Source organism: Scleropages formosus, chromosome 19 (assembly GCF_900964775.1).
Source record: "Scleropages formosus chromosome 19, fSclFor1.1, whole genome shotgun sequence".
In the NCBI taxonomy this organism is placed as follows: domain Eukaryota; kingdom Metazoa; phylum Chordata; class Actinopteri; order Osteoglossiformes; family Osteoglossidae; genus Scleropages; species Scleropages formosus.
Genome location: NC_041824.1, coordinates 2804440 through 2948618, shown reverse-complemented (window position 1 = coordinate 2948618; position 144179 = coordinate 2804440). Strand labels below are relative to the sequence as shown.

At 41.5% G+C, this 144179-nt stretch overlaps 1 protein-coding gene across 1 annotated transcript; it reads left to right on the top strand.

Moving 5' to 3' along the window:
* The first annotated feature begins 56775 nt into the window (after positions 1-56775).
* LOC108927604 (cadherin-12-like) lies at positions 56776-129338 on the top strand. The gene is made up of 11 exons (XM_029246462.1): positions 56776-57015; positions 73388-73682; positions 86177-86296; positions 89730-89897; positions 90667-90854; positions 104659-104912; positions 112606-112742; positions 119594-119715; positions 123538-123655; positions 125408-125659; positions 128833-129338. The coding sequence occupies exons 1-11, from the start codon at positions 56782-56784 to the stop codon at positions 129336-129338; spliced, it is 2394 nt and encodes a 797-aa protein (XP_029102295.1). The 5' UTR covers positions 56776-56781.
* Positions 129339-144179: the final 14841 nt, after the last annotated feature.

Genomic DNA, 144179 nt, shown 5'->3' with positions numbered 1-144179 from the left:
ACTCCGCACTGCCATCCCCATATGTTCCATTCTGCTAATAAAGAATAATTAAATTATTTTGGCTTTGCTCGTTCCATTTCCGAGTGCTCAGACCCCTTGGAAGCTGTCGGCTTCCTTATCACACTTCCGGTGCCATGTCGCGAAGAGCCTCTCACACACAAAGCTATCTCTCATCCCAAGTTTCATATGACAAATCACTCTGACGGCAACTTGATAGGAGCACATGTCAGATACAATGCGTGATTAGGCTGTAGATGAAACGCCTCTCTGGCCGATTGTCTCTGAAGGATGTTATGGAGATGTAGGCTTTAACTGGCGCACGTGACCAGGACTCTGATGGGTGCTGGAAGGAGAGAGCATTGCCTCCTGCGTTCTCTGTAGAAAGACCCAGATCGGTTGCATTGTGATGTGAGGTTGTCTGTTGTGCCTCTTAACAAGTCTAGAAAATCCACTGAGGTCTATAGTAGTTAAGTCATGGCCACAAGACAAAAAATAAATAAATAAATAAATAAACAAATAAAGAACAAGAAATGCATGGGTTTTTCTTTTTTCAACCCCAGTAATCACATTTCAAGATACATGAAAAAATTCATTAAAAATGTAGATAAAATAAATGACATTTAAATTGCAGATGTTCTTAAGGTATTCAATGGATGGCATTTATCAGGAGACCTTAGCATTTGTCTGATGCTGGACATCATCTTTTCAGCAAATGTTAACAATGATGTAAATGTTACGTAGCAGCTTTGAGATCCTGTCGGTCTATTTATGTGATTTGCATTTCACTGTTTTGCAGAAAACACAATCTCAGCATTTTGTTAGAGATACTGAACTTAGATGTAGTGAAATGATTTCCTTAAAAGCACCTGGGGCAACAGGTAGAGCAGCGAGACGAGTTGCTTTTCTTCGAATCCTGTTGTACCACTGAGGAAGGTGTCCCACCTGAATAATTGGTACTCTAAAAATTGGCCAGCTGCACAATTATTTTACCTTGGTTTCAAAAAATAGCCTTAGATAGCTGAATGAACCTGTATGTCACTTTTTAATGGGAACAAATTGTTTGTTTGGTTGTTTGATTGATTGATTGATTGATTGACTGACTGACTGATTGATTGATTGATTGATTGATTGATTGATTGATTGATGACTGCAGTTTTTTTAAAGCCAGATCAGAAAGCTCATTCACACCACCTAAGGTCATGCATAAACTTCTGTTACCTTTCCAGGTGATTTCACAGTGTTATTCAAACAGTTCACACAGCCTGCAGGGACTTGTGTGTGCTGTCATGTTGGCTTTTCTGCCACGCACGCCTTTCCAGGTGTAAAGGTTACATCTTGGTCACCACCGGGTTCTCCGAGAGCGTCCGTCACGTGAAACACCCGGGACCAGAGAAAAGGCCCCAAGTGGAACACGCAAGGACGGCAGTCATAATTTGAAATTTGCGGCTTCCAAAAATGGGTCACAAAATAACAAGGACTTCAAACATCAAACGAACATGGCAGGTTTAAATATTAACAATACCAAGCGTTTTTTGGTAAAGAGCCGAGACTGTATTCCTGTAAAAGAAAAATTGCTTTTTTGGTTTTACATGAGAGATTTCCTATATTAGTGAAAGCCAGCTGAGGTCCTTGCTTCTCATTAGGGTTAAGTCGTATTCAGACTTCTCCATCCATGTCTTTCACAGACACACACACACACACACACACACAAATGCACAACGCCACCCACAGACCAGTCACTGTCCCCTGTGCCATCATCTGCACATGCACTAGCCTGGAAGAGACAACATTCCCAAGTGGCTTCGTTTTCGTTGATTAACGCCCCCCCCATCCTCAGTGACCAGAAAGCATATCGCTGGCTCACTTGGGGTAGTTCGATGGAGGGGGGGCAGTGTATGTGTGAATGTGGAAAAGGAGGGAGGGCGCTGTCCGCTAATCCAGCTGATGAAGATCCCGGTGCTCTGGGGGACAATGACAAGGGTTTGCTTAGCGCCGATCACAACCCCCAATCCTCCCCTGGTGCCCCCCCCTCCTCTGGCAGGGACGGAACGAGCGAGCCAGCAACCGAGGGAGCAAGAGGATTGGCCAGCCTGCCAGCACAGCGCCGCTCATCGCAGCCCAGTGCAGTCCCACACAGTTCAGCACCTCTCTCTGTGCTGCTTGTCCTGACTCCATAGGGGAGACCCTCTCTCAGCGGAACGCTCGCCTGAGCCGACCGTGCTTCGCCACAGCATCGAAGCACAATAAAGAGGCGAGAGAGAGAGAGCGAGAGAGAGAGAACGAGAGAGAGAGAAGAGGCGGAGAAGGCGAAGGAAAGAGAGAGAGAGGCTGTTCGAGATTCCCACCCCTCAGCACCGCTCACAGGACACTTTTCTGCTTCCAAACACTAGACATTTGGATTAAACTGGTTTTAACTCTGCCTGTCGGAAAGGGAGACGAACTCAAGGTAAGAGTCTTCGAAGTTGGCTGGCCGCCATCTAACGGGGGTGGGATCCTGCTCATACCAGAGGTCTTTTTTCATTATTTCCAGGGGCAAGAATGAGCAAACTGTGTAGGAGAGAGTCGGGACTTTGCTGTCCCCCCGACTGCGCAGTCAGTCGCCAGATGCGGCATCAAAGTCGTCGCTCGCTGTAATGGTGCTGACACCGGGGGCAAAGAAATCAATCAACTGCTTATTACACTCCAGACACAATGAGACGTGCGGCTCTGGTCACGGACTTAGATGAACGTAGCTGCGGGGAGCTGTTTTCTCGTACATGAGCATGACTTTTCTGAAGGCAAGGAGGCAGAACTTAGTCACAGACCTGTCTGCAGATGTACTATATTTACACTAATGTTGAACCTGACTTACCAGATCACTGCTGGCACTTCAGCGTCGAAAGCATCTGTAGTTGAAACCAAACCGCTAATAAAATCTATGTGTACCGAGCCTTTATGAAATATCATTTTGCTGCTCCTGGGTGCCGAGCGATACTTCAAACCTGCACCGTGACTGACAGTAGGGGTCAGTGAATTGCTGCAAGTTTAAATTATTATTTTCCTATCTTATTACTGATTAGCCAGCATTCAAGTACACGTATTGGTGGGAGGATGAATAAGCTCATGAAGCTTCTGCCCCCTAACCTTTTCGCAAATTAACAGCCACACAATCAAATATATGCAGCCACTCGGTTGCATTAGATCTACAGCATGGGTGCCGATGGGCACGTATGTGCTGTTTAAGAGACACTGCTGCCTTTCTTTCGCTGATTTCCGTGAATCAAATTTTTACAGTTTTGTCACTTTCCTACCAAGCTGAGTCCAGTTATGGTATAATAAGTTAACCCGTGCCGTTCAAATGCTGCAGGGATGTGCTGCCCATCCTCAGAAAGAGAGATCAAGCCACAGTGCGTGCGTGCAGTTGTGATATGTGATATTTGTGCTATGAGAGATTTCATATCAGTTGCATTAATTTATTACTGCGAGTCAATACTGAATAAATAAACAGAGGCATCCATACACCGTGGCTAATGGAATAGGGGTGTTTGTTGTTCGCTGGCTGCTCAATATTGGCACAGTGCAAGCAGTGATCCATCCTGTTTGCAGGTAGATTATGCCAAGCAAATGATTTTCTAATGAGACGATATGAGCTCACTTTGGCAGGGGACAATGTTAATAAAGTGTCACCGAGCCAATGACTGGCCCAACCCACCCCTGTGACTTCTCACTCATGTTTCATTGTGGATCAGAGAGACTGGGATGCTGGAAGCGGAGCAATATGTTCATGAATAAGGAAGGGTTCTTACTTTGGTGGAAACTTTGATGTATTTGTGCACTAGTCGGGATGTTCACAAGGTGTTCGGTCAGCCTCAGAAGTTATTTGTTTCATGTCAAGGGAAGAAAAATCTGTATTGAATTTTGTCTTTCTGTCTGCTTTGTCCTGTCACAGAAATAAAGTATTAATATCCCTGGAGAGATCTGAACGCGTGAGGACGCAATATTTTAAATCTCATCTGTTCCACACAAGCTGGGTTATTTTTTGAGGTTTGTGTCAGACTGCAGTTCTGAGATTTTGCGCGAAGATGAACAGCGGTGCAAATTTGATGGCCCCTTGCATAAAATTGCTTCCATTCCAGGACAAATGCATGTATTGACATAGTTGAGTAGAGGTTAAAACCTTCATTGCTCTATTCCAGCAATGTGCTGTTGGAGCACAGAACAGTAGAGACTCCAGGACCAGGGTGTTGATTTGATGTGCCCCCCGCTCATCAAAATTCAATTGGAACATCTGATTTTGGAATAATGAAATTACGCTGAGAAGGGCCGCTGCTCCGTTTGCGAGAGTGCAAGTTGTTTGGCGGAGATTGAACATTCGGAGCTGGCGTCCATAACAGCATTATGCACAGTGACTGGCAAACGTGCAGCACACTTGGCTAAACTGCTCAGACTGATGCATCAGCGTTTATTACTGTATGCTGACAGGGAATTTCTGAAAGCCACTGATGATGGAGTTTATGGAGATGGATCTTTATAATATAATCTAATGTAATGTTGTATAATATAATATTTTAAAAAAATAGCTATTCATTTGCACTTTCAAAGGGTGTTAAAACCAACCTTGTTTTGCTTGGTGCAGCAAGATTTAACCTACATAGTATTTAATTCCACTTTATCCCAAATTTAATTCCATCTATTCGAAGGGCAATAAATATGCCATGGTTTATGGACAGAAAAAGACAGTTGAATTACCTTATTTTAGCAAATTAATGGGTCTTGGGTGAAGAGACTGTCACTCAGAGTAAGAGAAGGACCTCCTTCTAAATGTCTTTATAAGTCGAGATTTATTCGTGCAGGATATTTTTCTATATTTTTACAGGTATATGAATGTTGGAGCGAAACAGGTTGTCTTCAATGCCTCATTCTGCTACTCAAAGATAGTTGGTTAAATAGGTAGACTTTAATATGCAAAGATACCTCATTGAATGCTGGGCACAGCGCTGGAGCAGTGCCTGTATTAAATGTCATTTAGATCAATTAACTTGTCCTTTTATATTCAATAAGCAAATGGTTACCGGGGCACAGAGAGAAGAGAAAAGGCAATATCTTGGCTGCTTATCCAACACAAAAGTTCAGGTGCAGTGAAAATTGTTTTAATCTAACTAGGCTGTGAGACCTGCGCACATTTGGATTAATACAATACTGCAATAGGAAAGTCTGCTAAGGCTACATCTTAATTTCTTGCCCACTCTTCCAAGCAGCTATAGGTGTGGATTACCCTCAGAACTGATTTCGCGGCCGTGGTGTGGACATCGTACACGACACTGCAAGGAGAAAATCGCTCTGAAAGACTGCTGAACTCGCAGTGATCCGCACCATCTCAAAGCAATCCCATTGCAACCCTCTCCTCGGTGTTACCCTCTGGCCTGTATCGAGAAACAGGGGAAGGCACTCGGGGTGCCACCTCATCCTCACTGAGCCCATCACAAATGAACTGCCATTCTCGCTGCATGCATCCTTTTGGGTGGTGTATGGTACAACATCAGGTGGCTGTTTCCGTATTTCACTAGGAGGACTGAAAGGTGCTGTTTACAATGAGACACACGTTCCAATTTGTGGGGAGGTCCTCCGATGACCACGTGTCCGTCCCCGGTTAATGATGGCGCGTCGCAGGTGGCTGTTGGAGACTGCCAATCAGCAGCCCTCCCGCTGAATGAAATCAATACAGAGACTATTTTGGAGCACCTCCATTCTCTTCACCTTGAGCACTTGATTTTCTGTCCTTGCAAGAGAAGCTCCTGTTGCCTTTCCACCTGTCTAAATGAGCTTTACCAGACCTTTTAGATCAAAGAGTGCGCATACAGCGAATGCCACTGCTTTTTTTTTTTTTTTCCCCCCCATCATAACTAGATACTAACAAGCAGTAGGTGCACATTGTGGACATGTGGGTTTAAAATGGACTTTTCCCAAGGTTATAAATTGTACCATTCTTTTTAACAATCTTCTTCAATTCTCAACCTACAGTCTTGATTTAGTTTAATCTGCACTGATGAGTAGAAAACAACCTTCAAATTCCACTTCAAACTTCCTGGAAGAGTTTTTGGAGACATGGTTATTGTGTTTTTCCGGTTCACTCTTTGGCCATTATTTTTTTGTTGTGTTATACATGCCTAAATTTTTTTCAAATTTTGAGCATTTCCTTTCCTTTCCTTTCCTTTCCTTTCCTTTCCTTTTATAAGAAGATGTTCAAGAACTTACTGTAATTCATGTAAGTGAACATAAAGATAAATCTTGCTCTGATTCTGCTAGTCGGCAAGTAAATCTTGTTTCAACTCCTTAGAATGAGAGTGCACAGCAGATTGAAGTTCCAAAAGATGAGGCTATAAAACTGTTTGTGTACTTTTCTCTTTCCTGGAAAATGACAACAGATGTTGCCAAGGTAACACAAGAGGTGAGACAATACTGGTGTCCTGGTCTTTGAAGCCCTCAGCCTTACAGGGTGCAAAGCACTTTTAGACACTCAAAAGCAGGAGGACCAAATGTGAAATTAAAATCAACATTCATGGATGTGCTTCTGTAACATAGGATATTGAACCTGCTTCTATAAGTTATGACACTTTTTAGCCTACTTTATATGTATTACTATGTATGTTCTGTACTGTATGCACTATTTGTGGTTCATTGGAATGTTATGAATGTCTTGGGCGTACGGAGGCCGTATTTGTGGATCAGAAGGAATCCAGCAGGTTGTGTCTGTTTCATTTCACTTTTCCCTGGGGAGCCTCGGCAGTGGCACTGCAGGGAATGCGTCACTTTCAAACACTTCCAAAGCAATCTGTGCCACGCTGACGTACAGCTCAGCGACAGAAGCACTGCGTTCCGAACCGTCTCTTCCGCAGTTTCGACATCTTTGGATGAGCCGGCGGCGTGCGTAATTAAACATTAAAATGCGCTAAAAGTGCTCGTTAGCTGCGTTTGCTGACGCAGAATTTTTTGGGGAGGACCTTTCTAGCTGAAGAGGACCCCGAGGCACCCGGGCGTTTGAATACATTTGTGTCGTTGACATGAAGAGTTTGCTGAAAATATTCTCCATTGCTGAGCAAGAAATGTAGACAATTTTTCATCATTGCCCGAAATAAGCTTAAAAAAAAAAAAAAATAGTAGTAGATGTAGTCACATCTTCAGACTCACGGAGTCTCTCGACGGACAGATTCCCCGCAAATCGAACCCAGGCACAAGTTTGCAGAGCACCATACGAAATGGACACAACCTCGAGTTCCCGTGTTTGCCTGTGAGGAGGGCAGCCTGGCCGGTGTATGGTGCTTAAAGATCAGAAGAGGAAGATCAAACCACAACAGGTGATGATCCTCAGTGAAATCCCATAAACTGCAGCCTAACCTCCCTGAATCCCACTGGCAACACTGGAAAGATTTCCTGTCACACTGGTGAATAACTATTAGCCAGCTGACCCTAGAGGTACTCTGGAAACCTAATAGGTTCCAGAGACAAAGCTTGAGGTTTTCCTGATTATTATTTCACACAACTCTTGTGCTTGAAGACATCTCAGGCACACCGCCAAACTCAAGCAGCACCTTCCCCCCTTCCCCTTGGCCTAACCTGGTCTAGTCACCTCAGAAATGCTTAATGACACGAAAGACATCATCATTCCTCCTTAAATGAAGAATAGCTGCCTTTTGAGTCCAAACAGTACCATCCTTCTCAGGGGAAAAGAACAACTTTACGTTACGAGAGAGGGAGTTCCTGTCCTTCTGACAAAGGTGGCTAAAATATCCTGAGCATATGGGTATATGTTCATGTGTCTGAAGGAAAACTAAAGGCTACAGCATTCTGGGTAGTTTTCTTTGAGACCTTGTATCCTGTCTCAACATAACATGAGGCAGGCTGGTAAATTCATGAAAGTCGCAGGGGAATTATGACTGGAATATCTATTAAAGCACACTTAGTCACGAGACCTTGAAGAGTGGTGTCAAGACTTTGACCCTCAAACCATCCCATGAATTTACATTTTATTATTATTTTTTTCCTCCTTGTGTTCTCATACTTGTAATGGTTGGGGATGTGATCTTGTGACCAAAAGGTTGCTGGATCAAATCCCTATTGAAGGATATCCTTGAGAAAGGCTTGCAAGCCTAATAGCTCCTCTGAATATTCAAATGTTTGAACGAGCAAGGGCAAACGCTTACACATGGCACGGGTTCATTTGGAATCAGGTGCCTGCAAAACAAAATAGCCTGTTGAAATCCCAAAGTGCTTTCAAAGACTCTTCATGTTGCAGAATGACTGTTATTTTTGTATCTGTCTTACACAAACACTCTCACTCTAATCCATCTGCAGAAGTTGCTGTTGTATTTTATAAAAAGGCAATGATTCATTAAAAAAAGTAATTCCAAGTCAACAACCCACTCTGTTCTTAAAAATTGCAGGTTGCACTGGATAAAAGTGTCATTTATGCAATAATGTAATCATAGAAACAACTTCAGGATGATGTTAAGTTTAAGCATGCAAAGAAAAAAAAACCTTTTGAAGACTCTAATCTAAGAGCATTATTTAACTTAGGATCCTCTGTGCTTTTTGAAAGTAAAACCATTCCTCTTTTATTTTTAACATATTATATTTGGTTAAAAAAAATGTTGTTATGCTATAATGACTTGAACCTCAGGTTTACCTATAAACATAAAGGTATCAGATTTAGAATTCTGGTACAAAAGCTCTCAGTCTTGCTGGTCCATAGTGTGAAGTAGTTGCCTGAAGGCTCTGTATGACTAAACCTGTGCTTATCTAAGTGACGAATTCCAAGTGTACAAGTCGATAAAAGAAACAGCAGATTTACTTTGGCGCTTAGACACCGGTGAGAGAACTCTCATAAAAATCTGACATTTCCAAAAGTTTGTGTTGCTTGTTGGTCTATACATTGTTTTTTTTTTTTTCTTTTTTTCTGTTATATAACAAACAAGAAAAGGACAGGCAAAAATGGATGGAAAGATTTGTCTGAAACTTGCCTGGAGGTCTAACCAGGCCATAGGCAGAGGAAAAAAAAAAATTCTATATATATATATACACACACACACACACACATGTATATAGCTTTTGTCTATTTTTCCCAAAGATATACAACCCAGCGCTGCCTTCCCTTCAAAAATAAACTAAATGGACAAAAGGAAGACAAGTCTACCTTAGGTTTCTTATTCTGGCATCTTTGTACAATCGAATGGTCTCGGGTTCTTCTACACAGTGTGTTTGGGGGTGTCTTTATTGCTGCTGTTTTAGTCCGCATGAAAAAGATACATTTCCTACTAGTCCAGTTCCTAGACTTGCTATACATCATCTTTCTACTCCTGCATAATACCATGGTGTGGCAAAGTCGTAGTCTCTCTATTATTCTGATGTTGCTTACCCAATATCAGTCCATGTGGGTGCTTCACAGGAAAAAAAAAAAAGAAAAGAAGGTTCAGCACCATCCTCAAGGGCAATACTTTGAATTCCTTCAGGGAACTGAACCAGCAAACTTCACTACCTTTTCTCCAATGATGCACATGAGTTGTGATTGCTAGGAACCGCAAAGAAAAAAAAAAGGAAAAATGTAAAATGCATCATCAGTGTCTTTTTCTGTAAAGGATGTCAATATTCCAAAGATGAGTGCAATGTTCTCTTGTTTGCACCATTTGCTCTTCATCTGGCCTTTGAACCAAAGCATTAGAACCTCTTTTCTGATGCTAAAGGCAACGTCTCAGTCAAAATCAGTCAAAATCTTTTCATATTTCCTTGTACCGTTGCCTCAATAACAAATTCTTAGTACCAGCAGAATAACAATAATTTGATTATAAAATCCCTGTCAAAATTCACTCCTCTTTCCACTTTTTCAAAGATAAAATGAAATATGTGACATCTTTTAAACTGCAACATCAAACAAAATGCATCCCATGTGCCAATCAAACAACTGCTGTGAAAGAGGAACTGAAAAACAGAGCAAAAGGTTTGTAGAGGAAATTAAACGTACCGCACGCTGAAATGTTCACTTAACACAAGAAACTGTCAAAGGGGATGAGCAATTGCCAAGTGTTGCATGTGCAAGAAGGTCAGATGTGATTTGCTCCATCGAGGCTTTGCGAAACATGAGGGATTTGAGTGTTTTTTTTTTTTTTTTTTTTTTAAATAAAAGATGCATTGTGGGAAGCAAATAAATGAACAATGCATGATTTTTTTTTTCTTAATTCATTAATCTCTTGACCCATCTCCTGGATGCTGCTTTTACCAAATAACCGGAGCACCACACTCAAGTAAAAACACAACGGTACAGATTTGGAACAAATTCAATTATTATGAATTAAGTTCAGTTATAGCATTCATAGGGGGTGTGGTGGCGCAGTGGGTTGGACCAGGTCCTCCTTTCTGGTGGGTCTAGGGTTCGAGTCCTGCTTGGGATGCCTTGCGGCGGACTGGTGTCCCGTCCTGGGTGCGTTTCCCCTCCCCTTACACCCTGAGTTGCCGGGTAGGCTCCGGTTCCCTGCAACCCCATATGGGGCAAGCGATTCAGAAAGTAAGTGTGTGTGTATGTATGTGTATGTATAATATATATATATATATATATATATATTGTTCATTTCATCCTCTCCAAAGGCAACAAAAGGTTTGGCAGTCAATCAGTGTTGTGTAGTTTTGAGAAATTTGTCTTCTAACTTTTTTTCCTCCTTTTTTCTGTACATTTTCAGTGATGGAGAATATTGTGAACATAGGAATGAAAGTGTGATACATGTTTACCAGGTGGGTTGGGGTGGGTCCTGCTCTCTGGTACATCTAGGGTTCAAGTCCTGCTTGGGGAGACTTGTGATGGATGGGCATCCCATCTGGGGTATGTCCCCTCCCCTTCAGCCTTGTGCCCTGTGTTGCTCGGTTGAGCTCCATGACCCCACTTGGCAAAAGTAGTTGTAGACATTGTGTGCGTGTGCATACTTCCCATAGGTAGACCTGGCATGTAATGTAGTGGCTTCATTGAATCACCTCCTTTCCCTTGGTGCTCATGGTCAGTTTTTAATGTATTCAGTGATCCATTATGTTAGGCTCTTGTAAATATTTTTATGCATTTGTGATGCTGCAGAACTGTCAGAGAGTATGACGAGGTCCCTGTACACCTACTTTTGTTTATGTGCATGATGAAATCTGGTTTCACATATCAGCGATGTGCTGTTTTAGTTTAATGTAGATTCTTGTTTGTTTGGACCTGTTGTGTTTCTGAGTATCAAAGCTACTGTTATTCCAGGGACACCCAACATGATATTTCTTCTTGGCCAGTAATGAATACCAATGATCCACACTTCTAGGTATGTGCATACGTATGTGTGTGAGAGCGTGTGCATGTCGCTGGGGGAGTACCCGGAGACTCCCTCCTGTCAGCACATGCAAATGGATGAGGGAGGAACTATTGTTCCGAGTACAGCTTGCTCCTAGAGGACACTTCCTGAAGGGAACAGGTTGGAGAAGAATGTCTGCTTGGCCTTTCATGGATGGTCTTTATCTCCTATGAAATATCTGATTAGCAAGTCAAATTATTGTTTTTTCTCCTTTCCCTCTCTAAAACAGGCTCTTGGATTATGAGAACGAATGGTCATTTGTTACATAAACTGTAGAAGTGATCGTAACAGAGAACTTGCGATAGTCTTCGGATCTGGAACTATCGTTTTTTCTCTTTTACGCTCAACTAACGCTTCTCTCCAAAGCAGCTTACAGTGTTAAGGTTACAGTTATTTACCCATTTATACAGCTGGGTAATTTTACTGCAGCAATTGATTGTAAGTACCTTGCTCAAGGGTACTACAGCCGGGGATCTAACCTGCAATCTTTGGATCCAAAGGCGGTAGTGCTAACCGCTTCCGATACCGGCTGTCCGGTTTTCTCACTGTAAAAACATCTGATCAGCTTAATGTCTCATACATCTTCTTTATGCTTTTGAAACAGAATTCGGCACACTGTCATGGCCTCTTTAATGCTTCACCGTGTCCGTAAGGAAGTGATGAAAAATGTTTAGTGGGAAGGAACATGAAGCAATAGAAATGGCCACAAGGATCATGTGACTTAAGAATCATTTTGCCTTCAGATGACACAGAGGAATATAATGGGAAAGATAAACTGATTTATCTTCACACTAACATCTCAGTGAATAATTCTCATTCTGTTAACTGAACAGAACACTCTTCAGAATACGCGATTATTAATTCTGATAACAATCATATCTTCTGTCTGTGATCTCATTGTTGTTATCGATCCATTCAGGTCTGCGGAGAGGAAATCGGGGATATGAACACGGTCGTGATATCAACAGGATTCATTCCATATGGAGGAAAAACCCCAGAGCAACTGGGTCTTGTTTTGCTGAGATGAAGTAGGTTGAGATTACGAGCAAAGACCTTCTAGCTACACCGGTGTACATGATATTCTATTGAGTCCAACAGATGTGACCTGCCTGTGACATAGAATTAACATTCGAGCACTGAGATGGAACTTGCAATGGAGAAAGCAGCGGAATTCAGTGTTTGTTATCCCTGTGATGCAGCTTAATGCAACTACATCTGTCGTGCGTAATTACAGCTGATGCGTGGTAGAGGCGTGCGACTGGGTTCAGGGCGCAGCCTTTCATGTGGAGACACTGTCAATCTCTCCAAGCTCCCCAGAGAGGACTATAAGCAGCAAACACCCCCACTATTTACTCATCAATCTTCTCTCCTTTTTCTCTCAAGATCTGCGTAAGTTAGCTTTGAGGTGAGATTCATTTTGGGAGGGAATAAAGAAGTTATGCACTCACTCGCGTTGACACAGGTAGAACCACTCATGGGCTCGTTCCTAATGGCAGCAGATCTGAGAGCTCTCTTTCGGTCCTAGTAACGTTCCGGCAAGAATATGATAGCAGCACGGAATGCTGTATTTTGTGAACGATCGATATTCGGTGAATACTCACACAGTCCTCTCTATTGTGTTGCCCCCCCTCTCTAAATGCACTTGAGTTGTGCTGGAAATGGGAACAGTGATGTTCAAAAGCACGCATTGCACAATTTAATAAGATTCCCGCATCTTGCACTTGTCACATGGGCTCGTTTTCTTCTAAATATACTGCTCTGGCGTTGTTCTGGACGAGTTGGATGACAAGCTGAAGGCACGCCAATGCTCATGGGGGAAGTGCTAAACAAGGACACGAGGACACAGGCACTGTTCTGCAATTTACCTTGGCCTTATCTCTCTAAATGGCACATAAGGAAATGTCAGCAAACTAAATGGCAATTGTCATCTTATTTTATCATTCTAAACACCACAGATTTTAAATTTAAGGAATGATCTAGTATCGTCTTCTGGTCTTAAATCACAACAACAGGGAAGGACGTTTGTACACGGGACTTAAACTAAACAGTTTACCATTTCCAATGGGCTGCCTCTGCGTGATTTCTATAAACCATGAGCTCCCTAGCAGTGATAAAGCGGTGCACTTCGCCAGCAAAATAGAATAAGAAATCATCCTGACAGAGCCGTCGTCTAGGCCCCGACCACATGAGGAAGGTAGGGGCATCTGTATCCAAGCACCCCCTTTCCCCACTCCACCCCACACATCACCTCAACCCTACATCCCTCCGAACTCACACACCTGCTCACATTGTCTGTAGCAAATCAGCAAATAGGAGGAGGTTAATGCATTCTGTTTAGCCAAAAGTTGAAGGAGCTTAGAGCTGCAGAGAAGGGATGTGAAGATTACAGGAGCCGTGTGACTGGAAACATCTTTATTCCATATCAGGAGCCGCTCTGGGAAGAAATTACTTCTGATCCCATGTAAAAGCAAGACTTTGTAAGTACCTGGGAGAGAAATATGTTGTTATATGGGGTCCCTTTAAAAAAAAAAAAGAAAAAAAAAATCTATCACCATGGAGGGAATTACTGAGAGAAAGAAATATATGAAGGAAAGGTCAACATCTATATATACATATACACACACACGCACACACAGTCTGAAACCGCTTGTCTCAAGCGGGGTTGCAGGGAGCCGGAGCCTAACCCACCAACACAGGGTGTAAGGCTGGAGGAGGGGACACACCCAGGGCGGGATGCCAGTCCGTCATAAGGCACCCCAAGCGGGACTCGAACCCCAGACCCACCAGACAGCAGGACCCAGCCAAACCCGCTGCACCACTGCACCCCCCTTTATATATATATATATATATATATATATATATATATATGTACTGTAGATATACAGTCCATCACAAGTACTGTATATATACAGTATATATATAGGACATGTACACCACACGCTGCCTCAGAAAGATGATGCACATCATAAAAGATCATAGTCACCCCGCAGAGGCACTTTTCTCTTTTCTGCCGTCTGGAAAGCGGCTTAGGTCTATTCCAACCCGCACTGCTAGGTAAAGAAACAGCTTTCACCCCAGTGCTGTAAGAGCATAAAACACCCACCAATGTGCCACCTCTTGTAACTAGAGTTAGACTGTTCCCTCCAACACATGGGCACATAATTTACACTGTCATTTTAAGCATTCTTAGTTTTAAGCTCTCTGGCTGTCTATTGTTTATTGATTGTTATTTATTGTTACCAGTATTTATTGTTATTAGCGTTATTTATTGTTATTGTTTTGTGGAGCATTATCTATTGTTTTTTTGTTCATAGTCTGTGGAGAAGCACTCAAAGAAGAATTTCATGGTGCTTGTACATGGTACTTGTACCTATGACAATAAACCTTGAAACTAGAAACTATATATATGGACAGGGTGGGGGGGCTTGGCCAGATCTTGCTCTCTGGCAAGTCTGGAGTTCGAGTCCTGCTTGGGGTGCCTTGCGACAGACTGGCGTCCTGTCCTTGGTGTGTCCCCTCCGCCCCAGCCCTGCGCCCTGTGTTGCCGAGTTAGGCTCCGGTTTGCCGTGAAAACATACTGTATATATGTTAATCTATCCTTCATACACTCTTTGTCTGGAAATCTTTATGTAACCATAACATTTATAGTCTCTGTTGCATGTTTGATTCCAAGGGCAAATGTGTACCACGTGGCCTGCACTAAAAGTGGCACCAGTGTACATGCGATGACATTATGACCTGCTGTTGCACCTTTCAAAGATGTAACATAACACAATATGCAAGGGTCAGATAGATGGATCTGCAAGGTCAAACGTCAAATATTCTTTGAAGGAATATTACGTACGGAACATTACATGAAGCTGAAATACTTTTTTGGACCATATCACTACAATTTATCCCAAAAAAATGGTTTTGGTTTGTAGCTTGTTATTGTACATTTTTGTAGTAGTAATAGTATATGTTGTCCTGTATGTTCACATCGTGGTCGAGAAGAAACGTTATCTCACTCCTATGTACGTCCTAAACATATGGAATGACAACTTTGTTGTCATTGACTTTGACTTTTTCCTATTTTCAGCTAATTGAACCAGAAAAAGTCAAAGCCAAAGCAAAGTGGTCTTGACCAACTTTTTTGGACATGTGGCAGTGGATGATGGATGGATGGGGTTGTATGGGCACTGTGTTTGCTTGTGTTTTCAGCGTTTTGTATCTTTCAAATTCACACCGAAGAGCCAGCATTTTGAATGATGTCAGCTCACTCAGGGGTTGTGCTCAGACACCCACAGCCTGGGATTCACTGTGTCTAGACCCACTCAACAAGCGCTGGCTGCGTCCTGCCCACAGTCATTTGAAACAGCACGGGAAATTTCTCCTGATGGGCCAGAAGCTTATTGTGGCTCCCCATCCCCCTGCAACACAACAATCACAACATGCATTGAGACAGGTCATGATGGTCAAGTTATTATGGGCAAATGATTTTTTCATAAACAGTGGCACCAATACATGTTCGCATATATCGGCACAAGTATATTCATTTTTCCAAAGCATTTTACATAACTTACACTTTCACCCCTTCTATGCAGCGTTTTTTTTTTTTTTTTTTTTCTGAAATCAAGGGGTTGCATGATTAACAGGGCATATTTTGTAGAGATCCTAAGACTGGTGAATACACAGTTACTTACCCAGATCTGTGTGTGTGTGTGTGTATTTGAGGACCAAATAAAATATGTCACTACTGAAGCTGAGTTGAAAGTGTAGAGCCAAGGAAAATATTTCTTTTTTATACAAACACTAAATTTTGGCATGTTCATCCTTTCACAGAAAGAATAAACCCATTTAGCTAGGATTTGTAGCAGATGTTGCCTCAATCCTCAATTTACTGTTTGTGCCCATCAGGGTCAATAGATAAGAGTGAATTGTGTCGGAATTTGCCAAAAAACAAATAATTAAATGTAAATATTGAATAGCTGGTTCTAACATATTTGTATGGACTTGTTTTTCTTCAATATGATAACTGGAGGGGCCTTTTTTTTTATTGAAATATAATTTTAACTGTGGCAAAACAAATGAGAACAATGCAAATTATTGTATGCATCACTTGCAGCAACAGGTACCAACAAAGCATAATTTGAACAGAATACTCCCTGAAATGGGGGTGCGGTGGCGCAGTGGGTTGGACCACGGTCCTGCTTTCTGGTGGGTCTGGGGTTCGAGTCCTGCTCGGGGTGCCTTGCGACGGACTGGTGTCCTGTCCTGGGTGTGTCCCCTCCCCCTCTGGCCTTATGTCCTGTGTTACCAGGTAGGCTCTGGTTCCCTGTGACCCTGTATGGGACAAGTGGTTCAGAAAGTGTGTGTGTGTGTGTGTGTGTGTGTGTACACGTACACACACACACACACACACACACGCTTTCTGAAACTGCTTGTCCAGAGTGGGGCAAACTGGAGCCAAACCTGGCAACAAAGGGTGCAAGGCCAGAGGGGGAGGGGACACATCCAGGACAGGACACCAGATCTGCCACACAGCAGGACCTGAGCAAGCCTGCAATGCACAATACCTACTTGCTGAACTAGAGAAAGACAGTGGACACCCTGGACAGAATGCCAGTCCATAATACACATTTAGACTACAGCCACTTTGGAGTCACCAGCTCACCTGAAGTACAGGAACTATGGGAGGAAACCAGAGCACCTGGAGAAAACCCACACAGACAAAAGGAATGCATAAAGCTCCATAAAGACTGAACTGGGCTTGAACCTATGTCTGCTCACATGGTGTTGGTGCTGTGAGACACTGGGGCTCCACCATACCCACTGTGCCACCCTTGTCTCTGAGTAAAGGCAATGACACCTCTGGCTGGAAGGAGAGGACCTTCATCCACCTCCTTAGTATTGTGAGCTTCCAGTGTTTTCCGAAACTTTAAATCTATCCTAACTTAAAAAGACACCTGAACTTCCAATTTTAGTTTTCTACTTTTGTTTACTTTTTCAGATTGGATTTTCATGCTGTTGCGAATCGAGAGGTCAGTGCTGGCTGTCCTTTAATCTTAGGCATATGTATTTTCTGTAGCAGATTAAATTTCCATCTTGGGCTTATTTTAATGCTGTACTAAGAAAAAAAGGCAATACATGTTAGGAAAAAAAAACCGACTAATGCACTAATCAACATCTTTACTGTGATTCATTTCCGCATGACAGTTACTTCTCACCTTTCAGGCTGTTTACTTCATGCATTTCCATTGTATCTTAAAGTTATTTATAAGCTAGCTCAGGAGCAGCTGTAAAGGATGAACACACTAGACACACACTGTACATACTGTACATATTTGTACAAGTTGGAAGGTATATGATGGAAATGTTTTGTTGACTCTTCTGTCTATTGTTTCTTGCAGTCGTTCCAATTTATGCCACACAAATAAAAACCTTTCTCAGTGACTAGAATCAAGAGCCTGCTGGTGAAAGGTGTTCATCTCTCATTACAATAATGACTACAGTCACTATGCTTATATAGTACGTATATTTGGTGTTGGAAATATGGGCAATTTACGGTCATAAGCAACACACACACACACACACACACACACACACTTTCAGAACCGCTAGTCCCATATGCGGTCACGGGGAACCGGAGCTTACCCGGCAACACAGGGCGTAAGGCCGGAGGGGGAGGGGACACACCCAGGACGGGATGCCAGTCCACCGCAAGTGGGACTCGAACCCCAGACCCACCAGAGAGCAGGACCCAGTCCAACCCACTGCGCCACCATGCCCTTCCTTCGTAAGCAACATTGATGGACAATCTAAACAGAGGAGGAACGCTGTGGATAATGCATTACACTGATTTATCCTGTAGATGCTGTTCTCCAAAGCGACTTCCACTGAACTTTATTTAGTGTTATCAGCCCACACACCAAATTCACCGCGGTGACTTACACTGCTAGATACATTACTTACAATAGGTCACTCATCCATACATCAGTGGAACACACACACTCTCTCTGTCACTCACACACTATGGGTGAACCTGAACAGCATCTCTTTGGACTGTGGGAGGAAACCAGAGCACCCAGAGGAAACCCACACAGACACGGGGAGGACACGCAAACTCCATACAGACTGGCCCAGGTGCTGTGAGACAACAGCGCTACTCGTCGTGCCGCCCCGTTATGCCACGAAATTTTTTGTGTTGACCAGCATCCCACCTGGGTGGACCTTTACCTCATACAGTATTTTACTGTTCTGAGAAAGGCTGTGGGCCACCATGACGCTGACTTAGAATACCCTCCCATCGGCAGTGACTGAGTGAGTGACATAATGTTTGTAAACACCAATCTGTGAGTGACAGCATGGTTTTAACTCTGGTAAACTTACAACAAATCTACATTAGGAGTGGACTGGGCCGGTAGACGACCAAGTGAAAGCATCTTACTGTGCAATAGATGAAGGCGAATGGTATGGAATAAACAGGGCTGATAATAATTACAGGTAGCTTATGTGTTTCCCTGCCTCACTGAATGAAACCTTTTAATGCTTATTTCCATCAATATCTTTTGACTTTCTTCCCAGCTTCAGTTCATCTCCATGTTCAATACAGCACAGGCTGTTATCAATAATCAACCCAAGCAGGTAATTCCAAAGTCTGTCCATGCGATAAATTGTAATTATTCTTCAATTTTGGGATTTATATTCTCAGGAGAACCCACCGAGGCTAAATGTTGTATAACTGGAGGATATAATTGATCAGTATTATATAGGGTACAATTTGTAATTAGACAATTTATCATAACATGTTTTGCTAGGCTTAGTCTTTTGGTTACTGCACACTGAGATACACAGTGAATATCTCACAACAGTCCTTAGATCTGCAAAAAGATAGAAATGTCTCAATATCTTGACCCTAAAGTTTCTCGTGTAACATTCTACTTGGGCTTTGTTCTCCAATCCAGTAATTTCAAAATATTGAAATGCTGAAGTTTAGTGCTGAATATATTTTTAATAGAAAAAAAAAAAAAAGAATGGCTTGCAATAAGAAGTTCCAGTTTAGCTGATATATTATTCAGTTCCAGGTATGGCTCAAAATATTGCAGTCCAATTTAAATAATTGGAAGACTGGAGAGTTCTAGTATTTGCTATGCAAATAGAAGGGAGATCCAAGACAAAAATAAATAAAAAAATACATAAATAAATAGAAAGAAATGAAACACAAATAACCAACATTCTCCTTTCACGCGATACAATATTCTAGCTAAACTGCCAATACTTTATACAGGTGTGTGTGTGTTGATACAGTGAATGGATGCCTTCGTTTGAATGAGGATATCATATTAAGATGATGTTCACAACAAAGAAAGAGGGAAAGGGAGAAAACACAAATACGAGGAGCTTGTCTTCGAAGAAAAGCACAGTCTGACTAATAACTCCAAATGTACATATTCATGGCTGCCTGTGAAAGTCAGAAGAGGCTTAAGGCACTTCGGATGCCTGGGGTTGTGTTTCAGTTACACAGATCTTTTAGAAAACTATCGCCAAGCAAAGAGGTTGCGGAGTTTGAAGTTTTCCTCGCTGACTACAGGCAGTCCCCGGATTACGAACGAGTTCCGTTCCTAAGTCTGTCTTTAAGTTGGATTTGTACGTAAGTCGGAACGGTTCGGGGCGGTTCGTGTCTAACGTCAGTTAGTCATATGTTTGTCTTAGTATATTGGATATCGTGTACTTCGGATACACTAAAACATCTTGAAGATAATAATAATAATAATAATACACACACACATTTTCTGAACCGCTTGTCCCATAGGGGGTTGCGGGGAACCGGAGCCTACCCGGCAACTCAGGGTGTAAGGCCAGAGGGGGAGGGGACACACCCAGGACGGGACGACAGTCCTTCGCAAGGCACCCCAAGCGGGACTTGAACCCCAGACCCACTGGAGAGCAGGACTGTGGTTCAACCCACTGCGCCACCACAATAATAATAATAATAATAATAATAATAATCTGTAACTCCAGTATTTATAATAGAGAGACATAGAAAGAGATAACAATAATAAATGTTACTACTGCATTTATAATAGAGAGACAGAGAAAGAGGTGGAGGAAGAGAGAGAGAGAGAGTGTGTGTGTGTGTGTGTGTGTGTGTGTAGGAATAAAATAACATTAAAGAAACTTCAAAGTTCGCTTTTCCAGTTTTCGGGGGCATTTTACCTTGTTCCGATCACTCTCTTTTATCCACTTTAGTTTCAGTTGTGATTGTTTTCCTTTCCTTCGATGCATCACCGTCACTTGCATCACATTAATGCTTCGGTACCATGGTCAGGAGGATAAAAACAAAAGCATTAAAGCCAAATACAGTAACACACGAGACACACACACACACACACACACACACACTGAAACTACACCCTTGACGGTCATTTCTCCAGCCAGTGATGTCAATCCAGGGCTTTAAGGTCTAAAAATGTCTGCAGTTTAATATGTAGCTAAGGAATACGAATTGTGTCACTGGAGACCCCCTGCTATATTCCTTGATTACGCTACATTTGGCAGCAGAGTAGATTGGAGTGATTTGACAGTCATTATTTAATAAGCCACTCTCTAATTTATAAGTTTTATCTTTGGAATGCAAACAATAAAACACTGTGCTTATGCAAATGTTTACGACTTGAGAACTCAATTCCACATGCAGCAAACAAGGTTTCCAAAGCCCTTGATAAACTGAAGGATCTGTCTGTCATTGTGTATTTATCCAGTCTTATTAATTTTTCCCCTGCCACCCTACAACTGTCCAATCCTTACTGATTACCCTTATTTCTATGTGCACAAGACGAGAAGCTTTTTGCAGACGTCTGGAGATTGGCATGAAAAACCACTTTTCCTTGATTCATGCTTCTGTGCAATAGTGATAAGCGGTACAAGGATGTGTCATTTCTGTGTAATTCATAATTACTTTAGAATAGTTTAACCTTTCGTGTATGACAATGTTTGTGCTATAATTGTGTACAACATTTAAATAGGTCGCCTTAATAAAAGTAGCATCTATTTGCTTAGCAGTTTGTTATTTTGTTGGCTTGGAAGCTGCAGCATTTATAGAATTATTTTTATTGTTAAATAACCTTCTCTCCACGTTTAATTCTCAAAAGCTCTTTTCATCATCTTGAAAGAGTTTTTAGCAATATATCGAGAATTCTTATGCCTGAATTTGGGATTTTTTTTTTTTTTAAGGAGCATTGTTTGCCAGGCTGCAGAACGTAGTACTGGTTCCTCACAGTGTCTAGATGCTGCTAGAGAATGTGGGCACGATTCTCGCTAAGTCTCTGTGGAATTTGCCTGTTCTCAAAGTGTTTGCCTGGTGCTCCTCCAAGTGCTCTGGTTTCCCCCCACAGTACATAGACAAGCAGTTCAAGCGAACTGGTAACACCACGGTGTGTGAATGGGTGTGTGACTGTGTGTGAGTGGCTACCTTGCGATGGACTGGCATTCTGTCCTGGGTGTGTCAGCTTTGTGCCCAATGCTTTGGGGATAGGCTCTGGATCACTTTGACCCTGGTCAGGATAAACAATTAATTGAAATTGTACGGATAGATGTTTTCCTGGCAGTTGGTTTTATCCAAAAGGCACAGTCATAATTTGCAGATTGACATATATGTACATTATATGTACTGCAGTAGATTAACTCAACATCTCTCTTCAACACTTAGAACAGCAGCTCCCGCAACATTGGAAGCAGCAACATTACCAGTCCACTTACTTAATGACGATGTCGCTTGCTGGCCTGGCATAACTGCAACATTAAGGAGACATAAAAAGAAGAGAGAAGATATGTAGCGCATTTCTTAAATACATAATTTTCCATGTGCTGAGGCAAAATGTATTTATGGAGCATATATTGAATTTCATTACAGTACTAGGGTTTTAGAATATTATGTATGTTTAATTTAAATTAAAAAAAAAAAAAAACCTTAACATTGCACGTCACCTGACAACTCTGTAACTCTTCTTTCATAAGGCCTGAGGAACTCACAGACCGCCGTGCATTTACTGAACCACCAGCTCCATTAGGTTCTTTATGTGTTTCAAGGAGTCTTTTATGCAGGCTGGAAAGGATAAGCAAGGTAAAATTGAATGGAGCAATTAGATCATGCATTGTAATAATATTTTCAGTAAGGTGGTAAATTCCACCTTATTTTCCAATTATTTGAATGAGATTATGGAAATAATATTCCCAAAAGGTGTACAGTCCTAACAGACACATAGCCAACAGCAAGGAGGTGAACCATTGGTAAGCTTAGATGAATTCTATTAGTGATATCACACACACACACACAAAAAAACACACTTTCTGAAACTGCCGGTCCCAGGCGTGGCCATGGAGAACAGGACCCTAACTGACAACACAGGGCGGAAGGCTGGAGGGGGAGGGGACATACCCAGGATGGGACACCAGTCCGTCACAAGGCACCCGAAGCAGGACTCGAACCCCAGACCCGCCACAGAGCAGGACCCAGCCAAACCCACTGCACCACTGTGCCCCCCTCTCTGTTTTATATATATATATATATATATATATATATATATATAATATACACACACACATTATATATAAGCTGGGAGAGTGGCTCCAGCAGATCCCGGGAACAACATCCGAGATCTCTGTCCAGAAAAGCGCGGTCCTAGGAACAGCCTCAAGCTCCCAGGCCTCTGGTAGAGGACCCGAGCTTGAAGGAGTAAGACTGTCCGCAAAAAGGGGGGGCGAGTGGGGAGATTTTTTTTTTATTGTAAACTGCACTGGTGATTTCACAATAAGGAATTACCATCTGCAAAAGTGAAGACATTTTCTAGCTCCCCAAGAAGAACAGAGTGGAAGCAAGACACCCAGACCCAACACACACTAAATTACAAGCCATAACCACAGACAGAGAGACCGAGCTACACAGCAATCCATTAGCACAAACACATGGGTGGTTATAACCTTGTTTTATTATTAGTAATATTGTTCTTTCTAATATTATACCTCTAATGAGGCTCACAACAACTAATAAGCCATGAAGCACAGAAGGAATATTTATTTTTCATAGCCAGTGGTGTGGAAAACAGAAGAAGATTGGGATTGCAGAAGTGTGAAGGCAGTCCCTGGGTTGGGGAAAGGAACACACTACATGCCACCGGTGGTTCCCCGGCTTCCCCAGTCATAAGGTTTCGGCGCGGTCGGGCCACTCCTTCTCTCCAGGATTGAACTTTTTTCTTCCATTTTGGATCTTTTTATTGCTCCTCATAACTGTGACAAAAATCCCTTCAAAGAATTAAAGGAACATAATATTTTTTGCACACTCAATTTTAAATGAGCTTTTCAGTGCTAAATGAAGCTTTCATTTGTCCTAAAAGCAGACCAATTTAAGCCATTAATATGTATTACCAAGTCAATATGGTTAATTTCACAATTCCTGTGAACGATGAACAATGTAATATAAATAATTTCTGATATAATAGTATATAAATAAGTCATTTGTACGAAATAAATAAATAAATGTCAATACTGAACAAGGTCCACAGATCAATGTAATCTGACATTTTCCATAACGCAATAAAGTGAAAATGGAGGCATTGGTTACAATGATATGCTGTTATTACGAGTTATGTTAATTTGGTTAGAGCACAATAGTGCACTGCTAACAAGTACTTTATTAAATCAGAAAAAAATGTCTCTTTCCTATCTCTTGCTAATTTAATTTCGCCAGCTTGATTTAACGCAGTGCAGGAAATACATGCAACCGACAAAGTAAAGAAAAACACCTTACTATAACCATGTGATAAGGAAACTATAAAATAATTGAAGAAATAACCAAGGCAGATACTTTTTTTTTTTTTTTTTTTTCTGGAAATTTGCTTCATGTTACTCTTGAATGCATTTAACAAAGATATACGGCTCACTCTGATAATTGTCAATGACTGACAAAACCATGATGTGTGGCAAATTTGTCTAATAAGGTGATACATCAAAATGCTTTGAAAACAAGCTATTTTTAACACCATGTTAATGATAAAGGTATAAAAATGCCACCTAAGCAGAATAAAGAGATGTGAAACAGTGCTTTATCATGTTTCTCAAATTGATCACAAAGCATTTCAAACTAATGCCTATGTCTCATCCCTGATGCAGATAAAACAGATTTTGCTACCCATTTACATTCATTAAGGTAATTCCTCATTGTAGTAGTAGCAGTAATAATAATAATAATAATAATAATAATAATAATAGACATTGTCCCTTCCTACATTTTACACTGGTACAGGATCTATTGGTTCCACTGTTCCCAGGGGTGGGACACTTTGGTTGTACATCCTATTGAATAATTGAATGCATACAGAAATGCCACCAGTGGGTGTCCGTTGCATGGACACAGCCTTGCATTACATTTTTTTTTTTTTTTGTAATTTTATTTCTGATTATTGTCACTGCCATTTTTCATCTCTCTTTCAGATATATAACTGTGCTTTTATTTGTATTCACTATGCCAGTCATTCTTTTAATACGTTTTCTTTTTTACTTTTTGTCGACCTCATCTGTCAAAAAATGTTGTATGTGTGTTGCCAATAAACTGCCAATACAGTTTTCCTGAAAGCGTTCCATTTACCTCCACACACTCAGCTGTCACTCCCATACAAAACAAAGTCAAGAATCTGCTGACAAGACTCTTTTAACCCAACGTGAGTGACATACCATAACTTATACTTGCAGTTTCTCCCTGAAGACATTTGTTAAAGACATTTGGATTTCATAATCCACCAAATCTTCCTGTGTCTCTCTCACACACACACACACACACACACACACACACACACACACACACACACACACACACACACACAGTTTGCATTCTTCTAACCTTTTTGGCACAAGTGCTGTTCTGGCATTTTTTTTTTTTTTTGACTTACTGTACTGTGTATGTAACTGCACATTGGCATACATAAAAATGTAGCGGAGAATTATAAAAGGCACCTGACTTAATTAAAGCTGAGACATTAAAATAGATTAATAAAAGTTTTCTGCCAAAGTGCGCCTTCAATCTCCGGTGCCTTCAGAAATCTAATTATGTAACAGCTGAAAAAGGTTGTCTGAATGACCCACGTCGCTTTTACAGCTCATTTCTGTATCCTCTTGTAACACCGTGCTGAGTGTTTATGACTCCATTTAAGCAAAAATTAGTTATTGGTTAAAGAAAAGCCATTGATTGTGTGAGGAGCCGAAATGTGATATAAATGATCACGATAATTTCCGTTTTTTACGCACACCTTTCAAAGCTACCAATGCTGAATTTCTTTTTACTAAAACTTTCACTTAAAAATGGAGGTGTTTAACTGATTCTCAAGGTGTTTGTCCATAAATGTTTATAGAAGGTCATATTACTGAAGCCTTCAAAAGAAGGTTGTGTAGGAAGATTTTTATTAGTTGGAATAAGAAGTACTAAATATTAATCTAGCGGCTGAAGAAATTGTTTTCAGAATGACACCAGTCTTGCTCTTATACCTGAGTAAAAATAAACTCTACATACTGGAGATTGCTGTAGAAATCTGAATGCAACACATGCTGTTTTGATATATTTTCCACTACAAAGTCTTGAGATTTCCGTGAAGCAAAACTTCAATCGGGAAACGACGCAAACTGTAAAGAGTTGTTGGAGTTTCCTGTGTAGAACGTTTTGTGATGATACGACACATTCTTTGAGAAGTCTTGAATGTAAATATAATAAGTGTTGCTTGCATTCATTAAGAAGACGAATCCATTTGTGACATGGATGTTGAATGGAAATGATTAACATAAATAACTTTTTTTTTTTTAAAGTTTTCACATGCTACTGGCTGTGACTGATGTTGTGTAGGTGTTCTGTAGTTATCATACCGTTCTGATGTCAGTGTTTGTTCAGATTCAGAAACCTTCGGTATCAAAAGTGCAACATTGAGTGGGTTTTTCAGCTCTTAGTTTCTCGTTGCATCATCACACTGAGCAAATTCCCAAAAAAACACAACATAGCTCACCTTGGATGTTTTAAAGACATTTTATAGCTACACGTGAGTTACTATTCCAGGTGCATACATTGGTCACTTATAAAGGAAGGTCTAACCTTTGCTTTTGTTTGCACATATACATTTTGAAGAAGACAAACGGTGCTCTTGTATTAAAGAGTTTATTCAAAATAATTCCGTAGGGTCTGGCCTGGAGTCCGACACGGGCGCCGACGAAAAGTATAATGACCCCATGTGCTGAGTGTATTTAACAGTACAAGCTGTAAAGTACGGTGTAGAGGTGAAACGATGAACATGGGACAAAGAGACAAACTGTGTATTTTCATAAAGGTGAAACGTGAAACATGTATCTGTGAGCAGAACTTGAACACGGAGGAGTGACGAAATACTGGAACACTGGACCTGAACTGGAGCACGAAAGTGAGGAAAAGATGAGACAGACACTCGGGACTACAGCATAAACACGTATGGAACAAAACTTGAGAAAACAGGGAAATAAACTTTGCCAGGAAATCGCAAATGGAACGTTGATTAAGAATCAGCGATCTGGCCTAGGATGTTTGTTCCTTTTATGTGTCACTAATCACCACACGGGGAGCGAGTTTGACTGGGTCCTGCTCTCTGGTGGGTCTGGGTTCGAGTTCTGCTCGGGGTGCCTTGTGATGGACTGGTGTCCCATCCTGGGTGTAACTTCCCCTCCTGGGTTAGGCTCCAGTTCGCCGCGACCCTGCTTGGGACAAGCAGTTTCGGACTCTTGTGTGTGTGTGCATGCATCTGTTGTCACCACACTGTGAACAGGTGCATGGGTCTGGGCTAGTGGCACTGAGTGGCACCTCCTCTCACAAGGTTATTGTCCCTGTGGGTCATGACAAACGCTGTCAAATTCATTTCTGACCCGGATCCAAAGCTAAGGAAGATCATGAGTTTGACACCAAAGACGACAAGCAACGAATTACCAATAATGTATTTTGGTAGCATGGGGAAAATTTTCAATGAAAATTGTTTCATAGCATGCAAATATAACAATTTACAGAACTGCAAGTCTTAGTAAAAATGCATTAAATGATTTGTGTTTGTGTAATTTGGCCCAGAGAGATACTTGTGGTCTACAACCTTTCCTGAGCCTCTATGCAAACTGCTATTCATACTTTCTCAGCAATCATGTGTTCAGTTCTCTAACATGACTTCCAATTTTATATGAAATTATGGAGGGGGTTTTATTTAAGCAACTGTAGTTAACCACCTTATTCAAGGACACAAGAAACAGCAATTCCCCCACTGGGATTTGAAGGAGCAGCCCTTCAGTGTCAAATTCTGTTCATCCGTCCTATGACTCTAATTCATCATGGCATCACAGTTGTTGCATCAGTATTGTGCTAAACTGCCGACTTGTTAGAATACAGATTACATGATCTCCCACCTCTGCTTTGTCCGTTTAAACTAGAGAGTAAATGGTGACAGGAACAGATAATCTCCCGCAATGTCAGCCAAGGTACTCACAGCAGTATGTAAAATTATCAATTAGAATGCTGTAAACCATGCACTCCACAATTTAATCACATAATGATAATTGTTTTTTTTTTCTTGATTCTATGAAAAGAAACTTTGCATGTTTATGCTTTTTTTCACTTACGTCTCTGACTTCTATTAATGCAGTTCAACAACATAATCATTCTTTGCATTAAACTTAAACATTAACTATGACGGGCAGCATAGTGGCACAGCAAGGAGTGCTGCTATCCCCCAGTGTCTGGGTGGTGTGTGAGAATGTGGGTTCAATCCCTACTCGGTCTGGGTGGAGTTTGTATATTCTCCCTGTGTCTACATGGGTTTCCTCCCACACTCCAAAGACATGCTGTTCAGGTTCACCCATAGTGTGTGAGTGACAGAGAGAGAGAGAGAGAGAGTGTGTGTGTGTGTGTGTGTGTTCCACTGATGTATGGATGAGTGACCCATTGTAAGTAGTGTATCTAGCAGTGTAAATCACAGCAGTGAATAAGGTGTGTGGGCTCATAATGCTACATAGTATCTGTTGTAAGTTGCTTTGGAGAAAAGTGTCTGCTAAAGAAATAAATGCAAACTGTCAACAATTTAGAAAAAAATGTTCATACTGGTTTGATTCAGTTCCACTACCAGGCAACAAAAAGTGAAAGCAACCCATATGCAACAATTTAAACATACCCTGTCTTCCAAGGCACATGTTTCTGCAGTGAAATAATGCATGAATGTGAAATAATAGCTCTTTGCAGTATACAGCAGCTTTTTCCAGTGTGAGAATTTGACTGTAACCAGACCTTTGTGTTTGAAGGTTATTGCGTCTTTGCAGTTCTTCTATATTGCCATCCAAAGCAGTTCTTCTATATTGCCATCCAAAGCAATCATCAATCAGACTTTTCTCTTCTCCTAATAATTTTTCTTAGCCATTCAAAATTGCATTATCATAAACTTTTTCACAATGGCAGACTCACTGTACTCATACTATTCAATGTGAAAGAGAGTATGTTTCTTTAGGAGTGGACACAATAAGTGTGATGCTACATTTTGCTTTTGCTTTGTCAAACCATCTCCTGAGGGTCTAAATGTTGGACATGTGTTTTTTTTTGGACTTTTCAGCTTCAGCACCTCACTCTGCTTTCTTTTTCATGGATTCCTGTTTCAAAGGCAACTTCAGTTTCTAAGCTTGGCCTAAAAAGAGCAATAAACTGTAGCAGCACTGCAAAGGCAGGGCTTTGAGGAAGAGGGCCTTGCTCAGATTGGACAAAGCATGAACTACATCTGCAATCATTTCACACTTGGTTTTGAAGATGCAGTCTGGACCAGCCCTCTGTGTGTCCAAGCTAATCTCCATGTTCTGCTGCGTGTGCCCCAGAACCCTGGCTGCTGATGTTATACATTACTTTTGATCATTTATTTGCTTGGCTCACACTTTCTCGCGCATAGTGATCCTTCACAGCTTTCATTTTTACAGATTTATTTATTTATTTTAAACCAAATATTTGGAAAAACAATTTGGCTTAAGTGCCTCACTTAACCCCTCAGGGATTAACTTTAGCAATCTTTTTTGTTCAACTCTTTAAGTCCGAGATGCCTAAATGAATGACATACTGGAATTGCAGTCAATATGCCATCGTTAATCTATCATGTAATTCCTTCACTATTTTTGTCTTACTTCTACCATGAACCATCTTCCAGGGTACAGAAGCTGATATCATGAACCTTCTGCAAAGGCCAGGCCGCAGCTTTATTTTCCTGAGGCTAATACCCCAAATCATTAATCCATGCTGTCTAGTTTGCAGGCCAAATATGCAATTAATTTAAGACATACCAGGCCATGAATGTCAATAGAGTCAATGCTCCCCTTGAAATGAAGATCATTTGAACTATTTGACTCATATTGTAAAAAAAAAAAAGCACTTTAATTTTCTTTGATGCAAAACCATTACAGAGGTTGCTAGTTATTTACATACAGATGTAATGACATTTTGCTGTGTTTTAGTAACAATAACAATATGATAAAGACAATCTATAAAGTGTAAGCCTGGTGCACAGCTCAGCTGTATGACTAAAATAACAGAACAAAAAAAATTCTTAATTAGGGGAAGAGAGAAATTTTCATTAAAGAAAACTATTAAAAATTAAATACTCTAAAGAGTAACATCAGAACCTAGTAAATTCTGAAAATTTGCATCTCAATACAAATACAGATGGGACCAGAAGACAGTTTGAAACTCAATTTCCATAAGTCCAACACATCTTAGTCAATATAATCTTAATAGTACATCTTAACTCTTTAATTTATTCACATAGTAAGTTTTTTTTTTAAAAAAAAAATCATAGAAACCTAAAATTCAAGCAATAATTGTTTCCCTGAACAGCTCATACAATGCAGAATGCCAGTATCCCTCCATATCCCTTTATCATTTATCCTTCTCCCTTTGGAAACAAAGGGCTTGATGCAAAATATAGCATGGACACCACTTTGTTACATTTTTTTTATCAACACAACGCAATATTGAATTCTATTTTAAAATCATACAAAATAAAATAATGATAAAATGGAGTTGAGCAAGATTGTACCTGGTTTTCCCACCAGGTACCACAGGAGAATCAAACAGTGTAGTAAAACGAGTGTAAGCGGCAGTTGAAAAGAGGATTATGTCGAGAGAACATATTAAAAAAGTGCTTCATCTCAATTACCAAATGCGTCTCAAAACTAACCACAAATAACCCACAAAGGCATCATGTAAACACATTTGTCATCATCCTGTTAAATTAGCTTTCAAAATAGCATAATAACAGAAATGTACATCTGTTTGCTGGGTATCTTGCCTAATGAGATAATAAATTAAATGTACACTGACTGTGCATGAAGCTGAATATCCAAGCACAATATCTGAAATGTGAGGTACAAGTATACTATAAATCCACACGAAAAACATTCAAGCAGCAATATTCCATGGGGGGAAAAAAAATCTGAAAGTCATTTTATACCAACATGTAACATGACTTTCTTTGCTCGATAAATACAAACACATGCACACAACCTCTCTTCTTGATTAAATAACTTGATCAGGGTGAGAACTGAATTGAGCCCTGCTCTCAATCAGCTGTTATCCATTAAAAGTGCAATTAAGCCATTCAGAGGACAAAGGGAGGAAAATGATTGATACATCCAAGTTTGCTGGAGGATAAACTCTCTCAAATTCACAATGGTAATTGCAACACAATGCTAATTGCTTTCTTGCTTTTTCCCTTCTTTTTCAATCCACTGACAGAAACTTATTAAAACCCCTTTTAAACTTTAATATGGATCTTGGAAATTTCAGACTTAATTTGCTTCATGCAAGCTTTAATCCCCCGGTCCTGTGAATGAAGGGTACTAACATGTCCTTAGGGAACTTCAAATATTTTTTTATGAAACTCTAGTAGTAAATGATTGTGGCTGGAAAAGGACAGGAAAGAATAATGCATTGAGGAATATTTTACCTACATACTACACACCTTTCTTATCAATCCTGATGCATGGTTTAATCATGAGTTATGATGCAATGTAAGGTGTTGATCAATTTTCATGCTATGTTGCATATAAAGACATGAGCTCAGTAGAACTGCGACATCTGTTAGTATCATTTATCCCTGACATTAAAAGTTTCACTATATCTCAGAGCCTACAATGAAATGTTTTACCTCTACATGTTTATTTCTACACTTCCTCACAGAAGCACTGACTGATACACTGTGGCATTAATGCAAATACTGCCCAGTTTTTGTCATAATGACAATGTGCCAAGCTATGAATAGTTTTATCACCATAATGAATAATATAAAAATAAACATGTAATTGGGTCTGGGTCCTCACAGCTCCTGGACTGTGGTTTGGAAATCTGACATGTGTAGGGTATACCTTGTCTCAAGGCCTTTACACTTGTTCGATGTACTTCTTGTCAGCAGATGGATGGATGGATGGATGGATGGATGGATGGATGGGTGGACAGACCTATGTGTAATTCCCATAAAATTAGAAAGGACTTTGCTCATAATTGCTAATGGGTGGCACGGTGGCACAGCGAGTAGCGCTGCTGTCTCACAGCACCTGGGTGGTGCAAAAGGAGGTGACCTTGATCTTTGTTCAGGCTGTGTGGAGTCTGCATGTTCTCCCTGTGTCTGTGTGGTTTCCTCTGGGTGCTCTGGTTTCCTCCCACACTCCAAAGACATGCTGTTCAGGTTCACCCCTAGTCTGTGAGTGACAAAGAGAGTCTCTGAGTAAAAGAGAGTCTCAAAGAGAGTGTGTGTGTTCCACTGATGTATGGATGAGTGACCCAGTGTAAGTAATGTATCTAGCAGTGTAAGTCACCTTGGTGAATAAGGTGTGTGGGCTGGTAACACTACATAGAGGTCATTAGAAGTCGTTTTGGAGAAACGTGTCTGCTAAATAAATAAATGTAAATAGAGAACAGTCTCCACCAAAACATGAGCGCAGTGTTTATACCCACCTTTAAAAGGTACACAGGGTTGACTTTTGATGTCACTCAGAAGAGAGCGGCTTGAAGAACACAATGCTGCGTCTCAGTCTCTTGCGTCTGCCTTTGTACTTGGCAACACGGATCGGCGCAGCCCAAGGCATGAAAAACAGATAAGGAACGGACAATGTCCGTAAAGCAGGATGTAGCACATCAGTGTAACTGGAAAAAAATAGCAGTCGTGGCGCCAACGTGACAACCTTGTAGTGTCACATTTGTCAGTTGTTCGGCTGACAGCTGCATTCTGGGTGGCACAGTCAATGAAAACCCTTCGAAGTGCCAAATGTACCCTAGAGGTTTTACTGAGGGGAAGAAAAAAAAAAACTGAATAAATTATAAATGCATGAATCAAACACAGATGTTACATTTAAGCATAACTTAGAAATTTAATTATGAATATATTAATATATGTAGTATATAAAACTGCAAATGAAATTAGCAGTACTCTGAGTTTGAGTCAACTTTTTTTTTTTAAATGACAGTTTTCCAGTCCCTGGTTGTATTGACTGACTCAGCAGTAAACCATTGGATTCCCATTACAGAGGTCTGACAGATGATTTTCTGACAGCCATAATGTTCCAGTGTCTGTCACTTCAGATGCAGGGATGTCTGCTCTTTGGTTTCATCCTGTTGCATACAGTATGCCAGCTTGAGACTGGGATTCCTAGTGCACCCTTTTACATCACATCTGCTCAACACACTGGATTGAGTCCTTATTGAATTCTAGTCCTGTGTAAGGAAAAAAAAAAAAAAAAACATCTAATTCTTCCAAACATGATCTTAGACCCAAAGCATCATTCTGCTATAAAGAAGGGCTGTGCAAATTTGCATTTAGATTACTATTTTAATGGAAAAAAATGTGACTATGAATCTAGTTCAACAAAGAGACTAATATGGGTGTATTTTCTGAACGAAAATATACAACTTATACGCTTGAAGAGAATACATATTAAAACATTTTAAGGGTGATTGTCGACACTGTTCATATTGTATTACAGAAGGTGAATACTAAAATGCTTAACACGAACAGAGTCTTCACCCCTAATTAAATATGGGATATGGGATATGGGACAGTACACGTAAGAGGAGAGGCTGCAATTAGGCTGCCAGAGTGACAAAGACATGTGTAGCACAATATTAAACCAGTTATTCTAACTATACCAGCAATGCAGCCTGTGTTATTCAAATCGTCATCATAAAATTATTTTATATATTATATATTTTATACACACACACATATATACACACACCTGTGTGTGTGTGTGTGTGTGTGTGTGTTTGTGTGAATATATATAAAGGATGGATATTGACATAAATGTTTCTCTTTCGAGAGGGGGCGCAGTGGCGCAGTGGGTTGTACTGGGTCCTGCTCTCTCATGGGTCTGGGGTTCGAGTCCCACGTGGGGTGCCTTACGGTGGACTGGCGTCCCGTCCTGGGTGTGTCCCCTCTTCTTCCAGCCTTCTGCCCTCAGTTGCCGGGTTAGGCTCCGGTTCCCCCCGACTCTGTATGGGACGAGCGGTTCAGAAAGTGTGTGTGTGTGTGTGTGTGTGTGTGTGTGTGTTTCTCTATTGTAAACTCCTCCCAAGTGAGACTAATTGGTTCTGTGTTCTGCTTGCACCTCTGAACATCTGTGTCTTAAGAACGACGGGGGTAAAGGAATCACAACACATGTACAGGTTGACAATACTGTACAAAAACATTATAGGGAAAAGCTAATTAAGAATATGCATGAATAGCTACTCTGAAAGCTATCCTCATAGTGACACAAACCACTTTTTGTGGGGTTGGAAAACACAGATTTGTGTTTTAGATTTTAATTTTTGAATTGCAAGCCTTGCTTTACAGCTTCAGTCTTAATTTCCATGCCAAAAACCACAGGCTTGTTTTTCGAAAATACATGAATTAGTTTCATAAGGATATTATTTTTCTCTGGGAAGCTCTTTAGAAATCAGAGTCATTGCAACAATAACAAGATATAACCATACTTTTATTTTTGTATAACACAACTCTCAGGTTGCGAATGTTCTACACCATGTTGGTCAAATTTGTGAAAAAATACATTCATACCTCATATTTATAGATAAGCATCTGTGCTGCGTTATGGTTCTCTATCCATCCATTGTCATTAACCGCTTGCACTGGTCAGGGTCGCAGAGATCCAGAGTCTATTCCAGAATCACTGGGCACAAAGCTGAGGGGGGTGCACCTTGCACCAGTCACATGAGGTTATTTGGTCTGAAAGCCTACCTGGCCTTTCAGTGTTGTTTCTTGAAATGTGTCATATTAATGGAAAATCTGCGGTCACCATTTCTACATAAAGAAGAAGAAGAAGAAGAAGAAGAAGAAGAAGAAGAAAAAAACAATTCCAATGATTCTTTACAAATTTATCTGCAACAGGGACTTTTCTGGATGTGGATATACTTACGCCGCATACGTGATAACCTTCTTGTCCCCATCGATGGTACTCAAAAAGATCGACGATGTTTTTGTGCTGTAACGTGTCAGCAGGGCTTCTTAGTTTCGGTTGACAAATAAGCAGAAAATATGTTAAATGGTGTGATTAAAATCCCTGCAGGAAGCTTCGGAGGACCTGTTGAGTCTCGCAGAGCCGGTAACGGGCAATCAGTGAACTGTCACCAGCTATCAGCATGCTGCGATGGAGACACAGCTTCCTGGCGCAGCGGTGGATGACAATATTGCAATGCCCGCATTCATATTTTTAAACTGCTAACAACTGGAGCTGAGAGTGTAAGCATTTAGACAAGTGTGCTTTACATTTATCACCAGGACAGCACAGGCCATCTTGCCTGTTTCATCTCCACATGGGAGAAGGATAATCACTGCTATTGTTTCGGCAGATGTTATTGTGTTCTGTGACATATTTTGGGTGGCTGTAGATACAGAATGAAAGTTGCAAGGCTCAAATTTCAAATCTAAAAGCTCTGAAGTAGCTTGCACCATTAAGCCTGGAGTTTGTTTTTTTTATTTAGGGTCGTCTCTTAGTTGTGGTTTTTCAACTTTGAAACTAACTCTGTAACTCTAGACAATCTTCGAGGTTATTACTGTTTTCCATTTTTTTTTTTTTTGTAAAGATCGCTCAGTCTTAAAGGTTTTCCATTTTCAAAGGTTTACATTTACATTTACATTTATTCATTTAGCAGACACTTTTCTCCAAAGAGACGTACATCTTATAGAAAATACAAGTTGTTCATTACATTAGCAGGAAGAGACACTTGGATGCAGACGTGTGATTCTTAAGTGCAGTCAATTTGTTTCTTTCCACCATATGAACCAATGTTCATCACATGAGTAGCTGCATGAAACTTTAACGGAATATCAACGATTCCTGATCACCTTCCTAGTATTTTTTTTTTTTTTTTTTGAGGTACATCTAAACATTTACGATACCATACAGGAGTACCTACGTAAAGGTTTCTCCAGCCATGATCTTAAAGTTATAGTGCATGAACATTTACACAACTTAAGAGATGATGGGTGAAGTGAAGAGGTGAGTTTTCTGACCCTTTTTAAATGTGGACAGAGATTAAGCAGTTCTGAGTGAGAAGGGGAGGTCGTTCCACCACAACGGAGCCAGAACCAAGAACCTCCGTGCTTTACCTTTCCTGTGTGGGACCACCAAGTGGACAGATGTGGAAGAGTGTACCCGTCTGGCTGGCTGTAGCAGATGATCAAGTCTTGTAAAGACCTGGGAGCAGTTCTATTGATGCATTTGTAGACAATAACCAGGATCTTAAATTTCATCCAGGCAGCTATAGGAATCCAGTGCAGAGAAACGAGTAGAGGAGATACATGCGAGCACTTTGGCAAGTCAAACACAACTCAAGCAGCACCAGTGTTCTGTATCAGCTGTAGAGGTTTGATGAAGTAGCTGGGAGACCAGACAGTAGAGAGTTGCAGTGTCCAGAGGGGATGGCACCATGGCCTAGACAACTAGTCGGGCAGAGTCAGTTGTGAGGTAAGGACAGACCCTGCGGATGTTATGCAGGATGTATCTTCAGGTCCGGGTTGTGGATTAGATGTGCTGAGAGAAAGATAGACTTGAGTCAATCATCACTCCCAGGCTTTTAGCTGAAGAGGTAGGCAAAGCAAGTGAGTTGTCCAGTTTGATCAAGAGATTGTGACAGGACATGCCAGCTGGGAGGTGTAGGATCTCTGGTTTATATACTCGCTAACTGCCTTACAAAGCTACCTATTTGGAGACAAAAGCATTTTCAAACAACCAACAAGGTGTAGTTGTGAGGTCCTTGACAAGGCCCTGCTAGAGGTATAAGAATTTCCGGATCAGACACTGTTGTGCCTCTTCAAAGGCCATCTGGTACAGTGATCGTAAATCTGCAAACAATACGATTCGCTTGCCAATGCTTCAAGTGCTAACATTTTGTGATGTCTAATTAAGCAAAGATTAGATACATTTAGTGAACATTCAGAGCTGATACGGTTTGTCATCCCAGTTGGAAATGCGCATCTGTCATATGACGGAGATTAACTTATTAGGTCACGGTAATTACCGGAAGACAATCGAGATAATGCCAAAAGCCTGTGCACCCATTTGGGAAAGGGAGTTATGGGTTTCAAAAGAAAAAAAAAAACGTCATTTGAGATCATTTTCAGACAGGCAAAGGAAAAAACCCACTCTTTAAAGGTGACTAGCAGGAGCTGGGACAATAGATGGATTCCCATCACCCAGGTAAACAACAAGTAAAGCTTTAACAGTCTAATGCACTGCTGTGGTAGGGTTCCTCCATTTGAATATCCATCTGTTGGAATGTTAAATCTGTCCTGAAGAGAGGATTAACCTTGTGTAATGGTTTATTAGACAAACACAAGGAAGTGGGTCATCATGAAACCTGTTTTGATTTTAGAACCATAAAGCCTAATGGCACCATTTTTAGCTACCATTCCCCCAACAGCTTGAAATACATAGGTCAAATAAATAATGTAAACTGTGTCAATATGACAGTGCAGATGTTATTAATCCATATACAACCATGATGAAAAAAAAAAAGTTTTTTATCCTAACCATTTTTGATGTCTGTTTTTCCCACAGTCTGGTTGGTTGCTGATTTATTTCTTTATTTTTGCATTTGTTAAGTAACATACGAGAGTAAGTCAAAAAGTATCTGCAACAATGTTCTTATAAAAGGTAAACATGCTTGTAGATACTTTTTGACTTATACTCTTAGTTATAAAATATCATGTCTTATGTCTCACATACATGGGTCATACATGACTGTCAAACAGTATCGTGAATAAGAGTATTGTACTGAAATAACAGCAACATTACTGTGTGGAACAAGAGTGTGAATGGGGGGTGTGATGGCCCAGCGGGTTTGGTCAGTGCCTGCTCTGTGGCGGGTCTGGGGTTTGAGTCTTGCTTGGGTGACTTGCGACGGATTGGTGTCGGGAGCAATGAAACACTGGACCTGGACTGGAGCACAAAAGGTAGGGGTAGATGGGACAAGCACTTGGAACTGCAACATAAACACTTATGGAATGAAACTTGAGGAAACAGCAAATTAAACTTTGCCAGGAAATTGCAAATGGAATGTTGATTAAGAAAAAAGCAATCTGGTTAAGGATGTTTGTTTGTTTTATGCTTCACTAATCCCACATGGGGGCACGGTGGCACAGGGGTTTGCCGGGTCCTGCTCTTTGGCCGGTCAGGGGTTCAAGTTGTGCTTGAGGTGCCTTGCAACGGACTGGTGTCCCATCCCAGGTGTGTCCCCTCCCCCTCCACCCTTGCGCCCTGTGTTGCCAAGTTTGACTCTGGTTCACCATGACCCTGCTCAGGACCAGCAGTTGTAGTCATTATGTGTGTGTGTGTGTGTGTGTGTGTGTGTGTGTGTGTATTGTGAATTACACATATTCATTACTGACAATGTCTGAAGTCACACAAGAAGGAAAATTCTACAAATAACTGTTACTACATTGGCCCATGCATTGGCCCAAATTGTTTAAACCTGTTAGTGTTTATTGACTGACAACTGATGATTTATTCAGAACAATGTTTTATTTATTTATTTATTTATTTACATTATCACCTAATTCCACCTTTCTGCCTTAGCCTTAATGATTGTCTTAATTTTTTATGTTTTTATTTACTTCTCTTTGGAAAACAAGTGCTTAGTGACAGCTCACTGATTGATGCAGAGAGACATTTTGTAAATTGCATATTGAAAAGACAGTCAAGACTTCAGTGAGTTGGGGAGGGCAGATCTAAGAAAAATCAGAAAGGGTCCCAGCCATTACAAAGAAAACACTGAGTTCCAGAATTCTCCCTTGTCATAGTTATCACTTTAGACTAGACACATTGATACAAGGAGGTGCGGTGGCGCTGTGGGATGGACTGGGTCCTGCTCTCTGGTGGGTCTGGGGTTCAAGTCCCCCTTGGGGTGCCTTGTGACGGACTGGCGTCCTGTCCTGGGTGTGTCCCCTCCCCCTCTGGCCTTATGCCCTGTGTTGCCGGGTAGGCTCTGGTTCCCTGCGACCCCGTATGGGACGAGCGGTTCAGAAAATGACGATGACATTGATACAAACCATATGTGTACAGTTGTTCTGAATTACATAGTTGGGACGTATGAGATTGCAGCAGATGTCCATCTCAGAAAATACCCACACACTTTCTGAAGTGCTTGTCCCATATGGGGTTGTGGGGACCCAGAGCCTAATCTGGCACCTCAGGGTGTAGGGGACACACCCAGGATGGGATGCCAGTCCATCACAAGGCACCCCAAGAGGGACTTGAACCCCAGACCCACTGGAGAGCAGGACCATGGTCCAACCCACTGTGCCACTTTGCCCCCCCCTCAGAAAATACACACACATTTTCAGAACCGCTTGTCCCTTACGGGGTCACGGGGAACCGGAGCCTACCCGGCAACACAGGGCGTAAGGCCGGAGGGGGAAGGGACACACCCAGGACGGGACGCCAGTCCGCCGCAAGGCACCCCAAGCGGGACTTGAACCCCAGACCCACTGGAGAGCAGGACTGCGGTCCAACCCACTGCGCCACCACACCCCCCCCCCTCAGAAAATAAGTTAATGAAAATAAGTGAAAAACAAACAAGAACATCTCTTAACCTCTTTATTCACTGAACCGTTGTCTGTTTGAATGCCTTTGTCACCTGATGGTCAGTTTCGAACGCCAGCTCAAGGCTTCATTCTCAGATGCTTAACAGCTATGCGCAGAACCTGAAGAAAGAAAAAAAGATTCTGAGGAGCTTTTCGATTAAGTAAAGCAATTCAAATTAAAACGATTATCGTCCTGTATCGCAGAGCTTCTTCCAAGGGGGCACCTGGGAGTCCATGCTTTTGCCATTCTTAATGAAGCGTTGCGTTGTTCGGAGGAAGGGAACATCGACAGTGAGGGAACGGGCTGCCTCCCTGTTTTATTAAACAGGAGGTTTCATTTCATTTGTGCTAATAAATGGCTTTAACCGGGGACATTTTTAGCAAGAGTTTGAATTTTAAATTGAGTTCCATCTGAATAATGCAAGCTCGCAGCAAAGGCGAAGTTCTGGCGAAAACTGACATGATAGCCGCAAGATATACATAATCTGGCACTGTGCCATTTCTTAACGTTGGCTAAAACATTTTTTCGTCATGTTTTGAAACTGCGCGGATTTATTCATTTGTGGATGAACCACAAATAAATAAATAACTACAATAATAACGACTGGAGAAAGCATGTAACAAGTCTGGTTTGAAGGTGCTTTGCAGTACAACATGGCTGTTACAACATGAGGCAGGTCTAGCTATGTGATACATAAATACAATCAAAAGGTTGTAGCCCTTTAGAATAAGTTTTTTTTTTTTTCTTTAGAAACTGTTGTATGTGTTTCTTCTATATATAGGAAGCTGCTTTCTGCTAGCATATTTTTTAAAGATATTTCTGAAAAACAAAATGTGGATTAATGTCACTGAACAAGGTGACAGTAGTGATTACAGCTCATTCACACACACACACACACACATTTTCAGAACTGCTTGTCCCATACGGGGTCGCGGGGAACCGGAGCCTACCCGGCAACACAGGGCGTAAGGCCGGAGGGGGAGGGGACACACCCAGGACGGGACGCCAGTCCGTCGCAAGGCACCCCAAGCGGGACTTGAACCCCAGACCCACAGGAGAGCAAGACTGTGATCCAACCCACTGCACCACTGCACCCCTATCACAGCTCATTCAAATCAAATTAATCAATTGTTTAGGTGCAACAAAAACCCAAATACAGTCCCTGCGGCAAGAGAAAGGAACACTTTCATATGAATAGTCATTGTCTTTCAAACTTCGTAAAGCCTCCTGGGGCCTCAGAAAGGTTTTGTGGACAGTGTCTATTGGAAACATTGCAAGCAGGATACATAGTAGCACAGTGGTTAGGGCTGCAGCCCTTGAATAGAATAATCGCATGTTTGAATCCCCATGCGGAGGAACAAAAAAAAAATGCTTACTGTAAAATTGCCCAGTGTAGATAACTAGCTGTACATTACTTATTATTATAAGTCAATTTAGAGAAAAGCATCAGCTGAACAGGAAAATGTAGAATGATTGTTTAAAAACCCTAAATATTGGGTTCACATCCAAGCTACTCTCATGCAAGGTACTTAATTTAAGTTAGTGTACGTATGTACACACACATTGCTTGTCCCACGTGGGGGTTGCGGCAAGCCGGAGCCTAAACCGGCAGCACAAGGCGTAAGGTTGGAGGTGGTACACCCAGGATGGGACACCACTCCATCACAAGACACCTCAAGCAGGACTTGAACCCCAGACTTGCCAGAGAGCAGCACCTGGTCAAACCCACTGCACCACCATGCCCCCCTTAAGTTAGTCCTGTAAAGAGCAAAATATGAAGTTGAATAAAAAGTAAAGTTTATTATCTAGAGTTGCAATTTGCCTTAAGAGAAGCTCCAGGTAAATAATGGTTAATAATACAAACTATTTTCAGGTTTGTAACCTGCATTCATCATGTTAAATGATATTGAATTTAATGATATCAGACAGAACTAAAAATGTGACAGGAGAAATGTGATGCAATTCCTCCAGTGAGCATCTATACGTGTATTTTTATTTTGCCATCTTTCATCCTTGCAGTAAAAGAGGAATGTTACACATTGTGTGGAATGTTGGTGTAATCGTAGCTGTGTGATGGGTATTGTAGCTATGGTTGGTGCTCAGAAAGGGATGGTGCATCGCAAACGCTGGACAGCGGGATTATGAAGAGCAACAAAGTCCCAACACTTTCCATCTGTCACGACTGCAATGGGACACCTCTTTTGTTTTTGCATCATCTTTGCCATGATCTGATTTTTACCTAAAGCAAATTCATCACTGAGACCTCTGGTGTGTCGTGGTACGTCCAGTAAGTTTTTAATTAATTAGACTCTGCATCCTAAACTCTAAAGCAGATATCACAGGAGATTCTCACTGCACAGCCAGACAAAGTACATTCATGGGTAGCACCGTTGCTTTTGGCTTTGGGCCGTTTTCACCTGTAAGGTAAACCCTTCAGGTTCTCCGAGAGCACACAATGTTCATTGTGTAATTGGGACGCACCAGACCCCAGAAGGAGAAGCTCGGCCTTCGACTGCCTCCCGACTCCAGCGCAAGGTCGAATATCTGAGCAAAGAATTATTATTTTTGACTCGTATTTTCAGTGATGGTTTAATAGAGAGGAGGAGAAAAGGACGAAACCTGCCCACAAACAGTCATGAGATATTCTGTGGATTTAGCGCAACACCCACTTTCTCTTTCCAGAAATCACATTTTAAACCTTCGCATGCACAGTTTCTCTTCATATTCACATGCCCTGAGAGATCCTTGTGGTTTTGACCCCTTACAAAGACAATTTCTCTTTTGAGAAAATGGCTGGCCTAGTGCCGAGTGTCAAATGCAGTCCTAAACAATTCTCTGTATGTAGATATATTCTGCAATCCGGCACTTTACTTAGGCTCTACAGTGAGCATACAACCCTGAATTTGTCCTTGAGATACCAGTATTCACCAGTGCAGATTTCTTTGAGGTTGGGATAAAATCCGAAGCCTCATAGGATACTTTTGTTATTTCTTTGGGATGTAAGGAGGAAAATCGCTTGCAATGTATACGGTATACACACATAAATGACATTTTTATTTCACTGATAGCGTCACAGAGCTGTCGTCAGGTGGATATCTAAATACCACCCAGCGAGGCACATGGGAAAGTGTTGCATGCACCATTGGTTTTATTTCAAAGAGGTTGCATTTCATAATTAATAAACAGCACTTTTAATAATAAAACCTTGAAATGCTTGGCCCATATTGGTAACTGTACTTAAGCTGGTGCTAAAAGGTTACATTGTGAAGTCCCAGAGAGTCCGTGGCAGAATAGTTTTTGCCAGTGACTATCTTTAGAAGTAAATTTGGAAAACAATTGCCGTCACTCTGGATAACAGAATCTTCTAAGAAACATCATAATAATAATAATAATAATAATAATAATAATAATAATAATAATAATAATAATAATAATGCATACATACATACATGGGGAAGGGTGTGGTGGCACGGTGGCATGGTGGGTTGAACTGGGTCCTGCTCTCTGATGGGTCTGGGGTTCGAGTCCTGCTTGGGGTGCCTTGCGGTGGACGGGCATCCCATCCTGGGCGTGTCCCCTCCCCCTCCCCCTCCAGCCCTGCGCCTTATGTTGCCAGGTTGGGCTCCGGCTCCCCCGCAGCCCCGTGTGGGACAGACATACATACATAAGTTATACCAGGTGGAAATTCTGCACTTGCTATCTGACTGCCCCAGTAAATTTCAATGAGGTGTTAAAAACAGTTCTATCCTGAAATGCTTGTATGTTTAAAATACACAACAAAAAAGTCCTAATAATCCAACCAGCAACTCTTGGCTCAAGATCAAAATTTAATTTGCTCTGGAACAGTGTGGCCATTTTAATATGTATAACTTACATGAGCTGCTCTAGTTGAAATTCACCGTTAACAACCCACTTGCTGCCAGTTTAAATAATCTTTAAAGACTAGTCTTTTTGTGAAGTTACTTTGTAAGATACACAGTCACCTGAGACATGAGATGAGTTTAGGTTTTGAAAGTTTAACTTTTACATATTTCGGTGAAACTTTTTCTACAATTTAGACAATGAAGAATCTGTACACAAGTAAATGACCCCTAATTATTTGTGCAGCCCATCCGAATCTGCGAGTGGTGTTTGTATATTTCGTTGCCCTCATCTTCCTGCTCACATACTTGCCAGCTGTATCACAACACTGATTTGTCCATCAGGCTTCTTATCAGATGCAGTTTGCATATCTTGAAATTATTTTCAAATTTGTTGCTGTTTGTACTGCAGTTATGTAGGTTAAGTACATCGATTGTGATCGCAACACTAGGGCGTCTTTTGGGATGTGAAGCTATGACCTATAGTTTCTGAAACTGCTACCAGCTGCATCTCCTGAAGGATTCCCTTGGTTCTGCATGCCTTTAGGGTCTACTCCACAGCCCCGTTGTTCTCCAAACAGGCTTATCCACCAGGAGATCTGGAATGAAGTGTGTGTGGGGGTTGGGTCTTCTGTAGGTGTTTTGTACAGTAGGTGTTCACCTTTGGGCTAGAGTCTACTGTGCAGGTGGTCTTCCTATCCCCATAAAAAATGACATGTTTATTCAGGACGGAAAGCAGGCTGTCGTTGCCCAGTGGCAAGGCTGAGCCCCAAGCTTTATACTGAATACAGCTAACCTTGAGACGTCCGTTTCAATTAGTGTTCGATTTCAGCTCTGTTTGCCGATCGAAAATAACATGTGTGCTCTCGTATTTTAATGAGCCACTGACTCGCTTGGAAAGTAGAAAGTGCAGTAGCCCGAGTAACACATTACAGCCTTCAAAAAGAAAATCGGCAGCAAAACAAAAACAAGTCAAGCTGTTTGTTTTATTCTTCTTTTCCAGGCCCCAAACAAAACAAGCGAAGAACATGAGTGTTGGAACCAGCACAGAAAGAACATTTGCAGTGTAAGGTAAGGTCATCTAGAAAATATCCAAAGCAATATAGCTTTCTGAACACTTCATTTAGCATGAATAGCCTAAGAGGTAAGGTGAATACGAACTGCTGAACCATTAAATAGAGGAGCAAAAGTGCATGCTCTTAGTTCCTTTTAATTCTATTATTTTTGATAAGGATTTATTAGTGGGACCAACATTTCAGCACACAAAACACCTACACTGGGCTGAGACTCAAAGCAGGGTAAAAGTTTATCAAACTGGTAAATTCCAGTTTCATTTGTAATTTTTTTTGCCCATGTTCCTCTTCTGAGCTCCCATTATTTGTGACAAGAAAAGCATGTGAAGTTAGTGTTTTACGACTTCTACATATGTTCCTGTATTTAAGACTCAGGCAGAATTTGAGGAAAGAAGGAAAGGAGAGAGAGATAGCATTTAGTTGCCTCTCGACTCTTCAATACTCCATCTGTCCCTTGCACGTACAGGACATAAAATCCACTTAGATCTCCAAGACCTTAAAGGCCATAGCAGATTTAGTTTAGATAAATGAGAATCTGCAGCTGAAACAAAAAGAATCACAGATGGTTTAATGCATAGGGTTTTTTTTTTTTTTGTGGGGGGGGGGGGGGGAGTGGGTTTGCGGGTGTTGCTTAGCATATCTCCCATGGCACGCACAGCAACATTCACATCAATTATTCAGCTTAAATCCATACAAACAGAAGTCAGCCCACAGAGCATCATGGGTTCACGTCACGTTTTCCAGAGGCTTGGCTTCACCCGCCAGGCAGATGTGCAGGTTCTACTACATGTAGAACTCCTAGGAGGTAGATGTCATCGCTGTTTGACCTTGTGCATCTCCATTTAATCTCCTGAAAGCTGTGTTGTTGAACTGGGAGCCTGACAAAAACGTAACAGGGAGAACTGGGCTTTCAATCAATGCCACCAATAATCGCAGTGCAATGAAAAGTAGTGAAGACTGAAAAGTATTAAAGGATTTTATTTGGCTTTTGTCACTCTGACCTGTGTGCAGCAGTCCAATGGCCTCCTCATATTGATGAAAATGTAGGGCATTTGAGAAGAGGTGAAACATTTCCTCATCAATATGTGTGATACTTACATTAATCATAATTCAGAAGCGAAATTGTCCCGTGTTCGATTTTGTTCTTCTTAGATTTCTCTGGAAAATTTTGGAAAGGGGTGCCTATATTTTTTCACCATTATATGTCCATAACTTTTACACATCAGTGTTTCAATGTGACTTTCATGCCGTACCGAGCAAAATCTGTAGTTCACAATATTACAGAATTATCTGCTGAGCCTGTCTCCGGGGTGAATTATATAGCTTTCAATCTTGGCTATTTTTCACATTTACCGTTTTGTTACAGATGGGAATTTACCAAAGCAGCTCAGCAAATAATCTCTTCGGCACACTGCCAGCCGTACATAATTGGTCGAACAGAAAATCTGAAGTCTTTGACTCAATAAAAAAGTTCTGAAATACCTAACAATGAAAGTTGAGAGATGAAAATTGGAATTAGGTGTCAGTGTTATGAAAAACGTTTTGCAAAACTGAACGCTTGCTGTGCATTTCAATAGTTTCACTAAGTAGTTCTCTATAATTCTAGTGTAAACAAAGTAAACATGCACCTGAGTAAACATGTTGCTACAACTAGATCATTATGAAGACTGATCAGTGGATGTGTACTGAATATAACCTAACTTTTCGACCCAACTACAGTTGGTTCCTTACTTACGAACTCAATTGGAACCAAGAATTTGTTACTCAAAAGGTTTATTATTCGTGTGTAACAGGAGCAAACGACAGGCTCCTCATCAGTTCTGTATGCACTTACTGGTATAATAATTTATGCTCTCGCACGTTGGACTTAGTGGCAGTACTTTGAAAATCACGTCTTCTGTATCATCAGAATATGTGACTGTATCTCTCCGTCTGCAGGCGAAACGCACTTTTCCTTACTCTGTGCTGTACATAACTTTGGAGAAAAAAGTGTGTTAAATGAATAAATGTAATGTAAATGTCAGCAGCGCTGACAGCTCCTGAGGGTGGGCGGCCCCTGTACTTCACCCTGGCGTTTTGAGTACCCTGGCAGAGGTATTTATGACCAGTTGTAAATCCCAATGCTCAATAAAGAACCGTAGCGCAGTGGTAGATCAGGGTGTTTGTGCTCATCTCTGGCTCCAGGATCCCTGGTTTCACATCTCACGTCACACGCAATAGACTGATACCAAGTACAAGTATTGTAGTAAGAAATAAAAGCTTGATTTCTGTATAGGAAATGTTAAAAACATTGCAAATTGCATGTTATTTACTTTGAAATGCAGACAACAAGTGCGTATCTGCTTGGAGCTGTGGAGGAGATTACGTGTAAGAGGTGGATGACTGAGAGGCAGCACTTCATTCAAAGCCATAGGATCATCTACAGCTTGTTCACCAGCTGTTTGCTTCTCGACTCCTTTGAAAAACGAAAGGCAGCACTTACAATTCGCAGTCATGATGTGTCAGCAGATCAGCGGTGAAGGTTTGGAGCACGATTCCAGTTGTCAGACTCACTCCATTTATGAGCCATTTATAAGAAAAATATATATTTAACGCTTCTCAAAAAGTCTGTAAAGGCGAAAAGTTGGTTAGTCGAAAGCTCGTAAGCGAGGAGCTCCCTGTTCTTCCCAGTGTGACTTTACATTATACTGAACATTGTACCGAAGCAGAATGTCACCAACTATTAACATTGACTGAATAAATAGTGATATTCACTGGAAGTGACTTCTAGCGTATGCAACTATATTGGGGTACTTGGGGTGGTTGTACTTGGGTAAACCATGACAATCTTTCAGTAAGTAGGTCTTTTCCTGACATTAGAGTTCATCCTAAAGAGATTAGTATGAAACACTTTTCCTAGCAGTATGATGAGAAATTCATGAAGAAGCCAGAAACATCCTCAAACTAATTAAAACTTCTTTCTGTCTTTCTTTTTAACTTTTCTTCACGGATCCCCGTTTCCATGGTTAGGCTGTACTCCTCTGCTTCCATCAGAGCGCATGCCCCACCGTCCACCTTGCCCCTCGGAGCAGAATGCAAAGCAGCACTCTGCCCAGGCGTGTGCCATTTATCTGTTTGCCATGTTTACGGCAGCCCGACAGCTAATAACTTTCCATGGGAGTCTGACGTTTGGGTTTTAATCTCAGCCGGTGGAGCAAAGAGCCATATGCTCTTTGATTATCCGTGGTGATATGCAAGAATATTGTCAATCCTCTACTTCAAGCTATCTCAGTCTGACATGCAGGTCAGGACTTTCTACCGAAAGCTGACACATGGTTATGAACCTACCTCATAATGTATGCACTAGGCTCGAGAGGGTCCTACACAAAAGCAAAGTGATTTCAAGAATTATTGAAACAGTCTCTCCCCATTATGTTTATGCAAAACTTGGAATGATGTAGCGAGCGCATGCCGTTGACTTACGTTACAGATGGCTTCTGGGCTAACTTCCCTGATGAGTTCTGACTTTATAATAGTGAGAGTGGAAAGGAAAAATGTGATCGGGGTGTACTGTTTAACCTTGAAAGACTTTTGTTCTTCTGCTCTCTGTGTGTGAAGTTTATGAAATGAAAAACAATAATGTATATGAAATCCACTGTGATTGAATTACAGACTGGTAATGTGAACACTTTCATCAGCCATAGCAGTGTCAGTCAGAATAAACTGAGCAATAAAGAAATGATCGAAAATGATCCTGTATGTGTGTTTTCAAAAAGAAAAAAAATATATATAAATATATGACTGCATGAGTACAGATGGAAGTCCCCTGACAACAGTTTTTTGTATGTGTCTTTTTCTTCCCAGTGTGAACAAGTTGTTTCTGTTTCACTTTGCTATAAGTACAGAAGCATCAGCCAACATGGAATTACACTGAATGTAATCTTAATGTAACTTAATCCATGTTATTTAAGTTACTGAAGTAAAAAGGTCTACATCACTGGACGTTTCTGCGAAAATTACTTTTTAAAGTGGAATCAGCCTTTACTACAACATAAAACATTGTACTGTTAACATAGACAGTTTTTTTTTTTTCGTTCAATATGTAGCGGTTGCAAAAGCCTAAGAGAACAGGTTGAAAAATTGAAATAAAATATACCATACCTTAGTATTTAAATCCTGCACTCGAGTTCATAGGAAAGTGTTAGCTAAATGAATAAGAAACAAATACATTGTAAAACTAGAAAATATGCATGAATACAACATAAATGGACACAATTTTACACTGTTTAAGTTGCTTCGGATAACTGTTTGTTAGGCAGCTTGGTCAGATGGACAAAACAATGCATTTGTGCTAATGTAGTGCTCAATTCTAGTTAACCTCTGCTTTTTTTGGAGTAAACCATGATTCAAGATTACCATACAAAATCAGGATGAGGAGAGTTCATATATGCTTCAGTACTGATGGAAAACTGCCCCCTGCAGAAGGCACACATTTCGTGAAGCCAGCAGTACAGGGGTTTTGACTTTGGAGTTTAGGCCAAGCTGAGTTTAGTGCTCGGTGCTGAAGGGAAAACATTCAGTTAAAGTTCTGCAAGGTCGGTAAATTCAGGAAATGATCCTGCTCTCTGACATATTCCTATGTACAGCTGGACTTTTCAGTGAGGGTGAGATTTAATGGCTCCACAAACCATTAAAACCAGGCGCTGTCTTCTTGGTTAATTGGCCCTTTCTAAACTGGGTTGAAACACCAAGTGTTTCCCCCCTGACTGATCTGAATCAATCATTCTCCATGGAAGCGTACCCTTATAGCATGATGCCTGGGTTAAGAGCATTGCCCCATGCACCCAATTCTAATTAAATGCAAATCACAAAATCAGAGCTCCCAAAGACCTGCTGTGTTTCACTGGCTTTTGTTAAATCCAATCCTTTAATTACTTAACTGGATACATTATTAAGTTTAATTAGTCCAAATAGTCCAGGTATTTAGGTGCCCTTGTTTTAGACAGTAATGCAGCTAAGGGAATTGTAGCCTCTTCTGATCAAGTTCTTTGTCGCTGTAGAGCTTGGTTGTATTTTACATAAAAGTTCTAAACAAGGAAATGGAGAGCAATTAATTGTGTAGACAATGTGCAGCGGAGTGTTTTGGGTTTTTTCTTTTCTTTTTTTCTTTACCTTTTCCCTCTTGAAGAATTGAACATGACTGTGGCCTGTGTGTTTTCACCTGAAGAAGGATGGGATCCTGCTATCAAGGATAAACTGACTAAACTATGCTTTGCTTCAGCCCTTTTTTGACAAGTTCTTTCAAATTTGTGAACTTTTTTTATTATTACTTTTAATCTTTTCATCTGTCAAGGCTATTTTGCCTACAGTGTTTGGAAGGGAAAAAAAAAAATGTAGGAGCATGCAGGCTTTGGATGCATGAGAGGGTTTTTCTACTGGCAAGGACCACAAAGTGCAACTCCATTACATTAATTTAGCTGACACAATGTTTTAGTGACACAAATGACTTGGTGTTAAGCTACTTACAATTATTTAACCATTTATATAGCTAGGTTGTGTTTTTTTTTTTTTTTTATTTATTTTTTTATTTCAGTTTTAAGGTAATTACAGCTGGATTTGAAACTGAAACCTACAAGCTTTAGGTTCAATAGCAGCAGCTCTAACCACTATGGTATCAGCTGCCCAGAACTTCTGGGTAGTTCTGATTTCTGCCAACAAAAGCCTTTTCCACAACTATACAACCAGAGGTAACAACATTTTCCAAAATGTCTTTCCCTGCTCTCCGGCCTGATTACTCTATTAGGTCCTTATTCTTTCTGCCATTTATCAGTTCAAACCTGTTCATGAACACTCACAGAAAGTAAAAACACATAAACAACTGAGCTTTTATTAGCATGAGCAATGCCTAATAAATAAACTAAATAAAAGCAAATGGTTGAGTTGATAAACCACCAAAAAGAGAGTGAGGCCAAGGTCATGAGGAAAAGTTGAACATAAATCGTGCTTGTTCTGTGTCCGCTCAGCGTGTTCATGAAGGCAGCCCAGGATCCCTGCAGGACAGATAAAGATAAAATAAAATATGTCTGCCGTCATGTGGTTTCGTACATGAGATAAATCAGCTGGGTAGTGCTCATTTTCAATCACCTATCATTTATTTGCTGCAGTGACACATAATTCTTCATCAGAGCTAGAACTGGGAAATGAAATACATACTAAGTTCTGGTACTACTTTTTTTTTTTTCCCACAAGCATCCATGATCTTTATGAAGAAAGAAATCATCCTGGGATGGTTTTTTTTTTTTTCTTTTTTTGAATTTCTACTTTAGACCCTTCCATTGAAAGTGACTTGCAAGTTAATCACATACCAGCACATCCAGCTTAACGGGCTGTAAGGGAGTCCAGTAGAGTGAAAAATCACTGCAATGGCCTGTGAAAATGCGTACCTTTCTATTATACAACATGGTTCTAAATTCAGTACTGTGGCATGTCTTTGCTCATTTTGTGATCATTCTACATCAATCAATATGCTTTGCATAATCCCGAAAGGACGCAGTAAACGACCCAACGACCACATGTACTCATCCCTACAACACAACTCCCATCCATTATTGCCAGTATGAAGCAGTGCATTAAAGTTTAAAATTGTATGAAATAATGCTTTTTAGGTGAATTGCAGACTCCAAATTGCTATATTGTAAATGTGTTCCATTTCTTCGATTTTTAAATGGATGATTCCCTGCAGGGAGTTCAGTGTTGTGTATCTAGCGTTGTAAGTCGAGGTCAAAGTTGTCAGCTAACTTCTAGTTAATAATCATCGTATGCTAAATTAATACATGTAAACACCTACAGGAGAGCTGGCATTAAATACTAATTTGAGAACTGAGTCTTAGAAAGTTCACAAAAGTATGTTGACATTTATTAACAGGTTAATTAAAACGACAGATAATATTCTAAGTATACATGTCTTGTAAACATGAGAGTAAAGGTCAGCAAGTAAATTTTATTTCATCTGGGCAAATAATATATTTTTCCTAAGTAGAAATTCTGCATCTTGTACATTTAATCATTTTGCTGACACTTTTCAACAAATTCACTTGCAGCATGAAGCATCAAACTATTATTTACCCATTTATACAGCAGCATAACTGGAGGAACTGAGGGGTAGTACTTTGCTCCAGGGTACTACAGCAGGAGGGGGAATTCAAACCCATAACCTCTGGGGTTAAAGGCAAGAGCATTAACCCCTGCACTACCTGTTGCCTCGTAACATCACCGTAGGGTAATTTAATGACATGTGCTTACAGTAATTTTAATGTAACACATGTGAGTACATCTGAATATCATGAAATATATAATAAAGCAGAATAGCAACCCTCCCAGTTCAGTCCTTTTATTCCTCACATCATACCACTGCCACTCGCTGAAATGAGCAGTCTCGATTTGTGTGGGTTGTCCACTATAAACGGTACACTGACTACACAATCATCCGAACTCTAGCAGCTAAAGCTGCCCCACATCCATCCCGACCTGAAAATGTAGGCTGGCTACAATCCTCCAACCCTTCACATGCGTGCCATCCTCTTTGTCTGCAAATAATGTCAACTCAATGTAGATGAGCTCTACTTCACTCTAAAAATGTTACAATAAGGTTTTGCTGTTTTCTCATTCCATGGCTATCTATTTATTAATTATATAGCAAGAAGGGTCTTAAAACACATCTTAGTCCCTCTCAATTCTATAGACCAGTACTCCTGTAATATATGCTGGCAAAAACTGTGGTATTGAGCCAACTCACTTCCAGAACTGTATGTTCGCATCTTCATCCTTCTGTCTTTTCGTGTAATTTGCTTTTCTTTACACACTGCGATTGACTATTCTTCCTGCATAGACTCTGGACCACTGTGGTTATAAAGCAGTTACTCATAATGAGTGATAGAGTGAAGCATAACATTAATGTTACAAAGTCTATAAAATATGCTGATGTCATGCACAAAAATATTTTTTATGCTGATTTTTTAATTAATTGTGAGACCTTTTTTTTTTTTTTTTCCCCATAAAAACTATGTTAATTCAGTTCACTCACAAAATTTACCCCGGTTGACAAGGTATAGGTGTATAAATGTCAAGAGTATGGAGATGCATTTTGAACGGTGAGAAGGCCTTACAAAAGAATATGTACAGATGCGTACAGAATATTTAGCTGTAGAAAAAAGTAGAAGTCTTTTGTGTTCCAAAGGACAGCAGCAAAATCTCAGCCTGAGTTTTCTGAGTCCTTTCTATAGTGGAAGAGATTCAGAGGGGGAGCAATCTAAGAGTCAGCTGCAACTTTAAAATGCATGGAAAGATAATTAATAGTTAACATGTGTTTGTGTAGGTTGTATCGCATTTTTATTTAATGAACATTTTCTATTCCTGTTTCCATTCCAGATAACTATTTTAAATAGCTCCCATTCCACCTACAAATTAATTACCATGAGACACTGGGTGGTACAGAGGTAGAAAGAACGGAAAATCAGTATGGTAATGTAATCTTGGGGCCGTTTCTGTTGGTAGCAGAAGTCCAGTAATGAGATTTCAGTCGTATATACTTACTAAATAAGCAGAATTTGCTTGCTGTTATGAATGAAAGCTAAAGGAAAACACACTCCTTGTTACATTAAAGGTAGGTTAGCCAGTCACTTACACACAGAGTGGAAAATACAGGCATGGCCATGTCCTCTGACCTTTTGGATTTAAAGGTAAAAGTGCAGTGTTTATATTATCTCAGTAAATTAACTGATGTAAGTGGGATGGATATTGAAAGATAAAAGGAAAGAGGGTGACAAACATCAAGAGCTAGAAAATGAAAGTAATGGAACTTGTAGAAAACAGCTCAAGCTGCTGCTTCTCAGGACTGCCAATTTTAAAGAAGTAAACAAAAGTGTGCATTTTATTTATTTATTATTCTTCTTTTTTGGAACTGTAAATATTAATCTCAGAGCAGAATCTGTGCAATATCAGCTACTATGCAACACTCATAAAACTGCATGAACTTGAGAGTGTTTTTCTCTAACCTTTAAAATGCTCTTTCATTTTGTCAATCCTTCATGTATTATTTTATGGCACACCTGACATATGGAAGGCACAATAATAATAATAATAATAATAATAATAATAATAATAATAATAATAATAATAATAATAACCCCTTCCATTACAATACTGCAATAAGAGAGTAAGTCATTGAATGAAACAAAAGAAAAGAAAATAAAAGCTAAACTCTATTTGTTGTTTCCACATGTGGGCTCTTTGCAGAACCTACCTGGGCATGTATAAGACTTTTTTTCTTGTCCAATGCAAGATCACAGTCTATCCCAGAAGTATAGAGCCACTGTTCAGATCTGGCTCTGTCTTTGTAGAGTTTGGATGTTGTTTTTGTGGATTTCATCTAGGTGCTCTGGTTTCCTTCTCATACTGTCCAAAACCATGTTATTCAACAGAAAAAAAAAAAAAAACTCCACAAAGACTGAGCAAGACCTGAACTTTGTTTCTATGCACAGCCTAAGAGCTGTGAGGAAGCAGATGTGCTGCCTGATCTTATTAATCTTTTTTATATTCATTATGTCATTTTGTACTCATTTTGCAATTCCTTCATGAGAAATTATTAGGCAAGTTTAATAAGACAAATTTTCTTATATTTCATTTACTTTGGGCTTCATACCAAAAGTTCCTTCAAGTAATAATGTCCTAATACATCTCGACAGACACAAAAGTCTATCATGTACCCTGTGAACTCCTTTTCTCCGTAGTTGCAGGCACAAAGGTAACTCTTGCTTCATATTTCATAACGATAGTTGGATTATTAAATTAGTTTCCTAGGCAGTGTAAAGCCTTTATATGACTACAAAGAGAAGCTTTTAGAAAAACTGGTGAACAGAGGTATCCTGTCAGTTATTTTTTATTAGTTTTCATTTTGTTTGTTTAATGTCTTTTGGGAAAATGTGCAGGACACAATCCCACCTTGAAGTTCGGCAGACTTTATTTATTTGTGATATTTTTATCTATTTTATTTTAGAGGTTCTTGCAGGGATTGGAGAAGAAGGTGGTCTGGGGACAGAACAAAGCAATGGTCTGCATGTATTTCTGTGCAAATCATGGAAATGAAATGAGAGGAGAAATGATGGACTTAATTTCATTCATTAGCGAAAACAAAGGGTCACCACACATATCGTAATGGTTCAAACCCCTGGTTTAGTGGCAGCCCTGAGTGATGAAACTAGCAATGTATGGATCACATCCTGCAAGTGTTGACACAAAAATGACATTCAGGGCGACTCTCATACAACAGGGTTGCTCAATATGACAACTAATATTGTGGCACTGAATTCAGACGATGGGGGCATGGTGGCACAGGGTCCTACTCTCTGTCGGGTCTGGGGTTCGAGTGCTGCTTGGGGTGCCTTGTGACGGACTGGTGTCCCATCCTGCATGTGTCCCCTCCCCCTCCAGCCCCGTGTCCTGTGCTGCCGGCCTAGGCCCCGGCTTGCTGCGACCCGGCTTGGGACAAGCGGCTTCAGACGGCGTGTGTGAATTCAATCTTTATAATGTAGTCTGTTTAGTTGTAGTTATATAGGGTTTGTGAGTCACAAGGTGCAGATGTTGAGCTGTTTCAAATGTGTCAATACTGATGATCAAAAGTGTCTTTAATTAGGTAAAGAATTAAAAAAAAAAAAGATGATGAGGATTTTTTAATTATTAATGTCAAAGTCTTAACATGGTGCAGTATTTGCAGCAGGAAGGGAAGGTTTGCTCAAAAACTAGGATAGACCACCTTGGTGTCAATGGAGCAGACGGGAGACTGAGTTGTGTGTGGACCCAGTTGTGGCATCTTTATTGTTGATACACAAGGGACCAGACGAGAGTCGTGGTTTGGGACAAGCGTCGGTCAGCCCATGTACAGACGCTGATCTTGGGAATCCGGAGTCATGGTCGAGGAGGCGATGCCTGAATTAGGAGTCGTGGACGCTGGGAGCAGGAATGAGGGATGGAGGAGGACAAGGGACTGGGAAGGATGGGTAGGTAGTCGATAGTCCACTCGTGAGTACAGGCGATACAGGTTTCTTGGATGAGATTTCACAACAAGGGGGTGCAGGTGTAACTTCTTTATACCCTGCTGCTGTGATTTCGGGCAGGTGCCGGTGTTTGCAGTTGCAGCGAGGTCCTGGGCATGACACTTGGTTAATGCTTGCTCTCATTGCCTTGTTATAACAATGCATACATTTTTTTTTTTTTCAAAATCTTGCTTTGTTAGAAACTTATTTCAAAGAGAAATATCATGAAAGTAAAGTCTCACCATTTGTTGATTAAGTGGTACTATACATAATGCACACTGCATATTTGAACATGGGAGATAGCGGATTAGATCTGACTTGCTTGTGTTCCAATGGGATTAAAGGTTCTTTTGTACTGCAAGAATACTCTGTGCATCTGGTAAATCTATATTTATGCAGGTAAACTTTTAGCTGTTTTGTCTTTACTATCCTTTCTAATGCACCAGCTTCTATCAGAAAACAGAAACAGATGGGAATTTGCATAATAATCTGATGCTATACAGGACAGTAAAAAGCACTGAATTTAAAATTAGGAAGGCCTGTAAATATCCTCAAAATGGCAATCGTGACATATATTCATCTGATGTAGTCTGTCTGCACGCTTATGAACAGGCTTATGTGGGCAGAATGGGTCAGAATTGGCCTGATGGAATATGTACCCATCTGTTGTAGTGATATATAGTCAGAGGCATGTTCATTTAGAGGATGCAGCTATCGCACCATTTACAGTGTAGGAGCATGAGCAAAGAAACAGATCGTTTACTTGACTGGGAGTCACGACGGGGGGTGTGAACATTGAGCTTATATCCACACTGATATCTCATTACAACTGGTGATGAATTTCCAGTGCACTTGTGTTTACCTTAAACTCGAAATCACTACATATTGGAAGAATAACTCATTTTTATTTAACAGTTCTTATAGATTTTATATCATATTTATATTTATTTTAATATTCATTGTTTACATGTTTTTTTTTATCAAGTCTATTTTATCAATCCAGGAGATGAATGTAACTGATTATCTTCAATCCACAGTGCAAATACTACAAAGAAAAAGGAGAGACGATGTAATGAAACGTTTTTGATCTGTTTTCAAACAGGTGGTGTTCTATATGAGAGACTGAGGAGACATCACGGGACACCGAATCAGGACCTGTCCCATCCCAGGTTCTCAGCAACAGTTCATTGCCAGGCCACGGCATCCACCCTGGAAAGGACTTCAACTGGAAAGATTTTGACTTGATCTTTTTTCTTTTTTTTTTTTTTTTTGGAGATTACCTGTTTACCCTGTTTGCCCCAGACCGCCAATGCTTACAAGGAACTCCCTGCTGCTCCTCTTTTGGTTTATCATCAACGAAGGCTTTCTCTCGCCTGTCCACCTGCCACTCCAAGGCAGGCTGGGAAAGGAGGGCCCGCGGGGCCTGGTGGGACCAATTAAGAATGGCGGGGCTGGGTTTCAGAGGGTCAAACGGGGCTGGGTGTGGAACCAGTTCTTTGTCCTGGAGGAGTACATGGGGTCAGACCCACAGTACGTGGGAAAGGTAAGGCTCAGTGCTGCCATCTTCACTAAACTCTTACTATGCTTACCCTGCAGAAGTAACAACATGCTTCGGTTTCTCTCTCGTCCGAGCGGCGGAACTTGAAATTGATGGATGATTTAATCAGAAATGTGCAGATTCAGCTCCAGAATTGGATCTTGTTTTTTTCTTTGCTTTGTGGAGATGGAGGGATGTGGATCGTTTAACATCAGGTTCTTTAAATGAGCATGGAGTGTCATAAGAGTTGTGTATTTTCTTCCTCGCGAAAAGGCAAACATATGATGTGAAAACAGACTGCGGTGGTGTGCATTATTCCGGGACCAACTGCACAGCAGAACACGGGGTGGGCCGACGAGCTTTGTCAACAAGCTCATGCCAGCAGTTTTTAGTCTCCTGGGTACAGGGAGCACAGGGTGGAGGTAGACTGGTAGGAGGTCTGATAATATAACAGCGGATGACTGCAGGGTTGGAGGATGCCTGTTTAAGCAGCCTTGCTTATGTAGGACTTTCCAAGAGAGGCGGGTCATACAAGGTCTTTGTGCTCTTCCCACGGCCCCAGGGGGTATGATGGTGGTGTTGGGGGAAGGGTAAGCTGATGTGGTTGCTGCAGAGTCATTGCAGGATGCCGGGGAAACTAGCAGAGAATCCACTTTCTTTAAATAAGCTCATAACCCAAGGGCGGTCATGGCCACACTCACAATGGTGACTGTACGATAGTGTAAGTTGCCATCTATTGAAAAAGCTTACTTTCTACATTTTTAATCATTTTTAGCATCATATTATGGCACCTGTTCTGTGTATTCATATTTTCTGTGAGGAGGGAAGCGAATCAATACGTTGCCCGTTTGGAAACCTTCCAACGAATCTATATTTAACTGGCCACAGCACAGGAGTCATAGACAGAGCAATCCAAAGAGTACAAGGATTGATTTGCAAGATAAAATCTAAAATGTGAACGTTTGTAAAACTGACTGCCACAAGGGAAACTATGGTGACATGGGCTGGTAGCCGTACAGGCTTACTTTGAGTCTCCCAGCTCTTAAAACATTGATTCTTTTTGTAGCCACTGCTGGGGAACTTAAAGGGATTTTTCTTTTCTTGTCCATCCAAGGCTCTGAGTAAATTGCATGAGGTATTAAGAAGGGAGTTGGAATCCGGCACCTTCAGCTTACAAAGGATAACAGCAAGGCTGACTTATCAGCCAAAGCACAGCACCATCAGGCCCAGTCCAAGGCGCCGTTTTTGGACATTTCAATAGCCAAAAAGGCCAGGATGCATTTGCACGTCATTCATTTCTTATGCTTAAAAAAATAATAATAATGATACTGGCTGGAAGTAATTTACGGATTCTTCACAAGACTTAGAATTCAACAATGATATCTTACAGCGTTGTCTATCAAAATGCCAAAGGATTGACCCAACGGTTGTAAACAGAGCCGGTTGTTGGGAGCTAATTTCAATGAACGTAAACTGTTTGTTCTTTAGTAAATCGCCAGACACTTGCTAATAGATGGAAGAGACCCTCCCCTTGACTCACACCCTCCCCCTTGAAACAATGGGGTCTCATTTTCCTGCACCAAGAGGGTCAGTAAAATAAGCAGCCCCCTATGCTTCAGACTAAGCAAAATTAAATTCAGCTTTGTCTCATAGCATAAGAAGGGTAACAAAACAATACATTCACTGAAAGCGCCAATAATTATCTTATTCCTGTGATAATTCATCTCGGTGCTTGAAAAATTAACCTGTCCTCTTTAGTCCCCTGTTGCTTTGTGGACCTGTGTGTATTTCTTTTCAGCTTTGACCGCTTCCAGTTTTAACAGTGCTGCCTAGAGGATACTTCTGTTAAAATAACAAATTCTTCACAATGAATGGGGAGGTTAAACCATGCATATACTGTACAGCCAATCTACAGTTTTCTGGATTGGTCTGTCCATTATAAGCTGTTATAAAGCCTTTCCTAAAGCCTTTTTGGTCAAGTTCACTTTTCACAGATAGATAGATAGATAGATAGATAGATAGATAGATAGATAGATAGATAGGATTTATTTGATTATCATGCTGAAATGGTTCATTTATATCTCTGGAGTTTACATAGAGCCTAGAAAAGGTGCAACAATAATTGAATTTTACCCAGCCCCGCCATTCTTGATATTGACAATGGGTAGTTGCACAACTTCCTAAAGTCTGGAATCAGTGTGTTGCCACTTTAAAGGGTATCATATCAAATGAAGTTTCATTGCCATAAGTTGTTGCTTCCATCCCAGAATGATTCTTTGTAATGCCATACATAATATATCTTAAGAGAGTTATTAAGCTCTTTACATAACATGTTAAAAGCTACCGGTTCTCATCATTAATACACTACAAAAATGGATAGATAACAAAAGGGAACGGAAAGTCCAACCCCAGGATCATAGCTTTTTAAACTGACTTACATGCCTTAAGCTACTACATGTGATTTTTTCCACAGTTCTTCTTGTATACATTTACCTTGAGCCTGTAAGTCTGGGTACTTTTTTCACCAATTAATTCATTCCAATTCATTGATCTTTACTGCAACTGTTAAGGAGCAGAACACCTCCACTAAGTGTACTCTACTGATCTCAGATAAACAGAAATGTCCCGTGAGCTGGCATTAGTAGAGTCCCCATAGATCCATCCGTCCTTGACGACATTGGCGAACAGCAAGTCCCGCATTGACAGTTTGCCATTGAAATACAGGATAGGTGATAATGCCAGATCATTTGCACTGCTGTTCTCATAAGGCTTATGCATTTTCTTTTTTTCTTAAATGTAAAGCTGAGTACTGGTCCCGATTGCAAAGGATTGTGGACCACGATGGCTCCGACACGAAGCTCTGGTCTTCACGAGCTCTTCTCTGAAATGCACACCTCTGACTCACGAATCACAGGACAGAGATGAGTCACCCGTACAATTTTTTTTTATTATTATTTATTTATTTCTGTTTAAATTCATCCTAAGTTTTAAAGCAGTGCCTCTCAGTGTAGTTATGTATGATGAAACAAAATTTCAAATGTTTGAAGGTAATTATCATTTCACTCTACTGTTACAACATAATTTCAGCTTTCTCTTAGCTGATAATAATCCAATGTGAAGAGGATTTAAAAGGAATTGCAAAACATATCCTCTCTACTTTTCAAGATGTTTCATATCTACTTGTTATGAATTCATACAAAGGAACTTCTGTTTACTTACACAACAGACCAGGGTGAGCAAAAAAATGTGCGTCTTTGCCTTGCATCTTTCAGTTTTTGCATTTTAACTGTCAATTTTTCAAGGGGAATTATATAACTGGCCTTGTCAGTGGCTTACGGCATGTGTGTGTAGGCCCAAACTGCATAGTAAACAGAGATTTACATTCATCATGTATGTAACTGTCCCTGCTTTATATGCAGCTGTAAGCAGGTTTGGGATTTGGGCTAACTACGAGTCTTGGATGAGGAAGAAAAAAAATTACACCTTGAGTTAATGTCTGAGAGTAAAAAGGGTAGGCTATGGGTAAAATATTTAGTTAAGACTAAAATTCCCGGTTCCATGTGTTTCCTGTGAAACACTGAAATTTAAGGAGAACAGCTCCAACACCATGACCAGATATTTGAGTATAAGTAAAATCCATAACATGCTTCATGATTTGATGGGCAATGATCTCAAGACATACAGTAAGATGTCAGATAGTCTGTTAATAAAACTGAGTTGTGCTACTAAGACAGAGAAGAAAATCAGCACCTTTCTCCTCTTGTTTAATGTGTTATTATTGTCATTGTTGTTGGTTGATGTTATAGCTGCTATTAATGCAGACATTTAGACTTTGTTGTCTTAAAAAAAGGTCACCACATCTGCACATTGACAAAATCTCGAACACTCCATAGCAACAGGACAGTGTCACTGATGAAGGCTATAAACCTGGGGCGGCAGGGTGGCGCAGCGGGTAGCGTAGTTGCCTCACAGCAGGATTGCAATGAGGAAAATCGCACACAGTCAAACGGATGTATTTATTCTGCAAGTGTGCAGCATGAACAAAAGATATCAGCTTCAGGGAGTGTGTATAAAGATTCTATCAACAACTGCAAGAAAATACTGTCATCTAAATAAAATGTGAGTGGATTTTATAATGGATTTTGATAAAGCATCACAGCACAAACATATTTGAAGCATGAACAAAAGAAATCAGTGTTGGGCCAATAGACGGTTAAAGGCAAAGCCATACATACATTTAATGGGATGATATCCCTCTAGTACCTTCTTTACAGTGTACACATTTGTCGCTGCTCAAGTAGTCCCACTAGGCATGGCTTTTAATATATTTTAATAAACAAAACGGAAAAAACTGTGAATAGAACTTCGCATTATGTACAATAGATGCAGCAGCAAGTATCATGCTAAATTGATGAACCCTAACATGTCTTTATTATCTCGTTACATTAAAACATGACTTGTGTTAAAGCATTTTTATTGTTTATATAACAAAATTAAGAGCAGTGCAAGCTCTTACATTGCTAACAGCTAGCTTCATGCTGTAGTTTTATTCGACCTAATAAAAGTCCTTAAACCAATAGAAAACTTTCAATTCAGTTCAATTCAAATTGTTTTTATAGAGCTCCTCTCACACAATGACACAAAGTGCTAAACAAAGGATCAGAGATATAATACAAATGAAAGGCTATACGTTAAATTATTACAGTAATTATGGAATTTTCAAACCTGTAAGTAATTCAACTGGACATGGAGGAAAGGAATAAAAATCGCTCAGCAAAAAACCAGGGAGGCAAAAAAAAAAAACCTCTGGGGGTCCTCATGCCAGTGGCTGCCCCCCCCCCCCGACATTCTAGAATTAATCAAAAAGACGCTTAAGTCAGTTGACAGCTATTAATAAGAGTGTTGCTGCACAATAACACATTTCTCATACATCCTAACACAGTCCTCACCCTGAGCTTGTTGTTAACAACCAGTTCATAAACACTTTTAGGAGGCAGGAATAGAATACACTCTTTCGAACAAACAGATAAACATGCCTGCTCTCACTGTGACAACAGGCAGAGAATCCTGCAAACTGACTACTCAAACCGACAGAAACTGATATGGCTGTAATATATTTTTCTTAACTAATCTTCACCAAGAAAATAAAATATCCGTCACGCAGTTCTCCAAAACCAAGCAAAATATAGAAAATTATCATCCACTTCCCATTTCCCATTGTTATTTACGAAAATCCCCAAAGTACCGAAAGTCATGTGATGTAAATTCAGCTCATGGTGTGCTACAAGTGGATGAAATTAAATCCATCCTTGTACAATAACTGTTGAGATGTGTCCAGTGAGCATTATTGTCACAACTGTTAATGACCAGCAGCAATAATAAAAATGACAGTAATCATCCGGTTTTATATTTAAAGCTTAGAGAAGTGCAACAGTTTCTATAAGATTGTGTGATGGTGCAGGGAGAATATTTTATACATATATACACACACACACAATATATAAAAATAGCACAAAATGAAAGGTCACTCATTTGAATAAAAGTCAATAAAACTCTTTTTGCTGAAAGGGCACCTATGTTTTCTCCGACATCTTGTTTACTTTCTGAAATTTCACCTGACAGTCGACCATTTCTCTGTCTTTTATTGATGGAGATGTTTCCTTTCTTTCAGCATTCACTGTGGACTCCTACATAAAAAACAATATATCTATCACCGGCTTATAAAATTTTTTAAACTATATTTTTCGTTTCACTTCAAATAGTATTTCTGATTTATGCCCCCAACTCTTCAAAGTGGAGGTCTTGGAAATAAGCAGCCACCAAGTCTATACAGTGAGCCATCTGGCCTTCACTATAGCATAAATTAGCAACTGTGAAATGCAGTATAGTGACCAATAATAATAATAATAATAATAATAATAATAATAATAAAAGTATGCACTTTCCAGTGAGCAAAAATTGAAACACAACTATTTGTCTGCTGGCTAATTAAAAACTAATTGCTGTGTCACTCTATGGGACAGTGTTGCCCCAGTTACCTGCATTTTCCTGTGGGTCGTGTATTCCTCAGACCGGTGCCTCCTGGGACTTTGATGGTAGCGACACAGAATTTTTGCAGTTCCAAGCACTGCGCTCTTCTTTGCTGAGATCGATATTATCATTCCTGGAATCTGCTGGAGCCACTCTTCCAGTTTAGGGGTCACGGCCCTGAGTGTTCCTATCACCACTGGGACTACCTTGGTTTTTACCTTCCACAATTTCTCCCCTTCCTCTTTCAGTCTCTGATATTTTCCCAGCTTCACATTTTCCTTTTTTTAAATGTTACCATCACTTGGGATTGTCTATCCATCAACACTGCTACGTTCTGCTCTTTAGTGATCATCACTATATCTGGTTGATTAACCATTACTTGCTGATCTGTCTCTACATGGAAGTCCCACAGGATCTTAACTGTGTTATGTTCCACCAGTCTCTGTACTCCCTCCCAGTTGGTATTAGGAGTGCTTGAGCCATATTCCTTGCAGATGTAGCTGTATATGATTCCTGACACTCGTTGTGCCTCTCAGTGCATATTGTTCCTGCCTGCATCTTGCAGCCTGCTACTGGGTGCTAGGTGTTCTCCGCTGCTTTTTTTGCAAACTCTGCACCTTGGGTCTTGTCTGACATGGTACACCTCTGTTTCAATCGATCTGTTTCTGAATGCTTGTTCTTGTGCTGCCATGATTAGTGCCTCAGCACTGTCCTTCAGCCCTGCCTTTTCCAGCCATTGGGAAGATTTCCTCCTCTGTTAGTGGCATGTTACATCCTAGGGGTTTTTGGGAGTTCTCCATGCATTGGGAAGACTTTTCAGGTCTTCATGTCGGAAGCTTCGATTTTCTCTCTTGGCCACGTTATTGGGTACCTGATGACTGGAAGGGCATATGTGTTGATGGCACTGATCGCGTAGTGTCTCTAGATACAACACTTGCCTACGTATAAACACAAGAGTGAATGAGGAAAGAGGCTCATGTTGATTTGGATGTCACCTATATGAAGAAGGCCCATGTCAAATGGGGAAAGAGCACAATTTGATGGCTTATGCACATCTAATGGGACTTTGACGATAGATAGATAGATAGATAGATAGATAGATAGATAGATAGATAGATAGATAGATAGATCCAATAAGAAATATTTTGATACAAAAAATAACATACTGTACATACAGGCACACAATTTTATTACAGTACAAGAAAGATAATCAGTTCAGAAATATTTTAATATGTTTTGATTTATATTGTTTATTTCTAAATGAAATGTGGAGGCATTATCTGGTTGTAGAATGAAACTTTGTAATAAAGTTGAACCTTTTGCTGATGCTGTAATAACATTATCAGCTGTAGACAATTGTGCACAAATTTCATTCCTATTCAGCATTAACCACAAATGTTCTGCCAAAGTAATTCATGGCTGCAGATGTGAGGTAATTTGAAAGGATTACTGTACGTAAAATTATGCACTAGGTTTGCCAATAATTTGCTTTCTCATTATAATGGGGCTTGGAGCTGATGGACGTTTACAATTGTGATATATGTGGATGGTGACATTGTGCAGCATGTGCGAGAGAGACGCTAGAATTAAGGATAATGATGTAATTCATCTGCACTGCCAATATTATACCTTTTCATATTCTGTCTCAATTTTTATTAATGGGGATTTCTGCTTGAATTGCTTCTGGAACATGTTTCTAAAATGTTAATGTCCCAATCAGTTTCACTTACTGAAATGCTGGCTTGGAGTCAAAATTTCCCATTGGTTTGAGGACAATGATGGATCTTTCAAAAATGAGCCCACCCCAAGCACAGACAAGCTGAAGGCCATTTTTAGATTAATATATAATTTGGCCTTCAAAAAATCCCTGTATTGGTACTGCTGTTTTGATTACTCAGCAGCCAGGTGGCTGCTTTTAATTTAAAATCATTTTGCGTATTTATGTTGTGCATGTGCTTTCACAAGGGTGTGTCAGTGATCATGGGTTGTGGAGAGATTTGCGGAACCCAAATGAGGACCATGGTGCAGTTTGGTCGAGCTCTTAATTGCTTGCTGACATGTCTCGTAGGGAGTTCTATACATTGCCTGCTAATTGCCAATTACGAACTGCATGCTTTGAAGGAACAAAACAACTTTTTTTACTAGAGACTCTAATTCCTTTCATAACAGCAGATTGATCGTAGGGGCTCACCAACAATGATCTGGTGGTCTTAATCACAAAAAAAATGAGCTATACAGTTTGGGGCAGAGGGTAACACAGTTCTCGCTGCATCTTTTTTATTGCAGGACAGAAATTTGAATCCCTGCACTTTTGCGTAAATGGGTAAACAGTTACAGGTATATGAACTTAACACGTTTAATCTGTTATGTCCCATCACCTACACATGATCAGAAATCAATGTTTTCAGCTTGGACTGTATTTCTTAAGTCTTTATATATCACATCAATCCATCAGTTTAGAATGTGTGGTTGCTGATGTCACACTTGATGTTAGAGAGGCAATTTTCTTCCTTGTCACTAGGGGCAGCAGATAGTATTCTCATTGGGGCTTTTTCCTCGTAATCTATGTGGGAAACTAGGGTTGCATCTTTGTACCTGCAGTAATACCCTCACAACAAAGCAGGGAAGTTGAAACTAGCTTAGTGTAGTATACTTGCCAGTACAATTTGCTTTGGTCAAAGTATTAGCTAAATACCTGTTAATAGTATTGATAACTTCTGTTGGCTACAATAATCTAATATTGCTTAGAAGCGGTTTCTCTGTTCTGATGTCAGATATATTGGTCTGACTGGGGGAAGAAAATCATGCAAACATGCTTATTTCCCAGAGACAAAATTCACAATTATCCTGAGGAAACACTGAGAAAATACAAATGCACATGTATGAAGCACGAGCGTACAAGTTCGTCAACTGCCAGTGCCCATGTTCCGTTTCCTGGCCACTTTCCATTTTTGTCCACAAAATGTGCGCTCAAAGCTGTGTGAATTCCATTTGAGATTAAGATGCAGACGGGCCATGCTAGCAGAAAAGAGTGAAGTGATTTGTCGGTTAATTTGAAACTGGCCATATATGCAGTAACACAGGGTCATTGGAGGTTCAGTTGTAATTACTTAAATGTCACATTACAATTGCACTGCAGTTGCTGTCTAACATTGTTTCCTCTATTATCCTTTGTTACATTGAATTTTCTGTTGTACTATCCACTTGCACCTTCTGATTGAGCTACAAGTTGCCCTCCAATTTGAGAAACAAATTGTTATTGAAAATTCTATGTTGTACATGCACAGGCAGTTAACAAAAGAAAAAAAAAAAATTAGCTTTTTGTTCTTTTTTGTATATCCCTGTGTACATAAAACATCAATCACAGGCTCCTGTCAGACAGTAGCAGTGATTTAGGAGGCAATCTGCACAACAATTGCATTTCCAAAGGGGAAGTTGCCATGAGAGTAACTGTTGACGATGCACTCCTCTTCACACCCTCGCTCCCCTCAAAACTGTGTGGCATTAAAAACTCGTGAGTGAGTGTCCATAAATAGCAAGATTCGACAACCAGAGTTGCTCACTGTGTAATTGATTTCTTTACCCTTTCCAGCCCTAACAATAAGAAGATATTTACTTTAAGTTGGTTAGAAAAAGCACATTTGCATTTATAGTACATTTTATTCACTTAGCTGACACTAGAAACTCAGAATGGTGCCCAAGGCTGATGGCAAGAATGTACAAAACACTCATTTGGCAAATGAATCAGCAAGACAACATCGATGGCAATCATGGTGAGTAACATATGCATTGATAAACAGTCATTGTGTTATTTTCCAGTCATTTTTGCATGATTAGCTGCAATTCATGTTTTCATTTTTTCGTAAACCTGCCACTGCTAACAGCTTACGATCATTTTGGTTCCACATGAGTTGTTGAGGGCAGTCCACCTCCAATCTGTCTACTCCACTTATCTTAATTTATGGTGTTCTAACCTGGTGGTGAACCTGGCAGTGGACCTCGAGATGGACCCTAACCACATTACCTATGTAAGCACCAAGAATTTCTATATGCCTTCACCTGCTGAAGACTCTGCTATATTTTCTGTTCTCTGTTATTGTTGTTTGGAGATGTGCAGAGGTGCTAGAATGGTGCAATAGCAAAAAGCGAATGCCAGAGGCATCAGATCCAGTGCCATAAGCATCACAGCTCTGTAACGGATGGCAGCTATGCTTCCTCTGGAGGCTTTTGCACTGGCCCGAAATGAGACTTCCAGGAAGTGAAAGCAAGAAAGCTGTACCCTTATTTCTGCACCTCTACACGGCGCCCAACCTTTTCTCTGAACCTCATCACACAGACATTACATTTGCGTTGCTTGCAAAGAAGCAAAAAAAAAATTGATTATTTTTCCTAAACACACTTTTATATTTATATCTCCATTCTACAGTAGACAGGGAGCCTGTGTTTAGTGGATTTTTATGAATGTTTTCCAGCCATAACAGAAGCCAAGATAATGGAATTCAAACCTGAATTGAGACTGCACAAGCAGTTGATGCAGCCTGTTTTTTATTTAATTTTTTTCTTCATTAGAAAAGCATAAATTAAAAAATGAATTCACAAACCATGCTGCAGAAACACACACTAATATATAAACCTATGCAGATGTGAACGTCCATGCATACGTACAAGTTCATGTGCATAAACAACTGCAATCACACACACACACACACACACACACACACACACACACACACACACACACACACACACATACACTGAGAATCTCAGCATCTTTGCAGCTGCATAAGCTCCGCCCCATATGTGCATTTTTTCCAGGTTCATTTTTTAACTCATGTCCCCCGTTATTACTGTGGCATCTATTACAGCATTTGGGGTACTGCCCTCGCACTTAGAAAGTCATGGGTTCAGATCCCAGCTGGCTGCACCTGGGACAAGCACTTAGCTCTGATCGTCCCAGTAAAGAGGCAGCTTTGTAAATGGATTATGTGTGAAATTTTAAGCTACGAAAGTCTCACCAGTAAATAATATAGTAAGGTAATACCATTTTGCAGTCAACACCAGATCCCATTGCATGTATTCCCAACACGCGCTGTGCGTCACCCGGCTCTCCCTGATCCAATTATACCCCCTTTTTTTCCCTACAATGGTTCATTACATTTCCCATTTTAATCACTCCCGCAAATCAGTATTCAGGTCTGCTGCATCCTCAACGAGAGAGGAGGAGGAGGCAGCGAAACAGCGGAGCGTGGAGCGTGCAGGGGCAGCGGTGGAAGGCCCCCGTTGCCGAATCTCAGGGTGGGGCGGTGTCCCAGCGTTCGGATTTCAGGCACACAAAAGCCAGTCGGACACACGTTCCGCTGCTACTGAAACACGGTGGAGCGGCTGGTGGTCCGGTGATGGAACCGTCGGCTTTGTACGCAGTAGGAGGAAATCTGCAGTGCTTGGATTTGAGTAATAACAAGAAAAGAATGAGGTGAATAACAACAACTCAAGTTTTGTTTTTCCACCAAAAGAAGAGCTATCATGCCTCTATTAATGATGCTTCCACATCGGCACAGGGCATTAGCATGCTTGACGTGAATTGTTCTGAAGGTTTCGCACCAGCAGGGATAATAGCCCTACTCAGAGTGCTCAGAGGGTTTTCCACGCTGTCCACGTGTGTCACTATCAATAAAAGCATCTGCTAAGTAAATTGACATAAATTCTGAGAAAATGCCAAGTGTTGCTTATTCAGCTGCTGCTTTTCTTCGAAGCGACTTATAACGCTTATGTACCTACAGTTATTTACCCATTTATACAACGAGGTAATTTTAGGGTAAGTACCTTGCCCAAGGGTACTACAGCCAGAGGTGGGATTTGAACCTTTGGGTCCAAAGGCAGCAGCTCAAACCAATATGCCACCAGCTGGTATATAGTATGTGTGCTCTGTGATTGGGCTCTTTTCACAGGTGCAATTTGTGCTGAGCCATTGTTTAATGTTGTTTTTCCATGGGTTCAAATTACGGTTAGTCATTTAGCTGATGCTTTTCTCCAAAGCAACTTGCAAAATTAAGGTTACAGTTATCGCAAGCTCACGATTATTTACCCATTTACACAGCTGGCTGTTTTTTTACTGGAGCAATTTGGGGTAAATACCTTGATCAAGGGTACTACAGCCGGAGGTGGGGTGGGAATCAAACCGGTGACTTTTAGAGCCAGTGGCATGAGCGCTAACCACTACACTCCCAGCTGTCCCTATAATGTTGGTCTTAAAGCCACAGACCCCAGCAGAAAAGACCTGTATTTCATCAACAACTCGTATAAGGCTCAATGTTTTACTCTACATGCTGTGTCTGATCATGTATGAGATGATGTGGCACGATCTTGATTCTACCGCAACGCAACCAGCAGCTAATGAACCTTCTCCCAACGTATTAACATAAAATCTGGGTGGTGCAACGGAGGCCGTGTCCCCCATCACTTTGGCTCCTTTATTTCTCAGTAGATTGCCGGCTACAGAACCGCACCTACACCTCCACGCTTGTGAGGCTGAAGCTTTAGAGGCACATCAAAAGCTTCTATTCTCTCCTGTTCTTGCTGTATATTATTTTTCTTTACAGCCGCAACGTGTCATAGAGCCTGGGAACATCCCGTTAATTGCGACTATTGTACAGGAAGATCTTCTGAGAGGCGCTTAAACACCTGTCTGATTTCCTGCGATGCGAAAACCAAATATGCACTCCTGGGGGAAATAATTTCATCTGCTCCCGATTCCGTAGCACACCCTGTACAAGATCTGCCATAAATTTGAATGATTATCTCAACTTCAGAGGCCTCCACTGCATTGCATGGAAATATTGCCCTGCTCTGCGTGTGACTCCAGCCAGCGCACACATCTACGGGATGGGGTTTCTACAGTGTTCTCTTGTGTATATTTCCCTGCTCTGTTTAATATAATTTGCTGTTCTCTGTGTGTGTGTGTGTGTGTGTGTGTGTGTGTGTGTGTGTGTGTGTGAGAGAGAGAGAGAGAGAGAGAGAGAGAGAGAGAGTTAGAGATTTTTATTCCTGGCTTTTCTTAATGCAGCAAGGTCATATTACACTGCCACTCCTGCCCATAACTTTTAAGCTGGATTCACACTTTTGCCAGGGTAATGGACATATTTACTGTGAATTCTTAGAAAAGACGGATAAGCTGAGAAAAAAAAACATGACGTTGTCCTATTTCAGCTCTGAATAATATTGACAAGACTAAATACTACTGGAAAAAGTCCTAATGTTCCTAAAGTACTGCGAAAGATTTCTTCTTCTTCTTCTTCTTCTTATTCTTATTATTATTATTATTATTATTATTATTATAGTCTACTTTAATTTCTTTTAAGTGTGAGGGCAATTTTCTTAAGGGATCATTTGCATTATATCTCCAAGGTGACTGAAAATGTACCTTTGACGTAACCATATAACTGAGTCTTACTGCACTGGAGGTGTTCAGAGTACGGCTCTCTTTCCAAAGCCCAGCCCCCACCCCCTTCTCTTCGAGTGCTGATTGAAAATCTGCCCCGTTGCGCATTGTTCTCTATCGCTCCGCACGTCGCGACGTGTTCCTGTGTGCTTCAGCAGCTAATGAGAAGGCCCATCTCGACCGCAAACGCGGCAGGAAGCATTAGCAGCCCACCTAATTATTCTTATTAATATTTCTATTTTTGTGCTCGGCAGACACCTTACCTCTAGCTTGTTACTGTTATTATGCTTTATGTTCATCATTATTTCAGGTATTATTAAATATAGCTCTAAAGTAATTTATGCTTTATCGCTGGAATTCAAGCTTGGATTGGTGGGGGGTGAGGGGTGGGCAACATCAGCCCCATCTACCCGTAGAAATTGCCTTAACAAAGAGCTAAAATCCTTTCATCAAGCAACTGAGTAGCACTTCAGTAGCATTAAAAGGCAATATGAATAACCTCCCAGTGAGACGGTCAAGTAATGCAAGTAGCCTTGAGATCTTTTAGGAGGAACGTGACCACTGAATTCGTTGGACTTTGCTTACAAGTAGCCTTCTGGTCTTTTGGAGGGAAAGTGTCCTCTGGATTCATTGGACTTTGCTTACAAGTAGCCTTGTGGTCTTTTGGAGGGAAAGTGTCCTCTGGATTCATTGGACTTGGCTTACAAGTAGCCTTGTGGTCTTTTGGAGGGAAAGTGTCCTCTGGATTCTTTAGACTTAGGTTACCAAGAGCTGCTGGAGCGGCTTCATTCAGAGAGGCCTCCGTTTCCTGCTTTCACACCGGCAAACATGCTTCTCCTGTAACTAAAAATACATTCTTTTGAGTGAAGTCTCTGAGGTATTGCGAATCAAACTAATTACAAACTGAATAAAAGTGAATAAAAACAAGCGATGACCCAATTAAAACTTGGAATGATGCAATAGGTGGAAGTGCTTAATTGCATTTAAAGGAGAGGGAAAAAATAGCTTTAAAAACAGGAAGAAAATTAACTTGTGTTTGTAGCGCTGAGTAAAGGTTGTATTACTTTAAAAAATAATTGCTGGACTGAAATATTATATTAAATGCTTAAAAAAAAAAAAAAAATCCACCTGGGAGAAAAATTGACTTTATGGAAGGGGTGAAAAGAGCTACATGGAATGTTTTAAGAGATCTGAGAGTTAGAGAGTTAAATCAGCTCCAAGGGGAGTTCATTTGAAAACACAAGAACCAAATAAATTTGATGTCTGGGTTTAACACTGCCATTTTTACTGAGCAAATGAAAGGACAAATGTTGATATCGGATTGCGCAAAGTTTACATAAAATGGAAGATGAAACAAACATTTGTAAATCACATCGTAAGATACTGCAGTTCTGTTTTTCACAAGGTGACATGACTAACTTCACTAATTATTATTATTATTATTAGTCATCTGCTGTTAATGGAGCACACCCTGGACTAGACAGCAGTTCACCACAGCTTATTATTATTATTATTATTATTATTATTATTATTATTATTATTATTAAGTAAAATTGATATCTTTCTGTTTTCTGTCCAGTGTGTTTTAGAATGCTGGATAAGCAACTTTTCAATGGTTTACCTTTTTAAACTGCAGAATCTTCCGACTTGATCAGTTCGGGGTACCTACTTTGCTCACACGTATTATAGCGGGAGCAGAGATTCAAGCCCCGAACCTTCAGACTGCAAAGCCCACCACACTCCCTGCTGCCACACTCACCATGAACAAGTTATCGATAGCAGCCGGTGCTATGATCTTCAAGCTGGAATACGTCCTGGCATGGAGTTTGCTGTTACTCCAAGATGTTAGTCACTTTAAATGTGTTAGACACATTGACCTTGCAGCAATAAAAACCGAAACTGAAATTTTACCCCCTTCATTCAATATGCATGCATTTGCTACCCAGTCTGTAAGAGGAAGCGTGGATTTCCATTAACCTGTCATGACTGCATCAAAGTCAGATGGTAGTTTGCCTCGGGATGGTCTGATGTGGGCTGTACTTTTCCCATCAGCGTTTTCAATTTACCCACATGTAACAGGGGCACCGGTGATAAACCGTAGTAAAGTGAGACCGGTCTGAGACCAAAATGAGCTTGTTTTGGGGTTTTGTTTCTGTGAATCAGGGGGTGCGGTGGCGCAGTGGGTTGGACCACAGTCCTGCTGTCCGGTGGGTCTGGGGTTCAAGTCCCGCTTGGGGTGCCTTGCGACGGACTGGCGTCCCGTCCTGGGTGTGTCCCCTCCCCCTCCGGCCTTACGCCCCTGTGTTCCCGGGTAGGCTCCGGTTCCCCGTGACCCCGTATGGGACAAGCGGTTCTGATAATGTGTGTGTGTGTGTGTTTCTGTGAATCACTGAAAGAATCTGGCAAGCTGAATACCACACAGGCATACGTGTAAAGGTACAAAATATACCCCATGTTTAATGTGTCCTCATAATATTTATATATGGCATATAGCTCTCCATTGTTAAGGTTTTTGGTATATCTGGTTAGGCCATTGCGTATAGGTGGGATGAGCGGTTGGTTGCTGAGTCGGCAGGTCAGTATTCAAGGTAAACAGGAAACTTGTCATATGTATGGATTCCTATGTAAGTATGCAGAAATACTGTGGTCAGATAGTGTTGGAAAATAAAATCATATATATTGTAGTGCAGGGCAAAAGTTCTGAATAAAAAAGACAAAAACAAAAGAAAAGAACATTTTTTTTTTATACTCCCTCTGCCCACGGTTCCCTGATCCTGTGTATATCTGTAAGAGAGTTCATGCTGTCATTGCTGTGGTGAGGCGTTCTGTGTTCCGTCCTTGCTGATGGCAAACTAGGTACAACACTGGGATCGCGGTGTTCCCTTACTCTCTTTCTTTCTGGCCCCGCAGCTGCACACAGATCTGGACAAGGGCGACAGCGGTGTGAAGTACACCCTTTCGGGGGAGGGCGCTGGCACCATCTTCACCATCGACCAGACGACGGGAGACATCCATGCGCTGCGGAGCCTGGACCGCGAGGAGAAAGCCTATTACACGTTGCGTGCCCAGGCGGTTGACATCGAGACGGGACGCCCACTCGAACCCGAGTCTGAGTTCGTCATCAAGGTCCAGGACATCAATGACAATGAGCCCAAGTTCCTGGAGGGCCCTTACACAGGGAGCGTTCCGGAGATGTCACCAGTGGGTGAGGAGATGACATCATTGTCACATACTGCTGTTCCCAAAGGGCAGAGGAGGGTGCACAGGCTAAGGGTGTACAGTAGTAATCAAAAGTTTGCAGAATGCCTCCTGCTGTTGTACCCTTGAGAAACATTATTTAATAATAGCACAAAACAATAACTTCTGTAATGAGAGCTGTGTTTTGCATCCCAACAAATGAATGTCTGTGCACGTCCTGCCCCTCCCCATGGAAGCTGGTGCTCAAGTGAAGGGCATCTCAGGTAACCTGGGGACGGGCCATTAAAAGGGTCAGGACGGTTACAAAGGACGGCAGGGACGGGGTGGAAACCCAATCCTCTTACGAAACCTGAGAAGCTGGTCTCTCTGCTGAAGTATAAACCATATGTCAAACGTTTCCTCCATCGAAGCCCAGTGTATATGGTGGGTTTCGTTCCTCACAGGCTTTCATTGTCACCAGTCGAGGGAAAATTATTATTTCTGTCTACCATTCGACATGAGGGAAACAAGCAGCTAATAAGCACACTGGATATGGACACATAGCAACACAAGTATAATGCAAAAAGGGTGGTTCTGAGAAAAAGAAATAAAGCACATGCTGCAAATTTCATTTCTAAGTTTATCACATGGGAATCAAAAAGAAGTTGAGAGTCTGAGTGGGTATATAAATGATCAGAAGTTTGCTGATTATAGGTTGGCGAAGGAATCAAATTATTCTGAAACTGAGCCAATTAGTGAATAATAATAATAATAATAATAATAATAATAATAAGAAGAAGAAGAAGAAGAAAAAGAATGGTGGCACAGCTGGTGCTGCTGCTGCTTCATGGTGCCTAATCTGTCCAGATGTAGATTCACACTCTGCTCAGTCTGTTTTTTTTTTTTTTTTAAATTGTGGTCGCATGGCTGCTCTGGTTTCCTCCCACAGTCGAAAGCCATGTGCTTTGGGGACAATTGCCCATAGTGTGTGGATGTTTCAGTGGCTGTGTGTCGCTGCCCTACGGTGGGCAGGCTTCCAATCCAAGGTATGCCAGCGGCTCCAGAGCAACGGAACCCAGACCTGGGCAAACGGTTGACAAAAATGAGTGATGATAATAATATGTAAAATATACATCTATTAAATACTGTCCTGTACAGCAATTCACTTACAAAATATACATACTGTGCATTTACTAATATAATAATAATAATAATAATAATAATAATAATAATAAGAATAATTATATACATTCTTGTAAATGACTTATTTAAGATACGAGAAATTTGTCATGAATTATAGATTCATTACTTTGAAATTTTGCTTTGCATGCTGCGCATAATGATTGGCGTATGGACTGCAATGTCCTCCGACAGGGCAATAAAGCATGCATTAACCAGACAGATGTTCCGTGATTACATTATCTGCAATTAATACAGTCCACCTCAGCTGTTCCATAAATATTCATTTTAATCAGGGCTATGCACAGCCCTGTTTGTCCTGCTGAACATGTTTTGGCCTCAGCACAGTGGTTTCTGACTGCTCCGTGTTACCTCATTAACTCCAATGTCACATATAACGGTTATTTGCAGCCCAGTTTAAGGGTTCCTTTGTAACATGACGTTTATTGTATTTATCGTGCGCTATGGTGGAAATTCTGCCCTTTCTCCTCGCTTCCTGTACCAGTCCATTTATATGCTTATGTCATTATATTGCAATTATACACTGTAATTAACTTGCATGTGCTCACACCCTGTTGTGCAACGTGATTACTGCATTTAGTAATGGTGGTCTTTGGGTTTTTTTTTTTTTTTTTTTCAAAACGGTGTTGGTAAAATGCAGTGCTACAATATACAAAGTGTAGTTTTATCCTGGACTTCCTGCTGATTAGACAGAGTTGTATAAATGGAGCAGACAGAATAGAACAACACGGAAATAATGTTCGTCTTTAAACATGCAATGTGAAGAGCAAATGGGTAACAAATTCTGATAGTGCCATATATAATCTTAGTGGTCTGAAATTGCACAGTAAAGAGCCTAAAATGATATTACAAATGTAATCAGTGCCTCTATCAACTCATCCTTTGGCTGAAATTAAATTGGAATATTTATGGCTGCATGTACCTCATTTTGGAAGTAGTGGTGCACATTCAATGTGGCAGTTAGGCTGGAAATAGTTTCAAAATTAAACAAATCTGAGTAGAACTGCTCTGCAAAATGTATCTCATCTTTGGAATAAAGATGAAAATGGATTGAATTTGCAGATTGCAGATCAATGTTGTATTCCTGTCTGGCAGTTGAGTTGAAATTGAATCATCTCATCTCTCCACAATGCATTTGGTCCCAGTCCAAGGGTGCACTTTAACAGCAAAGCGAGATGGCAGTGTGTTTATTTTCTCTTTAAATATTTATTTGCTTAGCAGACACCTTTGTGCGAAGCTACTTGAGTGGTTGCAATTGTATCCATTCAGACAGCTGGACAACCACTAAAGCAATTTACATTAAGTACCTGACTAGAAGGTGCAACAGAAGTTCCCAGTCTGAGATTTCAACCAGAAACATTGCAATGAAAAAATCTATTTGAGACAATATTTGCTCAATAGCTCATGTTGCTTTTGCAGCTTATATGTTGTGCCGATGAAGCTCGGTCAGGTTCGAAGATGAAACATGAAAGAGCAGTGAACACCTTCTGCCGCACTTGCAAACCTGTTCTTCTTGGAGGAACAGTCTGTCTGTTGATTGAAGCAACTGGAAATGTGAAAATAAGGACGATTGTGGCATCCAAAACATGCAACTCTTTCTCCTCTATGTAGCAACACAGATTAAATTATTTAAAGTATAAATAAATAAATATGTAGTAGAAATAATATGTAGTCAAAGCTACAAGATGGAGAAGTAGATGTTTGTGTTCCCATCCCTTTCTTTATACCACGAGTTTAAAAGGATTTTTGCCAAAAATATTGAATTACAGAACTCCATAGATTCATTCGTTTGCTCATTCACCCATCTGTTCACTTGTTCGTCTGCAAGTTTGTTTGTTCGCCCGTTCGTTCATTCGTTCGTCCGTCCGTCCATCCATTCATTGAATTCTTTGACAGATGTCAGTGTCCTGATTTAAAACCATAACCTATTATTCATTTGTTGCTTTGGGTATCCCAGTGCACCCCCCGAGAAATAAACCGAAAGACAAAGCAGCCAACTTGCAATCTGTGTGCATAAAGAAAAGAAGATATGACATATCAGACACATTTTTCTTTTCTCTCCCAAAACAAAGACAATGAACACCTTTTGTGGGGAAATGGAAAAACTATACATGTCCTGGAGGGAAAACCAGATTCTTACTTCAGCAAGAATACTTCCCCCACTCCTTTCGGTAAAAATGGAATTTTACTTTTATGTCCCCCTACACAACCCAAGAGTGACAGATCAAGGTAATAATGTCTGAGATGGCCTCTTCCTCAATCCAAATGCGATGGAGTGTTTCCAACAGAGGTGTGTATGAGAGCCCAGCACATCTGTCGTCAAAATATATGGTACATGCGCTCTTCTTGTGTCCTCTCCTCCTCCTGCATGGATTTCTGGATTTGGCTACATTACTGGGGTTGGATTTAATACACGTCACCCCACCTGGAAGGTTCCTGGTCCCTGCTGCCAGAAAACATCCTTTTCACGGTGGTCTTCACCAGAGCACTCTTACTTATATTTACATTTACATTTATTCATTTCTCAGACACTTTTCTCCAGCGATGAACATCTCATAGAAAATACAATGTGTTCATTACATTAGCAGGAAGAGACACTTAGATGCAGACGTGTGATTCTTAAGTAGAGTTAGTTTGTTTCTTTGCACCATATGAACCAATGTTCATCACACGAGTAGCTGCAGAAAACTTTATCTGAATATCGGCAATTCATATCACCTTCCTAGTATTTTTTTTTTCTTCTGGTGCATTTAAACATTTACATTACATACCAGGAGTAGCTGTGTAAAGGTTTATCCGGGAGTGATCATAAAGTTAAAGAGCATGAACATTTACACCTTAAATGAACTAAAGAGATGATGGGCAATGTGAGTCTGGTAGAGGTGAGTTTAAAAACCCTTTTTTAATGTGGACAGGGATTCAGCAGTTCTGAGTGAGAGAGGAAGGTCGTACCACCACAACACAGCCAGAACAGAGAACCTTCTTGCTTTACCTTTTGTACGTTGGACCTCCAAGCGGGCAGATGGTGGAAGAGCGAAGCAGTCAAATACTTCACACATGGTTTTCCGAAAAGCCAGCAGTTTTGCCACTTTACCCAGCTTGGTAGGGCTCTCTAGATATTCAAGTAGAGATCACTGTGTGAGTGAACTATTGAAACAGTTAGGATCTGAGCTGACAACCTCCCAGTTCCAAGTTTTGCCCATCAGTCTGTCCAGATAATTTTCTTTCTCTACATGTATCTGAGGCAGAAAACATTGTCTTGTTACCTGTGTGTTGCGACATCAGTCCTAGTGTTTCCACCTCTTTGTTAATCGTCCCATATCGTTCTGAAAAGCAGGTGGCCTGGTGGTTAAAGACAGATGTGGAGACAAAAAGGTTTCTGCTTCAAGTCCCAAAAGAGACTCTTCTGCTGGTCTTCAACTTGAATTACTTCCATAAAAGCATCGAGCTGTATAACAGGGGAAAATGTTAAACTTTAAGGTGCACTTTGAGTAAAAGCTCTGAAACGAATGTTTTGTGTCTAAATTCTGTTGTTGAGGTTCCTCCACTACCAGTGGCAAAACAGAGCTGTCCTCTCTTAACCTTTGCTTGTGATTTGGGAACAGTGTCTTCTCAGTTAATCTGCTTCCCTGTTAACCCCCAACTGAGCTAGATAGATAGATAGATAGATAGATAGATAGATAGATAGATAGATAGATTTTTTTAAATAAAGTTTGTCTTTCAAATTTTGATTTATTAATTTAATTATTTAGTCAGAGCTATCATCATAAACACAGCATATATCGCTTGCCGTCTGTTATAGGTTCATCTGAGTTCCAGATTAGCCAATATAGTAAGCAAGTATAGTTACTGGTTCACAGTATTCCTGGTAGAGCAGACAGCCATGATGTGATATTTGAGAAATACAAACTTTTTAGATGCTCGTCCAGCTTTAGTCACTCTTTTTTAGTGCCCTGATATATTTCAGATGTATTGATTCTGATGTCCTCTATTTGCAGCATGGCTTGGATTTGACCTCAGGGTCTGTACCTGTCAAATACTCCACTGAAATCCTGGCCATCAGTGCCTGCTGGGGCAGTGAAATGTTTGAAATTGAGCATAAATCATTATAACTTTGAGCAAAGTTTCGTTGAAAAAAGTGAAGAGTGAAGTCAGTGTTGAATGTGGAATCGGAAGCCTGTTCCGGACGCAGGTCCTCCTGTTTCCCTCCACATTCACTCTCTCTAAGCTGTATTAATGCAGACATAACATGTGGTGTTTTATGAGAACATCCGAGTTCTGGCAGGAGATTCCACTGGGTGTTGTGTGATTTACTCGCAGATGTTGTCAGCCACACACCTGTTCTGTTTTGCTGATTTTGTTGTATTCCTTTTTCCTCCTGACCGATAAATTGAAACAAAAAAGCACTGACAGCTTACATGCTGAAAAAACTGTATGTTGAACGAATAGAAAGGAACATGACAGAGCATCTTTTTTTCCTTTTACTTCTTTTTTTTTTTTTCTTTTTCCAGTGAAGAACTTTTGAGGTGAAAAGGTAAAACGGAAGGTAAAAACAGCAGAAGTATTCCCCTTTGGCCTTATGTAACAAAAGTGTCTTACTTTCATGTTCATGGAAGTATAGATCATATTAATTCTGTCCTGGACTGACTTTTCTTATACCCACATGCAAATAACCGCTAACAGATTATAGCTACAGATACTCAGAGACGACTGGATCAGTACAAACAAGAGGACCATAAGTTCCAGGCTGTCAACTGATTAGAAACACATTTTCACCTCTAGTCTTGTGTACGTATAATCTCTAATTAAATTTATATTTCTCTCAATTTCATATTAATGCATTTTGTTTCTTTTCGGGTAAATTAATAACAAAACTAAGAAAGACACGCATAGTTAATGACAAAATGGCTTTTAATTAAACTCATATTTAACATTTTTGGATTTTCGATAAAAATGTTTCAATTAGTTCAGTTATTTTGCCTGCTTAATGGTGGTGGCAAAATGATATATTTAAACAAAGTGCGATAGCAGCGTGCAAGTGAACGCATGACAAGCGCACGAATAGACCCCCACCCATGTGAAATTTTTAGAAGGACTGTAATTATCTTTGGCAAAAGACATTAGTAGCTCCTACACTGAGTGGCATCAGAGTGCAACGCTGTTGTTTTTTGAAGCCTTTCTGCTCCATTCTAACTTAAACCTGTGCTTTCCGAGAAAATTTGCCCAACTGCCACATTTGAAGGTATTTTCTGAGAATATGTCAGAGATGGAAGGCATATCATTGCAAATGTTTCTCTGCGATGGCGATGGAACGGAGCAGAAAAAGCAACGGCGTCGTGCATCGCCATACGTGGTTTTATTAACATTCTCGCTGAAGAAGAGAGATAATCAAATTCAACAGTTTTATGTATGACTGGTGATGGGAGTGTGTGTCAGAATGCTCTGCTAGCAGTGAATAGCACTCGGTGTGTTTATCAGAGCAGATGAGCTGATGTAACTGTTGCTTCTTAAAATACCTGTGCTAACCTGCCAATTAGTACGTGTCGGTACACCGTGGCTGTGCCCAAATCCATGTATTTCAATGCCCCAGGCAACTGTGCTCATTATGACATCGTTTTGGAGTTTATTTTTTTATTTTTCTTTTTTTTTCTCTGCTATTCGAGATCCTCTCCTTTTTCATTCCGGTCACATCAAAAATTTCTTTTGGATATTTTGTTGTTCCTTCACCTCTGTAAAAAAAACAGGCATTTAACAAAGACGTATTGATTTGAAATAACTGGAGAAAATGTATTGCGGGCAGCATGGTGGCACACCTAGTAGTGAGCCTGTCTCACAGTGCCTGGGTGGTGCAAGAGGGCAAGGGCTCGATTTGCACTCAGTCTGTGCGGAGTTTGTATGTTCTCCCCCTGTCTGCGTGGGTTTCCTCCAGATGCTCTGGTTTCCTCCCACAGTCCAAAGACATGTTGTTCAGGTTCCTCCATAGTGTGTGAGTGACAGAGTGTGTTTCACTGATGTATGAATGAGTGACCAGTGTAAGTAATGTATCTAGCAGTGTAAGTCACCGCGGTGAATAAGGTGTGTGGGCTCATAACACTGCGTAGAGTTCACTAGAAGTTGCTTTGGAGAAAAGCATCTGCTAAATGTTTTGTATAGAGCTGAACACATTATGAATCTGCAAACTTTATATGTGCTCTCTGCTGTCCTCCTGTTTGGATGTTGTGGAAGCCAAGATGGATTGTGTTTGTACTGCATGGTTTTACCATGACCCGGCTCAGACGCCTATTTTGAAGTAGGGGAGTGCATGATGTAAGATAATAGTGCGTGAAACTGGGGAGGTTCCCTGTGCGGGGTTTTCTCCTGAACTAAGGCTATAGCAAAATTCTACAGTTGAAGCCACAGCCTGATATCACAGCACGTCTGCAGGACCGTTCATGGAACCAGGACGTCCACGTACTGGTTCCATGAACGGTCCTGCAGACGTGCTGTGATATCAGGCTTGTCCTCAAGGGGCGGTAACAGCAAACTATCTGGTGACAATGTGCTCGCAAGGTGTTGTTCTCACTGGCTGTCAGCTTCCTGAAGCGGTTTGTCTCAAATGCAGCTAGAGGAAGCAGGGGGTTGGGGGGGTGTGATTAAGTGTGATTACAGAGTTTTGACGAGTATGAAAAGTAGGCGCCTGTCAACAGCACTCTCCGTACAGTAAGGGAAGTGTAAATTGAGTGCGGCTCGAGCTCTTTCCCATTACATCTACTGCTTTTTTCATTTTCTCTTTCCTGAGAGATGTGACGTTCACATCAAGAAATCTCCGCAAACATAAAATCGCCATCCAAGTGAATGTTCACTCATTGCTGTGTGCAGTGGGACGTGGACTGTACCTAGTGCCTGGACCGGGATAATTTATCCAATCACAGTTATGGATGATCTAGATGCATTTTTTTTTTTTTTTCCTCTTACAATTCTCACACTCCGCCATCTTCACTTTCTTATTAGTGGAATCAGTTCTGGCTCCATTGTGGTGGAAAGACCTCCCCCTGTCACTCAGAACTGCTGAATCTCTGTCCACATTTGAAAATGGTCTTAAAACTCACCTTTTCTAGACTCAGGTCCATCACCTCTTAAGTTCATGTAAGGTGTTCATGCACTACAACTTTAAGATCATCCCCAGATAAACCTTTACGCATCTACTACTGTAATGCAAGGCAAATGTTTCTATGTATATCAAAAAAAAAAAAATTAAAAAAGTAAAATAAAAAATAAAAAAATGTTACTAGGGAGGTGATCCTGAATCGTGGATATTGGAATAAAGTTTTATGCAGCTACTTGTGTGATGAACGTTGGTTCATATGGTAGAAAGAAACAAGCTAACTGCAATTAAGAATCACATGTCTCTCTCTGCTAATTTGCATTTATTTACTGATCAGACACTTTTCTCCAAAGTGACTTCCAATGAACTCTATGTAGTGTTATCAGCCCACACACCTTATTTACCATGGTGACTTACACTGCTAGATACACTACTTACAATGGATCACTCATCCATACATCAGTGGAACACACTCTCTCTCTCTCTCTGTCACTCACACACTATGGGTGAACCTGAACAGCATGTCTTCGGACTGTAGGAAGAAACCAGAGCACCCAGAGGAAACCCACACACACACACACACGAGGAGAACATGCAAACTCCACACAGACTGAGTGGGGATCAAACACACGTCCTCTCGCACCACTCAGATGCTGTGAGACAGCAGCGCTACTTGCTGTAGCGCCATGCCACCTGCTAATACACATTGTATTTTCTCTGAGATGCACGCCGCTTTGGAGAAAAGTGTGTGCAAAATGAATAATATAAATGTAAATGATGTCATAAAAGCTGCTTTTTTTGCACTTTAATAAGTGTGTGGAAAAAACCACCTTTGACCTTTGAACCCTCTCCTTTCAGACCCCATGTAACCCAATCCTTGACCACAAAATTTTCTCCTGCTCATGTAATGCAAAAGCGGGAACCAACAATAATCATCGTGAGATGAATTACACCACCTGTGAGTCAATTTGCTTGAAATGATTATGTATTGAGATCAATAATGTTTAAGGAAATGCACTGAAGCTGGAGAAAGTGTTTCCAGAGAGTGAAAATTATGCACAGAATTGAGCTGCGTATGCAGCATTTAAATGACAGCCAAGCTGGCCGTTATAATTATTTGTTTGTCGGCCTTGCAGTCCCAGTCGGCAGCTATTTTATTAATATTAGTTTGTTGCCATGTCATTACTTTATGAAATATCCTTCCGTAATGCCAACATTTTGTTACCCGTTCTGCAAATTCAGCTGTTGCTTGCTTCAAAACAATGTGAGGCATATAGATTGGGAGTCGCAGAGAATGAATTCCCTCTATTTAAAAAAATAGAATATTTCATTGACCCAAAGCTCTTGCTAATGAGAATGTATTCAATTGCTCAAATACGTGCCAGCTCCTTAGTTCGCCTCCGGTATTATTTAGAACAGTATACATACATAATTTTTGACCATGTGGAAGCGTCCTCTCCAGTGTCTTACTTCTAAACCAATTTTTTATACATTGCTAAAAATATTTCTTAGAAGGGTTATGATTCAGGATTTTGCGGTAGCACAGAAGTTAGTGCAGGTCCTTCACATGTCTTGGGCTCTGGGTTTGGACATGGGTTCTATACCCACTGTCTGTGTCTCATGTTCTCTCCATGCTTCTTCATGTACTTGTGTTTCCTCTCACAGACCTTTGTGTATTTGTGTGAGTGAGTGAGTCGATGTGATTTTATACTTGCCCTATGATGGACTGGCATCCTGTCCATGCTGCATTCTGCCTCATACCCTAAGCCTCTTGGGTGGGTTCATGACCACCATGACCCTGCAGTGTTCTCAGCACTTAGTGAAAATGGATAATCTAAAACGGCATAACATTTTTAACCAATGACTTGCAAAGGCATCGGGAAACATGGCACAGCATTACAATTTTGTTGTTTCGAGAGTTTGCCAAGTTACCATGCTTGATGTTTATTGTGCAAAAAAAACATATATACATTTTAAAAATACATACATACACACACATATTTATATAAAATCTCCCTCTCACCTCCACATGGGGTGGTGTGTGTGTCTTCCATAAGCTCGGGTCCTGTACCAAAGGCTTTGGAGTTTGAGGGTTTTGCACAGTATCTTAGCTGTTTGTAGCACTGCACTCTTCTGGACAGAGACTTCAGATGTTCTCAGAATCTGCTGGAGCCACTCTTCCAGTTTGGGGGTCACAGCCCCGAGTGCTCTTAATACCGCTGTGGCAAGAGAAGAGATATAACTGAAGCTATACTGGCTCGGATGTCGCCCGGATTCACAAGGTCAGCGTCATGTGTTGGGGAACCAGGACAACCTGATGACAAGTGGGCTACTGGAACAAGACATTCATGGACTATATATATATATATATATATATAGAAAGTAATGTAGGTCTACTGAAGCCAGGCGCCAATAATTCCTTACTAACAATAGACATTTGTGTAATATTCTTGTAAGGTCGAGACATGTTGCAGTGATGTGTCAGGAATGTGCCGCAAAACCAGGTAGTGGGTTCTGACCTCCCTCACCCGAAACTTTAGTACAATTGTTAGCCATCTGCTAGCAGCAGGAAGCTTTGCAATAAAATGCAAGATTTGTTTCATGTTTGTAAGTGCAAGCACTGAATCACTTTTAAATTGAACCAACCTGCTAAGAAGAGCATAAGGCATGTTACACGTGTGCTTGAATTATACTTTGCACCAGCATAAGTGGTAAAAAGGGGGTAAGATAATTCCTATACACCTTTACTTGTGGAAGAGACGCGGATTGGAAATTTAAATTAAAAGTCCATCCAATGCAGAGATGTGGATTAAACGATGGCATTATAGTTCTTGCCAATTAAAAGTGAAGGTATGAAGGGTGAAATATTACATCCCAAATTTTTATTAGCTCCTTGTGATTGTTTGGTTGTCTTTATTTCCCTGGTGTCATCCACATGTGGTGCAGGCTGCATGATCAACTCACCGTAATTTTTTTTTTTTTGAGGGTAACAGTTGTCCCGCACCTGGCAGCGATAATATGCTAGTGAAAAATTATTTGTAACATGAACTCTTATAACTCAAAGACAAAATTACCATCAGTTTTAATTGTAAACGTTATTATGCATTCCTGAGCCCGAAATGTGATGCCTGTTTGTGGTAAAATATGACTGAAGCCCATTAAAATGGACAAAATTCAACAGTTAATATTACTTATTATAACACAGTATAACTCAGTATGATCTAATGATATATTGTATGTAGGTGTGTGTACATGTTCCAGTTACATTGCTCTGCTGTATGATGGGTGAATGACTGCAGGTTTACTGTAGTATATCTAGCACTGCCAGTCACCTTTGATGAAGGTATCAGCTCAACACCAGTTAATAATAATTGTATAGGACTTTGGAGAAAAGCGTCTGCTGAATGTAAATGTAAATGACTTTCGCTGCTCGGCCGTAGGGAGGGACGCAAAACTCAAATTTGGAAACTGTACAAGGGAAGAAGTGCCTCCTAAGCGAGGAAGAAAACTAAATTAAATTCATCTTATGTTTACATATTAAAGTCAAATTCTTGTAACTCGAATGGACGTATCTCAAGGGATGTATATAATGTGTATAATAATGTCTTATTATGTATACAAACATATCATGCGGTGTTAGCTTTTCATTCAGTCGTATATTTTCTCAAGCAACTCAGGTTTCGTTTACCAAAGACTTAGGGCACCAGACAATACAGCTGTTAATGATGTGAACTTCTAACCAGAAGGTTGGAGGCTCAAGAGCTATGGGGGAGCCCTTGCTGTCACACGATAATCTTCAACAAGATAACTTCTCTGAAATAATTTGCTAAAATACTGAACTTTATGAATGCAAATTCGTAAAGCTGTGTTCTGCGTAAGCAGCTCAAGGGGAAAAAAAATGCAGTGCCCTGAAATTTTAAGAAAGTCAAGGGTACAATAGTAGCTCCTCCTTTGCGATTTGGAACAGCATCTTTTATGTGTGAACTCGGTTTCTTATTCCCTTTACTATCCAAACAAAATGTCTGTGAAAAGGTTCATATTCTCAATTTGTACAGCTGGGTTAAGGGTGCCCTGGGGTAACAGTGTACATACAGTAGGTACTGTGACTATACTGTAGGATTTGTATTATGAGGTGTTGTAACTCTGCCGGGGAACTGTGCCCTGCAGCAACCTTTGCAGTAAACTCTGAAAAGTCAAACTTCCAGGTCGTGCCTAAATGCCGTGTACATGTCGTTCAGGTACGTACGTGATGCAGGTAACGGCAACAGATGCGGATGACCCCACCTATGGAAACAGCGCAAGGGTGGTCTACAGCATCCTGCATGGGCAGCCCTACTTCTCTGTGGATCCCAAGACAGGTGAGAACACTTGTGGTCATTGAACCCTCATCAGTCAGACGAGATATTGCAATAAATCCACTTTGTATTTGGCAAAGAGTGCTGTGCAAAGCATCTATACTGCAGATGGACCATCTCTTAAATTGGACTCCATGCTCATATTTCATCATTGTAGTGCAGTGGTACCAAAACCATCTCCTGATTGTCATAGATGGTGAAATGGAGGAAAAACTGGAGCGCCGTCCATTTTCATAAGTGCACGATCATGAAGGTCACGTCACCTATACAGAGCGCCGGACATGAAATTTTATTTTGTTTATTTAGGTTAACCCACTGACAGCACAATCTGTTGAATCCGGAATCTTCATGCTTAGACTTGTATAGACTTTCTTCGAAAAGAAACACAAAAAGCACGTCTTTGCTCGCTGACCTTTTAAAAGCCAACTTTCAAGGCAGTAATATATTGTTAATATTATAATGCACCATATTCATTCTGGTGTTTTAGATATTGTTTGTGCATTGTGGAATTATAATGGACTGACTGGCAATCTGAACAGTAAGGAAGATAACTTTCTCTACCTACCTTTATGTGTATGTATTCTGTTAAACTAATAATTCAGCTAGTGCTCATATGATAAGTGGAATTCAAATTCATCCATATGTATGTTAATAGCTTTGGCAGAGTACATTATTATGTATCTTTATATATAGCCTTTATCTGTGAGTTGCAATGTGAATGGCCAGATATTGCTTTTAATCCAAACCAAAAAGCAATGCAATAAAATAAATCCAGCAGTGATTTATTAAAATGGAGAAGACGGTGGAGGGGGTACAGGTGTGTGTGCGCTGGGGGGGTCCGAATCGTAAATAATCCTTACCGAACCTCTTAACTTTGCACGCCGATCTCTCGAGTTCACAGAAAAAATAAGCCTGAATTGTCTGACATGTTCGAAATGAGCTATTGAGGGGTTCAATGGTTCAATGGCACCCCAGGGATTTCTCTGAAAAAAGATTCTTTTCTACACCGTGTATGGTGTTGGAGATTGAAGCACCAGGCTGAACATCAGTTTGAGTTCTGTTAAACAGAAAACGAGAAGGAATACATTTCAATGTATGCTTTTTTCAAAACTAAAAGTAATTAAGAAGCAAAGGGAGAAGCACCAACTTACTGGTAATTTTGGGTCTCTGTATCTGCGTGACATCTGTGTAATTATTCAGTTTTCCAAAAATATCATTCACACCTTGATTTTAAATAATAGGAAGTCTGCCAGTCTGCTTACCTCCCACCAAAAGGATATGAAGTTGTTTACAAAAATCACCATTTTCCTTTGACTGTCCGTGATGGAGGCTTTCTGCTTCACCAAAGACAGGGTCACTGCAACAACTCTCCAAATCAGAATAAGAGGGACGATCTGCAAGGCATCAATACATACACACAGCACGATTTTACTGCGCACTATTCCGGGGAGCAACATTGGATTTCCGTTGAAAAAGTGCCCTCTTAATTTTAAACCTAATTACATGTTATTGACCATGTTAAACAAATTATCAGAACAACTGGGTTGTAAGTCCTGTCCAACACAGAGCCATTGCTGCAGCGTTTCAATATTCAGTAAACTGCAGCAATTCAATTCAAAGCAATTGAAATGAGCCAAATTTAATTAAGCTTATTTGTGTTCTGTATGCAGAAATGCAAATACAGAGCAACGTGGATGGAACATTGTTTGCAGTATAGCGTAGGATTTATGCCAGGAAACAAAGAAAAAAAAAACTATTGTCATAATAAAAACATTTGGCCGATTGAACCACGAGCTGAAACAATACTATTATTTTGATCTACTATAAGGCTTTCATGAAGACATGCATCCCAGACCAGTTCAGTCTCTTTTCTTAAATGCTGCTGACATGCAATAACAGCCCAGATAGTGCAGCATCTGTTTACGCACTTTAAGACAGTTCAACCTTTCTAATCTTCTGCAGTCACTCTATGGGAACATACTGTCAGATAATTGTTTTGAAAACCACTGTTATCGATGACGGGGATGCTGGGACATGGCGGGTTGGGCCTGTGCCTGCTCTCTGGCGGGTCTGGGGTTTGAGTCCTGCTTGGGGTGCCTTGCGATGGACTGGTGTCCTGTCCTAGGTATGCCCCCTCCCACTCCACCCCTATGCCTTGTGTTGTCAGGTTAGGCTGCAGTTCACCCCGCTTGGGACAAGTGGTTTCAGACAGTGTGTGTGTGTGTGTGTGTGTGTGTGTGTGTGTGCGTGCGCGTGTGTGTGCGCACCATCGATGACAACAAATATATATATATATATATATATATATAGAGGTGGTCCCCGATTTACGATGGGGTTACGTTCCCTGAAACCCATCATAAGTTGAAAATATCGTAAGTCTTTCAAAAATGTGGTTAATACACCTAATACACACCTCTGGGTGACAGAATGGGAGATGCGGATTGCTGCCGCTGCCCAGTTCGAAGTATACTTTCTACTGAATGTCTATTGCCAGCTCACCATTGTAAAGTTGAAAAAATCGCAAGTCGAACCATCACAAAACGGGGTCCTTGATTTACGATGGTTTGACTTGCAGTTCATCTCCCTAGAAACCACAATATATATATATTTTTTGTGGTTTCTAGGCAGTTGAATTACTGGGCTCAAACCAACTGGACAAACACTGCTTTAAGGGTATACACTTTAATGTCCATAAACATTACCACAATCAGATACGGCTTCGCACTCAAAGGCTGTCAAGTAATGTTATATTGAACAATCCCACCACAATAGCAGCAAAGAGCCGCATCGCGGTGCATCCAAGTCCGCGTTGTTCTTCCCCTAAGTGCACAGTAGATACTCTGGCAGACTTTCAAACTGATGATAAAAAAAGTGTCAAATACTGTCTGCTGTTCAGCCAGGCTGTGCTGACTTTTACCGCCATCCCTCTGTAAATGCAGTACTTCCTCAGGTGCAGAAAATAAGGGGATTATAATGGTGGTTGGGTGGGGGGGCATGAACATCCACCTTGTCCCAGTTGAGAAGGGTCCTGGATATACGTGGTACCACACGCCTAAAGGCCCTGGTAAAACATGACTGTATTAACGTGTAACTCTATCCCAAGGTAAGCAAATGGGACGAATGCGTTCAAAGGAAGCCCCACGTAAGGTAGAGACCCTGGCCACGTGCTCTAGTGGATTGTCTCCACCGCACCTACATCCAATATTAAGACAGATGTTCCCATTTAAAAAATGTCAGGTGACCCCATTTTTCAAATGCCATTTATCTCAGTCCCGACAAGAAGCACCTTTAGATCACGGCACGTTTTCAAGACCGTCTTCCTCCTTCAGGTAATTTGAACGTCCTGATTCCATCACCCGAGCGTCACTTCCCTAATGAAATTGATGCTCACCTTTTCTTTTCTTTTTCTTTCTCTCAATGGCACCTTCTCCTGAAGGTGTGATAAGGACCGCTTTGCCCAACATGGACAGGGAGGTGAAGGAGCTCTACCATGTCCTCATCCAGGCCAAGGACATGGGAGGACAACTGGGGGGGCTGGCCGGGACCACGACGGTCAACATCACCCTGAGCGATGTCAATGACAACCCGCCCAGGTTTTCAAAAAGTGAGACATTTTTTTTTCAGGTTTACATATATATATATATAGCCAGGTCCTTCTCTCTGGTGGGTCTGGGGTTCAAGTCCTGCTTGGGGTGCGTTGTGATGGACTGGCGTCCTGTCCTGGGTGTGTCTCCTCAAAGATGTGGAGTGCATTTATTTTACATAGGTCATCGGGTTTATATAAACTTTAGTTTCACTGAGGTTTATGTGAAATATTTTGGTGATGAATGCTCAGCTCAGATCATGCTATGAAACAGCAGTTTGGATGTATTTTATTCCGTGTAAACACTTTGCACTGAAACAGCCAAAAATCATGGCTTTTGGGGTCAAATGTGTGGCTGAACCAGTTTCTGGATTTTTAATGAATATTCTGTTACATTACAAATGTTACATTGTTCTCTGAAAGATTTTTTGGAAAAAGTAACACAAAAATGGAAAAATTAAAGATATAATTACATAACTGTGTACACAATTAAAACAAAGATCCCATTTTCGCACCACATTAACTGTTCAGTGTATAGTCACACATTTAAAATGTTGGGTTACCCTTGAAAAGTAGACGTTTCTCTGATTACGCTGCGAACTCCCTAACCCGGCGTCATGCTGCCTGTTGTTTTCGTTTGTTTTTTGTTTGTATTCCTGCAAATTTGTCGAACGACTCCCTGGTGAGAGAAGCAATCGCTTGTTCTCTAATCAACAGATTTAGATAAAACAGATATTACCCTCACTATCTGTTTTCTCTGTCTGTCTGTCTCTCTCTCCCTCTCTCAAAGGCATATTTCACCTAAGGGTTCCCGAATCTTCTCCTGTGGGGTCCGCTGTGGGCAGGATCAAAGCCCATGACCTGGACATTGGAAAGAATGCCGAAGTGGAGTACAACATCGTTCCCGGGGACGGGGGGACTACGTTCGACATCGCAACCAATGTGCACAACCAGGAGGGCATCATTGTCCTGAAGAAGGTGCGTTGGCTTCAGGTTCCAACACATAATTTGTTCATAACTGTAGTGGGACTATTTTTTGATTCTTTTAACATTTATTTGATGCAAAACAGGCCATAAGACATTGTCTGGAGCTCTAAATCTAGACAATACATAAAACTGAAACTTTGCCTCTAATATCTTGTGGCAGTGTTTATACAGTCATCTATGAAAGATATATAATAGATATACATAAATATATAATAAATAATTGTTTAAACCGAAATGGAATGTTATGTTCAAAAAATTACTCATGGCTTCCTTCAAAATAATCTCATACAATTTGGAAGAGACTTCAAACAAAAGGTGACTGGAGGAAATAATATCATCTCCTGTTCATCCATTCCTCACCGCGGAGGCTGTTTATGAATCGCCATAAACCTTAGCCAGCCCATGGTACCACACACTGTTCAGAGGGAGCTCATCACAGTGTCCAGGCTTGAGGTTTCGCGCTTTTTTCCTCTCGGAGGAATAATTCACATTATTAAGTTCAACATTATCGCACAATTAACCATTTATGACTTCTTGCTGGGAACCTGGTGGGCATTTCCTGTTCACCATCTCTTTCCTTTCTGAGACTGGAAAATCAGTGCGAGAGAGTGAGTGAGTGTGTGTGAGAGAGAGAGAGAGAGAGAGAGAGAGGCCTGACTGCCTATAAGTTGATGTAGAAACTGATCTGAAAGCAGTCCTCATTGTTTGGTTGCCATCTGCTGTGTGTCAGCTGGGGAGTCGCTATGTCCCTCAGAAATGTATTGTCTCGTGTTCTGCCAGCCGTTGTCATCCTGTACACGGTCGACCGAATGGACAGCATTGCTAGCGACTCTGTATGTGACCCTCCCTACTACGCTCCTTGAAGTCATTGAGGTGTACAGGGCAGTAGGAGGACTCTAACTGGAGTCCTTGTAAAACCAGGACCATCATCAGCCCCACACACACACACACACACACACACACAGCACGCACACACACACAAATGCATCTGGAACCGAGATTATGCTTGTGATGGAAGTAATTTAGAAAATCTGAAAATGTAATAATTTCTGCTCATGTCATGATCTGCCACACTGAAGTTCTCCTGGCTCATATTCTCCTGGTTCTCCTACGCGGAGAACATGTGCAGTCAGTCCTGCGTTGAAAGACCTTCTTTCTCAGCACCTTACAGTCTTAACGAAAACAGGGAAACGGAAAAGCTCCTTCGAGATGTTTCTTACGCATCTCGGTCCCCCTGAAAGACAGAGCTGGACTTTATATAGCAGGTGGATTGCAAATATCTTGTGATCATGGGTGTTCAGCTTTATAGGCGAGGTTCCGTGCTCAGTTATTACACACACACACATTTGTTATTGGCGCCGGAACTCGTGCTCAGTTGGGGTTCCTGTTTCGGTCATATAATGCCGTTTCAAATTACTTTAAAATTGATATATCCATTACAGAGGTATATTTCCTACAAGGCACCGGAACAGGAGCCGTTTTTTTCCCTCATCCAATTCAGCTCCAATGTCGTCTTCTATTCCGAAAATAAAGAAAAAATAAATAAATAACTGCACTTTTGGGACCTTTCAAGTCTTGTACCTTCAAATCTAATGTGACAAGAAGGAATCCCTGTTGACGCAGTCAGCTGAGAAGCCCTGTTTTATAATAAATAAATAAAAAAATACCGGTGTCCTCGGCTAAATGCTCAGTTGGGCTAAATTCTCTCGGAGTGGCACACTTAGTGCCGCTTGAGTGCATCACCAACTTGGGCAAGAAAGGAGGGCAAAGGCATTTTGATTTTATAAAAAAAAAAAAAAGGATTCGAAAGCAGTTGGCAGAGTATGAACAGCATCATCTTCTCTCCGGGTTTCTCAGCCTGTGTTTTGCGTTTGGACCGTTGCCTAAGGATATGATCTTCCTCTGGTGGAGGGTTTGCCTCTGCAGACCTTTAAATCGGTTCGGGAGCGCGCGAGAGTGCGTCGAAATGCCCGTCGGAAAAGCTACGAGCTTCCCTTCGTCTCACGTTTGTTTTGTGTCGGTTTCCTGTTTTCCCATTCCGTGCAAATCGCACCTGAATCAGTTCCCTCGACCCATTTCGGATGCTGACACCCACGGAAAAAATGAATAAAGTGAATTACTTTTGCTCGCTCCTGTGAACCTGGGGAAAACAAGGCAGGACTTTCCAAAGGAAAGGCGAACAAAACTATTTGGCTGTAAATCATTAAAGCCGACCTTCCCGGGAATGAATAATGGAATTATACCATAAAACAGGGCCCTGATTATAATGTAAATGAGGCCATTTATGTGTTTACATCATGAATACTGAGGATGAGCAGCCCCTGAATACCTCTTTCTCTGTCATTCTGTTTGGAGTTTGATCCACAGCCATGCTGACAATAGGGATGTTTAATATATTCGCCTCCTAGGAAGGTGGCATTACAGCGGCAACAGAGGCTAAACACGTCCCCTGATGGGGTCCGAATGCCTTTTCCATAGAGTCCGAACACCTCCCCCCATAGAGGCAAGTCACAAAGAGCATGGAGCCCTGAGGCAGAAGATGGGGGTGGGGGGTAAGAGTAAAACACAAAAAGGAAAGCCCGGGGATAATGAAGGAAAGGGGGGTTGGGGGTGAAACAAAGTCGGACGAACCCCTCACTCAAGGGCTCAGCAAGGTTTGTTATGTGATAAGAGGATCAGGCAGAGTAATGGGTTCAAGGGATAATCATCTGGTTTTTTTTTTCTCTCTGCCGATAGAAGATGAAGCCAACGTGTGGGGGTAGGGGGGCAGAGGTTAGACATTCCCCCTGCAAAATAAAAGATTACTGGGAAACAATAGCACCGGCTGCAACAGGGATCCACAAGAGCGAAGCCCGCAGATCCTGGCAGTATCCGACAGACGGAAAATAATGGGATGGAAACCCATAACATCTTGGGGTTTTGCGTCTAAGGAGCTTGTTGTCAGATTAGATTTGTTTAAGTATATTTGCTTTTTTCCTGCTCTGTTTTCATTATATTGTTTCCCCCTCTTCCTTAAGCTGTCAGTAAATGACGCTGCCTCTGCTATGAGTAATTGAAAAGCCCTAAGCCCAGGCAAGCGGCATTATTCACCCTCGGCATGTGTGGCCTTAGCACACCCAGTGGCGCCTGTCCAAGGAGTCCATTAAATGGACGGCCCACTCGCTCCACATGTACTGCAGTAGAGCGTACTCCGCAGCGGTGAAATGGAAATACCGGCACAGTTCCGCTCCCTCGTACCGTCCTGCAGCGCTACCGCACCATTCCCAGGTACGGCACTGGGGGGGGCCTCATCCTTTAGAGCAGCATCGCTGTCGCCCATGCGCTCCAAGCACAATCCCAGGGATGCGAACCTGCCAGCTTACATTTATTTTATTTATCAGACGCTTTTCTCCAAAGCGACTTCCAACGAACTCTATGCAGTGTTATCAGCCCACACACCTTATTCACCGCAGTGATTTACACTGCTAGACACACTACTTACACTGGGTCACTCATCAGTGGAAAAGACGCTCTCTCTCTCTGTCACTCACACAGTATGGGTGAACCCGAACAGGATGTCTTTGGAATGTGGGAGGAAACCAGAGCACCCAGAGGAAACCCACACAGACCGAGCAGGGATCGAACCCATGTCCTCTCACACCATCTAGATACTGTGAGACGGCAGCGCTACTCGCTGTGCCCCTGTGCCTCCCGCCTTCCCTGTAACATGCGTACGCATTCTGACATGACTACTGTAAGGCACTATACTTGTCGCAAGGGGCAATAACAGGTCAGGGTGCTGTAATTTACACTGATGCTGTGTGACGGGGTGGTGGGGGGTGGTTGGGGGTTAATATGACTGAAAGAGGACATGTGAACAGAGGTATTCTGAAGGACAGAGGTGGGAAGAGTGAAGAAAGCCAGCGTGTTACCGCTCTTCCGTGTTTGCACACAACGATGCAAATACGAGATGAATTTCGGTGCGACTTAATACATCAAGTAGCGCAGGAAAGGGATGAGTGTGAATTACAGCGTCTGTTCTCCATTCTCAAAGTGCTGCAATGGGGCAAAGCATCCTTCGGCACCGGCGGTTAAATAGACTCGTCAAAGTCGAAGCTGTCGGTGGCAAAGAGCAAGCTCTGGAATCACACCAAGCGAAGTCACCCGAGCACATCATTTTTCACTTTGGTAACGGCATCTGCAGAATTGTTTGCGTGCTGGAAACGGAAGCGCTCTCGTCGAGAGGAAAGGCGCACAGCGTCGGACCGGGGATGCTGAGACGAGGGGTCTTCCGCTCCTTCCCTCAAGGGCATCAGTGTAGTGCTGCCGTTTGCTCTTCATCTGCAACTAATTGCAGTTACGAAGTCATTAACTGGATAGCGCTTCACCTTACCTGGCGTTTCGGGTAAGTCCGCCAGTGATTGAAATGCACCCTGACACCTGTGGAGCAGCGCACCGACGCCTCGTCGGGCCTTTAAAATAACCTATCCCTCATTTCTGCAGCGAGGAGCTTTAATAACACTGCTTGTCAAACGGAAGGAAAAGGCAACGTGACGCATTACTGTCAATGAACTGCACCTGCAGCCCAAAGCCTGTAGATCTGGAAATTATTGCAATCCATTTACATTTATTCCTTCAGCGGACGCGGACGAAGAATAGGATACCCCCCAGAACTAAAATCTCACCTGAGCTGCTTAATTTAAAAACGAATCAATAAATAAGAAATTTTTTTAAAAAGTGGGAAACGATGGAATGGGTAAGATCTGGAGTGAAATAATGCGGTGTCTATATGAAGTGAGGTATAGAGCAATTTCCATTATCACCGTGGACAGTTTTTCAGGACACTGCAACGTGAAATACTGCAGTTCCTGGGACAACTTCCATGTGAGCACACAGCACCATCTGTAGGTCACTTACGTTTACTTTGAATGTTCGTACCGACATGGACAATAATAATAATAATAATAATAATAATAGTAATAATAATAATAATTTCCTTAACATTTTGATTTGCTTGTTGTTCATTTCATATTTAGCTATGACTACAAATGTTTTAGACATCATCCAACTGCCAGCATCAGTCATCCTTGTGTCAGTGTTCGTTTGGTCAGTTACAGACAGCAATGAATCTGGTCGAAACAGGACTGTCATCTCCTTTGCTGGGATTTGAGGTCAGTAGTTATATTTAGGCCGTGGTGCTGAAGGACCCTGGGGAGGAGCAGTTGCGGAGGTGGGGGCTCTGTGTGCGTGATGATGCCGAAATGATTCAGACTCAGGTACAGCAGGGAGGTTATAGTCCGGAGGGCTGCTTGGGTCGCTGCGTCAGTGTAACTAGTAGTTACCCCCCTCCCTCCGACTTGAGGTCCAGTAGGCAGTGATGGAATAACACTAAAGTGACTGAACACACAACATGCATTTAAACTGCGGTGGTGTCCACCTGAAATGTTAAATTGGTAGCAGTTATTTACACCATTATACAGCAGGGTGGTTTTTTTTGGAGCACTACAAGGGAAGGACCTTGTTCCACAGTACAAGAACTCATGGCAGGATTTGAACCTATAACCTTTTGGACTAAAAGCAACAACTCAAACCCCTACACCACTTTTCTTTATGGTCTTGCTGAGGGATCATGCTGATTAAAGGCCTAGACTTGAGTTTGAGAAAGCCCCCATTTCCCAGAGTAAACTGAAGTAGCCTCAACTGCTTAGTGAAAAGACAATAAACAGGAGAAAGGCTTTTTAAAAAGAATGTTTCAAGAATTTTAGTCATAGGGTGTCACCGTCACTTTGACAGTTACCTTCGGTGACATAGCTTCGCGTTCGAATAACATGTCGGAGCTACAACGAGAATTCGTGAGTCTTTCTCTGTGTGTGTGTGTGTGTGTGTGTGTGTGTGTGTGTGTGTGTGTGTGTTCTACTGAAAAGCAGTTTATTAAAAAAATGACACTGTTTCAGGATGTCAATAAGTACATTTTCTGAGTTTGAACTGTAACTATGGCAATTAGTCAAATTTCACATAAATAATATGGAAATGAAGTGGAACAGTGTCATTTTTTATTATCCTTATTATGCCCCCCACCCCCAGCTTAGTTTATTTCCAGAGTGGAGAAAGAATGAGCGAATCTCTGTGCCAGAAAACTGCAATGAATGTGGCTCACAGGCGTGGAACATGCACTACTGTTTGTCATCCGTCCCCTCACCCCAGTTGCGGAAAAGGGAGTGACTCCCTGGTGGATTTCAACGATTGCAGGGGATTCACCTGGCAGGTTCTGGCCCGCCGCACTTTCATTTGCATTTAATCCATTTGGCGGACGCTCTAATCCAGAGACACTCTCAGGGCCAACTGTTTAGCGAACACTTTCATCCAAAGTGACTTTGGACAAGACGCCTTGCACCTTCGCTTGTTTGCGGACTCGAGTGATGGACATTAAGTGAGCCCCAGTGAGCTTTGGACCTGCAATCTCCCAGCCGCAGCTTTGACTTGGTAATGACTGCTCTGTCTGGGAAACGTTAAAGAGGAACAGAGGGCAAACACTGAGCTCAGTGCACACAAACTCACATTGTCTTCCGAACCAGAAACAGCGGCTGGAATCATTTACAGCGTGACAAACATCCAGGTGAACTGCCGAGAACAAGTCAAACTGGGAGGTTTCGGCCCTTCGGGCGACCGAAGAGGAGGTCTCTTCATCACGCCCCTGAAATTATTTAAATGACATCGTTATGTGAGTGGGATCCAACGTCGTCGTTGTCCAGCGTTCTCTGTGAAAAATGATTGCAAGAAGAAATTAAATTGAAAAATTTACATTATGGAAGCTTTGACAAATGCACCTTCCCTGATCTTAAACGCATCCTGAAAAATGACCAAAATTAACCCTTTAACGATCATTGTGAAAGACGCAGCACTGATACTCTGTGATACTGAATTCTTGGACTGGACATGAGCCAGTGCCTTTGGTACCACACTTCAGATTTCTGAGTCATGACTCTTTCCCTTGGGTCTGCTGCCCTTGGTATTACCGTGGTACACATTTCCATATCAAAGCTCTGGCAAAAAAGCTACTCCGGTGATCATGTGGAGGGGTGGAGGGGGTGCTGACTTGCAAGGTGGTCTGAAATCCCAGAGGTCTGTCGACACCCTGCTGTTCCTCTTTAAGTGGAAAAAACATTGTTGTGAATGTAGACAGTCATTTACCCCTAAATACCATTTCCTGGATGTTGCAGATGAATTTAGAGGGAACTACATGGAACAGGAGGAGTGGGAATATTTTTCTTCTACCCTTGTGATGACACATTGAACCCCATTGTGATTCTGTTCTATTCTATTGCAAGGATGGATAACAGTGTAAAATTACACATTAAATAGGTTGCTTTGGAAAAAATTGCTCCTCTAAGCAAATAAATAGGTTGCACTGTGCTCTCGTTCAGCTTAAAATGCCTTGTATTTATGGTATAAACAAAAACAGAAAGAGATCTTTGTTCGGGGCCAAGAAAAAGGGTGATGATGAAGGATGACGATGATGATGATGATGCACCCATGACAGTCCGTTCCTGTTCCTGCATTTGCTGCTTTCATTGTTAGGTCCTCATTTTAGTCATTGGTGCCATTTTTGTCCTTCGGTTGAGGATTCCGTCTTATAGGTGAAACAAGGCTCATTAGAGCCTTACATGTTCAACTCTCGTGTGTCAAAGTGACGTGTTGAATCTTTTTGGAACTAACTCCAGATCAGTGGCAACGCGCAGGCGAAAAAGCCATCGAGGTGCTGCAGTCTGCTCCACCTCACTGCTACCTCAACATCATGAATTTATTTTCAAGTAGCATGAGTTTAAGTGGTGGTTGTTTGGGGATTTTTTTTTTTGGCTGCACTTACAAACACCATAATTCACTTTCTTGGCAGCCTCCTATAACCCGTTGTCTACAAGCACAAATACATGACCTTTGGGAATATTGCGGCCAGCTTTTTGAAATGAAACGTTTTGCTCGTAAGTAACAGCGCATGTTGACGGAGCTCCGCAAAGTGCAATAAAAATTGCATTTCCTTCATTGGATAAATTGGACAAGTGCGAAAGTCATCTTGAGCAATTTTCCCCTTTCAAAAATTTGTAGGAATATCAGTGTTTTGCTCACCTCTCACTGCGTAATTATATGAAATGGCATCCCTTAAAATCAGTCCACACATCCTGCAAATGTACTGCAGGGCAGAGTCAGTCTCCATCGTATTTTCACACAAGGACAACCATGCGTCCGTCCCCGAGTGGCGCTGCTGTTGATGTTGCTGACAGGTAGATGTCTGTCCTGGCCAATGAACGAAGAAAAAGAGTGAGGCCAGCATACTGCGTTCTCACTATATCTGTCTGCAAAAAAAAATCACTTTTGAGGCTTATGTTTGTGCAATATGTTCAATCATATTTCAGCGCTCAGTGTCATTGTGACAAAGACATTGCAAAATGAATCCTTGATCCACAAACCATTTTCACGGCTGGAGGCTAAACAACTCCAAATCCAATGAACCTTTCCACGCTGGAGCAGCTGCTTCTGTATTTTATTTTATTTTATTTTATTTCATGTTTGCTTTGTTGCTTTCTTTTGCAAAAAGTTTCTCCTTAGTGGGTTATCAGTGGCTGGGACTGAAGAGGTTGGTAGGTCATAGTGGGCTTTAAATAATTATTTAATTATTCTCAGTATGACTTATTAATCTGTATCTGTCCGGTGGCTATTCTTTTATGGTTGCACTTTGATTTGGGCAGAACAGATGAATCTGATATCACCACCAAACTCCGTTGTGGATTTGCCTGCACATTTTTCCAGTTTTATCTCAATTTCTCAATGAAGCTCCTTAATTGAAACAGAAATCTTTTTACATAGTCCCCTCCAACTGTGATAAATTTCCCAAAAATATACATTTCATTAGACTTTCAAGACCTTAAGTATTTGTCAGAAATAAACTAAAAAAAAGCAAAACATTGACTTTGGAACCAATGTATGTGTTTTCTTTATCTTTTTTTTTCCCCGTTTTCTGTTGACCGTCTTTTGATCCTGTTATCATAACGCATAGAAGGCAATTAAATCATGCGCTATATTATACCGTCCTAATCCGACTTAACAGACCACAATAGAATTAAATTCATTCAGCCGCAACTCGGAAAAGAACGTCATAGCTCATTTCCAAATAAGAATGAAGTGTTTATTTCAAATAAGAAGTCATTTTCAATAAATTATGTACAAAATGCTGGCTAAAAAAACGAAGTCCATTCGATCTTCTTCATTAAGTCACGGCTTCTGATCAGCCTCATACCGTATTTTCTCTATTGCCTTGTCACATGGCTAAAATCCCCTAGCGTGGTGAATCCATCCCTGGCAGTTCTCAGCAGTGACTACCAAACATCCAATATGCATGGCAGTGGATGATGGTCGTATTCCTTCTGCTGCACAATGAAGGGAACTCATTAGGAGGATGGGGAAAAGGACAATAAAGGCAGGTTGCATGGCCGTGTGTGTGAGAGTGTGTGTAATGAAGCAATCTGTTATCTGGCAAGAATGATGAAAGGATGTACAGTATAAGGACACACTGAGACATGCCAGGCCTCACCAGCTGTCTGCTTTGTATGGGAATAATTCTGTTGTACAGTAGACCCAGAAACTATATGAAATCTGTGCTGTACACTTCTCCAAAGCTGGTGCCGCACATGGTCACACTGGCTTCGGATGAACGTGACACCAGTGGGGTCCCCCCCGCCCATGACTCCTAACTGCAGATAAGTTAAGGGTTCCTCAGCATGTGTTAATGTGTAGGGGATCATATTTGCTCCAAGTTCCCTTTTCTCCCCTATTTCTCAGAGAAAGTAGAGAAAATATTTATTACTGTTAACTCCAAAATACTGCAGGTAAATGCAATGGATTATTTCACTCAAAGCAGAAACACCATTGTTAGAAATTAAAATATGCACATTCTGGGAACTGCTCTATGGACAGTGTGTTTTCTTTGTGCAGCTGTATCATCTGCTCTGTGTTTTGTTTTTAGATCCAGTCAGTCGCTGCCAAAACTGCATTGTGCTCATTTTCAAAGTTGTTTTGGTCTGTCTGAATCCCTTTCACTCAGAGTTCACTCATTGTTGGTAACAATTATGTTGACAGTGGGAGCCACCCCCCCTTTATTTGTGTGATGCAAGAGCAGGGCTCTCTTTTAACTCTGTATATTACATTTAATACAGTAAAGAACCCCTTGTCATTTGAGGAAAGGTCTGAGGTGGAAACAAAGTAGGCAGCAGAAGAACAGATAGCCAGAGGGTAGAACTCCACCAGTTCCCCTAGAGGTTTGTGTTTCTCTTCAGCAGAACAGTTAAACCGTATGACTTACAGGGAAGAAATCACTGCACATGGACGTTCAGTGCAAGAGAACCAGGAAATGTTTTACTCTCTTCAAGATTTTAGTTCCAGGTGATGATCATCATGCAAAATGCATGGGGGTTTGGTCCTGTTGCCACTGGGTGGGAGGTCTTCATTTTCCCTCACTGGGATAGTGCCGTTATTATGTGTGAAACATTTTAAAGAGCAAGTGAAAGCAGTGCTGTAGCTAACAATGAAAATAACAACAACGGGTAACAGTTAAAGACACAGGGGACAGTTGGGAGTGTAGTGTTTAGAGCAGCTACCTTTCAACCCAAAGGTCGTACGTTGGAATCCCACCTCCGGCTCTAGTACCCTTGAGCAAAGTACTTACTCTAAATTGCACCAGTAAAAATAACCAGCCATATAAATGGGTAAATAATTGTAGGCAGCTTAACACTGTGGCTCCTTTGGGGGAAAGCATCAGCTAAATGAATAAATGCAAATGTAAAATAGTCAGCAGCTGACTTGTAATTGGACAGCTCCCAGTGCTGAGCTTAGCTGTCCGTGGTGCTGAAACTGGCAAGAAAGTCACTCTCACACGCCACTCATACTTACACGTGTCAAACATTCTGGTGTGTCAGAGTATACCAAGTATTGCTGACACATTTGATTGAATTACACCCTCTGATCAGTCACTGTTATTGAAAGACAAAGATTAGATTGATGATTCTGACTTGAATATTGCCTGGAACATCTATTCTATGTCTTTGAAGGTTTGATCTACCACACGTCTGAACACGTCTTTGTCTAAGAGATCCCCTTCCTCTCCTTAAGCCATGCACTTGCTCTTCTGTTCATCTCTGCCCTCATCCTCTTACTTCGTGACATCTTGCAAACATCAGCTCATTGGTGACTGTGTTTCATTCATGAAGATGAACTGGCTGTTGACTGAACAATTTTGCAATATTGGTGCAGCGGAGAATCGTAGTTATTTTGACTGCTGTGGACAAATGGTTTAATTCGGTTGACAAAAGTGACAACTGAATTTTGTAATGTGGGTTACGCTCCGGCTCCTCACGACCCCGTATGGGACAAGCGGTTTCAGATAGTGTGTGTGTGTGTGTGTGTGTGTGTGTGTGTGTGTGTGTGAGGTAAATTGCAGCAGTATTTTTGGAATTTGTTCTTTTTTTTTTTTTCAGAAAAAGCAACTTGTAAGGATGCAGAGTTTTCGCAAAGACATTACACTTTGTGGGAATTGCAATATGCAATTCAAGAAAACTTGCAAGTTTCTACTCTGTTTCACTGATGTCCTTCTGTGCCGGACTTAAGGAGGTCTGCTGGCTGGGGTAATAAAGTGTGGGAGTTTGAGCCGTGGGATGGAAATGGACCAGCCTGCTGGTGGGATGTGGACTGATGATGTATCGCTTGAGCTCTCAGCCCATCAGCATCCGTGCGTGTAGTTATGCGTGGGGTGTATATTGTGTATGCTCACCAATGGCTACATGAGTGTGTTTGTGTGTCTGTGTGTGTATGGCCTTCTGTAAAGTGTTTGTAAGTATCTATGTCTCTTTCTGCATCAAAGTCAACGGAGGGGTGCAGGGGTGTGTCTGTTTGTGTTTATATGTAGGCAAATATAGACGAGGACACTGTTCAATACATTCATAACATACCAATTAGCTATTGTTTATCAAAAACTTATTCTTATATGTTACGTCAAATTATTACATCCCCTAAAAGGCAGCAAGATCAATTCAGACAGAGTGACCTTTCAGATTAAAAGTCATTATTCTGCCTCATGACCATAAAATAGCTCCTACAGAGTGTCTCGGGCGACAGGTGTTCAATTTAAGCCAAATAGACTTCTTAGTCTTCTGACAGAAGTGCCTTAGGTTGCTATTGAATTAAAGTGCACAGGCTGGGCAACCTGCAGAGAAACACATTATTCTTCCTGTGCAATTACAACCCCCTCTAAAAAGAACGGGCGGAAAGGAGTGTGTTATGTATTAATTGCAGGGGTGTTTCAGTTTTTTCCGTTATTTTTGTTACATACGTTTATTTTTATATCGAGTCCCTTCCTTTGTGGTTTATTCAGAGTGAATAACATGGTCTGTTAATTGGAAGGTCGCATCAAAAGAGCAAAAAGGCAAAATGAGATACAGAAACAACAAGTGCACTGGCAGCAATTGACATTAGAAGCAGAATCACAGATGTACACGATGTTAAAGGAGATGTTAGAGTGTTGGGGGGTTTAGGAGCATCATAATATTTGATGGTGATCTACAGCCGGTCAAGCAGTGTGTTGCTCAAAGTCAACGTCGGTCCTTCCTGGGTGAGGTTCAGTCCAGCCATGGCAGCACCTTTGGAAGTGGCGAAAAGAAATATATTGTATTTGCTGGGTAATGAAAGGGTGTAGAAAGCGGTTCACAGTGATTCTAATACAGACAGATAAAGTCTCAATGCTGGGGGCAGCAGGGGGCATGATGCTTAGTGCCGTCAACATGTAACAGGAAGGACTTTTGTTCAAATCCCATCGCTTAGTGCAGTACCCTTGAGTTTGGTACTCACTCTGAATTGTTCTGGTATAAAAAATAACGAATAAAAATTCCTAATTGCAAAATGGGTAAAAACCATTGGCTTAGTATAGTATATAAACCTAATGTTATTAGTTGCTTTGAACAAAGGCACCACCTCAGCAAACGATTAAATCTGCAGCTTAGTTTGTTCCCCTTTGTTGTTTGTTTTGCTTAAACTACTGCTCATCATCGCTGAAAGGAAGTGCGCATCATTCACATAAACAGTTTTGCATAACTCCTACGTCCTTCTGTATGCGTTATGATTTATTCCAGCTTGTTCCCATGTTTTCCGCTGACCTTTGGGATTGTTGTTTCACGATGAAGGGAGAGCAACAACGGCGCTGGATGCCGTGGCGACGGAGATTGCGTGACTGCGTTCGCACTGTTTTGCATTGAGCGGAAAAATTCCGCAGGGTCATTGTGGTAAAATAAAACTTCTGCGAAACATCTGCTTGAGGAATCGTGCATCATGTGGCGCAGTCGTTTGAAAAACAACAGAAAGACTGGTACCGCCGCGTCATGGGACCGTTGTAGCGAAGCAACGGTCGGCAGCTGAGTCCCCGTCGCTCGTGATGGAGCAGGAGACAGACAAGGTTGGACACTGGCAGAGGAATAGGGCACCCTGCACCCCCACCTTCATCTGCATACCAGCGCTAATGTCAGCGAAGCAAAACAATGGAGTCGTCACGCAGATGTAACAGTTACTCGCCGTGAAACATGCCTTTTGTGTTCTTTCGAGAGACACCTGTTAAAAACGGTTTCCAAACTGTGACTTGCTAAACCTTTTAAATGGTAAGATGCTAATTACATTTGAAAGTTGTTGAAGTCTCACTCTTAAGGATTAGAAAGAAAAAGAAAAACATGGCTTTGGGCTTTGTTTATTTGCTTTCGTTTGTTTGCTTGTTTAACTCTTTTAGCCTCTGGACTACGAAACGAAGAAGGCGTACACTTTCAAGGTAGAGGCCTCAAACCCTCATCTGGACCCCCGCTTCCACAATGCGGGTCCCTTCAAAGACACAGCCACGGTGAAAGTCAACGTTCTGGACGTGGACGAGCCCCCCGTGTTCAGCAAGCCATCCTATACCATGGACGTGTACGAGGACACACCCGTTGGCATCATCATCGGCGCCGTGACCGCGCAAGACCTCGACGTGGGAAGCAGCGCGGTCAGGTGACGACCGCCCGCCTTGCAGGCTCTTCGCTCTGTCTTTCCATACAGGCCTTTTCTCAGGTTTCGGTCGTTTACTGTTAGAAACACATTTATCTCCAGCCTCAAGAAGGTTTGGTGTCTTGCAATTCTTATCAACACATTTTGGTATTTTGAAGATTTCCAGAACTTTCACTGGCTAATACAAGTACGCTGGACAGTTACACACGTCTGGCAAGACGAGTTGCTATTGTTGTATTTCTGGGAATTGAAATATAGGACAGAAATATGATTCATATAATTCAATGAAAGTATTTGGAAAGGTCTCACATTTTACAGACCCACTCCGTAGCTGTCACAACTGATTATATCTTGATTAAAAGCCTTGTTAATTATGTCTTTCAAAGGACAGATTTTTCCCTCGGAAGGATTTTTACACTGACGGTGTTACAGTGCACATCTATTCTATCAGCAAACTAGTTCAGTTACATTCATTCATTCAACTGACACTCTTCTCCAAGAAGGAGTCTTACAATGTTAATCTACCTGCAATTATCTTCACGTTTATACAGCTGGATCATTTCACCATAGCAATTTTTTGGGATAGTACCTTGTTTAAGGGTTCTGCAGCTGGGATTCAAGCCTTGAACCACTGGATCCAAATGCAGCAGCTGTAACCAGTACACCATCAGTTCTTCTGCTTACGGTTGTACCCACTCTCTGTTCTTTCAAAACTACAACAGGGTCGCTCACCTGAACAGAAATGAAATCCACACTCATGGCCAGTGCGGAATTTCAGAAGTATATTGATTATATTTTTCATATATTATATTATATTTTCCAAATCCACAACAAAAAGAGCCATTCGCTCACTCATTATCGATGAGGTGGCAGCGGTCTGGAGTCCGTCCTGGGAACATAGGGAATCAGGGCAGGCGGGGTAAACGACGGATGGGGAGCCACTCCATGGGAAGTTAGTCACACACAATCACAAATTAGAGGCATCAGCTGATCAGAAACACGTATTCAGAGTGTGAAGGTAAACGTGAGCACTTGCAGGCAACATACAAACACAGGAAGAACACGAAAACTCCGACCTGCTGAAATGGGACCAAACCTATCCTCAGACACCAGGCAGACATTCTTTGAGGCACCTGCTCTACCCGCTGCACCACTGTGCTGCTCCAAAAAGGTTCTGTTCTTAAAAATATTTTTGCATCATTTAACCAAGGCAAGATGAAGTTTGCCAGTACTGTGTTAAAAGTAGCAACAGAAAACAGCAGTAAATAATGAAAAAAAAAAAGAAATAAAAAATTATATCGATGCTTCAAGCAGGAACATATTTGCCTTCAATATTTCATAGAATAAAATGGAGTGGAAGAGAAGAGACTTGGATTGACAGCACTAAAAGGCCATTCACTTGTATTTTTATGTTTTTTTCTCTATTTATTTATTTATTTGTACATTCATTTATTTTTTACCATGCCTCTTCATGTTAAATATTTTAGAAGTGACTAATGGGCATTGTTCTGTATGGGATCTGATCAGGAACACTATGTTCTCCACTCAGACCAAGACAAATTGTCCACTGATGTCCTGCAAGGGGCAGGAAGCTCTTGAAATCTTTTTAACAGTCATATGATATTTTGCATCTATATTTGTGCTGTGTAGTGGGCACAGTGGCGCAGTGGGTTGGACCGGGTCCTGCTCTCTGATGGGTCTGGGGTTCGAGGCCCTCTTGGGGCGCCTTGCGGCGGCCTGGCGTCCCGTCCTGGGTGTGTCCCCTCCCTCTCCAGCCTTATGCCTTGAGTTGCCTGGTAGGCTCCGGTTCCCCACGACCCCGTATGGGACAAGCGGTTTGGAAAATGTGTGTGTGTGTGTATTTGTACTGTTTTGAATCTGGCCTGTCGAAACACACGCACTCCCTTAATATTAAAAATTCTCTTCTTTATCTGTTCATTTATTTTTGTAATTTATTTCCAATGCACCATTTTCACTTCCCTCATTCCTCTTCAAGAAATTAAAAAAAGAAGACATGAAGATTTCATGAAGAAAGAACTATATAATGCTGCTATAACTCTGAGAATCAGATGCTGCTACAAGTTAATTTTCAGAGTGGCACCAAACTGTCGACTGGAAGATTGGAAAAGTTACATAAATGTATAAATATATAAACAGCGGGGGGTGCGGTGGCGCAGTGGGTTGGACCACAGTCCTGCTTTCCGGTGGGTCTGGGGTTTGAGTCCCTCTTGGGGTGCCTTGCGATGGACTGGCGTCCCGTCCCGGGTGTGTCCCCTCCCCCTCCGGCCTTACGCCCTGTGTTACCGGGTAGGCTCCGGTTCCCCGTGACCCCCGTATGGGACAAGCGGTTCTGAAAATGTATGTGTGTGTGTGTGTGTGTGTGTGTGCGTGTGTGTGTGTGTGTGTGTGTGTGTGTGTGTGTATATAAACAGCAAAAAATACAACTCCATTCTAAAATGTGGTGGTAAATTTTTCACTTGTGTTGATTGCTTGCAGGTGGTTACGAACAATAGGGGTGGGAAAAAACCCTGGACAGAATGTCAGTCTGTAGGGTAGCCACATGCACGGATATTCACACAGTCGCATAACATTCGCCATTTAAAGTGTCAAATTCACCAGAACTGCAGGTCTTTGGAGTGTGGAAGGAAACCAGAGCACCCGAATGAAATCCATGCAGAAACTGGGAGAACATCCAAATTCCACACAGATTGAGCTGGGTTCAAACTTGTACCCAAACAGCCCAGGTGCTGTGAAGAGGAAGTGCTGCCCTGCTTTCATTTTTTTGCACTTAATAAAACATTTGTCATGTTCTCCAAACAAGCATTATTAATTTTCCTTCTCGAAACACATCACCTGTGTTCCCAGAGCTTTGGAAAGGGTTAGGGTTAAAGATGGATCAGTTTATTCATTAAAAAAAAAAGAAAAAAAAAATCACATAAGCTATTTCCCAAGCTGCTACACTTCCGAAGAGGTTGCAGCAGATAATTTATTCAACTTCCACCTACGAGGCCTTATTCATAAGGTGTTGTTTAGACAGAATCCAATAGCAGCCATCTGAGTCCTGCAAGATGAAATCATGCAGCAAAGGTTTTGTTTCCCTCATGACAGAGCACTGTTTGCATATTGCTTATCATAGCTTGATGGAATTTGGTATTTGTAAAAATCCTCTTATTTCGCTCTTTATTATCTGCATTGCATACAGTGCTCTGAGAGTATTTCTTCAGCTAGGTGCTAGACTGGGTAATCTAGGCAATGCACCAAACTCAAGGGTGCAAGAGCAGTTTCCCTTCCAGAAGAGGAATCTGCACCCCACCCTCCGCTCCCCCCTTATCCCAAAGTGAAATACCAAATTACTTTTTAGCAAAGGATTACTGATCCATGTGTGAGTGGTGTTCGGTTTTCCTCTGGAGTTTTGTTCCAAAGCCCTATTCATTAAGGAAAGGAAATTGTACATGCTACGTTTTATTGACTCACAACACCTGACCTAGCATGGGGATGCAGAGTAAATTAGCCATACAAAGGCAGATCATTAAAAGTTACACTTTGCAAAAGAATTGAACAACACACATTGTATTAATATCTATTACACATAAATTATCGTATTATTTATGGTACTGTGTTCTGCAATTACCATTTAGATCACACTTTTCCGTTTTTCTTTCACTGTTCCAATGCCTGTAAAATCCCCAGAACGAAATTATATACAAGCACACGATTCACCGATAACCCAGATGTTTAGATATGAAAAGTCTAGTGAGGAAACTTTTTAAAAAGAACTTGAAGGGGGGGGAGGTTGTTTGAAAGATACAGGAACAGAGCCGGTTGTTCGGTGACTGGTCCAGAATTGCTGTCATTTACCAAACCATGCAAATAGTTTATGTTGTTGCTGTTAGGTGCCGTCATGGCAACGCTACAGAGAGGTATCTGGGCGGCATGGTGGAGGAGCGAGTGGAGCTGCTGTCTCACAGGACCTGGGTGGTGTGAGAGGGCGTGGGTTTGATCCCCACTCAGTTTGTGTGGAGTTTTCATGTTGTCTGTGTGGGTTTCCTCCAGGTGCTCTGGTTTCCTCCCACAGTCCAAAGACATGCTGTTCAGGTTTTTCCCCTATAGTGTGTGAGTGACAGAGAGAATGTGTTCCACTGATGTATGGATGAGTGACCTAGTGTAAGTAGTGTATCTAGCAGTGCAAGTCACCACGGTAAATAAGGTGTGTGGGCTCATAACACTACATACAGTTTATTGGAAGTCACTTTGGAGAAAAGTGTCTGATAAATAAATGTAAAAGTGTCTGGTCTTCCGCCAAGCGGCTAAGACTTCAACGTGGGGCATCCATAGCTGTGGTGATTGTGTTGATCCATCATGTAACCGGCCTTCCACTTTGCCCGGCATGACGTCCTTTTCCATTGACTGTTCTCTCCGCATGATGTGTCCGAAGTAAGAGAGTCGAAGTCGTGGCGTCTGAGCTTCCGATGACATTTTTGTTTTGATCTGCTGCAATATCCACGCATTTGTTTTCCGGGCCGTCTAGGGTAAACACAGGATTCTTCGGCAGAACCATAGTTCCAAGGCGTCAATTTTCTTCCTGTCCATCTCCTTCGCTGTCCAACTCTCGCATCCGTATGATGTGACTGAGAAAACCATGGCTTGAACTTGTCTGACTTTTTTCTGTACAGAACCACACCCCTGCGCTTGAGAATAGTTTATAAGGTCCGGAAAGTGTTCCTACTGCTATTGTTCTTACGCGACTGTAGAAAAGTTTCTCCAGACTTTTCGCACTATATATTACATCTATTAGACGCATTCTGCAACAGCCAGATCATAAACAACGCAGCACGGCACTGCTCTTCGTGATTAAAGATGTAGAAATGAAAAAGCTAATGGTTTCTTAAAGTCACCCGGGCCGTTAAAATGACGAGTTGTTCTTGACAAGAATAAAAGCAGAGCTCGCAAATATGCAAGCGAGATCTCGCGTCTTCGCTGCTCCCTATGCGGCCGCAGTCACGTCTTGGACCCAAATCAATTCGGAAGGGCTTTCAAATGATGCTGCTGCGCACGCGGATGTACTGGACGGGATCTCTCGGGTGGCTTCTCCACTCATCTGCTCCCGAGATGTCACCGTAGAGGAACATGTGGTTTGTTTCGTGGTGTTACGAGTCACATCTTTTTTTGTCACCAAGGGCGCAGAGGAGCTCATAATGAATACATATTTCAGTTGTGTTAGAAGTCTCTTTCCCTCTCTGCACACAGGCTGGCAAGTATTTTAAGTTTAAACAAAGCCTAGAGAAAATAAATAACATGCTAATTGGGAACTCGCCTTACTTCAATCCCTCAACAAATGCATTACTATATTTACCAAAGATTACATGAAGGAAGAAAGAAATCCGGCGAATGACGAGGGGATTTAGCAGCGAGCAGGACGGAAAATGTACAAAATTATGAGTTGGTGCCGCCTTCGCATTTCCGAGGAAAAACAAACAAAGTGAAACGGCTTTGCGAAGGGATGTCGTTGGGCTACAGGGGGCACAGAGAATAAGAGAAGCACCAAGTTACAAAGGAGTTTAACTTTGAAGTGAATAAATCATAATTACAAATGCAGATGCATAGATGGGTCATATTTGGTTCATGACCAATTAGCAGTACGTGAATTTTTACTGTACGTGCAACATTTACATTTATTTATTTATTACACACTTTTTTCCAAAGAAACTTCCAATTAACTCTGTAGTGTTATGAGGCCACACACCTTATTCACCGCGGTGACTTACACTGCTAGATACACTACTTACACTGGGTCACTCGTCCATACGTCAGTGGAACACACACTCTCTCTCTGTCACTCACACATTATGGGGGAACCTGAACAGCATGTCTTTGGAGTGTGGGAGGAAACCAGAGCACCCGGGGGAACGTGCAAACTCCACACAGACTGAGCGGGGATCGAACCCACGTCGTCTTGCATCCCCCAGATGCCGTGAGACAACATTTTCTGTATATTTTCATATATGAGTTTTCGAAACATCGTAGGCTTACTTTGGAAGAAAGCCAAAGAATGCTTTGAACCATCAATGTCCACTGCGAACCGTTGGTGTGGGATCCGTTACGGTGTCGACAGCCATGTTGCGGGAGTCATTAAGTCCCATGATTCCCCTGCACGCTTGTATAACAGCCAAGAAATATGAGGCCGTTTATAGGACCAGGTGCACCGTACGGCGCACTCCGCCATGATACCCCCATGCACACTGCTAATCAAATTTAGCTCCCGCTGTGGCCTTTCCAATCACTACATCTAAACGTCATTGAACCTTTATGAGAAGTTCTGGAGCGGAGAGTGTAAAGTGGATTTCTCTCTCTTCCATCCCTCAAAGAACCAGAGGCTTTCCTTCCGAAATAATGATGCAGTATATCACTACACACAACTCAGGAGTTTTATGGCACCAGTACAAGAAGGGCTGAAGCTGTTCTGAAGGCAAAGGGTGGTCCTACTCCTTATTATGCCCTTGACATTAATACATTTTTATGTCTTTTGTTATAACTGTGGTGGATCGTTTGGAAAGGAAAAAAAAAAAAAAAACTCGAGCTGATGTCCATGGATGTTTATTAAGAAATTAAACATCTACTGCCGGAGACCAGGCTGAAAGGCCTGTGGCCATAATACAGATCAGTCATGACGGCCTTTGGACGGTCACTGAAATGGACAAAAATGCCAATGAACTAAACAGAGAGACGTCTTCAGCTTGGTGAGAAAGATCTGCTTGATTTTGACTACAGCAACAGCGAACAGGTCTCTCCCGGGGGGAGGGGGTGTTGAGAAGGAGCCCATTAAGTCCATGAACATTCATGAGCAGTCCGGCCTTGAAAACATGTTGGCTTTGGATGATTATTTATTTGCTAAGCAGATGCCGCTTATCAAGACTGATTTATAGAACTTATAGTTTACACTTTCATGTGTTTAGTGAGTCAATGTGGGTTAAGTACCAATCTCCAGGGTGCGGGAAAACCACCCGGCAGGGACTCGAACCCAGAGTACTGTGGTATAAAACAAGTAAATAAAACTGCTATTGCGTTAGACTCTTAGAAGTTTTAGCACAGTGGCTGCAGTTGGATGATGGGAAATGTTATCGCGAACTTTATTTACTGGCTGGAGTCCTGTGGAAGTGACACCGTTGCTCTTATGTTTTATTGTTTTACATTTACATTACATTTATATTTATTCATTCAGCTGACACTTTTTTCCAAAGTGACTTACAACGTTAAGGTTACAGTTAAATAAAAATAGATGTACATCTGTACCTTAATTTCTTCAGTAAAGTACTAATACACAGTATGCATCAATATCGCTCTCTCTCTCTATATATATACATATATATATGTATATATATACACACACACACACACACACACACACACACACAGAGTAAATAAAAATACATATTTTTGTCCACACATGTGATGCCTGACAATTGTAGAAATATGAACAATCTGGTTAGGACACATTTTTTGAAAGGTACTTGTAACCTGGGACCATATGAATATATGTGTGTGTGTGTGTGTGTGTGTGTGTGTGTGTGTGTGTGTGCGTATACATGTATATAGATAATTACTTGTGCTGTCCGTAAACAAATCCTGTTTGTTTGCTGTGCTTCATTTGTAATGCAGATACTGACGTTAATTACGTCTTTTTTATTATCATAATTAGGTATTCCATTGACTGGAAGAGCGATCTGGACAGTTACTTTGACATTGATCCGGTTGAGGGGACCATTTCCACCAACGAGCTCCTGGACAGAGAGAGTATTCCGCAGCACAATATCTCCATTGTGGCAACGAAAGTTAGTAAGTATGACAACAAATCGATGACGGTACTTTATACACAGTCACTGCGGTATCATCAGGTGTGGGTGATTTAGTACTGTTTTGCTCGTGCCATTAGCAGGAGTCGTTTTTCTCAGGTCATTAATGGCCATCCGTAAAGCATGATATAGGATCCTGTCCATTATTGGGCAACGTCTCAGTACATCCTTTATGTATACAGTGTTCATATCCCATTTTCCCTCTGATCATTATAAATATACATAATACAGGTAATCATTTTCACATTTTGTGGAACTGAGCACACAGAAAGCGGACAGCCAAAAATATGATTAAAAGGGAAAAAAAAAGGAGTGAAATGAATTAATACATCATATTATGCAAAACCTGTGTAAAGAGTGTACAAGTGGAGATGATGAAGAAGTGCATTAATAAAGCAATATGGGATCAGCCACAGACTAGGAGTTTTTCGTGTCAAGGTAACCGAGCAAACTTGAGGATTCATAGTCAAGTCTGCTTAAAGTCTCTATAAGTCATTATCTTTGAGCGGCGCGGCGCTCAATCAAAATTATGCACGCGACAAATTAATTAGCACAGCATATAAAATAATGCCATCAGACCTCTTTTTCCAGCTTTATTGCTCCTGAACCCACACGGCTCACTCCCTCAAGGTCGCGACGGCGAATGCTAATGCGTTTGGTAATTAACACCATCCCGGCTGTCAGGTTCCACCAGGACTCACCTCCTCAATTCTTCATGATCCCCCCCCCCCCCCCCCCCCCCCCCCCCCCCCCCATCGCCAGATAGGCGGCCTTTCTTAGAAATACCGTCTTCCGCTCTGCTTTTGAGGCAGAAGGAACGGTGCGCTAAGTCTGCACGTGGAGACCGTGTCTTCTGTTGCATTAAGGAGCCGTTTCGAACACGAACTTTCCTTTCTGTCCTCGTCTTCGGAGATCAGGCCGAGCGAACGCTTGGCAAGGATGTTTGTGCCCACCCTAGGCCTGAGACACAAAGGGGTCCGCACTGCTGGCCCAGCGCTCCACAGCATCCAAGCAGGCTGAGATTGACTTCTGCAGCATGTGGCCTTTCGGTCTACTGGGTTATGGAGTTGGCTCCGATGGCACCTCCTAGTCCAACCAGTGCGGAGAGGTAACGGACATAGCGAGGGTGCCTCTACAGACACAAAAGCACTGGTTCACCTTACATGACCTCACTTTTGTTCAGAATCATTCACCTGCTTTACATTTATACATTTATCTGATGCTTTTCTCCAAGGCGACTTATAACGTTAAGCTACTTCCAACTATTTACCCATTTATACAGCTGGGTAATTTTACTGGAGCAGTTTGGGGTTAGTGCCTCGCTCAAGGGTACAACAGCTGGAGGTGGGAATTGAACCTCGACCTCTGAGTCTGAAGGCTACCAGTTGTCTCAGCGAAATAAATAAATATATAGCTATACAAGTGTTCTGCCATGCTGTGTTCGCCTATAAACTTTTTTCAGAAATTTTAATTTAAATTTAATACCTCCCAAGAAGTACCAGTCTTGTGGGTGCAAGGCCTCATCTGGGAAGCGAACCTGGACCTACTGGGTCACAAACGTAATGCTGTAACCCCAACGGCAGCAGGTGTCACTGACGTACAATAATATCTTAGTATCTTGGTGTTTTACTGTAAGTTCATGTAACTGTCAGTCATAAGTCTTTGGAGAGAAGAAATTGATGCTGAACAAATTTTGTTCTTATTCGGTAAAAATGAACTCTATTCTAATAAAAAGTATTTAGATGGCGTTGAGGGCTTACCCTGATCACGGTACTTACCGTGATCTCATACAGCAACAATTACACACTGTTTAAATGGGTGAACTGAAGCAAAGATGATGATGTAAAATTGTAAGTTGCCTTTTTAAGCAGAAATGCCACTTAAAAATTGAATGAATATGAAAAATGTTTCATCAGCATTCCCTTTTGACTATTTACACTGTTCAAATGGAAACAATCACTGTGTTCCTACAATATTCTCCATCAGATGTGCATTTCTAATGCATTCCATGACATGATGTATAAAATAAAATTTTAGATGCTGTCTACATAATTCTATGCTCCACTAGCCAATGAAGAAGAAAGAGCGCTGTCGTTGCCCGGGAAACGGCGTTAGGCTTCTACCCTGGAAGTGACCGTCTTTACTAACAGGGACTTTATAAAGCCGATCCTGAACTTTTTTTTTAAATGCAAAAAGTCACACGTTTGAGTGAAGCTGCGCACCAATACTTTGCACATACGCACTGCTCCGTTGTACGTACGTTTTTCTCCGGTGAGACTTTACTTTTTATGTTAACTTGCTTACCCCCTTATACTGCTGTGCAGTTTTACTGGAGGGATTTTAGAGTAAATACCCTGCTTAGGAGTGGGGGTGCGGTGGCGCAGTGGGTTGGACCACAGTCCTGCTCTCCACTGGGTCTGGGGTTCAAGTCCTGCTTGGGGTGCCTTGCAGCAGACTGGCGTCCCGTCCTGGGTGTGTCCACTCCCCCTCCGGCCTTACGCCCTGTGTTGCCGGGTAGGCTCCGGTTCCCCGTGACCCTGTCTGGGGCAAGCGGTTCTGAAAATGTGTGTGTGTGTACCCTGCTTAGGGGAACTGCAGGTGGGATTTGAACCTCCAGCCAGTGGCTCCAAACGCGGCCGCTGTAACCGCTACATTGCCTGTGCTCTTACGACAAACACTCCAAACAAATCACCCAACACGCGGAAAACCACAAAACGGGGTTTTTGTTTGTGAAAAACCGTGATCGCTGCTTAAACTGTGGTCCTTTACAGTTCTCGTGTTTTTTTTTTTTTTTTTTACTCTAAGAAAACAGTTTTACACTGACACACAGGCCACAATTAGTGGTGTAAAAGGGTGCAGTGAGAGGATGACACGAAACAGGCCGCTGGGTGACACGTGCGGTCGCCGGAAGCACTTGGGTTCACAACGCTGATGGTAACCGCACTTTTACCCGAGTGGACATCGCCATCTAGCGGCCAGAAGGGACATTTCCTGTTCACTCTATCCAGTCACATGTTTCTCTTTTTCCCTCCAACTATTTAGCCAATACGGGGGATGCGGTGGTGCAGTTGGGTTGGACCACAGTCCTGCTCTCCGGTGGGTCTGGGGTTTGAGTCCCGCTTGGGGTGCCTTGTGATGGACTGGCGTCCCGTCCTGGGTGTGTCCCCTCCGCCTCCAGCCTTACGCCCTGTGCTACCGGGTAGGCTCCGGTTCCCCGCGACCCCGTCTGGGACAAGCGGTTCTGAAAATGTGTGTATTTAGCCAATACTTTTCTCCACAGTAACTTCCACTGAACACAGTGTAGTAAGATCAACTCACCCCTTATTCACCCAAGGTACCTTACCATACTAGATACACTACTTACAATGAGTCACTCATCCGCATAGCAGTGAAACATACTTTACGTTCACATTTTTTTATTCATTTAACAGACACTTTTGTCCAAAGCGACTTCCAATGAGCTCCATGTAGTGTCAACCGGTACACCCCAGCCAGGCCCCTTCGCTCGTCTACTTCTGCTCGCTTGGTGGTCCCTCTCACGAAAGGCAAAGCTCGGAGGTTCTCGGTTCTGGGTCCGTTGTGGTGGAATGACCTTCCCCTGTCACTCAGAACTGTGGAAACTCTTTTGAAGAAGGGTCTGAAAACTCACCTTTTCCAGATCCACTTTGCCCAAGATCTCTCCAGCTCATTTACGGTGTAAATGTTCACGCATCATAACCCCATAAGCATCCCCAAATACAACCTTTATTCAGCGATTACCCTGGCATTGTACTTGCTCATTTGTGTCTCTTATAATAATTAAAAAAAAATCAAAATAATCATAATTGGTGGGAGGGTTAGGTATTTGTCTATCCTGTGTCTTATGCACCTACTTGAACGATGAACCTCGGTGCAGCAAGTGGTAAAGAACAAACTAGGTTTGCTTGAGACTTTCATGTCTGAAGCTATGTCTCCATCTCTAAATGTAATGCATAAATTGTACTTTTGCTGAGATGTACGATAAATGAATAAATGTAAATGTTATCAGCCCACGCACCTTATTCACTGCAGCGACTTACACTGTCAGATACACTACTTATACTGGGTCACTCATCCATACATCAGTGGAGCACACACACACTCGCTCTGCCACTCACACACTATGGGTGAGCTTGAACAGCATGTCTTTGGACTGTGGGAGGAAACCAGAGCACCGAGAGAAAATCTACACAGACACAGAAAGAACATGCAAACGCCACACAACCTGAGTGGGGATCAAATCCACATCCTCTCGCGTCACTCGGATATTGTGAGACAGCAGATATGGTGGCACAGCAAGTAATGCTGCTACGTGGGTGGTGGAAGAGGACCACTTTCTATCATTCACACACACACAATGGGTGATTTTAGAGTCACTGATCCACCTGAACAGCATGTCTTCATACTGGACTTTGTTTTACAGGACTCTTTCCTTTTACCATTCCACTGTCTGCAGACTCCAGTGTGTTTTTGATGAGGGTCAAGACTGCATCTGGTGCTCGCCCACAGGCATGTGCTCCTCTCCGTAACTAGTTTTTCTTGGAGAGCGCCTGCCTGTCTTCTGGCCGACCTCAGTCTCGATTCTGCATCACGCCGGCACGGAGCCCTCATGGCAGAACTGTGGCTGCCGTGCTCCAAGAAACAAAGGTCAACCAAGGATATGCAATCATGCCTAGGAGGTTCATAGTCAGTGAACATCCACACTGACCCACCTCTCACCTGACAGGTGGGACAGTGCAGGTACATTTACCTAATGTTTTTTTTTTTTTTTCCCAAAAGTGACTTACAGCTATTTACCCATTTAGACAGCTGGGAAATTTTACAGAAGCAATTTAGGCTAAGTACCTTGCTCAAGGGTACTATAGGTGGAGGGGGGATTCAAACCTGCAACCTTTGGGTCCAAAGACAGCAGTTCTAATCACTACACTACCAGCTGCCCCCACACACAGGAACAATGGAACATGTACAGTGCGAATAATTTACTCATTCAGCCACTTTAGAGTTGCGGGACATTTTACCTGCAGAATCAGGCAAACATGAGGTTTCAGTATAAATCAAAGATTATTTAACGAACTGCAGGAACAATGAAATCCCAGAGACCTGAGAGTCTCCAGTGGTTGATACCATCACTTGAACATCTACAGTGAGAGAGCAGGTGTGCCCCAGTCAGGGGTTTGAAGGAAAAGCGTAGACTCGATCAAAAGACTTGACCGACCGCTACACCACAACCAGACTGCTCCACTCGTCTACTTCTGCTTGCTTGGTGGTCTTGCGGACAAAAGGTAAAGCCAGGAGGTTCTCGGTTCTGGCTCCGTTGTGGTGGAATGACCTCCCTCTCTCACTCAGAACTGCTGAAACTGTTTAAATTCAAGAAGGGTCTAAAAACTCACCTTTTCAGGACCCACTTCGGCCATCACCTCTCAAGCTCACGTATGGTGTAAATGTTCATGCACCGTAACTTTATGATCGTTCCCAGATAAGCCTTTACACAGCCGCTACTCCTGGATTGTACGTAAATGTTTGTGTACCTTTAAAAAAAAAACAAAAATTGTAGGAAGGTGATCAGGATTCGTCTATTCTGTGTTTCATGCACCTACTCGTGTGATGAACATCGGTGCATAAAGCGGAACGTAACAAATTAGGTCTACTAAAGAATCACATGTCTGTGACTATGTCTCTTTGTCATAATGTAATGCACAAATTGTGTTTTCTCTGAGATGTACGTCGCTTTGGAGAAAAGCGTCTGCTAAATGAATAAATGTAAATGTAAAAGCACTCGTTCGTTGTGCAGGTGAAGTGACATAGTAAGTACACACACTCAGTCAACTGTATTCTTTACATCATACACAACATAGACACTCAACTCTCCCTGTTACACACACATCAGGCATGTTTGTGTTTCACCGATACACCACATACCCAACAGTGCTGGTTTTCTCCACCAGTCGAACGACCCAAGAAAGGTTTTAGGGCCTTAGAAATGGTCCGTCCCGGTTGGCCCATGAAGAGTGGGGTGAAAATGGGAAAGTAGGTTTGTCACAAACTGGTCTTCATTCATCGTCGTATTTTATGAACGCGATGGTAATGTGTAACGGTAATGTAAGAGAAAATAGTGTTCATGCTTTGTTGTGACCGGACAGCAGTCGATCACTTTTACTGAGTTCTTCTGTAAAACTGACACCCCTCTTCTGGTGAAAATGGTTCAGTCCTTCCTGAAAGAACAAAGGGAGGCTATTTAAAGCTTTCTTTTTGCGCTCTAGAGCAGGGAGGTGAACGTGTATATGATGGAAAATGGGAAGTACTGTTGACTTTGTAAATATTGCATATATTTCTAATTTCTTTCTTATATTGGCACTTCAATAAACACCGTTGGCGCTAAAGTTATGTAGTAATTTACTACCATTTGAAGGAAAGACAAAGGAAGCACATTGACCCCATGTGACACCTGCGGAGGGTATCTTCACCAGTGGATGTCACTGTTGCAGCTTTAATAATAATGATAATAATAATAATAATAATAATAATAATAATATTATTGCTGTTGTAGTTGTTGTTGTTTTCTTTATTACAGATGGACCATGCTGTAAAACACCTTGTCTTTTTTTCTTTTGTCCTAATATGCCCTTTTTTTCAATACTAGAATTACCAAATGTGTCATCTGTGCATCGCACCTGTATATTACACCACTATAGTGATGTTTCTGTCTGTCTCTCTTTCTCTGGTTTCCACTGAACTGCAGAGCAGGATATGCAAAGCAGTTCTTTTAGTTTAATTCCTGAACAAATACTGATTCAAAGTCACACTTTTATCACTCAGACAACCCAGTCCTGACCAGCAAGGTTGCAGTGACCGTCCACGTCCTGGATGTTAATGAGTTCCCGCCAGAGTTCGCGATGCCGTACGAGACGTTCGTTTGCGAAAACGCCCGAGCTGGCCAGGTGAGTGTGTGTTTGTGCGTCCATCGGCGTGTGAGTGTGTGCCTGTGAGTGTCCTCACAGACACCCAGGTTTTGACCTTCAACCTGTAGCTAAGCAGCAGCCCAATGGATTGATGTCGGTTCTCAAGGCCACAAATTGACAAATCTGGACAATTAGGTCTTGAATTATTAGCGCTACAGCATCTCCAGCTGCTGTTACATGTGCGCAAACGTGGTTTGTTTTCGGAAGCCCTGAAGAGACAGTCCGTGCACATCACCAATGTGTGTGATTTCTGAACTTGATATTAATAAGTGTTGCAATTAGGAACCACAGCCCAATTTGTCCTGTACTAGTGTATCCTCGCTGAGATGGTTGGCTGGTGTTTCATGCAGTATAACAGTAAAATGTAACTTACAGTACATTGTTAAGTTATTTACAATAATTTACCCATTTATACAGCGGTAAAGGGTTACAGGTTAACCTTTACTGGAGCAGTGAAGGGTAACTACTTTACTGAAGGGTGTTACAGCTGGACGTGGGATTCAAACCTGCAGCCTCTGAGGTTGATGGAAGCAACTCTAACCATGATACCAAATGCTTCACAGATTTGTTATTAATAACTGGGTACATAAAATATGAATTTTACAGATCATCTATTTGCATGTGTTGGGTTTTTTTTTTTTTTTTGCTCCGTCTCTGATGACTGGTTCCCACCTCCGTGATTAAGGAAACGTCGCAAGCAGAGATCCTGTACCCTGGCTGTGGTTTTGATTTTTACCCTCTTCGGAGCCCATCTGACCACTTCATATACTGAACGGGTCATCGAAGCGTTTCTCCATCTCATCTGAAGATACTTTCTCCTCCCTTTTGTTTAGCAAGAGCTGCATTATGACATATGCAGACTGCCATGTAGACTATTTCGCCGATCGAGATTCAGCCTGATGACAGCTTTCCCTTCCTTAAAGAGTCACAAAGCCGATGTCACAGAGACCTTTGATTTGTACGGTATGAAGTGCGGCACCGAGAGAAACCCTGGCCACCACAGCGGTTTGTCACCACCCAATCCTGTTATTATGACTGACAAGAGGTCTTCTTCAAAGTGGAAGACTGGAGAGATGCACTACTGTTACCTTTGTGAATTTGTCGTGGGGGGGGTCGATGGTCGTGCAGGCCATGTGAGGCTACCGTAGCTGTCATATGTGATGGAAGCCAAAGAAACGCAGTGGCTCTCCGTTACGATGCCTTCGGGAGCGTAGACACGGCACAAAAGTCGAGCGCATGACATGTTTGGCAGCAGCTACAAGTCTCACCACGGTCCAAAAGGGCGAGAGATGTCGTGTCAACAAGATGTCCAGAACTGTGCATCTCCCATGGTGCACATGGGCAGCTGAACCATGAGACGGGGTGGCGCCACCCTTGGTGGACAGTCTCCAGGATTGGGTCATGCAAACATTCTGCTAATGAAGACCAGCTGCCTCTAATTGCACCATTAATACTGTTTATAAGGCAAGAGATCTGAGGTTAAGTGGAGGTAGAAGGAATCAAGCAAACAAGCAAGGGTTCTTCTCTTCCTTGTGGATATATTGTGCATTTTCTATTTTATGCATTGGACGCTAGGTTTGGTTTTCAAGTTGGTCTGACTGTCACCTCTGTTTAAAGGGCCGTATTCCTCTAGGTAGATCCCTCTATTTTAATAAATCCATATTTTGTCTGGCGACTCAGTCCTGCCTTCCTGGACTCCTCCATAGACAGCCACAATATTGTAAATGGGGTGTCATACGCATTCAGTGTGACATGGCGACAAACGGTCTTCTGGGCTGACAGCGACCCATCTCTTATAACTAGGAGGTCCTGGAGAGGAAACAGAGAGGATGATGGGAAGGAATGCATTTTTACAGCAAAATCATGAGTGTGCATCTACTTAGAGTAGCTGGGAGTGTCACTGATCTAGCTTCTGCCTTTGGACCTAGTAAATGACCCATCTCTCTGAATATGTAAATTGTTACCAGTGGTGATGTGCCCCAAAATCCAAAGGTGTATCAGTTCCAGTGCATCTCAGACAAACAGTATGTAAGAGGCAGATTTTTGGCTCAAATCAGGGATTTATTAGATAATCTGACATAATCGCTTTAAAATCTGGGCTAGAATTTGGGTCAGTGCAAATATGTAAATGTACTGATTTTCTTTCAGAATCTTAAATTCCAAACTGATCTATAAATATAAACATGAACTTTGTGTTTAAAACACCCCTGTCACTTCCTAATGAAACAAAGCAAAGCAACACAGTTTGACAGTGATTTCACTGTATTACACTTCTGAAACAGAGAACGCGAGAGCAAATTAGTGAAGTTCCAGAAAGTGGTGCTAAATTATATATTTATAGAAATATGTCCACTTGGATACATTTGGGGGAAAAAATTACATGCAGACATTCAACTTATTGAAAATACAGCAAGAAGAAAACTTTAAGATTCATACATTACCTGTATTGAACTTGTCCCGTCCCTGGTGCATTGCAACCCCCCCTCATTGATTCTGGGATAGGTTCTAGACCTCCGCAACCCTATTCAGGACAAGCGGTCAATAAAAATTGATGGATTAAAGCATTAAACATGTTCATCGATGCGACCAGAAGACAAAATGCACACTTGTGTCATTTTGAACAAATAGTGTATATTTACCCCATCCGGGGTGTGTCCCCTTGCCCTCCAGCGTTGCACCCTGTGTTGCCGGGTTAGGCTCCGGTTGGCCGCGACCCCACTTGGGACAAGCGGTTTCAATCAATGTGTGAGCGCGCGTGTGTGTGTGTGTGTGTATTTACTGTGAATTGCACTATAGTATTATTTACTGTATTGTCTGTACTGTGAATTGGACCAGCTGCTCTGTTGTGTTGTATTGTCCTGTCGTTGCTCTTCTGTACTGTACTGTCCTGTATTATCTTGTTCTGCACCGTTGTTTTGTGTGTTGTCCCCACCCCCACCCCATGTACGGTACCATTGGAAGAGACTGTAGTACAGGACTTTCAGTCTATTTGTGAAATACAAGTGACAGCAAAACTTGCAACTTGACATACACCAGAGCAAACACACACACACACACTTCCTGAACCGCTTGTCGCATAGGGGGTCACTGGAAACCGGAGCCTACCCGGCAACACAGGGCGTAAGGCCGGAGGGGGAGGAGACACACCCAGGACAGGACGCCAGTCCATCGCAAGGCACCCCAAGTGGGACTCGAACCCGAGACCCACCGGAGAGCAGGACCCGGTCCAACCCACTGCACCACTGCACCCCCCCTCAAATACACAAAACAGTTTTTTAATTTATTTCATTAGACCATTTTACCCTTTTCTGGAGTGAGTTGGGCGAGAGTGATATTTGTACGACTCCACTGCAGGTCCTCAGCTCACAGTGTTGCTGTGAGCAACAAGGCTGAGAGAGCACCATGTGTCTTCCACACGCAAGGGAACACAGAGCACCATATGTTACTCAGTTTATGCCCCCCCCCCCGCCACCACCACCCAAATTACTGAGATTGGCTGTAATGATACAACTTTTCCATTGAGTAGCTTGGTCCGCTGTGGGGACTTAAACATGCAACTATAACTGATGGCTAAAATTCTGGCCCAAAATTAAATCACGTCACATACAGGGACAAGGTGTTTGGCAGGATGCAGCTTTTACCCAGGTAAAGTAAGGTAAAGCACTATGTGCGCTGTTAAATTAAAACTAGACTGGGAATGAACAAATCGAGGGCTGCTATTGAGACATAGATATGCAGACATCTAACAAGAACACGAGAACCTGAACCTTGGTAACCTTGGGTGATCCATGTGCTTCACAGGTGATTCAAGTCATCAGTGCTAAAGACGAGGATTTGCCCCCCACTGGTCAGAAGTTCATCTTCAAATCCCCGCCAGAAGACATCAAAAACAAGAACTTTACCATCCGGGACTTTGGAAGTAAGTCGGGCCTTTGAGCTTAGAGCTCTGTTTGATGTGAGTGAGCCGGTGTGAGTAAATTAAGGTAAAATAAATAAATAAATGAATTAATGAATTGGGTGGTGCACCTGGCCAAGGAATCGCAGACAGGTTGTCGGTCACGGTAGATCTATAACCCTGGGCGTACCGGAATGTGCACGGCGGTTAGCGGTTAGTCCTGAGCCGTAGACCCATGTTATATTCCTGAGCTGTCTGAGGTCCTTTGGATCAGAGGTCCTCCAGGAGAGGCAGAGCCAATGGCAATGTTTGTCTTGGAGCGCTGTGTCATCAACAAGGCCGTGTGAGTAGTTGGGTTCAACAGCCCGGCCTTCAGCTTTCTTGTAGGAGGTAATTACCGCGCTTTGTTGCCCTTATGTGAATGCCGAAATACCTGGGGCATCGCAGCTACCCGGTGCCGTAGGCGATGCATGACGACACATTCTGAATACAGCTGAGCTGAACGTGGGCAGGACCGTAGTATAGCCCCGCCCACCTGCGAAGATCCCCAGACAACCAGTGGGGGGAGCTGTGTCTTGTGGTTCACCGGACCCACTGATTTACGCACTTGCAATCATTCCAACTCTACCCACAATGCACCTGTTCCGGTCCCTGTGCCTACTTTATGTTTCCATTTTTACACATTAAAAAACATTACCCCTCCTCAGTGTAAAAAATATTGACCTTGAGGTTCTCTAGGTTCAAAAGAAGAGAATGAATGTTTCAAAGGCTGAGGACTGATGGAGCAGAAGAGATGATCATGTGCCCTCACTGCTGTGTCTCATGGAGTAACATAGAAATGATGGTCTCTGGGAAGAGTGTGGACAAGAGTGTCCTCTTATCACGGCAAATGTCAAAGACAAGTGTTAATATTTCTTCACAGCTTGAAGAAAAAATCTAATGATTTCGCTGTTATATGTTTTACATTAAACACTAAATGTCTTAAATTGACACAGATATAATGAAGTCAATATAGAACATCGAAAAGGTAATAAATTTTACACGTGTTTCAAATAATAAACAATAATATTTTTTTTTACACGATAATGAAAAATGAACTCAGCGCATACATGTATGTATTTACAGAGATGTAACTGCTTTCCTACTTTTGTAAGGAAATGGCAATGGCACAGGCCACCCACTAAGTGTAACTAATGCCAGCTCAGTCAGAACAGGAGTGTTGGACAACTTTGGTTTAACTCGCCTCCACTGTGTTTACTGCCCAGGTGTGGTATTTGAGTGTTTGATCAGTTACAAGATGGCACATGCTGATGGGACGAATCAAGTTGTCGTTGAGGACAAGTCAAAAGTTGTCACTTAATAGGAGTTTGTGGAAACACTATTTTTGTTTTCTAAATTTCAATTTTAAATGTAGGTCAAAATAATTTGAATAAAATAAAATATACAGTATAAATTAAAATAATTTAAATAAAAGGTCTTACAAAGTTTATGATTTGCTTGTCTATAAACCTATATCCAAGACTTTTACAGAACCTAAAGAGAAAACAGGTCAAGGAAAATTTATATGATTTGCCTTTTATTGATTGTGCTTTAGTGCCAAACGTGACTTTGGATTTACAAACAGATCAAGTTATGTCGCAGTTGTGCTGTTGTGATGGTGAAAAAATTCGATGTGAACTACCTTTGTGTTTTATTCATGCTTATGAATGTGCATAGTTTTTATTGTTGTCAGCAATGACCCTCCTGCTTTTTCCTCCCTTCCTCGCCTGCCTGCAGATAACACGGCTGGCATCGTGACCCGGAGAGGTGGCTTTCGGCGTCGGATCCAGGAGGTGTATCAGCTGGCCGTGGTGATGGAGGACAGCGGCTACCCGGTACAGAGCAGTACCGGGACACTCAGCATACGGGTGTGCGGCTGTGACGCTGACGGCTCGCTCCTCTCCTGCAACGTGGAGGCCATATTCTTACCTGTGGGGCTCAGCACAGGGGCCCTGATCGCCATTCTACTCTGTATTGTCATCCTCCTGGGTGAGCGGCTTTCCTTACGACCCCTTAGGTCATAAAGGGCGGTTTTACCCTCCTAAAGCCTGTGTTATGCCTTCAAGGCCGCATCACGACTCAAGGTCCGCATCGGCCTGTTGTGATGCTTCTTTTGACCTTTAAGGTGCACATCATACCTGTGAAGTCCAATTATTCAAGGCCAATTTCAATTTTTTATTTCGATGTCAATTTTAATCATGCCAACCAAGTTCAATTGTATAACTTTAGTACCTAAATATGTTTTGAAGACCTTTCATTTTTCACAACCTTTTAAAACCAGAGTATCTCTTTGACGTCCACTTTAGACCTTTTTTACGCAGCTTTAGGCTGTATTTACCACTTTTAAAGCATTTACCTCAAATGCACTAAATGTAACATTTTCGAGATCCTAGAACATCCTTCGTTACAGGCTCTCAAAACATTGTTTCTGCAAATGTTACAATAAGTAATTTTCGAGCTCTCAGCCTAATCCAAAGAGGTCCCAAAGCACCATTTTCATGCTGATGACAATGACATTCACATCTCTGAGATGCAGGCTGAGATGAGTAATGTCTGAAACCAGAGCAGGGGAAGTTGTACTCTCATCGCACGATGGTAGAACATAACATAGGCCGACTTTCGTTGCTGCTAAGTGCGACATGCTGCAATTGTTCAGGAAAAGAATTATCTGTGCATATTGCTGAAGGTTTCCTGGTAGAGGCATCAGAAAGAACGTGGCTCAAATAAATAGACTGAATAAGATAGAAGGCAGGGGCTTTATCTTGACCAAACGCATATCCATTAAAGTCCCCAGCATACACTTAAGTGTAATCACCTCCCGTCCTCTAATTATGGGAAGACGCCAAGCCTATCAATCACTGCCCCCCCCGATCCATCCCCCCACCATCCTCATAAAGCTGCCTCATCCCAGCCGAGGATATCACCACACAGCGGCTGAGCCTTCAAGGTCAGTGTTGTAAAAGACTCCCTCAACTCCTGCTCATCTACATAGATGGAAGTTCGTCCTAAATATTTTTTTTATGACCTCGTATTAAGGGCCAGCCATGGGTGAGCATGTCATCGGCAAGACATCCCCCATTTTACTGTCTGTCATGCCCTAATAAGTAGCTGTAATGAGATAATATCCGCATGAATATAACGGCTGCCATAGTCCCAATGTCAAATTTCCATATACCTGTACAATGACTGTCCTGTGAACTCATAAAGCTGTCATTAAAGAGCGCAAAGAAATTTCCTGAATATGTATCTCATGTGTGAATTTGGGGATGCATAGAAACTAGAAGAATAATGCATTTTAGCGTTGTGAAAACACATTACAGCACAATGCTGCATTTCAGCGGATACCCTCTACTGTTCTCATTCGAACCGTTGACCTCCGAAAGTCCTGATTTACATTGGAACATCTGTATCTTTTGAGCACCGTCTTCCTTAACGGTATTTCGTAGCTTAAAGGTCAGTATAAATAAGCGATATGATGCAGATGTGTAACCTCACATAGCTCTCATTTGGGCACCTTATAAATGGAACGACTCAGGATTATTTGTCCAAAAGAGTCAGGGAAACAGTGTTGATATGAGAGCATTGTTACGGTGGGTGACCATACACACGCACGCACACACACACACACACACACACACACACACACAGTTAGAGAACTTTTTCGCCCAGTAAGCTAATTCACTTTTCTCTCCAACTGAATCTGATTCGTGCCTTTGGTGAGCCATAGGACTGCCTTCTGAAGAGATAAAAACACTGAAAATAGAAAGTGAGCCGTCTCCTTCTTCTCTCAATCAGGGATTATGCTGAAGGCTTGTATGCGCCAGTACAAACAGACACACAGAAAAGCCCACAGAAAGTCGGGACCCCGGCGCCGGCAGGTTGCTGCCTAACGCGGCTGCTTTCCTTTCATGTCAAACCGCCCCGGTGACATTGTCAAATTAAACTGAAGTGGAATCGCAGTGGGTGCAGTTTTTAAAAGGCCTTTTTCGACTTTCTTGTGACAACAGCCACAGTGTTTAGGACCCCGTCAGCAGGTGCCTGCATTCCATTTATTTCTTTTTTTATGAGCATCGTAGCTTAGCCTTTTACATTTATCGATGCTTTTCTCCAAAGCAGCTTACAGTTATTTTCCAATTTATACAACTGGGTAATTTTACTAGAGTAATTTGGGGTAAGTGTGTCGCTCAAGAGATGTACAGTTAAAGATGGGATTCGAACCCATTGCCATTCGATCCAGGGGCAGCAGCTCTGACTATCATACTACCAGCTGCTGTTTCCCACATGTCGGATGCAAGCCAAACTGTGCCGTCCAGTCGCCAGAGCTCAACCTGAGCTGATGTATATTGTACCGCGGTACAATACAAGGAAGAAAATTGCTTTGTCTTGATTTAGTTTACTATTTAGTTTGTCTTATTATGTCTCTGATGCATTTGCTAAGCAAATGGCCAAGTCAGGCTGCAATGTCTCCAGTGAACATTGTTCGTGAAGAATAACGGCAGTACCGGGTGGTGAAAAGACCATAAGTAAAAAGTGTAATTTTGAAAGATGGTTGTAAAGAGAGATGATTGAAGAAATGTAATGATGTAATAATGTAAATACATGTGATATTTCCACTAGAGGGAGCTGGAGACTGGATACAAAATAATTACAAAGCGGAGGAATAATTTAAGTGTGAAGGTTGAGGAGAGGCCAGTTAACCGTCCTCTGAAATGTATTATTTATTATTTACATTTAGCCAATTTATTTGCCTCATTAAGGTAATTCAGCCGCAATGATCCATGATTGACTAACAGAACCTTCCTCATTTGAATGAGACACCTTCAGTCTGCCGTCGCCGCCGCACCCATCGCCGTAGTGCTGGTAGTGAACCTCCACCCGAGTAAGAAGAGCACATCGAGGGTAGAAATGCCTCTTTTTATTACTTAGCCGAGACAGGGTGAATGCTGTAATGCAATACAGAAGATAAACAACACAAGGACAAATGTCAAAACACATCATTAACAGAAAAGCACGTTCTGACAAATTGTGATTGCAGCTAAGTGAGGCAGGACCAATGGGCCCTTGAAGGCTGATTCCCATGTCTGTTGGGGCTGGGGGCCGGGGGGCAGCTGGAGAAGTGTGTGTAATCGGCCCACGTGTGTGTCGCTGATGCTCTGTTATAGTGATCGTCGTGCTGTACGTGGGCCTCAGACGGCAGAAGAAGAAGGAGACGTTGATGACGTCCAAGGAGGACATCCGCGACAATGTGATCCACTATGACGATGAGGGCGGCGGCGAGGAGGACACACACGCTTTTGACATGGGCACGCTGAGAAACCCCAAGGCAGTGAATGAGAACTTGAGCCGGCGTGACGTGAAACCCGACGGAGGGCGGCAAGTCCGGCCTCCCCCGGCCACGCAGGATGGCGCTGATGTACGCGACTTCATCTGCCAACGGTTGCAGGAGAATGACGCCGACGGCTTGGCGCCGCCCTACGACTCGCTGGCCACCTACGCCTACGAAGGCGACGGCTCCGTGGCCGAATCGCTCAGCTCCATTGAATCGCTGGCGGGGGACGGCGACGAGGACTACGACTACCTCCGCGAGTGGGGGCCACGATTTAGAACCCTGGCGGGGATTTTTGGCGAACAGGACTCGCCGACAGAACCAACGGAAAACAAACTGTAATGCTGGCGAGTGTTGAGGTGTTGGGGAGAACAACCATTCTCGTTGTCATTGCCCTCACTGTTTTCCTTAGACATCACTATTTATTTCCTAATTCCTTTAATTCCAGGATTCGTTTTTAACTCATCGGTTATTGTTCTTTTGTCTCTTGTAAAGATGAAGGTCCATAAAATGCGGAGGGAAGGAGTCAACGAGGAAAAAAAAAAAAAAAAAAAAAAAAAAAAAAACAGCCAGCCTTTCAATTTCCATCTCCAACAAATGTTTTTGTGTTCCCGTACCTCTGTTTCCTTTGCTAGACCAACACAAAATGAAAACTCTGAACTTGAGTGAATGCAAGGATTCTTTAACTTTACACTTTAAAGTGCCTCAAGAGAACATTTTTTTTCTTTTAAATGCAAAGAATTAAGTTCTTTTGTTACAACACATATCCTGCTTCGTTTCCTAGTGTAAGCCCAGGAAAAACAGGAAGGATTTCCACTGAACAAAATAAAAGTTATGACACAAAGGTTAACAACACGAAATAATATCGACATTCAATGAGCGAACATATCATGAAATGGTAGTCTGGCCCGGGTTAGGCCAAAGATATTTTTAAGGTTATTTATCAATAATTTTAGTATTTATGTATTTATGTATGTATTTATTTATTTATTTACTTATTTATTTATTAATGCATTACTTCTGTTTTCCTTTGATATATTTGAAGACACTTGAGGTTTTTGTAATTATTCAAGTCCCTCTGGCTTGGACGTTTCAGTCGTGGGGCAACACTGTATAGACTTGTACTTGTAAAAAAAAAAAAAAGGGCGGGGGAAGGAAAAAAATATTTAGGGCTAAATGGACGATTAAGTTTCAGGTCATGTTATAAACACTGTTTTCTTAAATAAACACAGTTGAAAATATTTTTCCATTTTATTCTTGAAATTTGTATTTGTTCCGGGTCAGTTTTTTTTTCTTTTTTTTCTTTTTTCTTTTTTTTTTTCGTGAGCTGCAAGTGAATAAACATGTCCAAAGAGTGATGCGAAGTAAACCGTCTATTTCCAGTACCGACAAATTGACAGCGATACAGACATCCAGCTGTTCAGTTGGGTAAATAATTGTAAGTCGCTTTGGAGTAAAGTGTCGGTAAACGTATGAGAGGTTGGATTTGCTCTGACCAGTTTATCTTGAGGAACTGATGGTAAACTTGAGGCCTACTTCTCAGGATCTACATGACCATGAGTTGTCATAACGACGGGTTACCGCACTTGGAAGGGTTTACCTACGGACTACATTATCAAGCCATGTGCTGTTTTAACTGTTAACTCTTATTGCGGCATTTAAGTAAACGTGTAGAGACCAGCTGCAGAGTTTTGTAAAATGTAATGAAGGATTTTGTTTTGTCTGCCTTTGTAGATATAACGATGTGTGAAAAAAGGGTTTATGTAAATACCGTGCATCTTGTTTCTGGTTATCCCTGAGTTTATCAATCATTGTTACAGCTGCATGGTTTCTCTCGCAGAACATGAGATTTAAAGCTCTTGGAATATGTAAATTGAACTGTCAGTACAGATACCCTAGGAAGAACACTTCTTTCGCAAGCTGTGACACTGTGAATATCTTTGACATCAGAGGTGCAAAACTGAATTAACCATCGCATTAAAGCTGTTTTTTTTTTCCTTTCTTTTATTTTATCTTATTTTATTTATTTATTCATTTATTTATTTCTTTATTTATTTTGGATGTACATGAATCACAATCACAGAACTAAATGTTAATGCACATTCCAGTGCTCCTTGGTTCAATAGTTCTGATATGTTGAGCTGTGACTAATGAATTACATGTACCTACGATCCCGTTGACAAATTTTGCCCATTTTCTATAAATAACAAAATAATATTAACAAGCTTACACTACACTAGATGTTATGCTACTTTTCTGAGTCATGACATTAGGAAATTATGTATGAAATATGAAATATGGGAATTTGGGACAGCCCAACACTAGTCTCATTTGTCAGATGCAATGCTGAGGCCCAGCTTTTGTCAAACATCAGGAATGATTTCCTACTTTATTGACTGCGGGTTGTTGCCGTGCAAACGGAGATTTGGAAACAAATTCAATGCCAAAGTGCTGCCTTAGAGACATTCTACATCCAAATATTGCATACATCAGAATGAACTGGAAAGCCTACTTACTTCTGACCAACTTCACCGTTTATTTTGAGATAAAAATATAAGATGGAACCTGCAGAGGAACAGAGCATCAGAACAATTTTTTTTCCCTCCATTTTTTCATAATACATCACGCAGGAACACCATGGATAGAATAATTTAAACCTTTGTGCAATGTTTTTTTTCCTTAGCTTTTTTTTTTAATTGTGTAATTAGACTGCACGGTTGTGAAGGTCATTCTCTGTAAATCCATCCATTAATGGATGGCTGTTCGTGAAGTTGCGGGTTTTGATGCTGCCCACATCTTCGCCATAAGGAGACAAGCATCACAAGTCCAACAAAGTGCTCTCTAATAATCTTATTGGGGATACAGACACTATTTGATCGCTGTGTTCTATTTAAAGGGATTTTAATTATCAAGTGAAACGACAAAGACTGCATGTAAAGCTTCCCATTTAGCCCTCGCACTCGGTAGACCACATTTTGAATTAACCTTGAAGAACACTGCTCTGGAACAGGTTTTCTATGCTTGCTTTGGATGGCACTTTGCAAACATAAGGCAATGGATAATGTGTCATATAACATATGTCCATAGTTGTGTTTTTCAGCATTTGGTCACTAATCCTTGATATATATGCAGTTAACGTCAGAAGAATCTGTGCATTAGCCAAAAATTCTCAGTGGTTTATTGTTATATATGTTTTAATACATACTATGATGTTCTCTCTTTTGTATCTACTACCACAGTGCATTGTGGGATTGACAGCAATTCAGATGAGACTGAAAAAAAGAATAATAATTGAAGACATCTGCTTCTGTGCTTTTGTTGAACTGCATCTTCGGTCTGGTTATTTTCACCACCTAAGGAACCTAAGAATTTCAATACCTTCAAAGTATTTATTTTTTTCTTCTTCTTCTTTCTCTCTAAGAGGACTTGGAAAACAAAGTCTTTTTAAAAGCTATAATGCCAGTTTTCTGGACAGGATATAATTACAGATTCTTCCAGTCTACAGTAAAAGTAGACAATTGTCCCGTTTTGTCTTTTTGTTATAATTCCAAATTCAAGTACTTTGCTTGCAACAAAGTCATTGCAGTATTTTATCATTTGTTGCTACATTTATTCAATTAGCAGACATTTCTTTCCCAGTGAGGTACATTTTCAAGATCAACACAATAGTGAATTTCAACCACAGGAGTAGAAATCTAGATTCTGACATGATTCATGAGTGCAGTCATTTTGTCACATAGCACCGTATGAACCACTGTACGTTACAGGAGTAGCTCCATATGCAGTTTTGTGTGTGTGTGTGTGTTTGTTTTACTGAGTAAAAAATAACAGTACAGCTTTATCAACCACTTAGGAAATCAATTTTGAAGAAAGGCCACATAAGATGTGTTTTGAGACCTTTCTTAAATGTTCAAGGTTTATTGTTATAAGTACAAGTACCGTGTACAACGTACTATGAAATTCTTGTTTGAGTGCTTCTCCACAGACAATGGACAAAAATAATAGATAGTACTGCACAAAAAGAAAACAATAAATAATGCCATAACAAATAACAATAGATAGCCAGAATACTTAAAGTGACAATGCAAGTAATGTGCCGATGTGCTTGGAGGGAACAGTCCAACTCCAGCTGCAAAAGGTGGCACATTGGCGGGTGTTGTATGCTCTTACAGCAGTGGGGTAAAAGCTGTTCCTGTTTCTAGCAGTGTAGGATCGAATAGACCTAAGACGCTTTCCAGAGGACAGAAGAGAGAGAAGTGCGTGTGTGGGGTGAATATGATCTTCCATGGTGCACATCATCTTTCTGATGCAGCATGTAGTGTTGATGTCCTGTACTACTGGTAGCTGTGTGCCAATGATTTCCTGAGCAGTTTTAACCACCCTCTGTAGGGCTTTCTTGTCCTTTGTGGAGCAACTGCCACCCTAGGATACAATACACCCTGTGAGGACGGACTCCACAGCACACCTGTAGAAAGTGGTGAGGACTGTAGTGGACATCCTGGCTTTCTTCAGATACCTGAGGAAGTGGAGATGTTCATGGGTCTTTTTGATGGTTGATGCTGTGTGCTCAGTCCATGGGAGTTTGGCAGTGAGGGTGAGCCCTAGGAATATGAAGCTGTTGACCCTCTCTACAGTGTCCCCTCCCCTGTAGATGGGTGCATGAACTGTGTCCTGTTTCCTGAAGTCAATCACCAGCTTCTTAGTTTTACTGACATTGAGAGACAGGTTGTTGTCCTGGCACCGCTCCCCCAGGAGCCTCACCTCCTCTCTGTGGGCCGTCTCATCGTTGTTGATGATTCAGCAGTTATGAGGGAGAGAAGGTCATTCCAGCAAATTGGAGCCAGAAGTGAAAACCTTTGTGTTTTTGATTTTAGACCCATGTCTTTTTTAAGCAAATTCACCCACAAGAACAGTAACGTAAAACAGTAAAAGTGTCTTTTGGCAAGGATTAGAAGTGAATAGCACATTCACAGATATGCCTCCCCTACACATCACCACCAATAGATTCCAAAGCAAGAACCAAACAAAACCAGGTGGTGGTGGTGGTGGTGCTCCTTCTCCTTCTCCTTCTCCTTCTCCTTCTCCTTCTCCTTCTCCTCCAACACAACTTTTGGAGTCTTCAGGCCAGCTGCCTTTATAGTCCGAGAAATTGGTCCTTAATGGCAGCCAGCTGGCCTTTATCATTTAAATAGGGCAGGATTGGGTCCATCACAGTGCTCCTGCCTCCTGGTTGGGGTTGGACTGCACACTGGCTCACATTAACTTTAGCCTCTAAGAACAATTCTGTCCTGTTGCCAGTCATTTAACTCAGGTTACGTGTCACCCTCATGGGGTGTGATGCAGAACAGTTTTAAGTGTCTCAGACTGGCCAGATGGATGGCGAGGAGCTGCCTCTGATGTCCAGATCAGATTAAGAGTCGCATCTGTAAATAGAACATGCACCCCATTGTTTCCAATAAGATTGCAGGGGCGATATCCCCACAAAGTATTCCATAATATCCTTTGCTGTTTCTCTGCAACCGCGTTATCAAAAATTATTGTAGGACATTGTTCCTGTTTGAAAATGCTGATGAATTGAACTGAGGCCTCAACGTCGAAATTACATCAATTTGTCTTTGTGTTCGGCGACAAAAACAGTGCAAACTCACTCATTTGTAATATGTCAGATGTCCCATTAATCTTTTCTTCTATGCCTTGTACTAACATCATTTTAGAACGTATGCAACAATATGGAATATTAAAGCATAAATCTTATTGCTCTCAATTTGCTGGCAATGTTTAAAATATTAGTGTAATAACATGCACAGATGTGCTGAATCATCCTCCTACTCCTCACAGCTCGAACCCAGGCCCTTCATCCTGTGTGCATGTAGCTGACATATTCACTGATAAAACAACATTCATAGCAAATCCCTCAGCACTACATTTGTACAACACAATATCTACACACCATGTGATTTATTACTAATTTGTAAATACTCGATTTGGTTCATGTGTCCGAACAATAGTTGCGAAAAGTTCTGTGTAACTGCTGTGTGGGGGTTCGTAGTGTACATATCATACAGCGTGTTATGAACGTTCTGTGCAGAAACAGGTCTTGTAACCAGTCACTTGTACAGCTGAAATCCCTTTCTGACCGACTCTGGATTTACAAATCAATCTTTACTTGGGAATGTAATCATTTAAATATGGTACATTATATTGCTGGGTCATTCTCTTTGGTGGTGCTCTGCAAATGAAATAACAATGGATTTTTTTTTTTTTTTTTTGTAATATTCATGAGCATCTAAAGATCACCCAAGGTTAAGTGATTTATATCAGGAAAAAGAAGTACGTCACTAATGCCCTGCTTATGGCCAGACACATTCTGTTTGTTTCCCTAAATGAACTATCATTTATTAAATATTGCCGTATTACATTACTGGTGGTCATGCGGAAAATTACTTTGTAGAAGAAAACAGAATCACTCAGCTTCAACGTGCCTCTTCAGCAAAGAAAAGGGATTTGGATTACCAAAATAAATGAATGCTAAAAATCATATGTTAAAAGAAAGGAAATGTCATTCATTAAAAAAAAAAATCACACAGTGCATGAATTACAGTTTTGTTCCTACACATTTTTTAGAATGCAGGCAGTGGTACAGTGACAAGCGTTGATGCCTCATAGCTCCTGGTGACATGGGTTCCATCTTCACTCACTCCATGTAGGGTTTACATGTTCTCCCCTTGTTTGTTTGGGTTTCCACCAGGTACTCTGGTTTCTTCCCATATTCCAAAGGTATGTGCTTCAGTTGAATTAGTGACTCTAAATCGCTCTGAGTGTATTTATGTGTGAATAGTGTGTCATTGTCCTGTGATGGTCAGGCATCCCATTCAGGATGTACCCTGCATCGTGCTTCTGGGATAGGCTCTAATCCACCATGACCCTGAATTGGGCAAGCAGTTATTGATAATGTATGGAAGGAGTTACTGATGTTTTCCCATTGTTATAATATTCAGTGTGCATCAGTACACCCCCGTTATAATGATGACATCAAACCTTGGAGCCAGGTTTCCTTGGAGAGACAGGTCTTTAAGCCAGTGATATCCACCTTGCAGGAAGTTCTTTGGATTGTTAATACCAAGGATTTGGTATTGATCCTGATTTGAGTCAAAAATCATGCACGAGCACATTTAGAAACCATGAAACTAAATTCGTGTGGACTTTGGTTTTGTTTCCTTCAGCTTTACAGTGAAGTTGAAAGTTTATAGTTTTTGATCTCATGTGGGGTTGAATATTTTCCATTAATTTAACTTTGAAATGCAGCAAAAGCACATACATTCGCCTACGGAGAAGACCCTATTGATTTCTGTGTAAAACCAAAACACTGACCAGTAAAAATAACATTAGTGAAAATAATGCTGCGCAGTGCAAGAAACCAGAATACCATCAGAGTTGGAAAGCCAATCACCTGGAAAACCTGGACAGTTTTAACTGCACTCAGTAAAACTTTCAAACCGAGTTTATTACTTTTTAAATCATATTGACATAAAGACACTGGCCCAGTGAAGGCTGAGTCACACTCTGGAACTTTGATTGTAATAATGAAAAAAGAAAGTGCTGGGAGGGAAAATAAGAAAGAGATTTTGTTGGACTAGAGGGAGATGAAGTGGAATATGCCTATAGCTTAATATGTGAATAAGTGTGAATATGAGGCATTGCCATGGGAACAGTGATGGTACTGCAGGCCACCTTCCGGTGACTGCGTACCAGAGCAGGCTGGGGCTTCTGCGTCCATCCGTCAGGTAAGGGTATTGTGGACTGAGTGAACCCTGGGGGGTAACAACAAAGGTATGAAGGGCAAATAGGAAATGACATTGCTCCACTTATGTCACATCAGAATTGAAACTAAATCTACCATAAAGAAAAGCAATGCAGGATTAAATTACAGTTTGTTTCTAGAAGCTTTTGTTCAAAGCAACCTGCATACAGGAGCAAACATTTGTATTTTATTTACTGTTAATTTAAATTATTCCTTGTAATTATGCTTGTGTGCAAGAAAACTTATGACAATATATGTAAATAACTTGAGTGATTCCATAGTAACCTGCAATGGACCCCCCAGCCATGCATCTAATGCTTCCAGGATAGGCCCTGGATCATCACGACCCTGCTGAGGACAAGTGGTTATTAAAATTGGATGGATGGATGGATGGATGGATGAGTTACCTATTTATACAGTAGGATATGTATAGTTTCACAGATAGATAGATAGATAGATAGATAGATAGATCGATAGATAGATAGATAGATAGTCCCAGAGAAAATTGCGCAGTAGTCTTACTGTATGAATCCAGACAAGTTACTTGCATATGCATTATAGCATGATTATTTATGTGCTGTTTGCCTCTATTCCTCAGTTTATACTTACTTCTGAAGCTCCATTCCACATTTTTCTGGCTCTTCAATATAATACCAGGCACTGCTTGGAAACGAAGCTTCTAGATTTAAACTTATCCTGAGGATAGAACACAGCTGGAGAGATCCAAAGAGAATGTAGAGGTGCACATACACATATCCGCTCAAACTATATGCTCACACACACGCTCATGCCCTAGCTCTGTTTACAGGTACACACACACACACACACACACACACACACACACACACACACACACACACACACACACACTCACTCATTCGTTCACGTCCACAGCCATACGTGCACTGATTAGCAATGGACAATTCTAATTACTGTGGAACCCCTACGGATTAATGCGAGCCCCTTTAGCTTCACAAGGGGTTTTACCTGCTTTATTAGAACAAATTCAACAGATGCATTATGAATGTCATCATTTATTCTAATGTTCTACACTCATCTCTCTACTACCTTGGTGAGCCTCTCAGTTAAACCTCACAAATTGAAGCTTTTCTCCTGCTGACACGATTTACCACTTACTTGCTTCTAAAGTTTACCACTAAAATTACTACTCCTGTCCATGTACACCTCAGTGAAATTACATTTCTGCCTCAATCTATCACAATTTCCTATTTATTAGTCAGACTTCTAACCCCTGACTTTGACCCACAACACCAATGAAATAACTGACACAACATATGACATATGAGTTGATTTGCCAATCATGTAACTGTTTTTCTTTTTTTTTTTTTTCCAATATAAACTGTTTGACAGGAATGGCACAGTATTTCACAAAGGTGTGGAGGTGGAAACCAAACAACGATGCATCATACATATGCACCAGAGTAACAATCTGCTAATAATCACATAGTTCCATCATTTGTTTACTATGCACTTGCATATTTTGCAGGAACACGGGGACAGGGTGGGGGTCAACAGCTCACGTAAAGCACAGGAACAGTGACAATGTATTTATTTATAAATCGCTCATGTATTTTGACAGTGGGGGATCGTTCACATCGTGTATCCATATTCGACTTACAAAACCTTTTCCATAAGTCAACGATCACCTTCAGAATGTTACCATTCACACAAAGCATTGAAATATAAACCTGCCCTTTCTAAAATGATTGAACTCCCATTATTTTTAGTCCAGGGGAAGTAGAAGAGATATTGACTCATGCATCGATATGGGAGGGTTTAGAGAAAGAGTACATCCTGAACAGCCTGCCCTGTCTAAACTGGAAAGTTAGCATAATCCCACCCCTGGGGGACTTAAATCCCACCCAGCATTTAAATCCAAAAGTCTGGGCCTTTTATCCTACAAGCTCATGTCTGCCATATCATTCTGCCTCACGCTGAAGTCCTCCTTCTCTCCACCCTCTTCTGATCTTTATTTCATTTTATTTGATCATATTTTCAGGGGCATCGCTTGTGGATTCCACTGATGACGGTTTGAACTTTGCATGAGCTTTGAAGCAGGTGCTATTATTTATGTACCTTTTTCCCCTGGCTGAACTAAACTTGAATGAACATCATGTCATGATGTATCCCTATGTCTTGACCCTGCTGCCTGCTCATACCAGACCCCCTTGTCCTCTACTCTCATTTTCAAGTGGGGAAGGAAAAAAAGTTCAAATTTTAAAGCTTTCAGTTCTAATCAGTAGTGGATTTAAAGCCTATGACCTGGTGGTGAGAAGAAAAAGTTTTGCAATGTACAGCGAGAGTTCATTGGTCAAGTGCATTTACGTCTAATGTGCTCTTCATGTAAGGAAAGAGAACGAGAAGGTCTCAAGTAAAATGTTCCATCTTAGCTATAACACCTCACTCCTTTGTGTCTTAAATCAGAGTAATTTCAGAAATATTATTTTAGTCTCTCTGGACCACTTGACAGCACTTTGACCGTGATGTTCTTTTGACCGTGTGGTGTTTGAGATGGATTTTTTCCCTTTTTTCTATTTTATTGTTATTCAACAGGCATTTAGACACTTATTTGAATGTTAGTCTCTGAATATGCAAAACCTCGGGCATATTTTTTGTTTTATGTTTCCTGCGGCAAATTATATATACTCTTCGTTTTGAAATTATAAGAGGAGCTTTTATTTCCCTGTAGTATGTATTTAATTGCCAATGCATAGTAAGCTTATGCTTTTATTGAAGCAGCAATTTGTTTTAAAAAATGAAACCCCTGTATCTCATTCTATGCATGAGGGACACTTTGAGGGGAAACTGCATAATTTCTCAAACTTTTTATTCCTCTTCCAGCACCATGTTTACTTTCGATTGGGTAGATTTAATGAAACTGCTCACACCAAATGCTATAATGTCCTGGGAGCTCAGGGAAAGATTTATGTTCCGATTGATTGTAACGCCCCAAAGTTTATTTCTTGCTAATTTAACGTTCATCACTATATTATATATATATATATATATATATATATATATATATATATATATATATATATTTGTGTGTCCACTTCATTAACACGTAATCATTGTTCTGTTGTTTTACAGAACATGCATATTACCTGCAATTTATATACCTAGTCTTTCAAAAGTTACAAATTTTTATTGTATGTATTTGTCAGTCAGTTTTCCACCTTCAGAACATAGAAGTATTTAAAAATAGTTTTGTGTTGTGTTGGATTATACTATTGCACTGTATAATGACCTTACCTAACCAGCTTCAAGTATGAAGTTACAGCATCCAGGCTGGGTTGGAGAACCAGCTGCAGTTGGCATTTTGAGGCATTAAATGCACATTGTTCCAGCATGTCCTTGGAGCAAGAGCTGAAGACATAAAATAGTGAATACATTATGGTAACACACCAGAAGAATTTGACAGAAAATAAATTCAGTTCATAAAGTTATGTGAAGAGCTGTGAATATAAAAATGAAAAAAAAATAACAGCTACTGCATGTAAATACAAATTGTGTCACACTTACATTTACATTTATTCATTTATCAAATGCTTTTCTCCAAAACGACGTACACATCATAGAAAATACAATGTGTTCATTACATTAGCAGGAAGGGACACTTAGATGCAGATTTAGATGCAGACACTTAGATGCAGTTTTTTCCACCATATGAACCAATGTTCATCACACGAGTTGCTGCATAAAACTTTGTCCACGATTCTTGATAACCTCTGAGCATATACACACACACACACACATTTTCAGAACCGCTTGTCCCATACGGGGTCACGGGGAACCGGAGCCTACCCGGGAACACAGGGGCGTAAGGAACACACCCAGGACGGGACGCCAGTCCGTCGCAAGGCACCCCAAGCGGGACTTGAACCCCAGACCCACCGGACAGCAGGACTGTGGTCCAACCCACTGCGCCACCGCACCCCCCTTCCCTCTGAGCATATATATATATATATATATACACACACACACACACACACACACACACACACACACACACACACACACACACACACACACACACACACACACACACACACACACACACACACACACATTTTCAGAACCGCTCGTCCCTTACGGGGTCACGGGGAACCGGAGCCTACCCGGCAACACAGGGCGTAAGGCCGGAGGGGGAAGGGGACGCACCCAGGACGGGACGCCAGTCCGTCACAAGGCACCCCAAGAGGGACTCGAACCCCAGACCCACCGGAGAGTAGGACTGCGGTCCAACCCACTGCGCCACCGCACCCCCTATATATATATATATATATATATATATATATATATATATATATATATATATATATATATATATATATATATATATATATATATATATATATATATATATATATATTTTTTTTTTTTTTTCTTTTTTTTTGGGTATGATCCTAAAGTTATAGTGCATGAATATTTTCACCTTACATGAACTTACAAGATCATGGGACAAGTAAGTCTGAACTCACTGAAGGGAATTTACAGCTTACAATGTTAAGTTTCAGTTCTAAGATGCTTGCATTTGCCTGTTTACTTTGTATAGCTGGTAGTTTTTACTGGAGTAATTTACGGCACATACCTTGCTAAAGGGTACTACATTTACATTTACATTTATTCATTTAGCAGACGCTTTTCTCCAAAGCAACGCACATCTCAGCAAAAATACAAGTAGGGTACCGCAGCAGGAGCAGATATTATATACCAGTGTCTGTACGATTCCAACCTCGTAGTGTAGTGGTTAGCAGTGCTGCCTTTGGACCCGAAGGTTGCAGGTTTCAATCGCACCTCCAGGTGTTGTACCTTTGAACAAGGTACTTCCTTGGTTTGGACGAAAGCGTCAGCTAAAGGAATAAATGTAACGTACATCTATGCAATACTCCACCTTTGTGTCCTGCCAACCGAGATTCGAAATTACAAATCTGGAATCAATTGCGTCATTGCCGGCATGTCCTTGGTGCGATATAAAATGTCTTTGGAGGAATAAAACCAAAATAAGCAAGTAATTGCGGAATGAAAATATTGCTTTTTGTTCTTGATGACAAGGAACCAAGTACCAGCTGGGAGTCAGAGTACAAAGTGTATATGCATGTTTACCGAGCTAATGTTTGCATAATTATAATGTCCCGATCACTGTAATCTACAGAGTTTTTAAGGTGATGATAACATTATCTGTCCTCTGTTTGTGCACCCAGTACAAGTACCATGTAGTGTTGTGTGTGCATGGCATACATTTGTACCGCCATCTGTTTCTTTCTTTCTTTCTTTCTTCACCACACCACTAGTGCCATAGATGAAAAAGTTGACTTGTGACCAAAAAGCTGCGTATTAGGTTCCCCAGGGGCACAGAGCTGTGACAGTGGCAGACAAGGTACTTAACCGCACCTGCTGAAATATGTAGTAAAATATGCACATGTATATTTGGTTACAGGAGAAGTGAGTTATTGCTTAATGCTATCTAAAAAAATAAAAAAAAGAGTTCAAGCAGAGTGCTTTGAAAAGCTTCAGAAGCTCCCATCATGCCCGATTCAGCAGCCCCCCCCGTACCTCCACCCCCCACTGGGCATCCCAGTCCCTCCGCTTGTCATCAGCTGTCTGCGCCTTGTCAGGACACATTCCTCAGCCCACGCTTTCGATTCGAGCCGCCGTCGCTCGCTGCCGTGGGTCTTGATCTCGGCCCACGAACGCGCCGCCGTGCTCGGCAGAGCGGGGGGGTGGGGGGAGAGGCGTGAGGCACCCAGGCTGTTTTCTGCACGCTAGAACTCCTCCCACCGCTGTCAGTGTGACTCATGGGCCGACACCCATAGCCAGAACACACAATGCAGGGAAACCCTCTTCTTAGGTATATTGCGTAACCCTCCTCCGTTTTGAGATTATGGACACATTTCTCACGGCTATTTTCTTGTTCCGGCCAAGAAATTCACACGCTTTGTGAGCTGCTTCGGATGCAAAGGCCATCGAAAACGTCCAGATGGCGAAGGTGACGGAACATGCATGTTTACATTGATCTCCTTCACGCGGGGCGTCCCTCGAGTCAACTGTCTGGCTCGGACTCGCCGAGCGCGTGCCGTGACTCGGTCGGCAACAAACACTCAAAACTCAAACCTTTTTCCACCTCAATCTTCTTCATCCGAGTTCAACTTTGTGGCGCCACCTTTGCAGGCCGCGGTGTCCCACCTGGGTGAAATCGCCCAACAGTCCAGCCTGACAACAGGGAATCACCGAATGTGCATAAACAGTCCACTTTAAAGACATTTAAATGTCAAGAGTGCTCGAAATGTCAAGCACATTGACTCCTCCTGTTAGTACCTCGGTAAATGTATAATGCTTTAATTAGGCTACAGATTAATGCGATCTCAGTGGGGATTACACACCCCGCCCTTTATGATTGGGGCTAACAGATGGTTTCCCAAAGGTGGCTCTTTGTCATCGACCTGGGGGTGTTGGTGCTGATGGTTGCAAGCAGTTGGTCAGCTGGGTCTCGCATCGGCGACAGCTGGAGAATGAAGTAACGGCCCACACCATCCACCAGAGGACGACAGCAGGCTGCACGCTGGTGCTGGAGAATAAGAGCCAACATTTGGCAATAAGGAAGCAGAAATGGGCCCTTAAGGGCACAGCCAGCTCAGACAAATGTTCTTGTTATGTTAAATGGCTTTTTTTTTTTTCTTTTACAAATTGCATGATGCTTCTGTTTTTATATTTACTCAAAGAAAATTACCGATGTCACAAAGGAGCAAAATTACACTAGAAAAGATATGAGGGCACACTGTGTTGTAGGTACATGGAAATCAAAGCAATTTCTTTAAATGTATGTCCAAAAAAACCATGCCTGCTGAATCATAATTAAATTTTTATTTTAAAGCATCCCCAAGAGAGGAGAAGGCCGTTACCGTCACGGCAGCAAGCTGACACACAAATATTTAAAAAAGAACAATGTGTGTTGCAAGATCCTCTGAAGATTAATGCTGAGTATTTGCATATGGAATCACAAGGAAACTGTTGAAAAAGTTTCGGAAGGACATTAGTGTGTGAAAATATGGAACACTCAAGGATTTTAATTGTGCGGAAAAAAATAGAAGGGTGTCAAAAAATGAAGGGCAGACTGCAGTCAATGAAGATGAAACCTGTCCTGTCCTTGCTGAGAATGAAATATTGGAATTAATATTCGTCGGAATAAGTGATTTGTTGAACATTCATGCGTATGAACAGCTCGCTGAACTTTGGTGCCGAGATATTTCTAGAAGAGCAAGTAGACATTTCGCTCCTTACAGGTGTGATTTTCATGAAGGGATGGGGCAGTGTGTGTGTGTGCGTGTGTGTGTGTGCGTGTGTGTGTGTGGGGGGGGTCT

Bases quoted from the DNA above. Each gene is read 5' to 3' on its own strand.
- LOC108927604 (XM_029246462.1), top strand. From the start codon at position 56,782: ATGCTTACAAGGAACTCCCTGCTGCTCCTCTTTTGGTTTATCATCAAC. The intron at 90,855-104,658 runs GTGCGTTGGCTT...TAACTCTTTTAG, and splicing joins GCATCATTGTCCTGAAGAAG to CCTCTGGACTACGAAACGAA. The intron at 125,660-128,832 runs GTGAGCGGCTTT...GCTCTGTTATAG, and splicing joins CTGTATTGTCATCCTCCTGG to TGATCGTCGTGCTGTACGTG.